The sequence below is a fragment of the Dendronephthya gigantea genome, unplaced genomic scaffold (genome assembly GCF_004324835.1).
Source record: "Dendronephthya gigantea isolate DGI-Jeju-01 unplaced genomic scaffold, DenGig_1.0 000059F, whole genome shotgun sequence".
In the NCBI taxonomy this organism is placed as follows: Eukaryota; Metazoa; Cnidaria; class Anthozoa; order Malacalcyonacea; family Nephtheidae; genus Dendronephthya; species Dendronephthya gigantea.
Genome location: NW_021163069.1, coordinates 698,650 through 807,722, shown reverse-complemented (window position 1 = coordinate 807,722; position 109,073 = coordinate 698,650). Strand labels below are relative to the sequence as shown.

Sequence of the window (109,073 nt, the reverse complement as noted above, 5' to 3'; positions counted from 1 at the left end):
TAGCCTACATTTATAAAAGAGACGATTTTCGATCTTTTTCCATGTAATGAACGATTAGGTAATTCCACCCATATAATTTCATTGCATTCTTGAGCATCTCTTATACTATAACCATATGTTTCTAAACGGATATGGATGACCATGGAGAGAACAACTTTTGACCGTGTTACTTATTCAGTGAGTAGATCTTTCCATTTCACTCTTAAACTGCTTTCTAAGAATGTTATATCGTTTAAACAGCTAGAAGCTATCAAACTGTGTGCGTATGAAGTTAGATGCTGCAATATGAGCAAATAAATAAATGAAAAAATATGACAATATTTACTGAGGATTATTTTTTATACATTCATTCGCGAAAAGGAACATTCACAACTGATTATAATCTATCTTATTGGGTGGGAAGCTAAATATCTTGTTATTTTACATTTATTCTTCCGATGATAATAGGAACAAATGGTGAGTATAATTTTGTTATGTGCATTCGGCATTCAGTTGTATTTTTGAATGCAAATCTAATATCCGACAGACGGAATTGATTCATTTCATTACTCAGGTTACGATGTCACCGATATTTGTTATGTTGATTAAATCATACACGCGAAATCGTCTATATTTCCCAATCATCATGTAGACTTACGAATTTTCAAGGTTATACACACAACAAAAGCAATTTATTGCTCACATCTAATGACCCTGTAGCAATATAAGCCTCCTGAGAGATTGACAATTAAAACAAAAAAACCAATATTGAATATTCAACCGTTAGATCGCGTAAGTAACATAATTGATGAATTCTTTATTAAAAATTGTCCAAACAATTAACATCCATATTCTTTCATTGTATTTGGTTATTTATCACTTATTTTTAATCATATATTTCTAGGGATATGAATGAAAACCACGAATAGGTATTCAGTGAGTAGATTTTACGATTTCATTTTAACCTACTTTTTGTTTAAAATGTTATCGTTGACGCCATGGGTATAAGATCATAGTGTGTACGTATAAAGTTGCATGCTACAATTTGAACATGCAAATAAAGAAATATCACATGATATTTTGCCATTAAGGAAAATTTTCTATATAATCATTCGCGAATGGAAACGTTCATTACTGAATACATGTCCTTCACTATAGGGTGTTACGCAATGGTGATGGGTTTCGCCAGGCACGCAAAAATTAGCATGTGTTGTAAATTCATGAAGATGAGAGAGCTGTAGCGATTTTGTGTAGAATGTTCACCTTTTAAACCAGCGGTCGTTCGTTTATTGCCTCAGCGTGATTAAATATGAGCAATAAATTAATTTTGTTGTATAAGAACCCTGAAAATACTTGAACCCTGATTCTTAATTAAGCAGGATAGTTGCAGGCAACAAAGACTTTAGCCTGCAACGCAGACTATATATGGGGTTGCGTATACGCATTAATTGAAGAAAGCAAATATTGGACTCCCTTTGTTTACATCAAAAGCTGTATGGAACATTCGTAGCCTGAATAAAAAAAATCAAATACCCTATGTCGTATATTAAATTTGGATATATTCAAAAATGTCTCCGAATGTTGTCCAAACTCTTGGAGAAAGTAAGTGCGATAATTCAAAAACATTACCGTGTAATTTGCCTATCATAAATTGCTTGTTCACCGGCTGTAAATTATAATGCGCATGCATGCAGTTTATAATATGGCTTAATCGAAAAACTGTAGTAACTTAATCGAAGTATGTATATGTCGCTTGCATTTTGCGCCAAATAATGGTTTTGACAAACAAAATCTACCCTAATATTTGGTGTATTATTAGTGTGAAATTAATGCAGCTTTATCTAGTCTATCTTACTATTACTATGTATAATTTTATTAACCTTGGCAGCTAAACTTAAACGAACATAATTATATGGCAAAAGTTGCATAATATATATTTTTCAATTTTTGGTCGGTTCCATGTACACAATACCAACATTATTTGATTGATTTATTAAGAATTCAATATCATTTCATTTCAACAGATTAAATGAAAAATAGGTACGCAATGCGTACATGTGGGTAGCCTCTAATACATTTGCAAATCATTGGCTGCGATGAAGCTATGGTTTGGCAAAAAAATTCAAGTTTGATTCAATGTCAAATTACAGGCTGCTATAGTGGCGAGTCAATATAAACTAATGCTTATAATTTTACTTTCTACTGCCATATATTAGCCAGTCGAATTCACGAAATCGATTTTTTTGCACAATATATTTAAATTTTTTATTGTATTAATTTAAATACATTTTTAACGACAGAATAATAACATATATAAAAACATATTTACAAAAGATAGGAAATGCATGGTTTTTAAAAATAGAATAGGTGGACAGAACAAAAAAAAAGTAAGGTTCTAGAGTGGTGGTACAAATCATCTGATAACATAAAGCTTAGTTTGGAAGGAGAGAAAGATTTTTTAACGTTTTCAAAGTACTTTTATGCCGCTTAATTATTTATTAGCTAGCATATCGGATGTTATTGTTCCTGTACGAATTCAATTTGACAGCCTTCAACAGCATTGTGCATCAGCTCATAGCTAGATGTTCCACAGATGACTCGCTAGATCAAATGACACCAGAAAAGCTTATCAATCAATTGATAGCAGACATTGATTAACTGGACATTGTTTATGACACTATCCAGAAGAAAATCATTTAACTATCCTAAAAGTTATGTTTATAGGAACTGCACAGTTACATAAAATAAACTAAAACAAAAAAAGTATAAAGTTCTGTTAAATTATGTTAAAGCTTCCTAGTGACAATTGACACTTGTTATTTGACAAAATGATATATATATAATATATATTATATATATATATATATAATATATATATTATATTATATATTATTTATATATATATATATATATGTATGTTAGGTCTTGATTTGAATATATTATCAGTAGTTTACATACACATATGTTTCTACAATACACACATTGTCTGTGAGTTTAAACTAACTTGAGTAAAATTTCTATATTAATTATATGTCTAAACATGGAATTTTGGGAATGGGACTTTTGCAATGACTATATTGGTCTTCGATTACTATTTTTCTATACAACCTGATCTATCAAGTCCCTTGCATTTTAGATATCTCGGCCATTTCCTTCCATCACCAGTAGTTAAGGGGAGCTGACACATTTTCGATCCATGTGTTACATTTTTCATGAAACTGTAGCATAATTTTTGCCAGTTTCATTCAAAACTGAAGCACAACTTTTGCCAGTTTCATCCAAATATTATAAAGAAACTAAACCTTGAGATCTTGTTATAAATCAATATGTTCTGTTTGTATCGCTGTTCCACTGCTTCGACATGCTATTTGTGAATTTAAGCAGAATTCCTTTGCTCAATTTTAGTGTTTACAGGAAGCATAATTTAGCATTTAATATTTTGATATTTTTGAAGCAAATGGAATATAAATATTTCATATTCAAAAAATACAAATGTGTGCATATTAACATTTCCATGTATGTACAAGTCATTAAATATATACAAGGTATTAAATATGCAGGGTGTATCAATATCCGCTCTGTTTTACAATACAAAAGCCATTTTAAATATCCATAGGCCTAAAATCTATTATGGTTTAGCCCAATGCCAAAATTACTTCGAAATCAATAAATATGTTCCCGAATTCCAGAAATCGTGCAATTGCAGCTGTTAGTGGTGTGCATCCATGTTAGTTCGTTTCGGTCATCCGACAATCACCGAAGATGTCAACAAACACTAATAGTTCATAATTGTGACAGTGAATCGTGATCACTCGTGATCTGTTCACTTATCCGACGATTTCCGAAGATGTGGACATTTAGACGGACGCGGACACTTTTCAGGTACATAGTGGTTAGCCGCGCATGCGCGGCTACCCACAAAAATGAAGTATATAAATGAATATCGGTCGCTTCCATGTGTATACGAATGCTTGTTTAAAAAACAACGTCTACCCTAATATTTGGTGTATTCTTTATCAGCTGGTTTCCACCTTTTGGTTTATATTTTTATTGTTGTATGTATACCGAAATAACATACTAAACTGAACTAAATTATTTCTAATGAAAACTAAGCAGCAGCAACAGAATTTTGCACAGTCTATACACATGCAACGATACACTATTTGCTTCATTATGAACTAGCCTTTTTTCCGAATAATTATATTGGTTTAATGTCGAAGTAATGTACATGAAAATGATAATTTTAGAGTTCGAAGTAAAATTAATGTTAATTCGAAGTAGATTAATGTTATAGTTAACAAATAGATTACAATGAACCGTTGTCTGTTCAGTTATAGATACACGGTATGACGTCATATGTGATAAGAACAAAAAAAGTGGCCACTGCTGTGACGTCATTCCGTGCGTCTGTCCTCTTATAGATCATGGCTCTCGACCAATGAAATTGCTTGAATTCTTTACGTTATTATATAAAATTGATTATCAAACCTTGCATGTAATATACGTCATCGTTTTAACGCGTTTTCATCGCTTCATTGTAATAGCTTGACCACGGTGGGAATTGAACCCGCGCAAACGAAAGGTCGCTCTTTCGATTCCCCCTTGGTATAAGGTTAATTTTTTCCGGTTAAGATGTATGACATATGTGTGAAATATTCTAATGTATGAAATATCTGAATGATATATCTCCATGTTATTTTCCGACGTCGGATTTGAGGTTTGATCCAGATCACTTTACTGATTGACAGTCCGTGAAAGGGTTGGATTCCTGCTTTTATCGGCAATTTACATGTACTTGAATACGGCGGGTCTCTCGAAGGTATAGCAGTGAACAAGGTTTAACTTTTTTGTTTATTGATGCCATAATTTAGCAAAATGTTATCTCATATAAATCATAAAAAATATATTGTTGCCCTTATAATTATTATCAATTATAGAGAATTTTTATTTCTGAATTTTTTCCTCTTTTTACAATAAATGCGCATGCGTAAATTAGTCTCTTCCATTCGTCTGTCGCACTATCAGCACTCATATTATTTCATCATCTAATCAACACTCAACGTGGAATTTTTTAATAAGTAATTAAGTAATAAGAAGAATATTAAGTAATTTGAAAGAAAATAAACATTAATAACCGAATTACACACGGATACAACGTGCAATTACTTTCGTGGGGATGATTCTAATGTATGAAAAATCTGATTAAAAATCTCCCAAAAGAACCCTTTTCAAGATTATTGCATGTTATTGTCCGACGTCGAATTTGAGGCTTGATCCAGATCACTTAATTGGCAGTCTGTGAAAGAGTCAATATCAATTGCTAATGATTGTGGTACCAATTCAACGAGTAGACCTTTGCATTTTACTCTTATTTTCAACCTCACCAATCTTGCGGTTGTACGTATGGATTTCGGTAAAGAAATCCATAAAAGAAATGCGTAAAAATGCATGAATATGCCTTGCGCCCAAAACTCTTATTTTAAAAGGTTTGGTGGGGAATATTCGCCGTCCGTGGTACTATCGTTACTCCAGAAAATGTAAAGGGCAATTTAAAGTATACACAATATGGCCATGCATGTGCGAGGATTTACAAAGCAAGGTGACGGCAGTGAATGGGTTTCAAGCAAAATCATATGCTTACGTTGACGTATCTAGGGCTACAACTTCTACTAAATGCTTCAGCGCATGGTTTGAGTATCGAAGGACTTCCTTCAGTCAAATCAATAGACTTCATCCTAAAATAGACACATTTGGGAATGAACATTGACGATGTTAAAGAAAATCAAGTTTCGGAGCGTCACTTTATGTCTTGTGTTGTATGATACCTTGCTTAAATTTATGGCCTTCTCTAAACCCAAACACTCATCTTCCACTTGGTACGCTGCCATCCAGTTAACTATCCCCCCTCTCTCGCCTTTCACAACGTCCGAGTATGAGCGTTCAGACATAATTTATTACGAACTACGAAGTCTCCAAAATTACCAAATTTGTTGAATGTTGTCAGTCTTTATACTATAGGCAACAAATATCGGCATGTGGCGACATTTTTTATTATATCCAAATCTAATATACGACAGACGGTATTGGAATATTTTTTATTCAGCGGGCTACGAATGTTCCATGGAGCTTTTGATGTAAACAAAGGGAGTCCAATATTGCTTTCTTCAATTAATGCGTACACGCGAGTCCTCTTTGTTGCCTGCAACTATCCTGCTCAATTATGAATTTTCAAGGTTTTTATACAACAAAATCAATTTATTGCTCACATTTAAAGACGCTGGAGCAATAAAACAATTGAAACAAATGACCAAAGTTCAACTGTCAGACATATAGTGTATGTAACATAATTGATAGTTTGATCTAGAGTTTTATAGTCTACTGTACTTCGCGGTATGACCGACTGCTGGGTGAATAGGTGAACATTCTACACGAAATCGCTACAGCATTTACAACACATGCTAATTTTTGCGCGTCTGGCGAAACCCATCACCCTTTATTACACCCTATAGCGAAGGATATGCATTCAGTAATAAATGTTTCTATTCGCCAATGATTATCTAAAAAATTTTCCTTAATGGCAAAATAAATATTATGTGATATTTTTTATTTCTTTATTTGTTCAAATTGTAGCAAGCAACTTTATACGTACACACTATGATCTTATACACATGGCGTCAACGATAACATTTTAAACAAAAAGCAGGTAAAAAATCAAATCGCAAGATCTACTCACTGAATACCTATTCATACCAATTCTTCTCTGTGTGTTTTCATTCATATCCATAGAAATATATGATTAAAAATAAGTGATAACGAACCATCTGCAATGAAACAATATGGGCGTTATTTGGAAAATTATTGATAAATAATAAAACAACAGACTAAATTGAAAAATTTTTGCAGAGGCCATATGATAATTGTAAAAACTGTCCATTTTATACATGCATGTAGGCTAGTTCAGAAAACCATATAAGTAACTTATAAATACCACATAAATAACAGATACACATATATAAATAACACCATCAGCCAGCTTGAAAACTGGGTGGGGAAGGACAGATTCATTAATTCATGAATGTTTTACATTATTCATTTCTTTTGAAATTCATTGTTTTTAACGTCTGTGAACAAGAATATATGAATATGTTCACCCCACTTATCAATGCTGGCGATGCCAGATTTCTTCATTTATAACAAAAATTTGCGGCTACATATAAGCGACGTATACGTGTACTTCATTTTTCGATTAATCGATCTTAAACTGCTTATTAAATTTCACAGCTGGTGAACAATCTATTTATGCATGATACGCAAATAAATTACACGTAATGTTCACAGGAACGTTTTTTAGTTAGTTTTTTATCACAATAACCTAAACCTTTGAATGCACTTTTCCTAAGTTTCCGTGCACTAGCGCTCCAAACAACGAAAAGCACAAAACAGAAGCAGATGATTAATTTGTAGTTAATTTTTGGCTAAAACAAATTTTAAAAAAAACCTCAGCATGCACTGACCGACTAAATCATAATTATACGCTATTAACATTGTGCACCATTATACTAAGTATGTAAAGTGATCTATAACTAAGGCTTTCACCTTCGCTTAAACAAAGGCTAAACTTAGATATTATAGATAAAACGAAAGAATAAACAACACATTACAGATGTTTTGCGCACGACTGGCCCAGGAAAAAACACCGGAGAAATAGATAACAGGGAAAGAATTTAGCAGCACTTCTTGTTGGACAATTAATGCAATGTTGGTTCTACCCGTAAGATGAAGGAGTTCAAAAAATGCCATTCGATAATCTAGGACTATGACTATTTTGATTTCGTGTAGATCGTCTGCACCTCTTCAACCTGCAGTCCGTCATACCCCGAAGTACAGTATAGGTTATAACAAACTGTAGGCCAAATTCATCAATTATGTTACTTACACGATCTAACAGTTGAATATTGGCCTTGTGTCAATTGCCAATTCTTTAAGAGGCTTTTATTGCTACAGGCTCATTAGATGTCAGCGATAAATTGATTTTGTTGTTTGTAGAACCTTGAAAATTCGTAAGTCTACATGATAATTGGGAAATATAGACGAGTTCGCGTGTATATTTAATCAAGATAGCAAACATCGGACTGCCTTAGTTCACGTCAGTAGCCACAACGTTCGGTGACATCGTATCCTGAGTAAACAAATGTATCACTTCCGTCTGTCGGATATTAGATTTGCAAAAATACCACTGAATGCCGAATCCACATAACAAATTATAATCACCATTTGTTCCTATTATCATCGGAAGAATAAATGTAAAATAACAAGATATTTAGCTTCCCACCCAACAAGATAGATTATAATATTTTTTATTAACCTTGGTTTGAGTGGATAAAAACGATTAAATAACTTATACACTATATTGTATAATTGACCGACTGCTGCTTAATGAGGTGCAGATTCTATATACGAAATCCTTACCGCTCTCCTGTCGTGAACTTACAACACCTGGCAGTTTTTTGCGTCGCCAAATCCATCACCATTCCGCAACACACAACGTCATGTATATTCAGTTGTGAATGTTCCTGTTGGCGAATGAATATATAAAAGATATTCCTCTGTAATATTTTGATAATTTTTTCATTTATTTATTTGCTCTAATTGTAGCATCTAACTTCATACGCACACACTGCATGATAGCTACTGTTTAAAAGATAACATTTTTAGGAAAGAGCAGTTTAAAAATCAAATGGAAAGATCTTCTCACTGAATAGGTAACACGGTCAAAAATTGTTCTCTCCATGGTCATTCATATCAATATAGAAACATATGGTTTAGTATAAGAGATGCTGAAGAATGCAATGAAATTATATGGGTGGAATTACCTGAATCATTCATTACATGGAAAAAGATCGAAAATCGTCTCTTTTATACATGTATAGGCTAGTTTCAGAGCTGAAAAATTGTTTTTTCCCGTATGGTATTATATATACATGCGCTTTGTTCGTCGTAGAAGCGTAAAAGCATTATATATACTTATTGCTAGCAGGGCCGTAGCTAGACCGCTTAATTGGGGGGGGTGTATATTCATATATTCATGTTTATATACCATAGAAACAATAGCATACAAAAGAAATCATTCGGGCATATGACGAATATATGAATATGCACCCCCCCAATTAAGCTTCTAGCTACGGCCCTGATTGCTAGTTAATTGAAAAGAAAATTTTAGGGTTGAAAATTAGGGTTTCGCTATTATCAGGCTCATGCAATATTATATCATACAATATGGTAGTGCTATATTTCGGGTGGTTACGAATTTTGTATTTTTTTTTTCCTTTCAAGTAAACAAAGGAAGTCCAACATTTGAATTGAATTAATCCATACAAACGAGTTCGGTGACATACCCTTTGATTGAACTGGGCATATATACGACATATGACATATACGACAGGGCATACACGCATATGGGGCATGTATGTCATAACATACGACAAATAAGATCAATTACATTTTTTTCCTAATGACAGCAAAGTTGCTTATGATGTAAACAAAGGCAGTCCGATATCTACCTGGTTATTATAAAAGCCAGCGAAATCATTTCATTGCTCACAACTAATAAACCTGAGTCATTAAAAGCTTCAAGATCATTAATCAATTCGAAAGACTAAGATTGAACTGTTGCAAAACGTAAGTAGCCTCTATAGTAAGTTTGTTATACTTCGTTGCTGACTCTCTTTTTTTTTGCATATATACTGGAGTTTAGGACATTCGATTGCTTATCGCGTTATTTGCTTGAAGAAAGGTTTTGATCACCGTCTTTTAATTCCTTTCTAATACAGTCGATTTGAAACGCATTCGCCTACATCTTTTTATGCTTATAGCGGTTAATACAAATGCCGTTAGTCAGTATCAATGTGACCAGGATTAACTCAACGTTATACGCGTTCAAACTGGTGCAAGCTCACTTGCTTTTTGGTCGAAACGACAGCTCATCAATTTCGTCAACTCCATGGGTATACGATAATAACATCAGTGCCGTTAGCAACGAAATCTTTTCGATACGCACTTTTGTTTAAATACAGCAGCATTAAGAAGACCTTAATTTAAAAAAGCTTCCAAGTAATATACTCGCGCATTCACATGGTTCATTTCTACATTTGAACGGACATATAACTTTCTTCGATCAATTCTTTGCCTGCACTTAACACATGCAAGTGTATGCACAGGGAATAAAATGTTACCTAAAATTGCTGAACACTGACGTGCGATTGCAATTTCATGTAAGTCGTTTGCCATATATGCGGTAGAAATGATTAAAAAAGCACTGAAGTATTTGCATAAATATAGAAAATGGAAAATGGATTTCCATAGTCCTTTGTCATTCATTGTTAGCAATGATAAATCACAAAGCTTTTTCATATACATGTTGGTGCTTGGCGACCCCGTGATTTACTTATTAACATAACTGAGCATGTTAACTTGCAGCATTATATTGCTAGGTTTCTTTATCTAAGTTTGCAGCATTTTTGACGTATATGAAAGCCATAGTTAGCATTACATATAGTTAATGGTGCATGCAGAAGATTTAGATGGCCTGGCTTATTTGTGCTTTAATCATCAATGATTTCCGTTAGATTCTTGACTTTAACACATTTTTCGACTGGAAGTTTAAGGCTTTATTTCATCGAAATGCTATTAATGCACATATTTCTGCTGCTAACGTGGTCTACCACACTAAAAATCACGATTTATCCTGTTTTAAAAATTATATGTATGCAGTTTTAAATCTCTCCCTAACAGATTCTGAATATATTTCCTTAAAATATATTGTTCTCTATATAATATATAACAAAATTATATCGTTATCTATAATTTATATGAGTATATATGCTAAACGTTTTTTGTCGCTTTTCTTAGCAAACGAAAATTTCAATCCCTTTACTTTCGTGCACGATAATTAAAGAAGTAATAAAGCTAACTCGATAAATTTTTAACTATTTGTTTTGGATAGACCGTAGAAGTTTTATATATTAATAGCATGCCAAATGTTTAATACTGCGAAAGTTTTATTAAAATTGTTGTAGGTACAGCTCCGAGGCAAAAATATTTACAACTAAATAAAACCAATTCCGTTGGGTGTGTGTGGTGTTCGTTACTATGTTGACTGCACATTCAGACAACTCTTCTTCTGCTCACAATAACTGGCTTAGTAATATAGGAAGGCTAAAGTTTAATGTTATCCAATGTCAAAGGAAAAAAATTCAAAATACTTCAAATAATTTTGCAGATAATCTTACAACATAATGCTTAAACTACTTTTTTTTTAATTCAGCGCAAAATGAACAAATTCATCATCTGCTTCTGTTTTGTACTTTTCGTTGTTTCGAGCGCTAATGCTCGGCAGCTTGGGAGAAATGCACTCAAAGGTAGGTCATTATGATACAAAACTGCTATTATTTGAAGCCTTTTTACTGGGCCAGTCAGCCCAAACACATTCCCTTAATATATTTTGATCTAAGGTTAATCCATTTGTTTTCAATATTTGTATGTTGTGATGCAACGTGAAGGTAATCTCCAAGATGTATGCTCGCAAATGGGGGAATTATGTGTCTCAAACGCATATGAATGCTACGAATTAGAACCACCACGACGAAACTGTCCGCACCCATGTTCCCCGGGACGGCATTGTTGCTGCAGGTACTGCAAATCTTTTCTCTAGCCAACTGTAATGTAAAAATTGTCGCATTATTTTTGTGAACAGTGAAAGCAAACATTATTTCGCAAAATATAAACCCACCGGCATAAATGCACGAAATAATATCCGTTGCTGCCATCATAACCTACGCCCGCATTTTAGTATCCACAGCGGATTTCAGTGATCAAAGCGATTTAAGATAGCCCCCAAAATGATGATATATCTTGTTGAATGTGCAAGGCATACTAAGGAACCTTCTTCTACTAATTCTGTTTTCTAGGTATTAATAAGAACCAAAGTGATGTCACGGATACGCAGGCAAAGAGATTAGTTAGTCAACAGGGCTTGGATAAAATTATGTGGAATAATGTTAGTATTGCAATAAAATCCGTGGAATAAAATGTCTCTATCTTTTTGCTTGATTATAATTCAATTCACATTATGAGGGCCTTCTTTTAAATAGTCCTGTTTGAGTGATTTTGTTATCAAATAAAAGACCTGTTGCAAGCATAGCATGCGGTGCCGGTAAGCATTTCATCACTTCACTGTAGCTACAATTGACTTTGAAAAGAAATTTAATTAACTGCAAGAAAACGACAGAAATTAAAAGCCTTGGATTTCAATATTAGACGGCCATCAGCGTTGCGATAAAGCTTTTTTCCCCATAGATACAAAATGATATCAAAACAGTTATGATGATTCTAATCTATAAAATATCTGCTTAAAAATCTCCCTAAATGAATGAATAAATCAATAAATAAATCAATGAAGCATTGTATGGATAGCTGCCGTCGTCGTGTTCCCGTCGTACATGCTCAAGGTCCCTATTACAGTTCACTGTTCCTGGCCCAGTCCCTCCCCCGATCTTTAATGTTACGTAAATATTTTATAGGTTTATGCGATGTTCACTTCACTTTCACTAAGATTCGAGCCCATCAAAGCGTATTAGTTGCCCCTCAAAAATTTCTTTGACCCCCAATGCCCCCTCCATTGATTTTAACCTTTTACTGAAAAACTTCATCCGGACCGCGGAGCACTTTTCCAAACTCCGTTGATAAATTTAGACATGTCAGGAGCATGAAGAACGTACCAGTTAATATGGAAAAATACAATTTCTCTGCTAATGTAAAATGTGTCGAAAAGAGCTGATCTTTCATTTTCATTTTCATTTACATAAATTTCATTTTCAGCTTTTGCTGCTGTATCTTCACTGGAATCTTTTGTGAAAACACAAGGAATCATGTGGATTTCATAATTGCTATCTTGTATTCACCCTGATCAAAACAAAAAATGAGCAAAAAAAATCATAATTATTTGGTATTTCGCAACAGGATGTAGCAAGCGCCCATATGCTGTATGGTCTACACATGCAAGTATGGTTATCATGCTGTCCTGCATTGTACATTAACGTTCTAACGTATCCTTAAGGCGATTCAACTACTCACAATCGGTACATTTAACTCCACACTCTTACATTATAATTTGCCCGCTGCCAATTAATCGGTAGGGGGCACAAAACGATTTTCACAAAAAGGAACCTGTGACTTGAAATATGAAAGGTTATTTAGATCTAAAAATTCAGTAACCTATTATAGATTATAGGAATTATCATAACATTAGATTATAGGGATTATCATAACATTAGATTATAGGGATTATTAGATTATAAGGATTATCATAACATTAGATTATAGGGATTATCATAATATTAGATTATAGGGATTATCATAACATTAGATTATAGGGATTATCATAACATTAGATTCAGGGAAAGCTCTGAAAAAAACAACATTAAATCAATGAATAAATAGGTAGTTAATTCTTAATTATAAAAACTTTTCTTCTGCATTTTAGCTGCTTGCATAGATATAAACATTACACTGTGTATAATCGCTAAGCCTAGAGTCGCTAAATTTCTGGAGAGGACAAATTTCCTATAAGGTCCCCTCGAAAACATACTTTACACTCTCGCAATATATATAGTTTGGAAATCGCGGTTGATCACCATTATATAAAATCTATTATATTTTCAATTTGAGCATAACAGAATTATTATCTATTGATAGGATATTATAGGTTGCTGATAATGATGTAGGAGAATTACCAGCGTTATTTTAGGTTTTAGTCTTGGGCGTGAGCTCCCCTCCCACATTTCAGGTATTAGTTTTTGTTTTTGGAAAAATTTCCAGCTTTGGCAATCATTTCTCATGCTAATCTGGGCTATTACTAAGTGAGGATATGCTCAATTTGTGGGGATGCCATCTCACAATTTAGCTAATTTGTTATTTCGGGGATGGGTGGGATTTGGGTAAATTCAGACATGTTTCGGGGAAATTTCTCCTATATTCTATCGCAAGATACCACTAAATTGCTGCAAGTGTAGACAGGGTGTCCCATAATGTTGGTTGAACATAAACGTGGCAATAAATGGCATGCAATCAATAGTAAAGTAGTATATATAAAACTTTGTGATTGGTCAAGTACTATCATGTGCAAACCAAACGTACCGTCCGTATAAATTTTCCCGGAGCGTCCTTAATTAATTAAGTGTTCTGTTTGATTACAGTGTTTGCAGTTTGGAACACACCTGTTTTTTGCGGTTTAATTTTGGAATTTAGCTGGTTTATTTCTAAGAATGCTGCTACTGATAGTGGATGCAGTGAGAAAAATATATTTAAAAAATGAAAAATCATACTATTTCTTGACTGCAGTAGTTAAGGACTGTGTAATACAATTCAAGGTATTGAAATTAACAAGCTGCTATATGTACATACAGGGTGTATAAAAAAAAACGCAACAACTTAAAATTCATGAATATCCTCTTTGTTCTACAACACAAAAGACGTTTGGCCCCTGGAATGCGACAAGCTTGTAATCATATTCTAGCGGCACAATCGTCGGTAAACAAAGTCGGATGCGTAAACCAACGAGCTGAATTGAAAGTATTTAACGAGTAAAATTTTATTTACAATTCATTTTACAAGGTCGACAGTTAGCATTCAAGTTATAATGCACGACAATAAAAACTCGTTGTTCGGTTGTTAGCTGCACCATTATTAATTTAGCTGATTTGACTATTAGCAATTGAACTGTACGATTAGAAGCCATTTTAAAATCCCAGGGGCATAAAATCTATTGAGCTTATGAACAATATGAATTTTAGAATATTAAGTCGTTGCGTTTTTTTTTGAGACACCCTGTATAACACAGTCCTGACAGTGGTGTAGTCTCCCTATTGTTTTGCTCCCAGGTAATTGACTTTTAAGGTTCCTGTGAACCGTAGCGTAGCCAGCCGGACAATTTGTCCCGCTATGCTAATATTTTGACTGTAAAAACAATAAATTTCTAGAAAATGAATAATCATATATAATAGCTCAAAATTTACATAGCGGGACAAAATCGTCAGGCTGGCTACGCCAATGTCTGTGAACAACTCTGCCTTATCCTTTGATTCACAATGAATACAGTACACGTCTTCCATTATGAAGGTATCATACAATAACAGCACGACTCGGAACCATATTACGGAACCGAAATTACGGAACTATACATCTGAAATGTTAATAAGCAAAAACTTGAACGATTTTGGCACGGTGCATCCGTGCATGAATCAGTCTCAACGTAGATTATATAGGCTAGATGTTATATAGAGTCAATAAAATCACCTTGTCAACATGGGCTGACTGGAAGCTCACGACTGAAGCACAGCAGTATCCTGCTAGGCAAGTAATGTTTTCTGCTGTCCGTGAAGCGATGCTATTGGATGCAGAGTTGCAAAAAGAGTTCAACTTTCCTCCGGTAGGGTTTCCAGCTTAGAAAATCTTCCTCAAAAAGACGTTACGTCACTGAGTCAAGTGGCAACCAGCATTAAGAAATATTTGGTTTTGCATGTGATCAATTAGAGTGTTCAACTTTGAACCTTCCTCACAAACCTCATTCAAAGCAAACCTTTCTCCGGGTGGTAACCGCGTACCGCATAGGTAGCCCAATGCGCTGCATTACGTACGTCACTTGGGTCACGTATATAGTATATAATAATATAAGGTTGGCAAGAATATTTTATTTTCAATATACATCGTTTAAATATGATCAAAATATTAACATCTATTCTATAAAATACGCCAAAAAAATAACAGCCCCTAAGTGTAGGGTAGTTTTACTAAATTTGTACGTCGTTTTTTTGCAATGAAACGCGATTAAAAAATGAAAATATGCCAAAAGTTTGTTGAAATTTGCCGTGTCCCGATGCGGGATGCCTGTTGCCGTGCAAAAACATCAATTTGAAAACTCGTATACGCGATCCTATTGGTCATGCAGCTTTGACCGTTTTGTGATGACCAATAGGATCGCGTATACGAGTTTTCAAATTGATGTTTTTGCACGGCAACAGGCATCCCGCATCGGGACACGGCAAATTTCAACAAACTTTTGGCATATTTTCATTTTTTAATCGCGTTTCATTGCAAAAAAACGACGTAGAAATTTAGTAAAACTACCCTACACTTAGGGGCTGTTATTTTTTTGGCGTATTTTATAGAATAGATGTTAATATTTTGATCATATTTAAACGATGTATATTGAAAATAAAATATTCTTGCCAACCTTATGTTATTATATACTATATACGTGACCCAAGTGACGTACGTAATGCAGAATGCAGCGCATTGGGCTACCTATGCGTACCGCGGCTTTTTTGCAACTCTGATTGGACGAAGCTTATTGCAAGACAGGCAGAGTCACAGTCCGTCACAGACTAAAGGCGGTTCCCCACTACCGTCCGCTTACGTGGAACTTGCCTTGTGAACAGTGGCGTAGCCAGCTAGCCTGACGATTTTGTCCCGCTATGTACATTTCGAGTTATTATAATTATTCATGTCTTTAGAAATCTATTGTTTTCACAGTCGGTGAACACTAAAATATTAGCATAACCGGACAAATCGGCAGGCGCTGGCTACGCTACTGCTTGTGAAATTAGGCTAGCAGAACGTTTGGTATATATTTTGGTATATACACGTGGTGTTTCCACAAATTGATGATTTAAGTTCTGAATCGTGAGTTTTTAACCTATTTTTCGATCCACAGTGAAGTATATTTGGTATCTATTCTCCCTTTTCTAATACAGTGCATTCCATATTTTACCCATTTTCAAGTCCCGATTGAATGAAATTCAGAAATCACCGAAGGAATTTTATAAAATCTCTTGTCTGATTCATAAGTATAATTGCGTATATAAATTCTGATTTACACCAATTCAAAGAAAGACTAACTAAATTTCAGTGGCGTAGCCAGCCCGACAATTTAGCCATGCTATACTAATATTTTGGTGTTCATTGACTGTGAAACAATGAATTTCTAAAGAAATAAATAATGATAATAACATAAAATTTGCATAGCATGACTAAATCATCAGGCTGGCTACGCCACTGCTAAAATTCGATAAGGTTAAGAGTCTACGACTACAGGGTGTCCCAAAAAAAAAGCAACCACTTAAATATGCAGAACATTAATACAGCTCTAAAGCACAATAGATAAGCACCTCTGGGAATTGAAAATGGCTCTTAATCCTTCATTTACAATGCTAAAAGTCATTTTAGCTTAACTATGGTGCAAACCCGAACAATATATTAATATTCTTGCATATTTAAGTGGTTGCGTTTTTTTTGGGACACCCTGTATATAGGTATTGTGCTAAGATACTATACATATATGCAAATTTTAAAATCCTTTTAGTTTTGTTCATTTGATGTATCAAGTTCAAATCGTTTAAAATTCATTCCGTTGCCTCAGGCGTCGCAATCATTCAACAGACACCTAAAATTCAAAAATAAGGTTTAATTCATGTCGCTGGTATTGCGATGAAACGGTATCTTGCATAAAACCCCTGTGACATGCCATTTCAGGTCGAGGACGTCAATAATTGGACCTATGGCCATCGTATTTTGCGTAAAGGAGGATTTCCTTTGAAATACAGACAATCAAGAGGAATTACTGGTCTCATTAGACGAGCTTGATTGCACATCGCAGAAAATCAGTCGCGCGATATTTTACACCACATGGTGCCATAGAAATCCGCCTCAAGGAACTGTTTACTGTGCTGATAATATAAAAGGTTTTGAATGAAACATATACCAACCTGGCACAGCCGGTGATGGTCTACACGGACGGGAAAAACTTCTTTAAGTTCTGACGTGCTTTCCAGTCGGGTTTCGTCCGGACAATTTGATGAACAACGAGCGGGAGTGCTGGGAATAGCTGAAGGAAATATTCGTCAAGAGAAGAAGCCGTTCCCATAGCCTTTAATGGTGGACGCGGACGATCCCCCCAGTGCTGACGAACGTTTCTGATGAAACGAAGGCAATCCGTGTATCTTTTTCCATCGTAGCTCGACGAGCCACGACCTCCTGCACAACATGTGTTCAAGTCTTGTGGATCAATGACAGCTTTCCAATCCTCTGGCAACAATTTCAGTGAATATCGAGGGTTTGACGGGTCATGGTTGTCTAGCTGTGTGCAAACAGCACATTTGGGATCTCGCTGCTTTATCTCAGGCTCATTGCCTACAGCTTCTAGGAAACCCATGCGTTCTTCTTGGGTAAGGCAGTATGGGTGCATAAGAACTTGTTTAATAAATGGTCGTTTATGTTCGTCACGAGCCAGCATTTGACAAAGCAAGTCTTTGAGTATTACATCATCCTTTAATGCAGTCAAACCCACTGGGTTATCATCATGCATATTTTCCATTTGTTCTATTATGGCTTCACCAAATGGATGCTTTCCTTTAGTATGAATGTAAAAAGCGATCATGCCTGCTTGTTGGAGGTCAGATTTCTGGTTCCACTTGGTCTTGGGAACTTCCTGTGAATCTGGTGGTTTTCTTGACTGGGAGACCCATCTTTTCCACTCAGTAGATTCATATGCAGTCCAACCAATTGATCCACATACACAAGGAGTGTGGTATGTATTAGCACCTGGAATAAATAAGCAATAATGATTCTGTTATGCCATGTATATTATCAGTGGCATATTTAGCATTAATGATGGGCGGGTGGCATATTTAATTATTATTCCTTTTACAGTCTGTAAAAACAATATCAAAGGAAATTGGTCACACACAACATGAACATCCCCCCTCAAATCACGAATGCTGGCCATGTCATTGTATATTATGCCAGAAACAACACTGACAAAAATCACCGTAATCAAAAATGATTTACCATTAGTTGGTTTAACAATGAAATTGATTACTATATAATTATCAATGGAACTGAAGTACTGGATATGAAAGTACAAATAGGTGGTGTGGCCAGCAAAGTTGCTATGAGTCTGTCTTACTTATATCAAGTCTTATTTATATCATCTAGCAATCTGGAAGATGATTTTATATGATGTAGCTTTAAGTCTCTAGAGCTAGCTTATGAAAGAGCATACTTAAACTAGTATTGTGCTCGCTGAACTCCAGAAATGAATTTCTGTAGACATGTTACTTGTGGACAAGTTTAAATTTCTACTTTGAAATGGGTATAGCTCAGTACCCTTATAGTTATCCCATACTTTTACATCAATTTAAATGCATTTAGAACCAAGTTTGTCTATATCTCAAAATTTAAATTGATTTTTCAATCTAAGCACATTCAAGAGTTTTATCACTTACACAAACCCTGATAATATCCTAAATAGTATCCTAAAACCCCTACAAAACAAAGTCTAAAGCATGGAATGCCAACCGCATGCTGTATAATGCACCTAATTTGCTCTGTAGCTCTCTATATAAGGTTTAATATCAGGATTCATTGGGACATTCTGGTTATCTATGTTATCCCAATAAACCTACTTTATAATGTAGTACTGAAACTAGGGTAGCATGTGATTGTGACCCCCCTCCTTTGTTAGGCACAGTACTATACAAAAATACACATGCTCTCAAGACCTTCCTGAGAACAACACACTTGTTTTAGATCTATCTATTTTCAAATTTATATTTACACAATTCCAATAGATGCAGAAGATCCCACATTCTGCTAATCCCTGTGCATTATAATATGCATACTTATGCCAAAATCTGGCCTGTATGGGTTTTAGGTGAGGGTTAGGAAGTGTATAAAACTAAAAATCCCGAACAAAAGGCCCAATGCTACATCTGCCTTCATGCACAAACTATCTGTGTCTGTTGTTGTACATACCGTCTGGAAGCATCTTTCTAATACCAAAATCGGAAAGGGCCAAATTGCCCTCCACATCTACAAGGATATTCCTTGGCTTAAGATGTGGATGAAGAATCGTAGGTTTGTTTCCATGCAAAACGTCGAGGCCATGGAGCATTTGAAGGATCATATCGCGGACGCGGGACTGCGTCATTTGCTCGCCATGCTCCTTAATATATTCTTCAAGATTTTGTTCAAGTAAATCTAAAATCAGGTAACAGCTCGCATGGCTGGCCGGGATAACAGAAGTGTAATAATTTATTATCCTTGAAGACTGAGTTGCCTTGTAAGAAGTTAAGATTTTAAGCTCGTTCAATAGCTTTTCACACAGATGCTTCGGGAAGACCTTTATTGCTCGCCCGACACCGTCGGTTCCCAAACAAACGTAAACAGCCGTTCCACAGCAGCCATCCCCAATGAGGAACTCTTTTTCGAAACATACACTGTTTCCATTTATTATTTCAATTGATCCAGGGGATCTTTTGCACTCAAACAAAAGTTGCTCTAATTTGGGCCTGTGTCTCGGTGAGATTATCAAATCGTCAGGTTTCAAAGCTGCGACAACAGCGACATTATCAATAACCAAGTCACGTCTTCTCTTTGGTTCACTGTTGGTATTCTTATCAACTGGGTCCAGGCTGCGCCTTTTTTTTGCAGATTTTAATAAATTGGTAATTTCTCTTTCTGAAGTGTTACTGTTACATAGATTAATGTTTTCTTTGCCTTTCGAAGTAGCCATATCTGAAGGCTCCACTTCAACTTGTGAAAGGGCATCGCATTTGAAATTGCCGCCAATCCTTGGCGCCACAGGTTTGCGCTTGTACGATTGGTCAGTTCAATGCTGCGCAAAGCATTCTGGTCAAACGTGCATAAAAGTTTGTATACAATCAGAAATTAGCAGACACTGCATCATGAAACGAGAATTTATTAAGAAATAAGTTGGCCGAACTGTATAAGAAAATTGAAAAAAATGTGCTACCGGCATCATCGGCTGTCCTAAGACTCCTAACGTGTTTTTGCCGGTAAATTTTTATACGTGAGTACACAAAAAACTCGCTGATCAAATGTATAAAATATTACGCGAAATGTATTATTTTGATTCTACATGACTTTTGGACTCCAAGTATGTACATATAGTGGTAGATATGTAGGCTTTAGTGCATGTACAAATGATGCCGGGCAGATTGTACAATTGTATCATTTGTATGTGTATATTTTTCTTTCTGTAGAAAGCTGTAGCATTTTAACTTCATCAGGAGCGGTTGTATCAAGCCCGTTTAGCTTAAACTCCCGCGGTTAATTAAGTTCAAAATAGACGGAAGCAAGTCTGCGGTTTTATTCAACAAGCAAACTAAATGTTTTTAACCTTAATACAAATATACTGTTTAGAACTACATTCAGTGCATAATATTCAAGTTGACCCATTCAAGAGAGATGTAAGAGTGTTATTTAATTTTCACTTATCCACCGTTGAAAGCTGAACGGGCTTGACACAACCGGCCCCAGGTAGGTCTTTATATTCCTCGTTTTATGACGCAGTGTTAGTATGATTGTTATCAAATTTTAAACGATTTAAGTCCCGAAAACATGAAACAACACCAACGGCAAGCTGTTTGTATACAATTTCGTATTCAACGTGTATATTTGACCAGCATGCTTTGCGCGGCACCATGACCCTCAAGTCTTCAACCGACGAATGAAAATTGTACCCGTGATTCTACAAGGAGGCAGAATTCCAACCTCGTATCCAGGGCCTTGTCAAGATACTGTTTATTTTGTTTCGTCACCGGTTTGAATGGACTAGGCTGCAGTCTACAACTACATATTCAGTGTATAATAGTGACCTTTAGCTTGACGAGACCTTTTAGAGACCTTCAGCTTACGACTTTATTTCAAATTTTCAAAAGAAAACAAATCTGATCTCCTAAATGCAACAGAATGTATTTGATTTCACGACGAAGTGTGCAGTAGACGCTTACGACACGACCGTGTAATCTCCATAAAATCTTTCCCTGTCGGAGACGCAGATAATTTGCATTTTACAAATGTCTGGCTAAAATTTTTGTGTTCAGGCTAGTTCCAGATGCTTCGGCGAATTTTCTATTCGATTATGACGTCATGCTGCCGTGTGTAAAAAAATCAGCGAATTATATTATCGTTGTGTGTCGGTAATTTAGAAGCAAAAAGGGCTGATGCGGGGACCTCAGAACGATGGCAAGAGGGTGGATTTTAATTTAAGGGAACAGCACCAATATTTATTATTTTTTAGGCAATGTTTCACAATGAAGACCGAGGCCTTTGAGCCTTGTTGTATGGACACAGCCTCACTACCCACGTGCGCCACTTGGCAACGCGAGGCAAATTTTTGAAATTTCTTTGGTATGTCAATTTCTTTGGTATATCATTCCATGAGAAATGCTTTTGCAAGTGGTGCATAACGGAGGATAAAAAAATCGCATTCATAACTAGCCTGACAAGTTGTTGGACTGAAATATTTTATGAAGAGCATTTTTCAGTTTGAAAAAAATCATCTGGTTCCAGCGGTGTGTGTCAACTGTAGTAAGCCAAGGATTTCTCTTTAATTTCTTAGGTTTGTATTTTGTTCTTCATTTTCCTTCCACTTTCCTTCCATCTTCCAAGTTTTACACGCAACGCAAGTTGAGAGGCTCGTCGATCTGTTTGACTGCTCTACCGCTGGACGAAGTCTGTAACTGTTACTAGCATGGCAATTGAAGCGGCTACCATCACATTGCGCCTGCGGCAAGATATTTACCGTGGAACACGCGCTGTCATCTTTGAAAGGTGGATTCATCTATCGTCGTCATGATGAGATACGTGATCTCCTGGCAGCCACCATTGACGAGGTTGCTTATGATGTATCCATTGAGCCAGCGCTCGTCCCAACGACTGGCAAAGCTCTATCATCCAGTGCCAAAACTGCTGATGATGTTCCTGTTGATATCGCTGCGCAAGGTTTTTGGCAGAGATGTGAAAAGGCATTCTTTGACGTAAGGGTATTCAAATTATACGCCTCGATACTTTGAAACCAGAGCCTCACAAGCGCATTCGATAACAGCGAGAGAGAGAATCACAATCAGAGTGTGATCTAAGTGGAGCATGGCTTCACCCCAATTGTGTTCAGCGCATTTGGTGGATGTGATAGGGCAACTCAGCATTTCCTTACGATTTTGCCGGACAAGATTGCGACAAAGAAACATATAAAACAAACTGTCGTCATGAGTTGGCTACGCAAACGAATCTCACTCGCCCTTGATCAGATCAGAAGTTTTGTGCATCCGGGGATCTCGTTCTTTGAGACATGGAAGTGTCCGCACCTCTGGTGCCGTCTAAACTGACGAACTGAATGAACTGTCTAAACATATTGCAAACATTTAATATATTATATTCTATTGACTATATATTTATCAATTTCAATCTTCACTATACATAACATTTGTATTTCTCGGCTTGTCATTAAAATATTATTACGCTATAGTTTTACACCCAACCTTATTGAAGCAGAACAAACGCCTCCGAAATAATGAAGGTAATATAAATGGCTTTAGAACATTTAAAGGGAAAATCCGGCTTTGGATGTTCAGGTTCATTCAGACCGAACAAGATTCGGCAAAGAGACGCGAATTTCCAAATTGAGAAGCATATAGGTTTGATCCGAAAAGTCAATTTAGGACGCTATACCAGGGGCTGGTTGTAATAAACTCTTAGGCCCTGTCTACACTAGTGCGTTTTCGTTTGAAAACGCATACATTTCGATGCGTTTAGGCCTTCCGTTCACACTAATACGCTCGAATACGCTCAGCGTATTCACCGAAAACGCATCGATTTGAATACGCTGTTGAAAGTGAATACAAATGAAAACGCATACATATCGTATTAGTGTGAACACTTGAAGTGGATACTTTTGAAAACGATTACGTCACACGCATCGATTGCCACTCGTTTCCAGGTCTTAAGTCAGTTATCCGCGGCATAATTCCAACCAAACATGGCGGACATGGAGTTTCTCATGCTTCTAGCAGACATAATTGTTTGTTTGCAGTTAAATGTTGCGTTGTATAACGCCATGATTGCTTCACACCAAAGACAAATAGCTGTCTTACGAACATACATTTTATCTGGGCCTTTTACCATATGAACGCCTCCTGCTTGTTGTTATTAGCATTCTTTTTAGGTTTATTTTGCTGCGAATAACTAGCCATAATCGACAATTTCTTAAAACACACGTGTCTAGGTTTCCTTTTGAAAATAGCTCAAAAATTTATAATATTACGCTCGAATATTACCGTTTTACGTCAGACTACGATCCGATCATCGTATTCAAGCGTTTTAGTGTGAACAGTCGAATACGCTACGAAAACGGTAGTGTGAACGCGAATCGATCGATGCGTTTTCGGTCTTGCGAAACCGCATACAAACGAAAACGCACTAGTGTAGACAGCGATGCGGCGCACGATTTTTTTGAGTCAATTTTCAGAGCTAAGCTTCCAATTTCCAAAATCAACTAAGAATCAGTATTTTGGTTTTTAGTAGCCTTAAAATCGTGCCGTGTGTTGGCCTTTAGTCCATCATTCCAATTCGCCCCCGCGGAAAATACTTTTTCCTTACTGTCAACGGCGCAGAATTTCCTGGCCTGCATTCTTTCTCTGTCATGTGTGGGAAAATTAGCTTTCGAGATCAATATTCTGAGGTCATCGATATTGAGTGAGGTCAGAATTCTAATTGTGATGTCATGCTACAGTACACGGGAGGAAGTTTAGTGGAAGCCAATGCCACAAATAGTCCTGGAATGCACATTTCAGTTGTTCAGAAATCGAATTTATAAACTCGCCCCTGATTTTTGTCCCCATATTCAGTCATATCATACTCTGATTATAGTTTGATGTGCCTCTGATCTATATATAATTCGGTTATAGTGTATAAACCCAAAGAGCCGCTTTCGTGGGTACTGGATTCACGATCCAGTTTTTTTCAAGTCGACTGTGTCCACAGTCACCTCATCCGTGTCCAAGGCGCGACCATCCCCTGAATCCCATGAGAACCACTTACTGACTAATAAATACATTTCAGTTAATTTTGTATTGTTCTAAGAGAGAAATTTAAGCCAAAAATTTTGTACATTATTGACAGTGCCCGCTACTAATTTCCAATCCTCCAATAATATTCAATTTCATGGAAATCCATCGCTAACCGCAACATACCCAGGTAGTGCCCTAATAGCGACCTGGCAACCCCTTGAGATATCAATCCTGTTTCCAAAATAATCAAATATGTTCACCAAAGTCCAAAAATCCCAAAACTTGCAGGAACACTTCTCGGTGTTTTGACCTGAGGTTTTCCTGTATATTTTCGGCAATGAAACCTTTTTAATGACTGCTCAACCAATTTACCATATTTATACATCATCGCGACCATATTCCAATTGAAGTCCGTGAGAAAATGACGTACGCGACGATTATAATTGTCTGTTTTAATATTTCTCAGTTATTAACGTCACCGTAAATATTGGCCCGTTTTAGGGAACGGAAAAAACAAGAAAGATAAATCGAACATGCACCTTTTTCGAAATTAACACACATCAGACATGGTAAAGAAAAATCCTAATTGATTTATTCAATTTTATCGTTTGCAAAGGACTCGGAAAGCCTGAACTAGCCAAATTATGATTATTCAGGCGTAATAAGTAATCCAACAATTGTGCCCATATTGTTCATCCTTCCGGAAGCACTCTTTCTACATGTGACTTAGGCGAAATAATAAGCTTGATATAATACAATTACACAAACATATTAAAGAGTCAAATGACTGGTCGAGCTGAAAGTTCTGAATTTAATTCCCAAACGCCAAAACTACGTGCGTGAAATAATGAACAGCGTAAAAATGCAGTTATGCGGTTATCGAAACCAAAACCTGGTTAATTTTGAACTAAATCTTAGAATAGAACATTAACTTAAATGATTTTTGAGAATTACAATTCTTAATTTCCCATTCATTTCACAATTTCAACTTTTCCTTTCTAATAGCTTCCAGACCTCCTCCCACCTTCCGCATGATTACGTCACGTGACCGGCTGTGTATATTTTGTATAAATTGTATATTTTTATTCTGGATTTTGTGGCCATTCTAAAGCGAATTTACATCGGATTCGAAAAGTGTTCGACTTTGGATGCGAAGACCTTGACCTCCAAGCACAATATTTCACTTGGAAGCAGGCTTACCATTTAAGCTTATGCGGTATGAACATTTAAACAAGGATATATATTTGCCTTCCTCAAGTGGGCCTGCCATATCTTTGTCGGGGTGTAAAAAGAACGGCTTCTTGCTGAAAATTTGGACGTTGTTCGATTCGAGGAATTGTAGCAAATTTGAGCTTCGAAATTCACTGATTCTGGGCTAGCGGGAAGTCTGTTTAGCGACATTACCGAGATCGAATCTTGGTTGATCGCTGAGGAATTCGAAGAACGTTCTTACAAAAATAACAACTTATTAGCCGTGCAAGATATTTTGGCGATCCCTAGCGAATTTTATTAACATCGAAGTGTCGAGAATTGGTCATTCTCGCCGAAGGATTTTCGGCAGGAGACGAGCGTCGCGAGGTATTTGTCAAAAGTGTCGAAAACTTGTCGAATTAGAAACCGCTTTGCTTTGTTGACAGAAGGCAAAAGTCAAATATTAAATTAGAACTTATATTTAAATTCTGTTACTTTTGAGAGAGATTCGCTTCGAAGCAGAAATAATTTCGGTTGGATGAAAGCTTGTTTTGAAGCAATGAATCGAATGTGTTTGTGAAGTTAAAGCAAGCAGGAATTTGCAAGAAAAATTGTTATTTAGACTAATAACAAAGCGAATATTTTAGTATCTTTGTGGATCGTTAGCGAGAACTTGGCCGAATTCAGCGGGGGTTCTAAAATTCATTGTTGGTAATCAAATGTCCGTCTACTTCGCATTGAATTAGTGAACGAAGGTTGACACTTTCGAACAATGGTATGTTGAAATGAACATTTATCGAAAGAAATAGCCAAGAGTCAGTATCTGAAATGGCTGAAACTAGTGAACGTTTTATAAAGTGTTTGAAGAAACCACCGATAGCAAGGACAGACGAGGTGGGTGATTTGTGTCGCAATTATCTAATTATTACATTAAACTGGCGGAAATAACATTGTGGTAATAAGATATATGTTTAGATTAAATTGGTTTTTGCTGAGAATTATCTTTTATGGTATAGCCATAGGATATTTCTGTTTCATTGGGTCTTACATTGCCCTAAAATCTGGAAATTTGCTAAAGTGTGCAAAATCCATGGGGTTAATTTGTGCAAATTAAATAAAGTATTGCAATTTGACATGGACCTTACATATTATGTTGAGATCTAATGTTAGTACTCATTTGCTGTTAGAAGGGGCAAAGACAGACACCATCTCTCAATTGGTCAAAATTTTGCTTTTTTATGTGACATTTTTCCCAGTGGAAAAGCAAACCTCTCTTGGTTAAAATATTGCATGGCGTCAAATTTAACTATATGTGCACATCATTTTTAAAGTCTAGGCGCCACAATATTTTAACTCCTCCCTTAATCATGTTGAGCAAAGTCCTATACTTTTACCAATTTTGATTTAAAAACTAATTCAAAGCAGATATAAACTTGTAATCAAACACTGCAGTGTCAGGAACCTAATTTAAATGCAGCCGTAACCAATTTGGAGATTCATACTATCAGTTCATATTTCACAAGCGAGAATGTAGCAAATGTATTTAGTGGAATTATTGCAGAAAAGATAACATTAGCAGACAATATTTTTTCTATCGAAAGTGGTATATTGACTACTTTAATTATAAGTCAGCTAAATTTTTATTATTTTATATGAGAATACATGACCAGCTTCCTTAGATGCCCTTGCTACAATTGGTATAAAATGCCAGAATGAAAACAATATTAAATCATTTGCTGTAATCTTTTTTGCTTTTTGAGATACATTGTGCACCATTGACAGTAACCATAATTATGCATATTTCCTATTTTCTAGGATTTATCATGTATCTTGAAGCATTTACGTGGCATGCAGGCTATGTCTGGTCTTGGAGGCGAAGTTATAAAGTAAGCATAAACCTACATAATCTTTTAATGCAATAATAATGAAGAGTTTCATTTAATGGAATTTCACAAAATATGGTGTGACACCACCTCACTTTGACCTTCAGACAAATGTGCCATTCCTAGCTCTCGCATTTCAAAAGATTACTGCTTAGAAATGAATAATGTCGTTTTGAATACTGTGTACTGTTATCAGTTACTAGTTTTTGCTAAATACTGCAGTTTTATAATAAAAATATTTGTGCTAATTATTGTTTACTTTTATTAGTCAACTAACCAATCCTATTTAATTAGACAGATGTTTCCATAATTGTAAGATCAGTGTTCATTCAAGTAACAATACCTCAACTGATTCTTGGCAAACTCGCAACTTTTAGTTTGCTGGTTTGTAGCCTTAAATAAGCATTATTTGTATATTTACAGAGCCATGTGTAAAACAGCTCGCTATGAAGTCCATGAATCCAACCATTTGTTATACATGTAAGTGTGGAGCGAAATTTCTGTGAACTGTTTAATAATTTAAATCAAAGAGTTTATTTATTCACTTGTTGTGGAGAAATCAACCTGGAAATTCAGGCAGTGACTTGAGCATGCATGTCAAAGGCCCAAAGCTACAAACCATTGGTCTATGGCTGTGCGCTAAAAGTGGCATGCTTCTTCAAACACTGTTTTTCTAAAAAGATGATTTCACCATCTATGTATGGGTTTGATGTAGAAATATTTAGCCCTCTCACACCCATTTTTACAAACATCAGGGATATTATTTCTTAAAAAGTGTCATTATTTTCAGGCAAAATGACTATGCAACATGTTGGTACATCTTGTTGTCAGGCTCAGTGTTTATTGATTGTAACATGTATCTTCCTGGAAGCAGGTATTTATACAGTTGTTGACTATTTTAAGAAAGGCTCAGCTGACTCACACTTAATTAAGCTTGAACCTTATCCAACAGTTTCTGAAAATGAAACTGACTGTGAAGCATGTGTTGCTTTATATGTTTTTGTTTGTCATCATGCACAGATAGTTTAAGTCTATATGGGCATTTGCTTTGCATATTGAGGGGTAAACAAATGGAAGCTGACAAATTGATAGTTGTTTCAATTTTTGTGAACATTAATTTTTTAGTTTCGGCAAACAACCTTTATGGTTTGATGGCCGCCGTGGAAGTGAATGCCTTATTCTGGAGCATTCGGAAATGATTGTTGTAAGTAGTGCGTAATTTTGTCTAATAATTGAATTAGTTTTAATAATTGAATTGTCTTTTATTTGGATGCATGTGCTTGTAAACATTAACCCTTTCTACATTTATGCAAATTTTAACATGGCTAAAAGCAATCATCAAAAATGCAAATTTAAGATGTCTAATTATTGACATATATTTGCCCCAAAACAATCTGCGCGCTTTCGATATCTGTTTTGCAATAGTTTGAATAGTACTTACAGGACTACAGTTGCACCAACTGCGTTCATATGCGATCTTTTTCCTTTGAAAAGCTATGCTTTTTTTCCTTTCCCTGTAGTTATAAAAGAGAGAAAATGCTCTATCTTTTCTCTTTCACATGATGTTTTTCTTAAATGGCGGATTCTACGAAAACTTTTTTCGAGTTTTTTTTTGCAAAATTTGGCAGCCATGTTTGTTTGTTTTTCGCGGTAATTTTATCGGGGGAGTCGCATTCACTGATCACGCCACTGAAAATTTGTTTAGTTATCTTTAACGTGATTGGTTCCCTGTTTTCGGAACAACCAATACGCTGTTACAATAAAAAATTGCTCGGTTACAGAAATTTACACCGTGTTATTACGGAAGTCGGAACTGAGATTTTAATTTTTAAATACTAAAGGCCTGGGGCCAGTTGTATAAAAGACTAGTTAACTTTTAACTTTAGTTAAGGGCAGAAGTGGCCAATCAGAATCGTGTATTTCTGAGTTAACTAGGATTTAACTATGCAACGCGTAGTTAAATAGTTTGAAAACAAGTTAAACAACCGTCCCCTGTTCACACGGTCCAACATGTCGGACCCAATTATAACTTCTGACATATGGAATGTAGTTTCTTATTGGTAAGGCAGAACTGTATGCCATTTAGTGGATTTGCTGCCCATATACTCTGCAAGTCAACAGACTATGAAAATCTATCGGAATTCAGATGTGAATTGGATCGTGTGAACAGACCTTAAGATTTATTGTAAAACTGTTGTGAAAAAGGTTACGGTTTCTCCTTAGGCTCAGCAATTTGGCCTTGTTTCGTTTTATATAATCGCTGAAACATGCTGTCAGTTTGTTGGTTTTCGCTGTTAATTCTCATACAATGTTCCAAAACAGTGTTCTTAAAAACAGTTCTAAAGACGCCTTTCAGGCTGCGTTCTTAATCCCCTAGAAAATCTTTGCAAACGGAATTTTAACTGAATTACAAATGAAATTGTTGTTTAGTGACGGCCTCGATTGTGTTCGTAAAATGAAAGTAAAGCTGAGTCGTGTGAATTCTTTGACCTTGGTCAAGAAGCGTATTTGGAATTATAACAGTATTTGATTAATTTAAGAATTTAATCAACAAAACAATGTTAATACTATTATGTCTATTAATCTGGGCACGTTTCGATTTTACTTAGCCGTGCATAGCTTAATTTAAATAAATACACGTTAAGACGAAAAATAAACAATGGGATAGTCTAATCCTAAGGAGTAAGAACTCCTCATCGTCGGTCTTGAACATAGGTTAATTTTATCAGTTTACTTAAATACCTCACGTATATTTCTTCAGGGTATCGTTATCGTAGCCTATAGCTATGCGCCTGCATGGCTTTTTCAACAATTGTATACAAATATGTCATAAAATGAAGCCTCCTGGCCTGGGTGACGTCACTCTTTGTGCACATTTTCAGAGAATTAACACAAAATAACCAAACCGTTGCCAAAATTCGTACAAGCTATTTGGAAAATGTACAAGCACTCGCAAGTTGTCAAAGACACTTTTGACCGTTCGGCATTTTGATATTCTTTTAGGATTGTGAATGACATTCTTGACTATTTTGGACCGTTTTCGACATTTTTTAACTTGTCAAAGCCATTCAATTTTTGACTGTTTTTCGACATAATTTTTCATTAGAAAAATCATACTTTAATAATGATAATCATAATATTTTGTGTACACTTTTCTAGATCGATTACCCTGACTCAAGATTACTGAAACCAAACCAAAGGCGTTCATACGAGGCCATGGACCTCGAGATGATGTTAGCTTTAGAAAGCGAAGAAGTCAAAGTTGGAGGACCCATACCGGATGAAAAGGTAAATCTATTTTACTTTGATACATTTAGAGCATTTTTCGTTAGATGAGAGTTTTATAGTTGTTTATCAACACGGGAAGTGCTTTAAATTATGTAGCACAAAGAGCTGCAAAGTAACCTCTTTAAGTTCAAAGAACGGCTGGAAATTTCCGTTACGAGTTACATATCAACACCGTTTCTAGCCAATTAGCCTCTAAAGAGCCCCCTACAAATCCGTGATTATGACGATATAAAACTGCGTTTCGATTAATGTTGTTCAAAGTTTTCTTCGACGTGAACTCTGATCGATGAATTCGGTATATTCTGTTGTAACAGTCTAACGAAAAGACTGGTATGTGAATGATCGAATTAGAAGGGTTAAAAGCCGGTTTTCTAAATGCATTTTTCTGTGCATGCTATTTCCCACTAGATCACCTAAAGCCAATCATAATGCTGTAATTTTAATACTTCATGTAGAATGGTAAATAAGGTACCTTTTAACCGAAAGTAGTCAAAATTTATGCATTTTGATTAGGTTACTAAAAATGTAAACAAACTTTCTGATTGGTCTAAAACGAAATTCCCCATGTTCCGCCCCATGCATAACATCATGCACCCTTCCTTGGATACTGAAATGTTCGACGTCTGAAACGGCCTATATATAAGAGTTATATTTTGTGTCTGTAAAGAGTCAGGCGAATATACATTCACATTAATATAGCTGTTCATTCACATTGTAATATTTGTGTTCTACCGAACAGTCTTTCCTGCGGTGACGATATCCGCCACCTGACTTGCGATAATTTCAATTTCAAGTTAACGGGGTTTAAAAAAATGATTGATGACACTGTGAAAAGTTTCGAATCAATAGACCATTTACAGAATAAGTGTAGTCTAAAATTTGAAACAATCGCCGTTAGATGATCTTTGCTCGACGGTAACGATGATTAAAACAAAAGTGCAACAAAAATATCGGCATATTCGTCATCGTGAGAAAAGCCAAATAACGCTCAAAGACAAAGTATTAGCGATTAAACCAATTGAATAAAGATTGAATAAGACTTGCATGTGCACCTCTTATGAATGACTGCATTCATTATATTTTTGCTCTATTAGTCTCTGAATTAAAAATAGTAAAGAAATTGGAAAACAGCATTAAAGTCGCAATTTATCGTCCAGTATTTACAAATGCAATAATATAATGGCAGTTAAATAACATTCCTAAACTACACGTTTATCGACCGGAAGTCTCTCATCATGATTTGATTTTGAACCATATAATCGTACTTGTGAATAAGATTCAAAGAAAACATGGGATAAGTTTCAAAGCAGCTTTCTACAAAAAACCCTAACAGCATTTCTGATTCCGCCTGCACGATCTGCGAAATCTCACGTCGTAATAATTTGACCGCAGCATTTAGGGTTCGAAGGACTGTAAATTCTCCCAGCAAAAGGCCCATACAGGAAGCCTTATTGCGTCTGTTTTAATCGCCTTTCGCAGTTTGGCATGCTAAGCTAAACGAATGGCATTGTAATTAATAGATCTCTTCAGTGAACGTTTACCAGTTTCGTTCTACTGCAGATGGTAGTGAATAACCACTGTTATCTTATTGTTAAAAAGTCGTCTAATGAATTGGTAGAATATTAATACAATTTTTGTTTGTTTCAAAAACAGGTACCTCAAGAATTGGACCAAGTGAAAAAACTGTTGTTAAGATCCGCTGAAGAACCAGATTTTTCAAATCAAACGCGATCTGTTCCAGATTTCGATTTGGATCTCTCGGGATTAGTTGAAAGCATTGGTAAGTTACATATTATATCCGACGGTTTTCCGAACATTAATGTTGAAAGTACCGGACAATTCCTGGAGCATGAATACGGTTATAATGTATGCGTTCAGCTAGGGGGTCTGCAGCTGATGTGAAATCATGACGTCATGATGAGGGGCCTGAAGAAAACTGATTTATCATTCGCCTAGAGCTATTTGTCTCCATTCTTCCCACTAATAGTACAAAGGGCGCGAAATTTGCGCGAAGATTTTCGAGATCTTTTACTCAGATCAACTGGATGGGGGACAAAAAATAGTGAATAATACACCACATGGATGTCGAGCTTCGGTGTTTTTCCCCTTCGTCATGTCGTCATGATCAAATAAAAATATGATACGAACATCTATATTTCTTAAAATTCATTAAGATATTGCAGGCAGGTTCAAAATTGTACGATTGCTGCTAATTTGCTGCTAATCTTTGCTAATAGAGCAATTGCTTGACTGAATTTTGTATAGGCTGGTCCTACCATTCTGATTTTGCTGCTGCTAATCTTTGATAATAGATATAGTTAATTTTTTTGTTTCAGTTGATTCGGATGACGATGAAACGACGTCGCAGTCGTCGAGCGAGGTAAAAACCTTTCGTATATTGCTTTAAGCTCTTAAATGCTGAGTGGTTTTTGTCTGGAACTGCAGGAAGAATTATATAGGGAGCATTATCTATTCGCTACCGCTGCAAAATCAATACGATTTCGAGCTCCAAACTGCATGTGAGCCGTTCAGCGTAACTTTTGGTGCGAGAATGTATAGTACGTATACATGTAGAATGTACAGAAAAATAGAACTGCAGTTCGACACCTTCGATCTCATTTCGACACCTTCTATCTCAGTTCCACATCTTTTATCTCAGTTCCACACCTTTTATCTCAGTTCGACACCTTCTATCTCAGTTCCACACCTTTTATCTCAGTTCCACACCTTTTATCTCAGTTCCACACCTTTTATCTCAGCTCGACATCTTCTATCTCAGTTCCACACCTTTTATCTCACTTCCACACCTTTTATCTCAGTTCGACACCTTCTATCTCAGTTCCACACCTTTTATCTCACTTCCACACCATTTATCTCAGTTCCACACCTTTTATCTCAGTTCGACAACTTCTATCTCAGTTCCACACCTTTTATCTCAGTTCCACACCTTTTATCTCAGTTCCACACCTTTTATCTCAGCTCGACACCTTCTATCTCAGTTCCACACCTTTTATCTCACTTCCACACTTTTTATCTCAGTTCGACACCTTCTATCTCAATTCGACACCTTCTATCTCAGTTTCACACCTTGTATTTCAGTTCGACATCTTCAATATAAAGATTAAAACGGCCGGCAAAGTCCGTTCTCGTTGTTCGTTGTTTCATCTTAAACGTTATATGTTGTTTTTGCAATGCGAACAGAAAATCATACCTTTTCGCAATAAATTAAACTGTGCATATTATTTTTGCTGTACATATACATGGATATACCACGTAAAATTCTGTATTGGTCGATTGTCAACCGGACCAAAACAAATTCCATATGCATGCGTGGCTGATGATTTTATGAATAGTCTAAAATATAAAGCAAATGGTAAAGTAAAGAATTATCTTCCATATAGTCCATGATGGTTCGAGATGTAGTTCGGGATTGCCTAGAGAAGGACGCAGCGGAAAGAACCGAAAACGATATTGGTAAGCAATGCCATAATAATAGCGAAAATATATTGTAATATTAGTATTTCTGAGTTTAATGAATATTTCTAAGTATTCCTGTCGTAATTCCCTCGAAATTGTTTTCGAATTAATTCAGAAAATTAAGCCCTGTACAGACGAGCAAGTTTTCCTTGCGAAGTTTTATTTTCTCGTGTGTATACGCTAAAAAAATGACAAATGACGTATTTTCATTTTCCAACCAATGATAATAATAACATTAATTCCAGGGGCCATGCAGTTGTATAAAGACTTGTTAATTTTTAACTGTAGTTAAAGACAGAATTGGCCAATCAGAGTCGTGTATTTCCAAGTTAACTAGCTATAGGATTTAACTATGCCAAATGTAGTTAAAGAGTTTTATACAAAATTTCAACACTTTCGATAAAAGCATGCAGCACAATTTATGACTTTAGACTAGTAAACAATATTTATTACATTATAACATATGTCATCAAAATGATTGAATTAAGGATTACGTACGTACCTTAGACAAAAATCCAAGTTAGCATTTTCAATTCAAATGATTTAAAAACACTATTGCCGTAATAGTGACTTTTTTCGACACCTGCAGACTTGCTCTTGGTAAAATCCCAAAGCAAAGCTCGTTACGTGTAACAGATCTTCGAAGACACGGTTTCTTCCACAAACTAAATTCTTCTCTTTCATTTCAGAGGCTCTCATGGATTTCATGCAGCATCTTCCGGTACGTATATTGAAGCGAAAATTCACTTTCAGTAGTATATAGTTTAGCTATATATATTGCATCCTTATGTATACTATATATATGATTACAAACACTGCGGGGATTCGTGGACTTCGAGTCTATATATGGTTTAGCAAGCATGGGATTTAAAACTGTCTGTTTTGTATGTTCCATAGGCGTTTGCAAACATGACAACGAACATTCGACGAGAACTTTGTGCTGTGATGTTGTTTGCAGTCGTTGAACATGCTAACATCGTTGTCCTGAATGATGGTGACCAGGTAATTATGATTATAGTTCGTTTTACCCGACGATTTTCATGGCCAAAGCGTGATATACATTCAGAGCTACTGGACAAGTATATATGAACCATGCATGCAGTTGTTCAAAGTCGATAAGGGAGCTTTAGCAGTGGCTACGAGTATACGAGATTCGTCATTCACGCGGGTTGTTTACTTATACGCCATCAACCAGAACTCGTAGTGGTCGATCTTTTGAGTACAAGTTTGCTGGTGGCGTATGCAGCAACGCGCGAGAATGACGAATCTGAAAGTCGTACTCGTAATCGCTGCTAAAGCTGCCTAAGAATTGAGCATAGTTAGGGTACCGTTAATAATTTAGCATGTGAAGAATTCAAAAGCAAATTCAATTGGTATAAGGCTTAGGAAAATAACATGCAATTTAAAAATGAAAAGTGTGAAAAGAGGCAAGATTTTAGAGGTAGCATTAAGCCAGTTTTTTACGCTCAAGGTCAAGGATTACGTGTCACTGGAGCTTGCGTGAGGTGTAAGCAGGTTCTAATTAGATAATGACAGATTGTATATTAGTATAAGCAGTGATTAAAAAAGTGTCAGTTGTTGCATTAATAAGCAATTGCGGTGCAACTATATTGGAAGTTATCCAGTTGCCGTACGCAACCGAAAATATAAAGCCGCTTTGATTGATTTGTAAATAAAACGAAATAAAACTGATATCTGAAAAAATAAACTAATATTTAAAAAAAACAACTATATCTGACTAAAGACAGAGTCGCGTGATGTTTCGTCTTCATTCCAAAGACATTTTCAGGCCATTGAAGACTGGCCGTTTTCAGATAAGAGTCACGGGGCTTGTGTAGCTTTGGGATTCATAATATTAGCAGCCTATTGAAAAGAAATTTGTGTACATTAATAAACAGTAATGCACTTTACACTTTTTTCACTTTCATTTCTTCAGCAGTGCATCAGGTAGAAATATACTCTTGCACATTCATTTTAGCAAAACTATATCAAATGAATTAATTACCAAGTTTTGACACATGATCAACAATAATGGTCACCCAACAAAGTCTCCCAACAGCCCAACCTATCTATTAGTTGGACGAACACACGGGCTTCGTATAACGTGGGCTCCGAAGGGATTAAAAAATCCGCTTCCCTTAACATCTCTTTAACATCTATATATAGTATTAAAGTTTTGTAATCAACTTCCTAAAGATTATAATATGTCAACGCGTTATTCATCACATATTTTCAGCTCGATTCCTGGTGTGTCATCTTGAACGGTTCTGTAGAAGTGGTTGTTGAAGGCCAGGATCCAGTAACACTTCATTTAGGAGAGAGTTTTGGTGTTCAACCCACACTTGAGCAGTACTATCACAAGGGGATAATGACGACGCGTGTGGACGATTGCCAGGTAGGAGGGGATAGTTAAGGACATATTTATACTACGAAGGGCATTTCTAAACGTATGTTAAATCTTCTTTATGTTTTTTTTCCGAACATATGTTGCTATTTTCCTTTAGTTTGTGTGCATCCCCCAATCAGAATATCATCGTATTCTGAGCCAAGGTGAACAGAACATCCACGAGGTTACCGAGAATGGCGAGGTTGTCGTGGTAACCGAGTATCGCTCACTGGATGGCGGCAATCGACATGGTCACGTCGTTATCAAGGTATACGTCAGTTTCATGATGTCTCGTTTACACTTGAAATTTTTGCTGCGTTTGATATAAGTAAAAGAGTGAATAGCCACGAGTGCTTTCCTATATAGGTACCCTCTTATTTCAGTATCCGTAACTAACCACTCTTTCACGTCTACCAAAAGAAATATCGTGGCAAGAATTTCAAGTGGAAATGACTCTAATAGAGCGTTGCTAAGCTAACAAGTGCTCAGCTGCTGTTACGAGCCAATACTGTTGATGCATGTTCTTAGCTAAAAACACACGTTAATGAGGGGAGCGGTTTAAATTTATATGCATGTCCATGTTCACATAGCGTAAAGGCAAACGTATTTAAAAAATCAATCTGGCACCCTCTCCCTTGCTCTGATTGTTCGTATAGTCCCAAAAAGGGCGTGTTGAATAAAGTATCAAATATGAAAACTATATTTAAACTGTGTTAAAAATGTAAAAAAAAACACATTAGTTGTTATGAAAGTACAAATTTGTGAATACATTCAAAATAGAAACAGACCGACTTCACAGTGTCTTAGAAACAGTCCAGTGTCGATTTATCGGCTTGGTTGATATGGATCACGATCAATCAGAAATGAAAAATTCTTTGTGTTTTCAGGCCCAACCAAAGCGTCTTGTCGATCACCTGGTCGAGAATCACTCCGTCGTAGATCCAACGTACGTTGAAGACTTTCTATTGACCTACAGAACGTTCTTCAACGAACCAACCGATATCTGCTCCCAGCTTTTGGACTGGTTCGACATTCCTGACCTCAGAGACAAGGTGAGGTTCATGACCTAGACATTTGTACTCGATTCAAGGCGTTCTAAGGGTTTCAAAATCTCGAAGAGTTAATTTAAAATAAAAATCCTAAGATTGGATGTTTTTGCAAGACCTGAATTAACAACCCTTACTCGTGCAAGAATTGCCATTGTTGTTAGAATAAATATTACGTACAGTATGCCAAAGTAAAATCTGTTTTATTCAAAGATTCGTCCTAGTTCCAGGTCTTTGCATCCCCTAAAGGGAGTTCTTAATACTCCCTGCATGAAAAGAAAAGCCCTTGAATTGTACTATCATTGAAGAGCGGGCATCCATTGTATATGGGTCAATATATGACCGCCGATTTTTAGGTTAATAGTTAACACTTACATTTTGCATTTACTTCGCACAGGTAACCCGAGTAATGTTGTTGTGGGTTATAAATCATTTCAACAGCGATTTTGAGGACAGTCCATCAATGGAAAAGCATTTGGATAGATTCGAGAAGGGTTTGGAAAAACACGTAAGAATTCGTAAACGTTTATATGAGTGGAAACAAGATTCAGATCCTAATCGGTCTGGTGGAATTTCACCTTTCCCTGAAAGACATTACCCTCATGATTGCATGGCTTTATATATAGCTTGAGAATATCGCAAAATGTAGCACATTTCATAAATTTGGTTATAATTTGGTTAATATGTTGTTCAGTTTATTGAAACGCTGCAGAATCGATTCCTGCCAGAGATCCTAGTTTGGTCTATATAGGAATTGTTTTTCGTTTCTTCATTAAATTCTCACTAACACGTTTGTTTGTTTGTTTGTTTTAGTCTATGATCGGTCAGCTACGGTTACTCCACATCGCTTGTTCATCTAAAGCAAGACTACGGAAAGTTACCTTGGTGAGCTGTAGTTCTAGCTACCACATAGTATATCAGTATGGGTATACATTAAATATAGAGGGTTTGTATTGTGCGCTATTGACTAAACTTGACAGCGGGGGACGCTGAAGATCGTTAAGTGGAGGGGAAAATATCACGTTCAGCAATATTAGTTTCTATTGAAATTGATTATTTTTACCGTCTCCTGACACGGATGTATCAATACAACCCCCCCCCCCTCCCCCCTAAACGATCTCTCCCTAACAGAGTGATTACTTCACTTTAGCCAAACCTACAGTGTATACCACTGTGTGCATAATTCACTTAATAGCATACGTTGTATAGAACAGAAAATCGCCAAAAGAATCGTGACAACCACGACTATTCACTATTGGTACCGTATTTTGTTAAACGTTTATGTATGTTTTCAATTCAGGTTCATCCGTCGAAAGACTCGTCGCTGAATTTCTCAATCACCGGGGGGAAAGACCGAGGCTTTGGAATATTTATTGCTAAGGTCAGTCCACAAAATTATACAATCCTTTGCTTCATCTGAACTCTTCCCAAAGGAACACGTAAGAGCCCCTCTTTTTTTCATGTGTGTTTTTTTCATCAGTAACGACATTTAATTTTTTAAACAGGTAAAGAAGGGCTCGAAAATTGAGCAAGCAGGTCTACGCAAAGGAGATCAGGTATGGCAAGTTTGTATGGAGCGTGAATTTCAGTTAAAAAGTCTTAACTTCATTGTTCCTCTTTGTCCACGCGAAGTGGAGATCTTCGTCATATCACGTGATCGAGTCGAGTGGTTGGCGAATAAATGCGTTACGAATTTCGCAGAATTTGTTCTTGTTAATGTTTAATAATTGTTTTTAGATCCTAGAAGTGAACGGTCAGAACTTTGAAAATATGACGCTTGCGAAAGTAAGTATCTGATGTGTCAATTTGAAGTCCAAATATTTCACTCTGTTTTTTAACACTAGTCTCGTTTACCAGGCAAAAGATATCTTGAAAAGTCAGACGAATTTGAACATCAGTGTCAAACACAATATCGCTGGTAAGTGCATGCAAGCTTTCCCCCTTTATACGACCCCATAAAATACCAAAAAATATTTGGTATTGTTCAATTTCCTGTGCTAAACTCAGTCCATTGCCTAAATATTGGCCCCAGTAATAGCAATTAAAGCAAGTCACAAGAGATATGAACAATATTCTTATGAGATATGAAGAATCGGATTTACATAAAAGGAAAAGATGTCCAATATTTAGGTGTATTGTACTGAATTATAACCAAATGTATAACGTGAAACATTGTTTCATCTTTAGTGTTCAAAGAACTTTTACAAAGTCCTCTAAAGAAAACATCGAATTTAAAAGCGAAGGTACAGCACAAATTTTAGGATATAAGAGATTGGGGGGGGGGGTTCTTTTATAGGGAACTGCATGTAGCCAACAATAGGGAGATATTGACTGCATGTGTTTGAAGTGGAATAGTTGAGCAAAGCCCAAGTAAAATATACTGACTGATATGCAGGAGCAGTGGCGAAAGGTGGACTATAAGCATTGTGACAGCTAGGAAATCTAGCCCAGCATGCCACCACCATGCGCAACGGTAATAACTCAATGTCCAGAATGCACGAATTCAATCCATAATCTCATCCTTTAGGATTAGCTGTTGGGTAAGAAGGGTTTGAGTTGGATTTAAGATTAAAGTTAAGATTATACATTGGTGGATTCTGGACATGAAATTACTACCAACACAATTAACGCTGCTAGCGAATAATGAAACGGAATAAAAATATTTTGAGATTACAAATATTCTGAATAATGAGATAGACGTAAAACTGCTACCGCGACTGTGCGGTTTTTGAGTAAGGTTCGCATCACCAAGCGGGAAGGTCCTTTCTATATGTTTCATTTATTTCTAGAAAAATGAAGTTCAGAGGAGTTCGTCCGACAGTTGCGACAAACGTTTTGGTTTCATGCATCGAAGTAACGATCCTTTGTATTACTCCGATTGTAAGTATAGAGTTGATTGCTGTATTATTGAGTCACTTGAAGCCACACACATATCATCGTGTCGCTGATTTCGATACGAGAACGCTCCACAGAAACATATATATAGTATAAATATGACTGCGTGATTTGGGTAATTGCAAGGGTTGAATTGACAATACGTAATACTGCTTGTACGCGTACGAGAAAAAATCTTTCCATTCGTACACGTATTACAGATTATTACCTATACGTCATATCTGTTCATATTTGGACCAGTGGCATATATTATGTATTAATTTTCCGCAAAATTCTTTTGGCTTTTAACTAAATTCAGCCAAAACCTTTTTTTATGTATTTTGCTTAAATGTTATGATGCATTAAAGCTAAAATTGCGATAAACCTTCTTTCAGATTCCGGAAAGAAACTTGGGGTATGTATGCGATTCTTTACTTAGTTTTTGTTTGCAACCTTCCTAGGTCATGACTGTTTAATGTGCATGCTATATACGATAAGAGAATAATTCCTTAGTTGGCTACGATCTCTGCTGTTTGTTCGGGGTTGTTCTGCCGTTTCGAACGTGTTAGTTTGGACGTAACTTAAACTAACACTGCTGAAACCAACATATAAATATGATAATATTTTCAATAAATCAAACCTCTGTGGACTGTTCTAAAATAAGATTAGCTAAAGTCGTGTATAAACATGCACGTTTTATTAAATACAGCTGTTTGTTTTTAGAATCCATTTGGAGGTATTTATGCAACAACACGAATCAAAAAGACATTCATGAAATTCACTACATTACCACGTTCACCAAAGTAAGTTTCTTCTGACCAGAAATTTGGGTGGAGCACCAGCCTCCGGTGGCACTTTTGGTTAATAAAAAGGACAGCTAAAATTATGTATAGAGACACTTTGATTATCAGAGCTGCAATGACACATCTAATGTGGTTTATATTTATGCTCGATATAAAAAGATTTGGGTAATACCTTCAACTAAGTTTCCAAGTCCGTTCAAAGATTTTTATCATCCTCTCAACTTTTTTAGATATTCACGATCGAATGTTTCACTTTTCGCTATCTTGGATATGCAAAATTAATGTTGTTTTTTTTCCACTCTATATTCCAGGGGCGAAAAAGATGTGAAAGGTTTATACGGTATATCATACGATGACTCCAGTCTCGTGAATTCGAAGAAAACTGCAATGAGTAATGGGACATTGCGCGCGTACAGCTCTTCTGAAAACATCGCTGAAGATGAAGCAGACCATGTACAACCTGATCAAGTCATCCGGATCTATAAGGCTGATCACACTTCAAAATACTTTGTAATATATCAGGTATTTATATTGACATTCATTCGTTACAATTCCATGCACCGCCGCTTCAGTTGATAGCTAACAGGGCGGAAAAGTGAAAAGGCAAACGCCAAGCGAAGAAAATATTTATAGGTTAAAAGGCAATAAAGCGCAAACGGACTTGATATTTTAAAACTCCAGCAACAATCTATGTCGATACGCATAAAGCAAATATGCAACGAAGAAATTGAACAAATGTCTGCCATAAAAGTTCGGCCTTGCGTTCGCCGTTTCCCGGAAACGGGAAGCTTGAATTCCCTGATTGAACCTATATACGTGGAGAGGTAACATTATTTATTAATGCGAATCCTGTTGTTGATCAGTTACTAACCCAGGCAACAGACCACAGCGTTTTAAAACACTATAATTATATTCATGGTATGCATGAACAAAGTATATTCGTGAAATATTACTTGTGCATGCCCAGACCTGTTGCTATTTAGCAACATAGCGAATTCGTTCTCAACTGTATAATGTTGATTTTTTAATTATCGCGTGTGCCTAAATTTTTGAGGTTCTGGGAGACAGAGAAATTAACATTGATGAACTAATATATATTGTGCTCGATGGCGAATCGTCAACAAAATCTTAGACTACGTTGTTTAAACGCCAGTCGTGGCTGTACTGCGGAAGTAAGCCATGCAGCTTTATTGTCTCATCATGAAAAATGTGACTTCGCTTCCGTTGAGTGTTCCTACGATGGGTGTACGGAGCAATTAAATCGGAAAGATCTAGTCAGCCATCAACAGAACTGCGAATTTCGATCGCTAACTTGCGGAGATTGTCGCGAAGTAATGAAAAAAAGAGAATACAAAAAGCATTCTTGTGTCTTGTTAAAAGAAGTTAATAAGAACAAGCAGAGCTTGACTGAACTTCACAGGATTTTTCGAGAACTTGAAGCGGAACAGGTAAGCCCGATTTTATATACGTTATTCATCGTGGTTTCTATTTAATCGTAACTGTCGTGAACAAGTCATATTAACCGATGAAGAAATAATCCGTTTCTAAATTTGTCTTTATTTTTTGTATTTAAATCGGTCTTTGGAATCGTTGACTGCACACAATTAATATTCAATCACATTTTCCACCTTTACATGTCCACGACACTTACAACTAAATGGAAACCAGGCATTAATCCTTAATTTACGACAAGTAAAGACTGACTTGCATACACAGGCAATGTAGCCTTATATGAACTAATTTCATATTAATATCGCTTGTTACGGCGGCACAATGTTAAATACTCTGTGTGCTTTCTGTTTATCCTATATTAAAGTTCTTATGCAGCGATAGATATGACAAATTAATACATGCAGACATAGGTATAAGCCGCTATAATTAACCTTCCCCTGGTTGCCTTTTATAAGCACTATTTGGGTAAATCCCACAGTCGTACAGGAAACAATAAGATTAATTTGTTATATCGTTTTCTTACAGCTGCGGCACAGCAACGAAATTCAGCGGTTAGCAGGTAGAGAATTAAAAGAAACCAATGAAAGCCAAAGGCAACAGGTGAACCGTCAAGACCAGAGCGTGTTTTTTAGATCACTCTCAGTCGGTTCAAGTCCAATGGAGGTCGACACGCAGATTGTTGTAGCGTGTGGTGGAGATAAATCTTGCGAGGTCTTTAATTGGTCGACACAGCAATGGGCTTTCTATAAGGATGCATTCTTCTTTGATCATACCGGTGGGTTTTCGTTTGTTTACAACAGCAAAATGATGTTTTGTGGCGGTCGGAGTACTAACAGGGTGGAGTTTCTTGCTACTGCAAGAAATAGATCCTCAATTACATTTCCCGTGCAACTACCTGAAAATTGTGGCAAAGGGGTTCTCTGTGGTGATAAGATATACACGTTCGCCTCGTCAATATCAGAAACATTGCTAAAACCTTCGTATATGACCAAAGTTTGTGCCTCTTACGAACTGCAGGAAGATTTTTCCTTTTATAATGTTGTTTGTGTCAATGAAAATTCCATTTTCCTTGTTGGTTCTGTTACGTTCGTAAGCCATATGCATTTGGAATGCGCTGATGTGCTGCTCTACAAGCCAGGAACATCACATTTTCAGAAACAAGCTCCTTTGCCTTATGCTGTTGAAGATATGGCAGTTGTCGCGTACAAAGATAACTTCATCATTTTGGGAGGAATAAATCGCTCCAAACAATATCTAAACGATGTTCTTATATACAACACCACAAGCCAGCAATGTGGCAGGTTACCAAGTATGTTGGAAAAGAGGTAATTAATTTTATCAATTTTTAACACACTCTTAGCCTCGTATACACTACACGCAATTTTAGGTTTCGTACGGATGAAATTTGGACAATCTAGTCATGTCTTCACATAGGTAGCCCAACGGCAACACTCGTGGTCCGCGCGCGTACACGCTACTCAGTGATTAGCATATATTAATTTATTAATATATGCTGATCACTGAGTAGCGTGTACGCGCGCGGACCACGAGTGTTGGGCTACCTATGGTCTTCACGATCATTTTAATTTTATCCGTACCAAAGCTGAAAATGAACGTGTGTAAACAGATTAAATTGGTACGGGTGTAATTTGACAGTTTATTTGGGAGTTTAAAATTTCATCCGTACCATCTTTTTGGTACCGTACCAAAAATTTGGCGTAGTGTAAATGTATGGCAGTTTGAAATTTCACCCGTATAATTTTTTCGGTACCGTAACAAAAATTAAGCGTTGTGTAAATATTAACTTGCTTTAGTAACATGTAGAGTATAAGAAAAGGCTTTTAGAGTTATCAAAAATATATCTTAATTGTATTACAAAAAATGAGATACCAAAAATCCCGCACACGAAGACGTTTTTGAACATTAAAAACTATATTCATTGCTCCTTAACAGTACATTTACAAAGGAAAGTTAAAAAGTCAATATAAACAAGAAATATTAAAAGAAATCTCCGCACTTCTACAGCGACTAGTATTTGGAGATAATTCGTGTACATATATTTCAGAGCTAGATGTGCTGCTGTAATGATGGGCGATACAATTATTGCTATTGGAGGAACATCAAAAAGTAAGGATGGTAGAGGCTATACCAGCCTCAAGACAGCAGAATACCTGGTACTCGGCGAAGAAACCTGGAAAAGTCTTCCACCAATGAACTGCGAAAGAGCTGGCGCCACAGCTCTTCTTGCCCCATAATTATTACACTCCATCGACATACGAAGTAGACTATTAATTTACAAACAATGCACATGCAGACTTCACAGAAACATGCACTATCTTAATTTGCTTTTGGACCGAGCTCGTATACGTGGAGCGCGAAATGCAACGGTTAGAAGCAAATGCTGACTTAGTTAGACAATCTTGGGAAGTTGACTAAGATCACGGCTTTAAAGGCCCACACACAACTTCATAACATGATCAAAAATGATCAAACTTAGTTGCTTTTGAAAATTGTAGAATATGAATACCATGCACGGTCCACGTCGTATGCCTAAATTATTGTATTGATTTTTGAAATATTGATGTTTATTTTCTTGGTTGAAAATGGCGAGGGGTTCTGCATGCATATATTTCTAGTATATAGCTGTGCTAGACCAGTCAGTTTCAGTAGTGTGACATAATCGCAATATTCCCTGAATCTCTTGTTCGCCTAACAAACATATATAATACAAATATATATAATCGTGCATATACAAAACATTCCATGTATAATTTAGTTTATTACCTGTATACATGTACACCTTTTGTAACATAATGGTGGAATAAAAATCATATGTTAAATCATCGTATGCATGGCAACTTCATTTGGGTACCTTAATTTTGAGACCATACCGGCTTATTCCGCAGAATAGCCCCTTTTTTTTATTGGTGAAACGTTTTGGTAAAATATGTTTTCAATTTCAGCTTTTTGTTGTTCCACTAATACGTTCTATAATTTCATTTGCTGTTTTTTTGTGCACATGCAGTATTGCGAGCAAGAACTATCATCCAAATGTTTATAACAACACAGTTCAGTAAACGTATTTCTCGCGTCTTTTAGGATACGACTGTTCGTGAAGTTGTGAACATGGCTGTTGACGCATTTTCATTGGCCGAGTCCGCTTCGTAAGTAGCGATATTTTCCCCTGAAGTTTTCCCTGAAATGTTAAATCAGCATATAAGCTGCATCTGTATAATTTCTTTAATATAAGTTGTGGTAGTCCTAGGCGTACGGGTGCAACTTCGATTGGGGGGGGGGGTTAAAACAAGTCGTCCGAATTTTGAGTTATCAATGTGCCGGAATTTGATATATATTACAAATTAAGTTTTATAGCTATCCAACTCTTTTTCAGTTTGCCCCCCCCCTGTCCCGTACGCCAATGGTGGTAGTGCGGAGTCACTTTAGAGAAACAATAAAACAGACAGTGCCGATTTTATGTGTAATGCACTTTATGTGTAATATGCAATTATATCTTTATACAGCAATTTCTCTCTGAGCGAAATCACGGTGAATGAAGGAGATTTAATAAAACAGAAACGACTTCCTGACATGATGTGTGATCTTGTGAATAAAGCTGCGTTGAATGGCCGATATTATCTTAAAGATTTCACATCAACCGACGTCACATTACTTCCTGAAGAAACGATACAGGTTTGTCACGTTTAGTTTCTCGACTAAACAAAAGTCTAATTTGATGGGGGCGGGGTTGTAGGCTTATCCTTAGTCCGTTTACACTACACTCGTTTTTTTTGGTACGGCACGGCTAAAAAGGTACCCATGCCCGTTTCATCTGTGCTCGGTCTTTGTTTGGTAAACTGAACACGAAAAAAATAGGTACGGGTACCAATTATAGCCCTGTACGTGTCAATAAATCGAACTAGTGTAGTGTAAACGGGGCTTGTGCAGCACAGGTAGCCTATATGAGAGTCTTCCTAGGACTAGGCTGTGAAGAGATCAGTGGCGGATCTAGTGGTGGTCAGAATAAACTACAGCTTAAAGATCACAATCGCATTTGAAGATTTTTATGTAAAAATATCCTTTAAAATCCATGAACAATAGCGTTGTTATTAAGGTGTAATTTAAAATTTAGCTGTGTAATTTTTTCTTCACATGCATGCACCCCTAGATCCGACCATGCAATGAATAAATAAACCTAGACTTCTGATAAAGCGTTCTGAATGGCTAGATGCGTCACTGAGCTCTCAGAAATAATGATTTGTCATTGCCTTTAATTTAGGAATTAGCCAAGGAATTACGATATACGTTAGCTGACCTAGATTCCACTGAAGTTGCTCGACAAGTTACTTTAAGAGTAAGTATTCCACGAGTTCTGCCAAATTCTGGTTATACCCTCAACAATGACTCATTTAACGTACCCTTTGCACGATGAGAAAGAGTTTTTTAGTGCTTATAGATAGTTTAGACAATAAGTTTTTAGTAGTGCTTATAGGCTCTTAAACTGCATTTAAGCGTTAAATTTAAAACTCGTTAAATCAGGGTTTGAAAAACTACCCCTTTCTATAGCACAGTATTCAGTATGAAAAAAACTCGACGTAAATTTGATCAATATTCTTTAGGACTTCGAGATTTTCCAAAAGATCGAGTCTTCGCAGTATATTTATGAGCTGTGGAAATTTGAAGAAACTTTGCGTAATAGTTTATTAAAGTTCTCAAAGGTTAGTATCAGCCCTTAGAAAGTGGGAGAGAGAAAAAAGTGCATGGAAGTTTGTATGAACAGCCTTCGGTGTAATTTTTTTCATAGATATCGGACGAGGAACGATACTGGGTTATTACAGAGATTTGTAAGGAACCGAGTGCTGTGAAACGCGTAAAGATTATCAAACAATTTATAAGGATTGCAAGTAAGTACCGCGATAGTGTTATCCTCTATCGGCCCCAACATGTTATCTTGATGACGAGACACTCAAGACCCTGACACGTTGATCTGTCAACTTGCGGACAGCGGGTATAGCAGAAACCACAGAGCAGGGAAGGCCATGCAGGGCTTGCCTCCCCCAATGTGTTTTGTATTCGCGGACCTCCCTAGGAATTCTCTCGACGCCCCCACCTGCATGATCAAAAAATTGTTCTATCGTTTGAACGTAAGGATTTTTAGCTATATATTTTTTTCCATTTTTCAAGAACGATGTAAAGATTGTAGAAATTTCAATTCTATGTTTGCAATCGTCAGGTATGCTTAGTTTAGTTTCAACTATATAATAAACAGTGTGCATGTTAGAAATGTAATTGCGAATTCTCCATATTCTGTAAAATTATAAGACATGCTTTTGAGAGACGATTAGACCAGGATGCATGTGAAATTCATTATTTTAACTTTCTTTTATATAGCCATGCACATACTGCATGTTTCATGAAAATTATTTTAATCTGACTTTTGTTTTTTTCCAGTGGTCTTGACCATTCTGCTGTGCAGAGAATGAAAGGGACCTGGGAGAGAGTTCCCAATAAATATACTAAAATATTCGAAGTAAGTCCCCTGAGATATATAGGTACTGTAGTTTTTAAGTCTTATCAATGATCCCATTGGTCATGTTTTAAACATCTTGTTATTGTAGGATATTAAAGATTTAATGGATCCTTCAAGAAACATGTCAAAATATCGCACTCTGTTGAGCAGAGAGCAGAGATACCCACCTGTGGTAAGACGTAATTTATATCTATCGCTCGGTCGGTTTTTCGATGCTTTTGAGACCCACGTATGCAGTCATGAGAATATAAGTAATCGCTGACAAAACAATTTTTAATTCACAATGCTCGAAATAGAAACTAGAGCTGCTATCGTGTAACACTGTCGTGTACAACGGAGATGCGATATAGTTTTTTAAGTAGTGCAAAAGGGACTCGACATCTCAAACAAGATCTCCGCTCTATAGGCATATTCAACAATCTATTTCAATTATAATAAGTAACAAAGAAAACATGCAGTACATTGCTTTGTAATATTTCTGTCAACAATACCGAAAAGGATTAAAAAGGATATTTTCCTGTAGCATGTACAATTTTTGTACATGTTACAGAAAAAACTTTAAAAAAAATAATTAGAACTTGCGCCTGCTCTATTTTTCACACCAGGGGGACATTATACCTTTGGTCATATACTGAGTGTGTATTTTTTTCATCAAAGGTACCATTTTTCCCCATCGTGTTGAAAGATCTTTCCTTTTTACATTTTGGAAATAAATCAAAAGTTGATGGTTTGGTAAGTGGGACTGAAAACGTGCTTGCATTTTCTGGATGATTTTTGTCATACACATTCTTTGAAGTTTTGCATGGTGTTGTTAAAAAGTTGTTAAATCTTTGTGATATACACCACGTTTTTTTATTTATTTATTAGCTTAATTTCTTTGATTTTCCTCATTATTGATTAATATAACTTGGGAAAGTTGTAAGATTTTTTCTAGTGAATGTAAGGATATAGCATACTGTTCCCATGGCCGGACGCTTTTTCTTTTTAAACATGGCTGGAAATGTATTAATTTTTGTCCGTTTCCAGATCAACTTTGAAAAGCTACGCTGTATATCAAAAGAAGTACGAAATACGACGAAACTTGGTCTCGTGCCTTACGTAAGTAATGTGTAATTAAAGTGCATATTTACGCAAAAAGTGAAGAGTATTTTCAAACTGTTGCCTTTGAAGAAATGAAAGAAATGTTTGGCATGTATTTCCACTGCATGCCTAACGTATTCGCTGTTCGTCTTTCCAGGACAGTTTTCTAATGTTCGACCGTGCTGTGCCAGATACACCTGGACCTACGGTTATTCAAGCTCTTACCAGCGGTCTTCAGAACAAGAACAGGCGCAGTCGCCGTGATAACGGCTTTCGAAATCCAAGAAAGATGCACGAAGAGGTATAATAGAACTGCACATTTGATAGAATGTTTTTCTTGCATGGAAATGCTAGTCGACTATTTACATAATCTGTTGTCATGTTTATCACTCGCATATCAAACACGATGGTTAACAATTTTACCATGAGCTCGAGTCGTTCATAATGAGGTGATAGACAACGAATGGTATAATTGTTTTATAATATAGTGAGAAATTACAACAATAAATTTTCAAAGTTCTATAAAATTCTCATCACAAATTCTCATTGAATTACTGGCTGTTTTCACTGCAAGCGCGTATAGGGTGAGTAGCTCGGCCAAACAGATTGTGTAACAGCTCATATAAACTTCGACGCTTCCCCCCTGTTTGAGAGTACGGGGGGAGGATAGACAGTCCACGACCAAACTAATTGGAGATTTTCTCTTAGGTGCTCATGAGCCGTCGCGTGAAGAAGTATCTCGCCAATCTAACTGTGATTACGAACGAGGACAAACTTCGCGAGCTGTCGTTAAATTGCGAACCTCCTCCGGGCTCAGGTAGGAAACATTCATTATGATATACACAATTTTTTTGAGTAAAAATTTATCGAATTATTAAATCGATAAATATTGTAGGCAAGCGCGATAGAAATTTCGCTACAACCTTAGAAACTAATCTGGTATGCACTGTACCACATATTGTGTCGAAATTCGTTTCTAATTTAATTTAGGAGTCTTAGAGATCGGCTTACACGTGGTCCTTAGGCTGATAGTTTTGCAAAATATTTAAATTCTGCATTCCAATGCCCTCAATCGGCTGTGTGTGTTAAAAAAGTACAACTAAAGACATCACGGATGCAAATGTTCTTTCAAAACACTGTTAGACGTACACTGTCTTTATCTCTCTCGACGGATCAGACCTTTTAATCGCGTAATTTATCACGATCCTTTAAGCAATGGAACTTTTTTTCAAAAACCAGTTAATGACTGTTCTTCCTTCACGTAGTTCCACTGTCAGTTCAACTGAAGAGGAAGCCAACACCACCAAATTCCCCGGGTGAAAATCGAGTCTTGAAGGAAGGTAATTCATGTTGAAATGTGTTCATTAAATTTTACACGACATAAAATGAGCCCGTAGTGCGAGTTTTTCCACGTTATTTTGAGTTCTCCCAAACTTCCACAAGTGTTTCTATAACTGTATAGAAACACAGGAAAAAATGTTTTCTATTTCTTTTATAATATAACTCAATAAAAAGATTTTGTACAAATATTATAATTCCATTCAGTTATAAATTCTCATTACATTGCTTCGCTTGTCAAGTGTTCGACCAATCAGCACGCGCGTACTATAAATGTTATATTATAATTAAATTTAGAAGTCGTTTCGCGATCATCAACAGTAAGCTCTCCGTCATCGTCCCTGCCTCCAACATCTCCAAGGACGATCAGCATCAATGGTAATTATACGAAGTATTAGTACTTCCTGTTCTTGGATATAGGCAGTTGGCTCGTTAAAACGACGAGTAAAAGCCTCCTTGACCTCCGGGACCCTGAAAATGCTTGCCCGTGGTGAAGTTCTAACCTATGCAGTTAATATGCAGATTATGATGCAGTAAATAAATACCTTTTTTGTAATGGTGCTTTAGATATCGAGGTTTTTCCGGAAATAGGAGATTTAACTGTGGAGGAACAAAAATATCCAACTAAACCAGGTTAGATTCTTCTTCTCTGTCTGTTTGTTGCAAATATGGTAGACTTTTTCGCTTGTGATTTAGACAAGCGAATCAGTTCCGATGATCAGATCCAGTTGCGATACAAGGACCTGCGACTGGTCCAGTAATAACATTAGGCACTTCGCTCTCACATTTCCACTTTGTAACAATGTTAAGTACTTACAATCTATACGACCTGTTTATAGATAATGCTAATAGTGCCAATAATGCCAATAGCGTACTGATAAAGTAATTTCCAATCTTGAGCGCATATAGTGTACTGTAAAGTGCATAGATTAAACCATTTTTTTATCATCTTTACAGACACGTCAGCACGATTATCCAGATCAAGTAAGTGGTATTTCATTTTAAACCATGCTCGAATTGTTAAATCTTCGTTTGATCCTTGTTATATTAGCCGTAATCTGGGCTTAGTCATAATTACATACAGGCGACCGGTTCAATATTTTGTTTTCCAAGTCCTCGCCCAGGTATTTAAAAGTTCTTTTAAATGCATACGAGGCAAGTTAAATTTTCACTGCCAATGCCGTTTAACACCCCCCCCCCTCACCCTAAAAAACAAGACCCGAACGCTCGACTGATCTTCGCTGCGAAGAAACTTTGTTTTAACGCAATTTTTTTTTCATATTCAGCAACTCCCAGTCCGTCGACTCCCGACAAAGGAGCGTCATCCCATACATTTTTCACTGCAGGTAAATATTGTAATCATGTCAGTGAAATCATGTGATTATGTTTAGTCATAAGAACTATAACTTTAACATAAATTTATAAACCGAGATGAAGTATATTTCGAGAGATATTTAACTTGTTTCAACTGAGAAGTTTATTTTTATTCGACCACTAGTCCCACTGCCTTTCCCGTCTTAGATGATCTGGTGTGCCCTATATGAAGCAGAATAATTTTCGAAAATTTCGACTTGAATCATCTTTTATATTCTGGGCATTTCAATTAACAGTTTGATGCGGTGTAAACGGGTGTTATAAGTGTTTGTATCGTGTTATCAATTAATAGAAAAATGTTGTCTGGTTACAGGGAAGGGAGAAAGCCGAATATCAGCAGTATAGCATATAATGAAGAAATGTCACAAAATTCGATATAATGTATGTAAGTATGAGAGAGAAATTTATCTCGTTTCTATCCTTTGTGACAGCTGGGTTACTTTTTTTTACTTTTAAATGCGTTCATGTGTTCATACTTTTAAATGCGTTCATATTAAAATTAAATTAAAAACGTTATACTTAACGCACTTAATAATAAGAATATTTACGATAGTTTTGCATTTCTTCACTACAAAACAAGGAAGTAAATAATTCAAAAACTGTAAATTTTTGTTTACACCTGTTTATATTATTGTTCTATCAAATGCATACATTGTTCAGATAAATAAAAAAGCGCAGAATTTAGACAATTTTTACATGAGTGAGCTCTCGCATTGTTATGGGCTGAACCGAAGCACAGAACGAACTTGACTTCCACTTTAACTTTTTCTACGTATACGGTGCTTCAAACTAACCTGTGGAGGGATGTTAAATTTCCATTTTTTGTTTTATAACACTCAAATATTTCATATTTTAGGCACCACACCACGATTAACGGCAACCTTCGCAAATTTCACATGGCGGAATAGCAACGCATAATAAGACAACTTAATATTTCAGATATAATATGTATATATATATTTTAATATTTTATTATGATCGAAGTGTAAATGTTCTGTGCGCGGAAGATTTGTACAGATAGGAAAAATATTTTTAAACAATTTTGCTGTAGTCGCATTTTTAGATCACCCTACACATCATATGAACTTATTTTATATTGGAATAAAATAGATTATGAAATAAATAATGAACACCTATAATATCTCTTTCATGTTTATGTTTTCAAAAGTTGTGGTCGCTGTATGACATCCGGAATGCCGAATTGTTTTATTACCGTGATATAAGCAGAGAAATACCTACTTTTAAAGAAAGTTCTTTACCTAAAATTCGGTTTGGAATTAGGCAAATCCAATAAATCTGCAGCAGTTTTTTGCGAATTTCGGTCGCGTCGAATGCAAACAATGTTCACCTCAGCTCCATTTCTCGGACCAATTTTTTATTGGTTAACATGCACAAGTCAAGTAAAAACCTGATTAAAACAATAGATTATTTGCTTGTTTTACCTGATAATATCACCAAATTGCATTCGACGCGACCTGACACTATACAGGGTGAGTCAGAAAAAACTTACACCTATGGGGCGCATTTCAATAGACTTCTATTGAAATTGGCCGCATAGGTGTCACTTTTTTCTGACTCACCCTGTATACATGGTGAATAAGAAAATAACCCCCCCCCCGCAAAGTAATTAGTTTAAGGTATTCAAATTGAGCATCTCTCTTTAAATTTTAAGCATCCACGAGTTTGGAGTAATAATAAGGCATTCAAATTTTATCAAAAGCTTGAGCTGAATAGGAGATATTTTTTATATACATGGCCTTGAGAATTAAGGTCGTTTTCCACTTCAACTGTATCGTGGAGAAAAACGTAGCCTATCTCATTGTTTTAAAGTCATTAGTTTTGGTCGAATACGTTGGAAACAAAGAAATACATTGCGTTACGATACGGTTGAAGTGGAACACAGGCCTTAGGTCTAGGTTATACGTCGTTATACGTTATTCTGAATGCAATGCGATGCTTTGTTATTCTTAATCTCGAGCATGTTATATTAACATGAGCGTTTCGGACGGGCGATTACCGAGGTTTGGTAAATTTTATAATCGTGACACACACCAAATTTCGCGCTTAGAACTTGTTATCGTCAATATCGAAGTGAAATTTGGACGAATTTCCATTGCCAAACGCTTTACAGAATGACAAATCAACTAGGGAGAACGAATATTGGAATGAACTCATTTTTAAGATGGAAAGAAACGAACCACTTTTTCATCGTATTGTGTTATGCCATTAGGGAACGGCGCCATTTTTTAACCAAGACCCAACAGCTTGATAATTTTTTAAACGGTAAGCCTATGAACTAAACCTTATTCAAGTATATACCAAAGTTAGTTTCTTTCTTATGTGAAGTGTATATGTGTCGTTAAAACTAACTCAAATGCGATGTTTTAAGAGGACGTTTAATTGCTCGCTTACTAAAAATATATGTAAAAATACTAGAAGTCTAGATTACTAACAATGCGTACGTTAGCGGGCAACGAACCTCATGCAAACGACAGCACTGTCAGCACATTGATGGTTTAATTCGTTTCACGAGCTGAGGAGCATTTAACACAAAAATCAATGAAATTTCACAAATTATATTTGCCGTAAGCGTAATAAAGCGGCCAGTGTTCGTACGAGCGAATTACTGAGACATCACCATTACAACCATTACGTGTTTGTTTGAGGCAACATCGCAGTGCTTTGAGATTGTCTGATGACAATATCATTGCATCTATCGCTTCCCTTACTTAACCATAAAAATGTTGCCGATTTTTTGTCACTAGGAGCTCTGTTTTATTTGCAACCGTTCAATATACGCAATCAGTAACCAGTCACACACCGGCACATGTAATGCCGGTTTATTAATTTTCATAATCAAAAACATAATCATCAATATAATCATTAACTGTTTGCACAGAAAAGGTGGGGTAAATTTAATGCCCAGCCAAAAGACATTGATGTAAACAGCAGATAAATAGTAATAAAATGATATTTCATTGATATTTCATTGCTAATGTTTCATTTCTTATGTTTCATCCATATTACCCAATATATCCGTATTTTCTTTAGCTTAAGCTGTCATTTTAGCAAATTATGTATTGCCTTATCGTAGCCATGTGGCTATGGCGCTAGATGACATTGAGACGTCCACAACTATATTCTATTTAAAAACAACAATTATTCGTACACAAAACCTGTCTTGTACATATGGAAGTGGGGTCTAGCTAGAAAAGATGCCATAGTTCAAATTTTTTATTTAACATACTACAAATGTTTGCAACACAAACGACCTTGTTGTGTTGTAAACAACTTGGTCTTGTGAAATGGATTTGTAATAAATAAGATTTAAATAAATACGAAAATCAGTTAGAAACCCAACTGTTTGTATTGGAAAAATACAACGAATAGCGTTTGTGACTGATTTGGATATTTATCAATCTTATTTGTACAGGGTGTGCATGTGACCTAATTCATGAAATTTGGTTATCAATTTTACAACATAAATTTCAAATCATTGAAAAGTTACAAAACAATGGCAGCCACCAGGGCACATTGCCTAGCAATCATACATTCAATCATACAATACTACAGCAATCATACGTTCATTTATATTATATATTCATTTTAATCCAGCTTAAATGGACTTTGCTCTTTTGTATATATAATTGTTTTATCCTGGCAAACCGGACTAATTAAATAGCTTAGAATAGCCAAAATGTTAGAAAAAAAACGAATGCATGCTATTTTGGAGAGTGAAGTGATTGCAATTTATTGTAGCAATAAACATCTGCTATTTATTTAAAAAATGGTATTTTAGAAGTTATCCAAATTGGCTAGGCTAGTAGGGTAGCTATGCTCTCTAGGATGTGACTGTAAAAATTAAAAATCTATTTCTGCCTCTCCTATAATCCATTATGTAATTTAATGGCACTATTCGACTACTAAGAGTGTGATGCCTTGCCATAATTATACTTAATTGCAGGATATTAATTGCAGATTATTTTGGTCTTGGTACTTAATGATGATATGTTGTTTTAAAACATATTAGTAGGTGAAATACTATATGTTAAAGTTATCCAGATAACCTTGTTCTGACAGAATACTAGCAAATGTTGTAGGTATGTGTGTTCAGAGACATCTATCTGTGGACAGAGAAAAATTGAGATTATCTCAATACATAACTCAGATAGAAGACTGGGGATGAGTTAATGCAAATATCAAAAGTAAGGTACTTCCACAAGGCAGTAAATAGACATTAGAGGTGCTCATGTCACACAGTCAATCTACGTAATATTAGGTTAGATTTTCCTACATGTTTCATATATTGCATTGCAATTTATTGTTTGACAGTCCCATGACGCAAGCACCTCTAAGGTCTATTATACCAGGGATTTTTCATAGAAATAAAGATTATGATATGCTTTCAATTGATTGCTTGAAGTCGTCAAAGACAGATCTTTAAATAAGATATCAGTTGTGCATTCAGCCAGTGATTTATCGATAATGGAAGCGAAAATAATTGTTTCTCCAGGGTGTTGCAAAATTGCATGTTGCAACTGCTTGACAAGATGGATTTTAAGCAACTCTTTGTCCAGAGTATAACAGATGCTATTTAATCGAGGGTGTTTAGCAACTGAATACCACCGAGAGTGACTTAATGACTCAACAGATTCACCAGAATAAGATGCAAGCATTGTATCACCATCCTTGAATAAGCCAATTGTGATGTTGGACACAAGAGCCTTGAATGGTTCTCTTATACCGATGTATTTTCCTTTCAACAAAATTTTGCGAAGTGTATCTTGAGTTAGGATGCGCTCCAGATCAGTTTTGTTCAATTGTTTTAAATTAGTAGTCTGGTCAATAGAGTAGCTTGTGAGACGAGAGCGCAGCTCGGATGTATTACCCTTCACAAGGCACACAAAAGCTGCAGCTTCGTGAAATTGAACGTCATCTGATTTCTCTTGTATGGCCAGACGTGCATTGCTCCTTGTCACGTATCTCTCAAATTTAACTTGTGGAAAATTCGCTTTCACATAATTGCGACACTCTTGAATCAGTCGTTTACCAATTCCCTGGCAACGATATTTACAATTTACACGCAAAGAATGAGCTATAGCTGTTTCGCCTTCATCAATAACATGCATGACTTGTAAGCCGACAGCTTTGTCATCCATCACTGCGATCAAAATTCTTCGGTTTGGGTCGTTCAAATAGTTCCGAAACTCGCTAGCAAAATAGTCATGGCCATCATATATACCTTCTGACATTTCTAAAACGGCTGGTAAGTCGGCTTCGTTAGCAAGACGGATAACAACGTTGGCCATTTTGGTTGGGCAGAACTACCACCGCTGACCTCTAGTTAGCTGCCCCCTGAGTATTTAAAGGCCGACACAGACCGGACGCGAAGCGGCAACGCGGCGCGAATTTTCAGTTTTCAGAAGCACATAAATTAAATTCTGGGATCAAAATTTGGAATCTATGGACGCTAGACCAATCAAAATTTATTATTTTAATGCAATCTACAAGAAAATTTTGATAAGTTAAAATTTATTTGCTTTTGAAAAATGTAAAACGTTGAAATTTGCGCCTAATATCTGTCTAGTAGCCAACCAATGAAATTGCAGAATACCTCATATCTGGCGCTTGTGTATAAAATAATATCGAATACATGTATGCTATTTACCTGAATGGAGGTCCGTATAGGGGTGAAGGCATCCTCGTCCCCAGGGCTTAAACCCGGACAGAAAAATTCGCCTTGACAATGCTTTTTCGTTTGTTTATTTCATTTTTATGTGTAGTCATAGTCCCTTAAAGATTAAGTTATTGTCATTCGGGATTTTAAAGCGCTCGAAGAATCGAAATAGGTCTACTACCACCCTTTACAAACTCATCCCGGGCTGAAATTTCAGTCCTGGTCCTAAAATAACTCTGACGTGTCATAACACAGCCCGGACAGAAACTTTCCTGCATGTAATTGAAAAATACTTTGGGCCCGGTTTGCCAGGCTGAAACTCAGCCCGGGCTGAAAAGACACCATGTAATCAGCCCCTAAGGCGAATAACAAAACTTTAAAAAAAATTACAATGGCAGAAAGACTGCAGAACAAAATGTTAACAACTTGTGCTAGAGTTATAAAGTTCATAAAATTAATAGCAAAACTCGAGTGGCATCCATAAGAATTTGAGAGCATACAATAATAGGGTTCCAAAATCGAGTCGTCTCCTTCGTCGAACGCGATTAACAGAAGTGTTTCGCACGAACGATCACGATCTATACCAAAGTCAAGTTAACAAATATATAAGTTTTAAAATTGTGTCACACACTAAAGTTTTCAAACTGATCATTCAAAAGAGTTTCTTTTCAATTGTTCCTTATATAATTCAGCCTATATAATATAGTGGAAAACCGCCTTTTATGCCTGGTTTCCATTGTTGGAACAAATTGCTCAAATACAAAATAATGAACTCTCTTTATCGGCCCTTCAGAACTTGTTATCAAAGTGAAGACATGAGCATGACATACAGGACATGAACATGGCGTGATGCGTCTGTATTTGGACACGCCACGCCATGCATTTATTTGTTATTTTCACGTCGTCTTTGGACTCCTTGACGGTCATGTCCTCCTGCTAAATCTCGCTATTATCTCATTTTAAAGGCGAGGAAACGAATTTTGAGCACCACTTTCTCATTCCGCGCCATTTGAACGAAACCAAGAGCTTGATGATCTTTATTGAAAAACGGTAAGTGTGATTTAAAAATTAAACGTTATTCAAGTGATTACATGCAGGAGCTTCTTTCTAGAGATGTACTTTAGAAAGTGTAGATCTGTCCTCATAACTAATACAAATGCGACGTTTTAAGAGGGAGTTTGCCCGCTTATTTACAAAAATATGTGCGCAAACAACAGCACATAGGCTGGCTTGGAACGATACGTTATTGGTTTTATTTGTTTTCTCGCGTATTCAAAATATTAAATTTTATTTTCTATATGCGAGGTAGTAGGATCTTTACAGTGGGTTAAGTAATGTTCATTAATATTCTTTTCTCGGTCTTCCTTCGCTTCAAATCTTCGTTGCTTTCTATCCTTTCGGATTCGCGTTGTTTCCTGTCCTGTCTTAATTTGTCGTTGGTTCAGTAATGTTGAGCTTCTCTAACGTTTCACATGCTTTTTACTCCGCTAGTCCACTGAAGGTTCGGGTCGACTTCGTTGTCCCACTTCGTTGGTCCACTGAAGGTTCGGGTGTTGTGCACGCCCTTTTATAGTAACGGTTAAGAAAACTTGCACACGTCATCAACCAGAGTGGGCTGATCCTTATCCAACCAATAAGCGTTGTAAGTTAGAAATGTGGGTTGGTCTTGGTCTTGGAAGCTCGCTCCAGCTCTCATTTCTTGTTTGTTTAAAGCGTTGTCTCACTAGTCGAGTTGGTCTTCTGCTCAATCGATCGATACTTAAAAAATTAATGTTCACAACTTAAACCAGTTATCATCAGCAGCTAGTAAAATTTACGAATAATACCTCAACAATATCTTTCAACTTAAACTATTTTCACTCTTATTTTACCGAATTGAACTTTTGATGACGTAATCTGTTACATGCTTGACCGCGCAATATTTTGAACACAATTGATTGACATAATAAGCGCTTGCATTACCTACAGCACGCACATTTTTTTTAAAAAAATGCGACAATTAAGATAAGTGACGACTTAAAACTGTTTATCCAGGTATTAATCCAAGCATATGTCATACATGAAAGGAAAAAGCGATTAATGATTGCTAATGGCCTAAAATTATATTTACTCAGACGTCTTGTGGCAAAAATCATTCACTAAACCCTCGGTTAAGCTAACCGGATTTTGAATAACAGAGCGCTTTTCCCACAAACATAAAATGGAAACAAAACAATACTTGCGGATCAAATAGAACTAAGAATTTTTTGTACAAAGGAATTGGTAATATTCTAGGGACGTTCATACCTATATACTGTTACGAGCGCGGTCCTATAACCTTTGATAATTCTCACTTTTGGTTCTGTTTCTACTCGCAACAAACACAGTGTGAGTCAATTCAGTATACAGTATTGGAATAAAATATGGAAACATCTTATAAAATATCCATTAATAAGACATTCCGTGATATTTTCTGTGACATGCAAACAAATTTTATTGTAACTCAAGAATTGTAGGTAATATTAGTATAAGAAAAAGACAAACGCTAGACTTCCACACAGTTGAACTTTAATACTTAGTGTGAAGCCCTTTAGCTTTACACAGTTCATTGACACGACTGGGAACACTGTCATAAAGTTTTTGGATAAAGGCAACAGGAATAGTTCTCCAGATGTCCTGCAACACCTCCCACAGCTGCTGCAAGTTTGCAGGAGCTCTCTTCACTTTCTCCTGCTCCATGTACGTCCACACTTGCTCAATGATGTTCATATCTGGACTCTGGGCCGGCCAGTCTAGGACAGTCAAACTGCCATCTCGTGTCTTGTTTTCCAGGTATCGTTTGACTACCCTTGCTGTATGCTTGGGATCGTTATCTTGCTGAAAAACGAAGCTGTTGCCAATAAGAGCCCGATTGTGGTAGTTTGTTAACCTAATTTATTAGCTAAATTTTGTTATAATTCAAACCTAACTTTAGTGTTTCCATATTTTATTCCAATACTGTATTTATATAACTATTCATTCCTTAACTTTCGAAGTGAACAAGTGCATGTAAAAACGATAATGCCCAAACAAAGAGTGCTTTAATGCTTTTAATATTCATTTTGAGTAAACTCGTAAAGACTTTATATCATTTCAAAACTTGAATAAACAACACATGCTTATCTTTAAATACTATAAAACACCCCAAGCGGTTGCCCGTTTAGTATTTTTCGGTGTTGATTCATCTATAATTACATTAATTTCCTCTTCGTTCTCTTCGCTCATTTCGGCAAATTTTTTGTTTGTTGCTGCCATTTTGATAGTGCGATAAATCCTATAACGGCACTGCCGTGGCGTTGTTTAAGAATTAAAAAACGAGTCGCGTGCCTTTATGGTGTAATAATGCACGATGGGGGAATGTTGGGAGAATACGAGAGAAGCTTGTAAAACACGAGGCGTAGCCGAGTGTTTTACAAGCTTCTCGAGTATTCTTCCAACATTTCCCCGAGTGCATTATTACACCATAAAGGCACGCGACGAGCTTTTTTAATTCTTTTATAATATAAGAAGAAATTATAGGGCAACAACAAAATATATTTATTTGATCAATAATGAAATTCTCCTTACATGTTATTTAAGATATTGCTTAGCAACAAAAACTTCAAAAGCCAGAAGCGTGCATTATGGCCTCACAATGCACATGCGGTAGCCAATCAAATTGCTCGTTATATCATACTTATATTATAATGTTATATAACATTCACTCACGTGGTACAAATCGACCAATCAGAACGTAAGTTTACAAAAAACGAATATTAAATGAATATATTTTATAAATTGTTATAAGGTGATATAGTGATTATACTTAAAAATACGTTCCAATATAACCAGGGAGCTGCGTACGTGGCAGCGTCTTCAAACAACTTAGGATCAAATTTGGTATAACAACTGCCTAAAATAAACAAACTGGCACTTATTGACGTTTCGACCTGACGACCTTCGCCATAATAACTCTCCTGACGAAAGCCCTCAGGTTGAAACGTCGAGAAGAGTTTTGTTTGTTTTAGGCAGTTGTTATACCACATTTGATGGTATCTTAAAAATACGTATGTGATTTGGGATTATAAATAATCGTATAAATGGTCCTATTGTCACTGATATAGCCCGACCAAATTCAGCATAAGTTTGTTTGAAATATTACCCGGTTAATAATGTTTATATTATACAAAGGATTTTTCATAAAAATAAAGATTATGATATGCTTTCGCGCCATCGCGTAATGTCTTCAAAGACAGATCTTTGGACAGAAAATCATTTGTGCTTTCAACCAGCGATGTATCGATCATGGGAGCAAAAATAAATGTTTCTCCAAGGTGTTGTGTAATTGAATATTCCAACTGCTTAACGAGATGAAACTTAAGCAACTCTTTGTCCAGAGTGTAGCACACAATATTTAATCGAGGGCGTTCAGCGACTGGATACCACCGAGAATGACTTAATGATAAGAGGGATTCACCAGAGTAAGAAACAAACATGGCATCATCGTCCTCGAATAATCCGTTCGTGATGTTAGACGCAAGAGCTTTGAATGGTTGTCGTACACCGATATATTTTCCTTTAAACAAAATTTTGCGAAGCTGATCTTGACTGTGGTTTAAGATGCGTTCCAGCTCAGTTTTGTTCAACTGTTTTAAATCTGTAGTCTGGTGAGTTGAATAGCTTGCGAGACGAGAGTTGAGCTCGGATGCATTACTCTTCACAAGGCGCGCAAAAGCTACAGCTTCATGAAATTTAACATCATCTGATTTCTTCTGTATAGCCAGACGTGCAGCGTTGCCTGTGAGATATCGCTCAAATTTAACTTGAGGAAAATTATCTTTCACATAATTGCGACATTCCTGGATCAGCTGTCTCCCTATTCCCTGGCAACGATGTTGGAAATGTACACGCAAAGAATGACCAATGACCGTTTCGCCTTCATCGACAATATGCATGACTCGTAAGCCAACAGTTTTGCCATCCATCTCTGCGATCAAAATTTTTCGGTTCGGGTTATTCAGAAATTTCAGAAACTCGCTAACAAAATAGTCATGGCCCCCATATATATCTTCCGACATTTCTAAAACGGCTGGTAAATCGGCTTCGTTAGCAAGACGGAAAACAACGTTGGGCATTTTGGTTAAAGCGAAATTTACATGCACAATGCTTGGGGGTGTTGTTTAATATGACATGTATCCGCAAATGAATACAGTGTTGCCAGATGAAATTTCGAAATAGTCATGTTCGCTTACGTCAAAAGTTCACAAGAATGACAAAAAGTTCATATATCTAAATTTTAAGATCGGAAAGTATCGGAAAATGTCGGAATATCGCCGGAAATTTTTGGAAATTATCGAGATTGGTCTACTGGATTGATACAATTTGGTCCCCACAGACTAGGAATATATATGCATGTGTGGGCGACAATGGGCGACATATGTATGCGCAAAGTACCTCAGTGTGCGCTGGGCCGCTGGTATGTCGCCTTTGTTACCAAAGCGAAAAACAACGCTAACAAAATGTGTAATCTAAACCTCTGTTGCTGAACTTACCTACGCTTCCACAGCGCACCATACGAATTCTTTTTATACTACATTAAAATGTCCTTATAAATACCACGACAAGGTAGCCTGCTCACAGGCTTGTTTCCACCCTAAAATCTCGGACCAATTCTTTTTTCTCTAATTTCAATGTTAAACGCTTTTTTTTTCTGTTTCGAGTGTTAAACGCAACATGTGCTCCATATCGCATCCTAGAAACCTGATGGGCTTAGCAGCTTGTTCATGTAATATTTTGCACTTGAATTTTGTATGAATGAACATGCAGTGAAAAGCGATATATAATAAAGAATCTTCCGAACATTTCTCGGCTATTCTTCAGATTTTACTAAAATTTCTTCGATTTCTCTTTTTTTCTTTAAACTCTTCGGTTTGGCTGACTTAAGAGGTTCAAAAACTCGCTAACAAAATAGTCATGGCCATGATTTATACCTTACGACATTTCTAAAACGGCTGCTAAGTCGGCTTCGTCAGCAAGACGGATAACGACGTTGGCCATTTTTGTTCTCTAAATTTCATCGTTGGGTTTACTGAATTACCTACGCTGATTTCGAAGTGTCGTATTTCACATCGAATACATATCCACATCGTTACCAAAGCGAAAAACGACGCAAACAAAATGTGTAATCTAAACCTCTGCTGCTGAACTTACCTATGCTTCCACAGCGCACCATATACAAAGTCCTTTTATTCCGATTTAAAATGTCCTTATAAATACCTGAGCACAAGGACGACAAGATAGCCTGCTCACAGGCTTGTTTCCACCTTAATATCTCGGAACAATTTTTTTGTATCTAATTTCAATGGCTTCAAGTGTTAAATGCAACATGTGCTTCATATCGCATCCTAGAAACCTGATGTGCTTAGCAGCTTGTTCAAGTAACATTTTGCACTTAAATTTTGCACGGAGACAATGTGGCAATGAACATGCAGTGAAAAGCAATATAATAAAGAATCTTCCAAACATTTCTCAGTTATTCTTCAGATTTTACTAAAATTTCTTCGATTTCTCTTTTTTTCTTGAAATCCAAATTCTTCGGTTTGCCTGACTTAAAAAGTTCAAAAACTCGCTAACAAAATAGTCATAGCCATGATTTATACCTTCCGACATTTCTAAAACGGCTGGTAAGTAGGCTTCGTTAGCGAGATGGATAACGACGTTGGCCATTTTTGTTATCTAAATTTCGTCGTTGGGTTTACTGAATTACCTACGCTGATTTCGAAGTGTCGTATTTCACATCGAATACATATCCACATCGTTACCAAAGCGAAAAACGACGCTACCAAAATGTGTAATCTAAACTTCTGCTGCTGAACTTACCTATGCTTCCACAACGCACCATACAAATTCCGGCCTTTTATTCTGCATTAAAATGTCCTTATAAATACCTGAGCACAAGGACGACAAGGTAGCCTGCTCACAGGCTTGTGTCCACCTTAAAATATTGGACCAATTTTTTTGTGTCTAATTTCAATGGCATCAAGTGTTAAACACAACATGTGCTTCATATCGCATCCTAGAAACCTGATGTGCTTAGCAGCTTGTTCAAGTAATATTTTGCACATAAATTTTGCATGAATGAACATGCAGTGAAAAGCAATATATAATAAAGAATCTTCCGAACATTTCCAAGCTTTTCTTCAGATTTTACTAAAATTTCTTCAATTTCTCTTTTTCTTTTGGAAACCAAATTCTTCGGTTAAGCTCACTCAAAAAGTCCAGAAACTGGCTAACAAAAAAGTCATGGCAATGATTTATACCTTCCAACATTTCTAAAACGGCTGGTAAGTCGGCTTCGTTAGCGAGATGGGTAACGACGTTGGCCATTTTTGTTATCTAAATTTCGTCGTTGGGTTTACTGAATTACCTACGCTGATTTCGAAGTATCGTATTTAACATCGAATACATATCAACAGGGCATACTTCGAAATCCGGACTCGGACTGAAAGAAAACCCGGACTCGTACCCGGACTCGAGATCAGAAAACCCGGACTCAAAATTTAAATACGTGGATTCTAAACTGGATTCAAAATTATCCAATTATCCGATTCGGAATTATTTAAGGGAAATTTAGATGAATAGATCTTTTTCAGAATTAGTATATTTTATTCAGAATTTTTGACTGGGCGCTACGGACAGTTATAGTGTTTTCCCATGTTAGCTTTGGTCATGCATGAAAACAAGGCTTTGATATAAGTGCAACAAGCATATGGATTACAAAAGATGTGCATGATATTGATGATAAACAAGAGTTGGGGTATTTGCCGAGTGTCTAGTGTCAAGGGTAAAAAGTCGAGGATGGCGAAAAATGTCGAGTGTAGAAGTCGGAGGTAAGAAAAAAATGTTAAGGATTAAATTGGGAGAGAGAGTAAGAGAAAATGTCGGGGATGAAAATCGAACGATTTCTGTATGTTTGTACACTATGTTACAACTGCACATTAAAGATGACCCTTTGAAAACACCTTGCCATGCGCATCAAATTTCTTCTACTTAATATTTCCTTTGATTGTTATTATATGACATTATCCTGCTCCCACGCTATGTCAAAATATGCTATACGGTTGCAGGAATGACTTTGCGCACAAATATCTCCACCGTTCAACTTGATCGTAAAGGCAGATTTCCACTTACAGCGAAATCGTTCGCCAGCGAAATATTTGCATATTTTCTTTTGAATTTTAACAGCATAAATAAATTAGTTCGACTTGACTGTTCTCAATTCAAAAGAAAATATGCAAATATTTCGCTAGCGAATGATTTCGCTGTAAGTGGAAATCCGCCTTAAGCCATATATATGGATAGGACAGGTAGATAGATGATAATAGATAATACTGATATTACTGATAGGTGATAGATAATTGGATCATTTTGAATCCAGTTTAGATTTTCAATTTTGAGTCCGGGTTTTCTGATCTCGAGTCCGGGTTTTCTTCATGTCCGAATCCGAGTTCGGTCCGGATTTCCGTGAATGCCACATCGAAAGCAGTGCCAAAATACGTAATTGATTTCATTTACCCTCACCTATTTGCCGGGGATTAGTGTCCGAAATAAACACTATCACCACGATCTGGAAATATGTAAAGTGCAGCGATACCTGCCGTAGAACCGACCGTTGAAACTTGTTCTCAAAGATTGCTAGCTTTATTGATTTGAGATTTGTATGAATTGCCACTTGCATTTAAGACCCTTTAGAAATATTACACTAACATACTAGAGATTTACTCTCCTTGACAACTAGAAGAAATAAAAAACATATCCTAATCAATATCGTCTCCAATCGCATGCTTTTTAAATAAATGAATGTTTTAGTCACTTGTAGCCTGCTCGATGCTCTCCAACATGAACAGCGGATCGCTCTCATCGCGGCAAATTAATGATCATGTATGCATGTTTATATAAAATGGCTTGAGTGTGACGACAAGGATTTTTATATTACTGCATGGATTTTTCAAAGAAGTAAAAATTGTGGTATGCTTTCACTCCATCCCTCGATTTCTTTAAAGACAGATCTTTGAACAAAAATTCAGTTGTGCATTCGACCAGCGATATATCGATCATGGGAGCAAAAGTAAACATTTGTCCAGGGTGTTGTAGAATTGCTTGTTCCAACTGTTTCACGAGATGGATTTTAAGCAAGTCTTTATCCCAGGTATAACAGACAGACATTAAGTGAGGACATGTAAGGGTTTTACACCACCGAGAATTACTTAATGATTCGACTGATTCACCAGAATAAGAGGCAAGCATTGTATCACCATCCTTGAATAATCCATTTGTGATGTTGGACGCAATGGCCTGGAATGGTTCCCTCACGCCAATATATTTTCCTTTGAATAAAATTTTACGAAGCTTATCTTGATTAAGGATGCGCTCCAGCTCAGTTTTGTTCACCAGTTTTAAATCTGTAATCTGATCAGTTGAATAGGTTGCAAGACGAGAGCTCAGCTCGGATACATCACAGTTCACAAGGCACTCAAAAAGTCCAGCTTCATGAAATTGAACATCAGCTGATTTCCTCTGTATGGTCAAACGCTCATCAACATGTGTCACATATCTCTCAAATTTAACTTATGGAAAATTCGCTTTGACATAATTTCGACTTTCTTGGATCAGTCGTCTCCCTATTCCCTGACAACGATATTTATAATGCACTCGCAAGGAATGACCAATGACTGTTTCGCCTTCATCAACAATATGTATGGCTCGTAAGCCGACGACTTTGCCATCCATCTCTGCGGTCAAAACTCTTCGGTTTGGGTCGTTCAAAAAGTTCAAAAACTCACCAAGAAAATAGTCATGGCCCCCATATACGCCCTCTGAAATTTCTATTACGGCTGGTAAGTCGGCTTCGTTAGCAAGACGGATAACAATGTCGACCATTTTGATGAACTATATTTCGTTACTAGAATTGCAAACAGTCGACCTCTGTTTCGCTGACCTGTTATAGAACCTTTTCAAAAAAATGTTTGTACTTTGGTATTTCCTCGCAAAATCAATACACATTCATAAATCAAGCCTCGATTAAGCTACAATACAGGCCAAAACCATCGACTACACTTTTTACGCAAAACATTAATATTTCTGTTTCATCCCCCCTCTCCTCGCGTCCTTAATCAATGTGTAATCTATGCTAAATGCTTGAATGAGTTATGACATATCACTAAACATTGATTTGTGGGGGAAAGGAGGAGAATTTTGAAATAAATCCCGCGACTGCTGAACTGTACAATTAACACAAGTGTCGTCAATGTTTTGACCAGGATTATAGTTAATGCAGCTAATAAGAAAAAGCTGGGAGTAATGCTTGAAATTCTATGCTAGTTTACTATAATAATTTCATTGTTTAGAATATCCCTTTGTTCTTCCCTGTATAAAGTATATAACTAATCATGAAAGAGCAGAACATCTATACGCGGGCTCGAAGTGATTTCGACGAACAAAAAGTCAAAATCGAGATGTAGTGTACGCTAAGGATATAGGGATACTACGTGTAGAACTGCACTGAGATAACTTAACCCACAATTCAAAACCATGGAAATAACTGTGACCACTATATTGCATCATCCGACATTTCTAAGGCCGCTTGTAAAGTCGGTGTCGTTACCAAAGAGAACAACAACGTTAGCTATTGTGGTAATCGACACCTCTACTCTGAGTACTCGTATTGTGGTAATCGACACCTGTACTGCTGAACTAGGTGCCTACAATGCTGTCAATGCCCCATAATTAGTTTGGGTATTTGCCGAGTGTCTAGTGTCAACGGTAAAAAGTCGAGGATGGCGAAAAATGTCGAGTGTAGAAGTCGATCGGAGGTAAAAAAAATGTTCAGGATTAAATTGGGAGAGAGAGTAAGAGAAAATGTCGGGCATGAAAATCGAACGATTTCTGTATGTTTGTACACTATGTTACAACTGCACATAAAAGATGACCCTTTGAAAACACCTTGCCATGCGCATCAAATTTCTTAACAATTTATTGTGTGTAACCGCAGATACGCAATAAATTTCTCTTACGTTAAAAATGAGAAATGGCAAAAAGATCATACATGCTAGTATTGTTTTGAGTGACTCAGATTGTGATAATGACTTGGGCGAGGTAGTTTGCCGTTGGCAATGTGGATAAGGGTGCGTGATTGGCATCCTGGTATTTCACCGCACTAATATGATTATATGCACGACATTATCCTGCTCCCAAACAATGTCAAAATATGCTACAGTTGCAGGAATGACTTTGCGCAAAAATATCTCCACCGTTCAACTTGATCGTAAGCCATATATATAGATAGGACAGGCAGATATATAATAATAGATAATACTGATATTACTGATAGGTGATAGATAATTGGCGACCTCGTTCCCAGCGCCTTTTCGGACTTTACGTGAAAGAAGAGGAAAGGCCCTGGGATCGGCCGTTCAAAATACCCACATTTTGTGGGTATTTTGAATAAGCATAATTTATCATAAAATTTTGCCTAGTATTTTCGAAATGCCGCCGTCACGTGGAACGGATAATATTGTCGCATTAAAGCATATTGGAATTGTATTATTTTGGAATAACTACAAAATATTCTGCCAGTTACACAGAAATTAGGAAAAATTATTCAACCAATCAGAAGACAGAAGTGGCTGGCCGATCCCTTACCCCAACCCAAAATCAAGGTAAAAGACCCTGGGAACGAGGTTGAGATAATTGGATCAATTTGAATCCAGTTTAGAATCCGCGTATTTTTAATTTTGAGTCCAGGTTTTCTGATCACGATTCCGGGTTTTCTTTCAGTCTGAATCCGGTCTGGATTTCGAAGTATGCCGTATCGAAAGCAGTGCCAAAATACGTAATTGATTTCATTTACCCTCACCTATTCGCATGGATTAGTGTCCAAAATAAACACTATAACCACGATCTGGAAATATGTATGTGCGATACCTGCCGTAGGACCGATAGTTGATACATTTTCTCAACGATTGCTAGCTTTAATTTGAGATTTGTACGATTGCTACTCCCCTTTAAGACCCTTCAGAAATATTGCACTAACATACTAGAGATTTACTTTCCTTGACAACTAGAAGAAATAACAAACATTTCCTAATCAATATCGTCTCCAATCGCATGCTTTTTAAATAAATGAATGTTTTAGTCACTTGTAGCCTGCTCGATGCTCTCCACTACGAACAGCGGATCGCTCTCATCGCGGCAAATTAATAATCAAGTACGTTTATATAAAATGGCTTGAGTGTGATGACAAGGATTTTCATATTACTGCATGGATTTTTCAAAGAAGTAATAATTGTCGTATGCTTTCACTCCATCCCTCGATTTCTTCAAGGACAGATTTTTAAACAAAAATTCAGTTGTGCATTCGACCAGCGATATATCGATCATGAGAGCAAAGGTAAACATTTCTCCAGAGTGTTGTTGAATTGCTTGTTCCAACTGTTTCACGAGATGGATTTTAAGCAATTGTTTATCCAGGGTATAACAGACGGACATTAAGTGAGGACATGTAAGGGTTTTACACCACCGAGAATTACTTAATGATTCGACTGATTCACCAGAATAAGAGGCAAGCATTGTATCACCATCCTTGAATAATCCATTTGTGATGTTGGATGCAATGGCGTGAATTGGTTCTCTGATGCCAATATATTTTCCTTTCAATGAAATTTTACGAAGCTTATCTTGATTAAGGATGCGTTCCAGCTCAGTTTTGTTCAACAGTTTTAAATCTGTAATCTGTTCAGTTGAATAGCTTGCAAGACGAGGGCTCAGTTTGGATACATCAGCGTTCACAAGGCACTCAAAAAGTCCAGCTTCATGAAATTGAACATCATCTGATTTCCTCAGTATGGACAGACGTTCGACAGTGTGTGTCGCATATCTCTCAAATTTAACTTGTGGAAATTTCGCTTTGACATAATTGCGACTTTCTTGGACCAATCGTGTCCCTATTCCCTGACAACGCTTTTTATAATGCACTCGCAAGGAATGACCAATGACTGTTTCGCCTTCATCAATAATATGCATGGCTCGTAAGCCGACGACTTTGCCATCCATCTCAGCGATGAAAACTCTTCGGTTTGGGTCATTCAAAAAGTTCAAAAATTCGCCAAGAAAATAGTCATGGCCTCCATATACGTCCTCTGAAACTTCTTTAACGGCTGGTAAGTCGGCTTCGCTAGCAAGACGGATAACAATGTTGGCCATTTTGATCAACTATATTTCGTTACTAAGATTGCGAAACAACCCACGCTGACCTCATATATAACCTTTTGAAAAAAATGTTTGTATTGTATTTCACCTTGGTATTTCCAAGCAAAATCCTAAATACGTGCATATCTATAGATCAAGCAAGCAAGTTACATATGCAGAGGGTAGAAAAAAGCTGGGGGTAATGCTGGAAATTCTATGCTAGTTTACTATAATAATTAATATACCGCTTTATTATTTAGAATATCCTCACATAGTATCTGGGTATACTATCATGATACTCTTCTTCCCTATATGAAGTATATTACTAATCATGAAACAGCGGAACATACATACGCGGGCTCGAAGTGATTTCGACGAACAAAAAGTCAAAATCGAGATGTACGCTAAGGATATAGGGATACTACATGTAGGATTGCACTGAGATAACTTAACCCACACTTCAAAACCCAGAATAACAATTAAAACAACTTTTCAAGTTCTGGAAATTTGCGTTCAAAATGTTGGTCCAAAAAAATCTTAATAAAAAAAATTGGTCCAAAAAATTAGGAACCAACCATGGAAATAATTGTGACACCATATTGCATCATCCGACATTTCTAAGGCCGCTGGTAAAGTCGGTGTCGTTACCAAGGCGAACAACTGTGCTAAACACACTTCAAATAGTACCCTAAGCCTATAGTAACTCTGAAAAGAAAGATCCAAAAAATTAGGAACCAACCATGGAAATAATTGTGACACCATATTGCATCATCCGACATTTCTAAGGACGGAACTAAGGCGAACAACGACGTTAGCTATTGTGGTAATCGACACCTCTACTGCTGAACTAGGTGTCTACAATGCTTTCAGTGGCCCATAATTACTTATTTAAGTTTGCACTAAAATATCCTTAAAGTCGTTGAAATCAGACATTATTTCCTTTGACATTTCCCAGATTACCAAACGTATTTATTTGTGGTATTTACCTTACCTGTATTAAGACGTATTTATTTGTGGTATTTATCCTGAATTAATTTCTCGCCGAACCTATAAGTACTAGTTAAAATACGAGCGCGGATCGCTCGATATGGCAGTATGGGTATTTATAATGGCGAGTTCGTAGCACGAGGTAATTAGTACCCTTTATCACTCGTTAATACTGTCAATAAATTAGTTAATACAAGTGGTGGTATGTTATTCACAATGTCGCACTTGAAATGGTAATTTTGACCTCTTCAACATAAACAGGAAGTTTAAACTTGCTCAGTCATTCCTTATATATATATATATATATATATCACTGGCATTTGTCTGTGAGACATTATCTCTCAGGTATTTCTCGCAAACTGTTGTTCTTTTCTTTGTCAAAATTAAGAACTCTGCTTGGAGTTTTAGCGATGTAATTACACCGCAACCAGACGATTTTTCAGTCTTTCGTGAAAGGACGTCAAGGTAAGTTGGAAACAAATACGTTATAATACACACTATTACGCTAAATGTCAGTTGTATATTATCGTAAGTGTTAATACAGTGGCTTTAAAAGGAAAGATATTGGAATGATCAAATGGTTGACTATAATCTACATGATAATGTTTTTTATTCGCTTGTGTTTGTGAATGGAATGTTATTTAATAGAAACGTTACAGGCTGGTTTTCATTATGCATAAATAGTTCGTTATAACTCGTCGTAATTCGTAATCTTTGTTATGCAAAATCCGACACATGAATACCGAATTACAAAAAAATACGGCAAATTACGACTTGTGAATTACGACGAACTATGTCATATAAAAGCCAGCCTTCAATATTATTTCCTCGCTTGACAAACATGGATTTTAATTATGCAGTAGGGGTCAACTTTAAAAAGCACTGTATATTTATTTACTAAAACCCACAGTCAAATAACACACGTATAACAACGATAAAAATCATGCTTATCGTTCATGCACAGTCAATAAGGCACCCTTCAGAAACCAGCCAAGATTTGGTTGCTATTCCACAGTAGCATATTACGTGGTAGTCAAACATGTAGCTCTAGACAGACATATTTAGGGGTCAAACTTGTTTATATCAATGACCTTGTGCCCAGTTGAACATTTGGTATTTTAATATTTATGCCACTGTCAAAACAGACAACCTGCAGACGAGAAATGCTTTTTCTATCGTCTTATATTGTCTTTAGGGGTACTTTCTACTTTTTTCAGCTATTTTAAAATTATCGAAAATATCCGGACATTGAAAATATACATGATTTTTATTTTTCAGCTATTTTAAAATTATTGAAAATATCCAGACATTAAAAATATACATGATTTTAATTTTTTCTGACAATACAAGTCTTTTCGTGCGTCACTCTTACGTGCATTTGCTTTTTATGACGTCAACGGATGACACAGAATAATCAAATAGCGCGTTATAGAAGGACCTGGGGACTATAGCCCATGATTACTCATAATATTTCATTACTCACATGATTACTCGCATGCATTAATATATATATATACTCATATTATATTAAACTTGACTAGTTCAAGGCAATACTCGAATTTTGAATACGTGTAACAACGATAAAAATCATGCTTATGGTTCCTGCACAGTCAATAAGGCGCTCTTCAGAAACCAGCCAAGATTTGGTTGCTATTCCACAGCAGCATATTACGTGGTAGTCAAACATCTAGCTCTAGACAGACATTGTTCATATTTAGGGGTCAAACTTGTTTATATCAATGACCTTGTGCCCAGTTGAACATTTGGTATTATAATATTTATGCCACTGTCAAAACAGACAACCTGCAGACGAGAAATGCTTTTTCTATCGTCTTATATCGTCTTTAGGGGTACTTTCTACATTTTTCTGCTGTTTTGAAATTGTCGAAAATTCCGGACATTGAAAATATACATGATTTTTATTTTCCTGACAATACAAGTCTTCTCGTGCGTCACTCTTAAGTGCCTTTGTTTTTATGACGCCAATAAATAACACAGAATAATCAAATAGCGCGTGATAGAAGGACCTGGGAACTATAGCCCTGATTACTCATATTATTTTATTGCTCACATGAATACAGATATTGATTTTATTACTCACATGATAACACATATTATTTTATTACTCACATGATTACACATATTATTATATACTCACATTATATTATTAACTGGACTAGTTCAAGGCAAGACTCGAATTTTGAGTACAAAATTCCTCACTGTAATTTAAGTTCAGTGGCGGATCTAGTGGTGTGCAGAATAAGTTACACAGCCTAATTTTAAATTCAAAACACCTTAATAAAAATGCTATTGGTTATAGATTTATTTATTTAAAAGAAAATAATTACATTAAAATCCACCAATGCGATTCCGAATTTCAGCTGTAGTAATTCATTCTGCACACCCCTAGCCTAGATCCGCCACTGTTTGAGTTAACCTTAAGTTAATATATCCTTTTGTCCAAATAGAAAATGGCGTCTTACACTACTGGTTATGATGACGAACTATTTCAGCACCCTGTCGGCCCTAGTCTTCACTGCTGTATTTGTACCAGTGTCATCAAAGACCCGGTCATGTGTCGCCATAATGAGCATATATTTTGTCGTAGTTGTATCACCAGGCATCTCATAAATTCTCAGACTTGCCCGACATGTATGGAATCACTCACTGTCGACACTCTGAAAGTGCCTCGTACCATAGCAAACTTGCTTTCGGAACTGAAGATCCGTTGCGAATTCTTCAACCGTGGTTGCGAAAAGTTTGTTGAGTTGGGAGATCTTGAAAAGCATGTTGCAGACTGCGGATTTGCCCCAGCAGTCTGCTCGAATGAAGGTTGTGGGCAGGAAGTCGACCGGCAAGATTTGTTTCATCATGAAACCGTTCTGTGTAAGGTACGCAGAGATAAATGCCATAGTTGTAATGCTTTAAGACGAGAGATGGATATTCTTAAAGTTGACTTTGGGAACGTGAATGCTGTTGTGGAAAATGTCGGGGCCAACGTTGAACTGCTTCAGAGACAAGTGGACAGGCTGGAAGAAAGAAATCGTCTGCTGGAAGCGGATAATGTTGAAATGAAGAAGTTTATAAATGCCAAAAACACGAAGCAACCGGAAAGAATGTCAGCAACGACATCGACACAGGTTCAGCATGAACAAAAGGAAAAAGAAATAGCAGAAATTGTTGGAAAGGACAGAGAGACGATGGTTGTTGTTGCTGGGGGCTCAAGTGGAAGATGTCTAAATTCAGTGGAAATGTTCAGTCTAACAACAACAACCTGGACATTACTTGACACGATGAAATCAGGCCGTCAATCACCATCTTCCGTTATTTACAACAATCAGCTTCTTGTCACAGGCGGTTATACTGGTCTTGGTTGGTCCGAGTCCATGGAGAAATTATCATTGATTGATTTTCTGGTTGATCAATCCACAAATTGGGAAGATTTTTCTGCTGAGTTACCTAGACGGTTAGCAGAACACTGCACCGTAGTTGTTAACGGAAAGTTGATAGTGATTGGAGGTTATGACGGTGATCTACATTCATGTTCTGATAACATCACTGAGATTTTTCTTTCTCGACCTCATACCAAAAAGGTGTTGACCATCATGCCACAGGGCAGATGTTACCATGGTGTTGCCATCTTTGGTAATAAGATCTTTATTTTCGGTGGTAGGGAAAATTTGATGAACATGGTAGCACTGAGAAGTGTTGTTATGTATGACATCACCAAGAATAAATGTCAGGAATTGGCCCCCCTACCCTACCCCGTGAGTGAAATGGCAACTGTCAAGTGGGATGAAGACAACGTCATTCTAATGGGTGGTGTTGACAGCCACGGCAAAGTATTAAGCACCGTTTTGATGTACAACATCACGACCCAGAAGAGTTACATGTTACCTGACATGAAGTATAAGAGAAGGGGATGTGTGGCTGCAGTTGTCAAAGACGCTGTGATTGTAATGGCAGGTCGAAATTGGAGAGGAAATGACATGAAGTCAGTGGAAAGATTTACACGTGATAAAAACAGCTGGGAAAAACTTCCAGATATGCATGAAGCAAGATATGGAGCCACTGCAGTGGTCTGGTAATCATACAGTGTAAATATACAATTTACTCTGACTTTAAAAAAATGTCTTCGCCGGACAGTCCCAGACCAGACAATTGACCATGTTATTCATCTGAAATTTATAGACATGTCCTTAACATATCTCAATGAAGAAATTGATATTATAATTATCTAGTGATACCAAAAGAGTTGTTCGTTGTTACTCGTAAGTTTTATGTCATAGAACTGTCACAAATTAAATTACATAACACTGTTGTGATTCTTTTAGTTGTCTTATTCTTCTGTGAATAAATCTTTATAAAATTTCAGTATGGTTATTTTCACTTTTTTTTCCGGGTATTTATATTTTTGATTTGCGAATGCGGTTTTTGTCTTGGTTTATTGGTCGAATAATCAAGCAATAATCGCAATAGGTTACACGACATAAATAATTCGTAATACAGTAAAACAAAAATGTTAATTCAAAAATTTTTTGCTTGCCCTTATTGCAGACAAAAACATATTTTCCAAATCCGTACCCAAAGTTATAATTTGCGAAGTTTTTGCAGTTTAAAGAACTAGTGTCGGAAACTGAAATAAATCTGCTTTTATTACCACAGGTAGCCCGCTATTGTGTTGCTTCACATGAAGTATCCTCATAGTTAATTCAACTGCTGACATCTCATCGCTGGCGCCGCCATTTCTTTCAGTGCACTTCATTTTAAATATATACAATTAATGTATGCTCCCGAGGAAAATAATAGTAATTTTTTTCCCAAGAGTCTGGGACTCAAGGGATTTTCCTAAAAATATTGGTGGTATTTACCATACCTGTATCAATTATCCAGTGTTATCCTCCGAGAATCCTAGCATAATAAAGATCTACTTGGTTTTGCTCCCAAACAAATTTATGATTAAGTACGTTTGAATTTTGAAATGACCCGCTTGGGGAGACAAGGTTATTTATATTATACAAGAGACTTTTCAAAATAGTAAAGATTATGATATGCTTTGACTCCATCCCTTAAAGTTTTCAAAGACAGTTCTTTGAACAAGAAGTCAGTTGTGCATTCTACCAGCGATGTATCGATCATGGGAAGAAAGAAAAAAGCTTCTCCAGGGTGCTGTTGAATTGCTTGTTCCAACTGCTTGAGAAGATGTATTTTAAGCAACTCTTTGTTCAGCGTATAACAGACGGACCTCAATTTAGGATGTGAATTGGTTTGAACCCACCGAGAATGACTGAATGATTCGACGGATCCACCAGAATAAGAAACAAACATTGCATCACCATCCTTGAATAAGCCATTTGAGATGTTCGACGCGAGTGGCTTGTATGGTTGCCACACACAAATATAATTTCCTTTGAACAAAATTTTGCGAAGCTTGTCCTGATTTAATATGCGCTCCAGCTCCGCTTTGTTCAGTAGTTTTAAATCTATAGTCTGGTCTGTTAAATAGCTTTCCAGACGAGGACTCAGCTCGGATAGATTACTGTTTACAAGGCACAGAAAAAATACAACCTCGTGAATTTGAACGTCGTCTGATTGCTTCTGTATAGCCAGACGTGCATCGTTTCCAGTCAGATATCGCTCAAACTTAACTTGTGGAAAATTGGCTTTGACATAATTGCGACTCTCTTGGACCAGTCGTCTCCCTATTCCCTGACAACGATATTTACAATGCACCCGCAAGGAATGAGCCAAGACTGCTTCGCCTTCATCAATAACATGCATGACTTGTAAGCCGACGGCTTTGCCATCCATCTCAGCGATCAAAATTGTTCGGTTTGGGTCATGCAAAAAGTTCAGAAACTCATAAGGAAATTCATCACGGCCTTCATATATACCTTCTGACATTTCTAAAACGGCTGGTAAGTCGGCTTCGTTAGCAAGACGGATAACAACGTTGGCCATTTTGATTAACTATATTTCGTAACTGGGATTCCTGAATGCTGAACAACCCACGTTGAAATACGATACTTCAGAACTCTTGTATTTCCTAAAGTATTGTATTCCTCCTCGGTATTTGCTCGCAAAATCCCTAAAACCGAAAATCTAATCACTGGTTCATAATTGTGCATTTCTGCATCGCTATCAAAGAGAAAACTATTGAATGACTTTAAAATATTATTTACAGTGTCGTACTTGAAATGGTAATTGAATATTCGAGAATTAATGAAGAATTAAGACCTATTCAACATACATATAAACAGGAAGTTTAAAGGGTTTAAAACTTTTCACGTTTGCTCAGTCATTCCTTATCTCAGAAGCATTTGGCTCTTCTCGCAACCTGTTCTTGTTTTCTTTGTCAAAATTAACAACCTCGCTTAGAGTTGGTTGCTATTCCACAGTAGCAAATTCCATGGTAGTCAAACATCTAGCTCCAGACAGAATTTATTCATATTTAAGGGTCATACTTGCTGTTTATATCAATGACCTTGTGCCTAGTTGAACATTTGGTATTTTAATATTTATGTCGCTGTCAAAATAGACAACCTGCACTCGAGAAATGTTTTTCTATCGTCTTATTCTATCGTCATATTTTCCAAATCCGTACCCAAAGTCATAATTTGCGAAGTTTTTGCAGTTTAAAGAACTAGTGTCTGAAACTGAAATAAATCTGCTTTTATTACCACAGGTAGCCCGCTATTGTGTTGCTTCACATGAAGTATCGTCATACTTAATTCAACTGCTGACATCTCATCGCTGGCGCCGCCATTTCAGTGCATACATAATTAAGAGGAGATATTTTTTCATGTCGCGTAATATATGCTCAAAACCTCAGTTATATCTTCATGCAACAGCACTAAAATTTTCACCATTAAAAATGTTTTGCAAACCTGAAAAGCATCCACAAAGTATGTTTACTGTATAATCTCAAAATATTGTGAAAATGAAAAGATTTCTCGGGATACGCCGAAAAAAACAGGCACTTGAATCGAAGCTTCTTTTGTATTCATTTCAGTTATAATGGCGTTGACATCATTTTTCGGATAGCCGCCGCATTATATTTTGTAATAACTCCTTTGTTTGGTGTTTTGCATTCACCAAATTAAATACAGTTCAAAACTTAGTTCACAACATAATCTAAAGAATAAAGGTAAAATAAATGGATTTTGAGTGGTACGCCGAAAAGATTTTAGGTTTTGAGCGTTTTCCCGCCAAAATACGCGACATAATAAAAAAGTCTCCTCTTAAAGTTAATTATGTATTATGTATATGTTTACATAAGGTTGGCAACTCTCAGTCGTATTTTCACGTTTATGAACAACGTACACAAACTTACACATCAAAATACTCGTACTTAAATATAAAAATATACATAAAAAACTAAATCTATGTGGGAACTGACTTCCCTAAAACATTTCCGAAACATTTTTTTGTTTTAAAAGCCATTTTAAATGTGAGAAATTTGCGAAAATACAAACAATTTTGTTGAATTTTGTGAAAAGCCGTCAGGATATCGATCTGATTACGCTGCCTCACAGCAAATACACAATATGATTGGCTTAGTTTGAATTTTGAAATTTGTTTACGTCAACGGGACGACTAATACATATAATATATATATATATATATATATATATATATATATATATATATATATATATATATATATATATAATTATATATATATATATATATATATATTATATATATATAATATATATATATATATATATATATATATATATATATATATATATATATATATATATATATATATATATATATATATATATATATATATATATATATATATATATATATATATATAATACATAATTCAAGTGAAGCGCACTGAAAAAATGGCAGCGCCTGCGATAATATGTCAGCAGTTGAATCAAGGATGATGATACTTCATGTGAAGCAACACAATAGCGGGCTACCTGTGTTTTTACCAAATATCTGCGTTACTGCCTGGCCAGTCGGCGGAAGTTTCGGCGGTGTTAATGTTTTGTGCAGCCAAAGCTTTGGTGTATATAAATGACAAAACGCACGCACTGATTTCTGGTATGCATTACCAGTAGCGTAGCCTGACGATTTGTCCCGCTATGCTAATATTTTGGTGTTTATTCACTGTAAAAACAATGAATTTCTAAAGAAATGAATAATTATAATAACATGAAATTTACATAGCAGGACAAAATCGTCAGGCTGGCTACGCCACTGTGCATTACTATAATGCTTTGCAAGCTTAATGCGAGATCATCTGTAGGAAAGCTAAACCCTAAACTTCTGCTGCTAAACTTACCGACGCTTCCACAATGCACCATACGAACTCCTTTGATTTACATTAAAAATACCCTAATAAATATCTATCCGCAGTCAAATGTAATTTCCTTGAGATTTCCCTGATAATTACCTAAACTATATTGGTGGTATTTACCATACCTGTATTAATTATCTAGTGTTATCCTTCGAAAATCCTACCATAATAGAGATTTACCTGCTTTTGCTCCCAACCAAATTTATGATTAAGTACGTTTGAATTTTGAAATGACCCACTTGGGGAGACAAGGTTATTTATATTATACAAGAGACTTTTCAAAATAGTAAAGATTATAATATGCTTTGAATTCATCCCCTAAAGTTTTCAAATACATTTCTTTGAACAAGAAATCAGTTGTGCATTTTGCCAGCGATGTATCGATCATGGGAAGAAAAATAAAAGTTTCTCCGGGGTGCTGTTGAATTGCTTGTTCTAACTGCTTGAGAAGATGTATTTTAAGCAACTCTTTGTTCAGCGTATAACAGACGGACTTCAATTGAGGACGTGAATTGGTTTGAATCCACCGAGAATGACTGAATGATTCGACGGATTCACCAGAATAAGAAACAAACATTGCATCATCACCATCCTTGAATAAGCCATTTGAGATGTTCGACGCGAGTGGCTTGTATGGTTGTCTCACACCAATATATTTTTCTTTGAACAAAATTTTGCGAAGCTTGTCCTGATTTAATATGCGCTCCAGCTCCGCTTTGTTCAGTAGTTTTAAATCTATAGTCTGGTCTGTTAAATAGCTTTTCAGACGAGACAGCTCGGATAGATGATTGTTTACAAGGCACAGAAAATATACAACCTCGTGAATTGGAACGTCGTCTGATTTCTTCTGTATAGCCAGACGTGCATCGTTTCCAGTCAGATATCGCTCAAACTTAACTTGTGGAAAATTGGCTTTCACATAATTGCGACTTTCTTGGATCAATCGTCTCCCTATTCCCTGACAACGATATTTATAATGCACCCGCAAGGAATGAGCCAGGACTGCTTCGCCTTCATCAATAACATGCATGACTTGTAAGCCGACGGCTTTGCCATCCATCTCTGCGATCAAAATTGTTCGGTTTGGGTCATCCAAAAGGTTCAGAAACTCATAAGGGAAATAGTCGAGACCTTCATATATACCTTCTGATATTTCTAAAACGGCTGGTAAGTCGGCTTCGTTAGCAACACGAAGAACAACATTGGCCATTTTGATTAACTATATTTCGTAACTGGGATTCCTGAATGCTGAACAACCCACGCTGTGCAAACAAATACCGAGGTGAAATACAATACTTCTGGAACTTTGGTATTTCCTCAAGTATTGTATTTCACCTTTGTATTTGCAAGCATCGATAGAGCAAGCATATAGAGCAAGCATCGATAATGCTAGTTACAAGAAGGTAGTAGCTAAAAATCTGGGAGTATATTGGAAATTCCATGGTAATTTACTATAAATAAACGAAGGGAAATTACCCATGATCGGCAATCACTGACGAGTGACGAATGAAGTTATTTGTTGGTATTTTAGATTAATTCTGTTCGCCCCCCAGAATAAATCGACGTGTCTATGTGAATTCGAGGTTTTATGAGCTTAAAAATAGGACAATCTGTAGTATCGTACTTAAAGTTGTCGGGGAAGGATGCCGACTGTAGTATACATAGCAAACAACAGACAAACAGTTTTGTACACAAAGTATGTACCAAAGTATGTACAATTCTTTAATTAAACGCAACGGACCTTTTTCATAATGACGTCAAACGTGAAAAGTCCGATGTTACACGAAGTTTGATTGGCTCGATATAGTTTTGGGGGGCCATCAAAATCAAATTTTGTGTAATAATCAAGCAATAACTGCAATAGGTTACACAACAAAAACAATTCGTAATACAGTAAAACAAAACTGTAAATTTAAAACTTTTTTGCTTGCCCTTATTGCAAACAAAAACCTCATATTTTCCAAATCCGTACCCAAAGTTTGCGAAGTTTGCGAAGTTTGTATAGTTTAAAAAACTAGTGTCTAAAACTGAAATAAAATGCGTCTGTCTGACAGCCTATGAGAAGATCTATATATGGCTCTAAAGGCAGCTTTCATGCACTAGGCATAGTTAAGCCCGTATTTATTCGGGCGACGCGAATTGAGATCTGTAACTGGTATTGTTATTGGTCTGCAAAAAACGCAATGGGATAAAAAAGTATATAGGATCGCTTCCTACTTTTTATCTGTTCGCGCGAATAAATTCGCTTAGTGGAAAACGGGAAAAGGCGTTGTTATCCTAATCTAAAATTACTCTTTCAAAATATACTGAAATTAAAGCCCAGCAATTAAGGTTTAATTATACAAAAGATAACAAATTGCAGTAATTTTGTTTGCTGTACAACGTTTTGTTGAACTCGCAACAATTTCTTTAAAGCAATTAAGTTTTGTTTGATATGATGTTATTTGATGTTTGAGGTTAATGTTCTTTGTTCCCCCGTCAAAGTGGCTGATTCTGTAAGCGGAGAGTGTATAGCCAGATAATATTATACAAGTGCTTTTTCAAAAAAATAAAGATTATGTTCGTTAATCTCATCCTTCAAGTTCTCTAAAGACATATTCTCAAACAAAATTTGTTTTGCGCAATCGAACAGCGACGCATCCATTGTCGGATGAAAAATGAACTCTTCCCCAGGATGTTGCGAAATCGCACGTTCCAACTGCTTGACGAGATGAATTTTCAGCAACTCTTTGTCCAGAGTGTAACAGATGATCCTGAATTGAGGACACTTGGGAACTGGACACCACCGAGAATGACTAAATGATTCAACGCGGTTTCACCAGAATAGGTAGCGAACATTGTATCACCATCCTTGAATAAGCCATTTGGAATATTAGATGCAAGAGGCTTAAATGGGTGCGTTATGACCATGTATTTGCCATGAAACAATTTTGAAGCATTTTGAAGCCTTTCCTCATCTAAAATACTTTCAAGATCGGTTTTGTTTGCCTCTTTTAAATTCGTGGACTGGTCGATTGGACAGTTTGCGAGACGAAAGCTCAGTTCGGATGTGTCGCTATCAACAATACATCGGAAATATACAACTTCGTAAAATTGAACATCGTCTGATTTCTTTTGTATGGCTAGACGTTCCACGCTTGCTGTCGTGTATCTCTCAAATTCAACCTGTGGGAAGTTCACTCGCACATAATTGCGACATTCTTGCATTAGTCGTTTGCCAATTCCCCGACAACGATAGTTGAAATGCACCGGCAAAGCTTGTGCAATAGCTGTTTCGCCGTCATCAATGATATGTATGGCTTGTAAGCCGACGGCCTTGCCATCCAACTCGGCGATCAAAATTCTTCTCTTTGGGTCTTTTAAAAAGTTCAAAAACTCTCCAAGAAAATAGTCATGGCCATTATATATATACCTTCTGACATTTCTAAAACGGCTGGTAAGTCGGCTTCGTTAGCAAGACGGATAACAACGTTGGCCATTTTGTATATCAATAATCAAATGTGAGCAGCCTTAAAATTCATATTTTTTCTTCGCTGTGCGGCGTGCCCAAATCTTTCGGTGTGCTATCGGCTAGACGAAGAACGTTTAACAGCACAAACGTGAAAGCGGATAGCTTCGAAATGATTCGTCGTACAAGACTACTATAAGGAGACTGGCATTCAAGGCATTTACTGGCATTCGAGGCATTTACTGGCATTCGAGGCATTTACTGGCATTATAATTTATTATTTGTCGTACACGCTAATTATCTGCTTTTTGGGCACACGTTACACTCGGTTAAGATTTAAGAATAAAGCTCCAGTGTGCGCCACGATTTAGGCGCAGCAATGTGTACTGGTCGAAAATGACAAGTGCAGTAAAATTGCGATTGTAGGTTAGAACCGAAATAGTATACGACAGTAATAAAACGACTTAATCCAAATTAAAATGCTATGCCGAAGTTCAAGCTATCAAAACAGGCTTTAATGCAAAACTGTCTGAGATTTAGATTGCATGTGTAAGAAAATTTATTTATAGAGAAAGTAAATTTCGAAGTAACTCAAATTTGAAGTAAATTTCAGTCGAAGTTGTGTCGATTATTTTTTGTGAACACATTGATATTCATACAAAAACGGCGAAGTAAATATAGGAGGAACTATAATCAAGAAACCTAAGAGTTGGTTCATTGAATCCTAATTTTCATGAACATGCTAATTGCAAGGTGGTTGATGACATTGACTAATTTGAACACAGAAAATGAAGACGACATCACATCCGGACTATTTCACATCGGTGAAAATGACTTGCAGGGTATAGTGTATAGAGAAGGGTGCAGGCAGCGACAATGTTTACTGCACGAGTCTTCATCCCCCGGCTCATATTTATCCTTATTATTAGGTTAATCCTGGGGTATTAATTGCCATCACGCTTGGTATGAAAGTGGAAGTAGAAGATATGCACGCTTCATGTCCTTGTGAAACGGTTAATATGTTGGTGTAAAATTTGATCATAGTGGTTAAGATATTTGTTTCGTTCACCTCTATCATGTGACGCACGCATCGCTGTCGTGGTCTTACTTTTCATGCGGTCAATTTTTCTCTCAAGCCCCATTTACACTACACTCAATTTATTGGCACAGCAAGGCTAGAATGGGCACCCGTACTCGTTCCTGGCCTTCCAGCGTTTTGGTAGCCTACTAATTGGGCACGGTACCCATTTTAGCCGTGCGACCGTGCCGTGCCAATTAATCGAGTGTGGTGTAAACGGAGCTTCAGAAAAACATGCTCAGCTTTTCGAGGTAAATGCATATAGAAGTGTTTTTCTCGTTTTAAATACACCCCCTCCGGTGAATAGAAGGGGAGAGCACGAATATTTACATAGCTATTATACTAAAGATTTTTCAAAATAGTAGAGAATACTATATTCTCTCATCCCATCCCACAAGTTCTTCAGCAACAGATTTTTAAACAAAATGTGTTTTGTGGTATCGACCAGCGATGTGTCTATGATAGGCATGAAAATAAACATTTCTCCAGGGCGCTGCACAATTGCACGTTTCAGCTGCTTGACGAGATGGATTTTAAGAAGCTCTTTGTTCTGAGTATAACAGACGGTCCTCAACTGATAACATTTTGGAGTTGAAGACCAGCGAGAGTGGCTTAATGCTTCGACAGATTCACTTGAATAAGAAGCAAATATTGTGTCACCATCTTTGAATAAGCCATTTGCAATGTTAGAAGCAAGAGGCTTGAATGGTTGCGATAGCACAAGATATTTGTCTTGAAACAAGATATTTCGAAGCTTCTGCTCATTGAGGATAACTTCGAGCCCGGTTTTGTTCAACTGCTTTAAATTTACAGACTGCTCAATTAAGCTGTTTGCAATTCGAGAGTTCAGTCCGGAAGAATTAGCATTTACAATACCCCTAAATGTGGCAGCTTGGTGAAATTGGAGGTCATCGGATTTCTTCTGTATTGCCAAACGTGCATCACTTCTCGTCACATATCTCTCGAATTTAACTTGTGGAAAATTTGCTCTCACATAATTGCGACATTCTTGTATTAATCGTTTACCAATTCCCCGACATTGATACTTATAATGTACTCGCAATGAATGAGCGATAGCTGTTTCACCTTCATCGACAATATGTATGGCCTGTAAGCCCACAGCTTTGCCATCCATCTCCGCGATCAAAATTCTTCGGCTCGGGTCTTTTACAAAGTTTAAAAACTCCACAAGGAAATAGTCATGGCCTCCATATACACCCTCCGACATTTCTAAAACGGCTGGTAAGTCGGCTTCTTTAGCAAGACGGGTAATCATGTTGCAATTGGCCATTTTGTTTACTGGACTGATTTGATAATTATTAACAAGCATAAATACCTGTTCCGGTTCGTCTTTAGCTGCCCATGTCAAAGAGTTCATTGTTCCCTGCATATTATTGCGCTGTTTCCAACCTGCCAAAAACAAAGTCCTGCTAAACTAAACAACTTTCTTGGACGTGGCCTTAAATCAATATACACAATAAAAGTGGATGTTGAATGTCGTGTCTGAGCGGATATGTTGATGATAAAAAGTTTAACAATAATCACCGAGCCTGAGACGACTAATTGTTTTAGTATAAATTTCAAAATGTTTACAAATAATAATCAACATAATTTCATAAAAGTTTATGATGACTTCAAATTTCTTATTTGAAAAACAACAACAAAAAGCTATAGTCACTGGCCAGTGACTATCACTTCAGAGACAGAATGCTGGAGAATCAATAGTCTGCGTCATTTCCCCCACGCATCGTTACCCCCCCCCGCCACTGCACCCCGCTCCGGTTCCTGGGTGCATAGGTTATAATTGTCAGTGTGAAGTATGACGGACTAACGCATGGTATGATGTAACAGTAGGGATTGGGTATAGCACAGCGCTGTATGAATATACAGGCGCCATGATCACTGCATGACTCCACATGTCCCTGCTCACATTCTTTCTTATCATTAGGTTCATCCTGGGGTATTTATTGCCATCACTGTTGGTCTAAAAGTGAAAGTAGAATATATACACGCTTCATGTCCTCCTGCAACGGTTATGGTTGGTGTCAAAGTTGATCATGGTGGCTCAGTAAGGTATTTGTTTCATTCACCATTTCTTCCCGGGGTTAGTTGATTTTGTTTTGTGTTTTGGCTCCTGCAATTATTCTATCTGTTTGAGGAACCCTCGGCCACACTTTTATCAACGGAGTGCTATCAAGTTTGCTAAAATACTACGCTTACGCGTGTTTCTGGTCCAATTGTCCATACTTACCATACTGTGCATTTCCTCTCATCTCGCGCATGCGTCATGGTCGTAGTCTTTAACATTTAACGGACGAAGAATCTAAAGCTGTGACTTTCCGATATTGATTTTAATTTTACATAGGCCGCCCGCTGACAGTATGAGCCTGCTTGGAGGAACTACACTGATTTGGACAGTGTAAGGCTTTTCTCTACTCATCGCAAAAAAAACAATTTCCAAGCCCACTGCGAGTGCTTGCATCTAATTAAAATGAGCACAAAGATATGTTTATCTTTGTGTGGAGTGAAAATGATCGGATTTTAACTAAGCAGAATATTTCGATTCATCGAAATTCTCCGCTTGATTTTCCCGGTCAGTTGTGAGCTGTCAACAGAGTCCGCCACGGGGGACTACAAAACTCCTTCTTCGAATGAAGAATTTTAATATGCAACTATGAGGTTTGACATTTTTTACGTAATCCAATAGCCAATGAAATCCCATATTCGTCCCTGATTCGTCATCTGAAGCGTTATTCAGGTGTGTCGGAGTCTTTTAATTTGACAAAAATAATCATGAAAACCATAATAAAACATTTGCAAAATGTTTGCATTTCCGGTTGGTTTAGACAGAAAATGCACTGTGTGTCGCGTAAAATATCCATGTTCATAGTTTTTGTTAATAATATTAAGTGAAGTGTTTGATACTATAAATTTATTTGCTAACCTTATATTGCTTTACAATATACTAAAGCTGCGAACGTGCGCCACTGACCCCAAGTGTTATGAAACTGCATGGACACACAAACTTCTGCATGGGCTGCCTAGGCTGTGCCGTTATGATAAAACTATGAAAGTCTGACATCGTGTAACAGAGGCCCCAGTTCCAGGTAAATTTGGACTTGCTCGACATTTAGTGATCAGTGGTGTGTTATTTATTGATTCTTCCAATGTTCCACTCATATTGTTCAGGTAAAGCTAAAATAACCAGCCGGTTTCGATAATTTAGTTTGTTCTAATTTTGACCGCGGGCCTATATCAGCTAAGCTTATGGCAACGATTAAAGTTCTCATTAAAGAAATTTGAAACAAGTCTTTTGAATAAAACATCCAAAATAAACATATTAGTTATATATGCAGAGACGAGAATAGTCTTTCAAATAACTTTTGAATTAAATTTCAATCTGTACAACTGGTGATGGCTTTGAATCGCGAACAATTAATAACATGATGTGTGAATAGATCGATCCAGACTAACCACCCGAGACAGTAGATATTAAGGTTGGCTGATTTTATAAGAATACATTTCAACTTTAATTCCGTTATGATTTAGTGTTCCGTATACGTTTCCGCCGCTTGGCACTTGAATGCACCAACAAGACTAGAATAACAGCGAACGGATGAATTGCTTCCGTGTTCAAACAAGTTGGAAACTGTACGAATTATATTGCAGTTTCTGCACCTATGGCATTGTCTAATGCTACATTTTTTCTGCTTTTGAGGGTCAATAATATTGCTGGCGAGCACGTTCTTGTTGCAGGCTTGCAAACTCCATATTGAGCGCAGTTGACTGATGCAAACGAGTTCTAATATGGCAGCATCATGCACTTCACCAACATCTCTGATCAGACTGATCTTGAACTCCGAGAACATATTGATTATTGTTTCATACGAATATAAACTTAAAATATCCGGTGTCAAAGGACATTTAACGTATTTGGCTTTCCCAGCCTTTAGAAAGTGTTGTAGTAATAATAAAATAATTCACAGTCTCTGATTGGCTCAAAGTCTTCCGTGAATTCGTCACGTCCGACGATTGCATGGGGTCATAATATAAGATACGACTTTTTTTACTGCACATGATATGTCATAACGCCACGTCGATGAAGAGACACAAGACATCAATGTTCAAGAAGCGGAAATGGAAACAACACAAAACCATGCATAGAAATTTTAATCGGCTTCTGTAGACAAAGACAGACGTTGGCTCAGTATATAATTCTTAACATTATAGTTACATTATAATTCTAAACATTATATTTATAATACTTAACATTATAATGTGCACCCCACTTAATGCGTCTGGGATCTGGTCGGTCGCTCAATATAAGCATTACTCAATGACACCATTAAAAGACGCGAACCATCTTGAGAACGGTCATTTGAAATTCTAAGTTTTTAAAGAGAAGAACCACGGAGTTAATGAAATTTACACCGAGAAAATACCGAAAGGTGAATAAAGGTAAATTAATTTATAGCCTCCTTGCATATAAAATTAACGCCTAAAAACGATCAGATTTTTGGGTTGAGCAAGATTTTGTTTCCATCGCAAGCACTACTGTCTCATGTTATTTAAATTCAACAATATTTTTTAAAATATTTTGACAGCTGTGAACAACGTTAACTTTGGCAGGAAAACTTGTCTAATGCTGATAAACTGCAGGCGAAAAGTTTTTGTCGCTTTTTCGTTCATAATTATGCTCTGTTGTTTCTGTTCCCATCCCACTTTGTAGCCCATCATTAATTTCCAAGTCATACTGCAAAGGAGAACAACTTTTCACACAATTTTCTCTTGTTGTATATTCACAGACATATGGAGCGCGGAATTCTAAACTTCATCTATTTGTTCCTATACTCGAAACTACGGCACTCTGAACTATATACAAAATTCTCATTTTGAACGTGGTTTATTCTCGCCTTATACCCCTGTTTAACTTTGCTATAAACTTCAAATATGCTCTCTAAATTTTCTTTTACGCATATACTCATTCGCATAATAGCTACTATATAACTCATTCAGAACAAGAACTGTGCGACGCATTACTGAAGCTCTCTAAAAGATAATAATTAACTTCATCAATGATTCATCCGTATTTTCTGATGCGACTAGAACGGTTACTCTTACCTCCTCGAGCTGTGCGATGATTTCCTCGCCAAAAGACAACATTCATCAATTGTTTGCAGATTTCTAATGCCAATAAAAACAGACGCTAGCTAGCTAATGCCAATAAAAAAGATTCTAGGTTACCGAAGAAATTTAACAGTCCGACAGTGTTCCTCTCGTTTCTTTTAGTTGTATTCATCATGCATGCTGACTAAGCAATAGCAAGAATTCACTGACAGTAAGTCAGTAAAATAACACGATCGTGCAGGCGAAAAGGCGCGCAATGTTGCGAAATCTATCGTACAAGACATATTTTGTTGCCGATAAGCGTTTATAAATCAACCATGGTTAAATGGTTTAACCATGATGGTTGCAGTATTTATTGAGAATTGCGGTATTTATTGAGAAAGTCCAATTTCCATAGAAAGAAACCAATTTCCATGGTGTCGACAAGCAAACGCTAAGAGGACAGCAGAGGCACACTTGTTTTCACTAGTATACTATAGCAGTATTTAAAAGCGTGTTTTCCAATCTTCTGTGTTTTTACTCTTGTGAATGTGAAGTTTGAAAATATGCTTTTTTTCGCCCAAATTGTGAAGTGATGTCAAAATTCGCCGGGCCTCATTGAGATCATTTTGCCTAAACATGCGCCTATAAAACGAAATTTCAAAACGCGTGGAAAATATTATGCAGTTTACGAGGGTACTCCGACCGCTGCACGAGCATCCAACGAGTGTGAAATTCCTTTTGTTTTGATTTAAAATTCTATTTATTATCCCACAAATGCAACATGCTTTGTTCCTCTTTGCTCTACCGGCAAAAGTCGAAAATATTGATACGTGCTCAAGAAAAAGCAAGAGTACAATAAGTGAGGCTTTAGTTTTCTGTGTATTCATTTTGTTTGTTTTGGTTTTTAAACTTTTAAATGCCCTAATGCCCGCGCTACTAAGGGAAAACTTTCTCGCGTGTGTCACGCGCACGACACATAGTACACGCACTTATTTGTTCGCGCATGCTCAGACAAAATTCCCACCTCTTAACCATGTGGCGTCAACAGCTGGGAAACCTGTTGTCGCTGGCACATATAGGCCCATGTTTGTTCGATTTCGAATTTTAAACGAAACTCACAAAGCCGAAAAGTTTTATTGAGATCTGAATTTCTTGTGGCACTGATCGAAAAGTTTAAAGTATGGAAAGCACCTTATTAGCCCACGAACATTACTTCTGGTGTTAAAAATGGTCTTTTTAACAGTGGATTTTGTTAAAATAGTGCCGACAAAGATTCCATGGCTTGGACGAGCGGTTGTATTTTTCCAACTGCTGTGTTTATTTGTGAATGACTTGGAAACTCTCTTGCTTTAGCAGTCTAAATTTACATATTATGTAAATTGTATCCATGCCGATTTTTTAACTGGCTTGGACTGGGTATGGGCGAGTTTTATGTACATTCAAACGTGAAAAAGTAGACCGATGGCTTGCACAGAACATTGGCGCGCGTGAGTTTGACCAATATCTCTCGGCCCAACGTTAATTTCTAAACCAAGAATAAGGTACGTAATATGTTTCTTACAACCTTTAGTGTCACTTTTCGTTTATATTTCCACGGATAATTCCGCATTTTTACGGGAACATATGCCTAATCGTGGAATGTACTTGATATTATATTGAGTATTTGTGCGTTTTTACCGATGTGTTCAGCTAAAAAATCATGAAACTATTTGAACAACTGCGAACATCTTTTACTATATTCCTTGGCACTAATTTAATGATTGTTGTACAGAAAAATCAGCCCCGTTACCTTCCCTCGAGCAAGAAATATTCTAAAAGTATTTTGTCGTATTTTCCCGTCTCGTTCTGTATTTACCCGCTTTATTTGAAGCTTGTTTATCGTAGTTAAATAGCGAACTTATTGTGCTTTTCTCTGTTTTGACTTTTGATCATCACATATGCTTCCAGATTTATTCAATGCTATATTATTCATGTTTATACTATAAATTTGAATATAGTTTTCCTTCAATAAACATATTCATAGTTTACAGTAATACATATTAAACGTACACAGTTCCATTTCACGAAACGATACAATTGATATATCGACATCACTATCATTTGACTGTCTTGATTCAATCAAACCTTCGCGTTTTGAAATCGTTCCTTCTTGTTTGTCAGCCATCGGTATACGAGGAGGGGCGAAACCAGGACCGCTCAAGGATTCATAATTATTTCGCTTCAAATGGATCATATTTCAACAATAACTATCAAAATATACCCAGCTAAGACGGAACGCTCGAAACTGATACATTTCTTACGCATGGATGCGAAAATTCAGAAAGATTTTTAAGGATGTCCGCGAAATGGACATTTTGTCCCGAAAACAAGTATATTATTCAGCAGGCGACCACACTAACAGTCTAACATTACAAGCGAAAGCATACATGAAATTTATATAAAATAAGCATCTCCCTTAAACAGAATGATAACGTCTTCCTTGTCTCAAAGATTATGATTTGTTGAAAAACACTGACTAGAACGCAATCAATAAATGGATACTTCTTGATGTGCATTCATTAATGTTTTTTTTAGATTTTGTTCAACGTCTGGTGATTCCAATTTTTTATTAAGAGTGCAATATTCCGGAAATCTTAAAACCAATTTATCATCTAAAATATGATGATTCTTATGACCGATTTTATTTCTGGAAAAGACTTGCAGCGTCCCTTGGATACAAAGATTCAACAAAACCCAGAGGGAGTCAAGAAAAACGAAAAATATAGGCAGATAAGATAATATAAGAAGGTGGATTGTTCAATAAATTTAGATCGAAAAAATAAAATTCATTTTTTATCTGTACACAGTCGCTGGTGAATTAGCTGGAACGCGCGAATTTCGTACTGGGCTAAAAACATTTGTAGGTAAAATTTTCCTTCCGATGTAACTACACCTTGCGCATGCGCACTGGTCCATCACGGATCTTCACAGTATGAACAGTGGGAGAAGCACAGAAATTGGAAAGCGGACTACACAATAAAAATAAAATTTAATGAATTAATTGAGTAATTTAAATTTTTTACTCGCAGCGTTATTAACAAAAATATGTAGGTTTGCATAGGTTACTGTAAAGGGGGGGGGGTCGAGGGAGAGTAAGCAGTAAGCGCAGGCGTGCAAAGACGTGGTTGGGTGAGTGATTTCCATTTTCCAAACATTAGACCAATACGTTTGCGAATTGCGTGTATATTATAGAAAATTATATTGAATCATTGATTTTCTATCGTTTAAATTTGACGATTATATTCGATTAAATACTATTACTACTAGACTAAACTTACTGAATTTCCCAGCAAGTCTGGAAACTGTGATGTATTGATGTTTCATCAAATAATGTAGCTATATATTTTATGAAAATACTCACCAGGGTATATATTATGTTAAATAAGTCAGACTTTTTTATTAAAAGACGTGTTCGGTTTTGAGATCAGTCATTTGAAAGTCTAAGATTGCAGGAAGAGCCTGAGTTTAAAACCGAACCTAGGTATTTATAAGATGAGTCTGTCGCACTAAAGTCCAGAGAGGGGAATGAAGGGTAAATTTGCGTACGTAGCAATATAGAGTAAATTCGATTTTTTTGCCTCTTGTTTTTCTACGGTCGATAACCTGTCAAAATAATCTTGTGTATCAAAATATTGAAATTAATCATTATTCGGTCAGTTTTGCAAACCTTGTTTTCTGTGCAATAAAAAATGGTAAATTTCGCGTTCATCAACTCTCAAAACACGCGCTAAAATTGGTTCGATGCGTGGTCGCCATTTAGCTATAGATTGCCTTTTACTGAATTTGGCTTCAAATATGGAATTTCTCCTAATTATTTACTTAAGTGCTACAAAAGAGGAATTTTCTGAAGTAATAATAACGACTGCACGAAAAAGACTTACAGTCAAAAAGCAATACAATTTAAAAAAAATATTTGTCATGCAGAGATAAACTCGGAACAATGTTTTGATAAATAGGTAAATATATGTGTTATTGGGTATACTATATATAGAAAATATTTCAAAAATGTATGAATTTATTTACTATAGAAAAACATGCAACACCCCTCGCCATTTTCCAACAAGAAAATAATCGTCTGGGTAAGCCAGACCTAATTCCAACCGAAGGCTCATTTTCAACTGCTCTAGATCGTTTTCATATTAAAGTACAACGAACCGATACCGTGTACATTTTGCACACGGCACATCATATTATAAGACAGCGCATGGGATCCACTTTTCCGGCCTAGCGAATGTAGGACCCGTTTTGTTATTGTGCGTTTGGTCCCATGCTGTCTTCATGATATTTTGTAGATTCAAAACAATTTTTTTTTCATGTACTTCTAGGAATAAGTTAAAACTGGTTTACATAATGGAGTTGTCACAAAATATCACTGCTTCAAGTAATCATACGAATCGAACAGCGATATTAGAAGACAGTGAATGGTTGGAATTTGAAGCTTTTCAGGAGCGACTCTTTTTGAGCATGAGAGATTTGGTAATTTTTTTCATCATCCTCATAATACCAGGAAATACTTTAGTGTTGATCGCCACATGGAAGGAAAGACGTCTTCATCAACCAAATAAATATTTTCTTGCTTTTCTTGCTGTCGCTGATCTTCTCGTTGGTTTATTTGTGGCTCCATTCTACGCTTATCAAACAGACCTGGAATACACGAGCAGTGGCCGAGATAATATGTCGATTCATCTGTGTCGTTTTATGTTGTGGATGGACACCTTTGCGTTAACAGCATCTATTTACTCGCTGACAGCAATTAGTTGTGTGTTATAAACTCAGAACACAACTCAGGTGTGTGTGGATACATATATTAAAGAAGATTCCGTCGACTACATACAGCAGAATATTTACACGAGTTTATATAGCAAATCTTTTTGGGTTTTTTACTTGATTAACATAACAATACTTAATTGTTTAATTCGCATAATGAGTTTATATTAGTTTCGCCTATAACTACAATATATGTCAATAATGATCTCACAACATCCCTTTCTTTCCTCAACTTTGGAATCGATCCGGCAGATAAACTTCACGTCCTCGGCGCGTCACATAAACAGGTTGTCTGCCACATTGTGGATTGATTGACTGATCTACTACTTTGTCACAATCGTCTCTTGTCTCTGCTAGTTCTCCTTTCTCAAACTGCGATGTCTCGCGTACGATCTTGAAATGTGACTTGTCTCGCACGAACACTTTCTCATCATCAAATCGAGCTGTTACACCGTGTCCATGTATCTGGGTTACTCTACCCGGAATAATACTTAGTGGATCTGTTCGCCTGTTCTTCATGAGAACCCTGTCTCCAACAGCAATTCTGGACTTTTTCACATTTCTACGCTTATCGTGATATCTCTTGGACTTGAGTTTATACGAAGCATCATTCTTTCTGACTTCACAATCATATTCGTGCTTGAATGCATCTGATATCTCCGGCAATACACCAAGTCTCATTTTTCTTCCAAACATGAGCTCGAATGGACTTCTCCCTGTAGCAGGATGCGGTGTGGCACGGTATGCATTTAACATTCCTTCAATCAGATTGCGGTATTTCTTCTTCTCTACTTTTGCAATCCGCTCCATCTTCTTCAGGTTCTGCATAAATTTCTCTGCTTCACCATTTCCTCTCGGATGTCTAGGTTTCACAGGTTTATGTATGAATCCTTTCTCACGAGCATATTCACTGAATTCATGTCCATTGAACGGAGGTCCTCGATCTGACTTCAATTCTTTCACTGTTCCAAACGTTGAAAACCACAAATCCAGGATTGGTTTCACACATGAAAACGATGTGGATCTGCAGTAACTTACAACAGGATAACGGCTGTAGAGATCATACCCGACCAGGGCATAAGTTCCATCCTTAAACGGTCCCTTGAAATCCACAGAAATCGTATGCCAAGGACCTGGCGGCAATGGTGTTGATTGGAGCGGTTCGTCGTAGGTGCGATGATGGGTGAATTGACAGCTTTGACAATTTCGTACAATCTCTTTACATAGTTTGGCAATTCCAGGAAACCAGATCTTCTCCTGAAGAAGCTTCAGTGTGCGGGTTTCTCCTGAGTGCCCAATCTTATGCGCTTTCTGGACAAATTCTCTTTGACAACTGAGAGGGGGAATAACTTTATCTTTATACAGGATGATTTCTTCAACAACAGATAGGTCGGACGCTACTCCGAGAAATCTTGCAATTCTTCCATCATTTCTATGTCTTTTCAAAGGTTATTCTGAATCACTTCTTTCAGGAACTGGTAGTCGCTATCATTTTTCGCGATTTTCGAAAGGTACACGTTTTCTTCAGAGACTACTGCTCGTAATCCTTCCTCCATCTCGTTCACTGATTTCACCGTGGGAACATCGTTATGATTTTTCGTCAGGTGTCTTGATCCATAATCAGCGATGTTTTCAGCTCCCTTTTGGTACTTGACCACATAATCTAGACCTTGTATGGCAAGAATCTGTCGCTCGATTCGTAACGGTGCTTTCGACGCTGGGTTATTAAAGAGATGCACAAGTGGTTTACAATCCGTGATAATCTCGAACTTTGGCGCACCAACCAAATACTTATAGAAGGCATCAGCACACGCAAATTTGATCGCAGCAGCTTCTAATTCGGTTTGTCCGTATCTTGTTTCAACATCAGTTAAAGCACGGTTGGCCACATGACACATTTTCCATTGTCCCTCGTCGTCTTGTTGGCATAGAATGGCACATAGTCCCCCTGGAACGTTGCTAGATTTTTCTGTCTTCTTTCCAGCATCGACGTAGATCCTCATTGGTCTATCAGGAACAAAAGGCAAGGGTTGTTTGCTCCGTCAAACTGTTCTTTAGACTTTCGAAAGCTTCCTGTTCTTTAGGTCCCCAGGAAAAAGTTGATGTTGATTTCGTTAACTGTCGCAACGGTGCAGCAATCTGGGCGAAGTTAAAGATAAAACGAGACATATATCCCACCATTTGCAGAAAACTCCTTACTCCTTCTTTTGAGTTGGGTTCTCCACATTCTTGTAATGCTCTCACTTTTTTCTCTGATGGTTTGATTCCTTCTGCCGTAAATCTGACACCATAAAACTCGACTTCTTCCTTTCCAAATTCACACTTCTCTAATCTCAATGTCAATCCGTGGTCTTGCAGACGCGTCAGGACTAGATCGAGTGTTCGATTATGCTCGTCCCAGTTTTTTCCACCAATTAGACAATCATCTCGGTTACATTTCACATAAGGAATTCCCGCTAAAATCTCGTTTATTCGTCTGTCGAATTCATCTTGACTGGTTATCCATCCCTGCGCAAGCGTCTCATGCTTCAAATTCCCCCATGGCGTGGTCACGACTAAATATTTCTTGGATTCCTCGTCAACTTTCATTTGATGATAGCCATTATTCATATCCAAATGTGAGAACACTTTGCAATCGCCAAAGGACGCAGACAGCTCGTCTATTCGTAAACCAGGCACGATGCGAGTCCTTGATGCTCCTTTGTTAGCCAATCGGAAGTCTGCAGTGATTCGAACATCATGATCTCCTTTCGGCGTGATAACAAGTGGACTGGCATATGAAATTGGTTCTCCAGGTTTAGTCCAAGTCATTATCCCTTCTTCCACGAAGTAATCCAATTTCTTTTTGGTTCTTTCTGCGAGATGATGTGGCACGGGTCTTGGAGTTTGTATGACAGGTTGTGCATCGGGGTTCAGTTCGATGTGGGTAAGGATTGGTTCACCTGTTTCAGGATCTTTTAGTGTTCCTATGCCATGGAACATTTTCTTGTGCTTCTGCAGGATGTTTCTGAGTTCTTTCTTCTTGAGCGGTATTTCCTCTTCAGGTTTACACTTTCGTTCAGTGTCGTCACTTACGCCCGCATCGACTTTCTTAACAAACTCTCCCTCAGCGCTGTATTTAATCATACCGAGTTTCATCAGTGTTCTTTCGGATAACAAGGAGTGTTTATGGATACAATCTTCAACAATGTAGAGATCGGCGAGTGTCTCTGCGTTCTTGTTTGACATCCTTGCATCTTTAATTGTAGCTATAACTTCAATTTCTTCACCATTCAGGGCGTAGATCTTCTGTTTTGGCTTCTTAATCTGCCTCTCAACATCGGGATTTCCTTCATGAATTTTCTTGAAATCGCTTACGGAGATTAGATCAACGTCAGCGCCAGTATCTGGATCAACGATGATTTTTACTCCAAATATATGGACGGGTAATAAAATGTTGCTAGCATTTTGTCCTTTGACCGCCCGTATACCCAATTTCTCGCTAACACATCTGTAAAATTCGGGATCAGAATCAGATGAAGCAACACGGTCTAGTATAGAATCATTCGTCCCATGACCACCACACAATCCGGCAGCTTCGGCAGCTTTTACTTGCTTATTTCTGTTGTCCAATTTTCTCGAGAAACACTGTGCACTGAAATGACCAACCTTCCGACAGTTGAAACATTCTTTCTCGGCAGCTGGGCATATAGGGTGTGATCTATCACGTCCACACTTGGTGCAAGCTTTCTTCTCTTTTTCGTCATTCGAGAGTTTCCTCGGGTTTTCGCGATTTCTAAATGAATATAACTTCTGTGATTTCCTTCTCGCGAATCTTTTATTAGCTACTCTTCGCACTTCAAATTCGGGAAGTTCGCTCTTGATTTTCATTTCGTTTCTTTGTGCTTCGACGTCTTGCTTTGTAGTTGCATATTTCAAGAAGTTCTCAAGCGACCAATTATTCTCTAATGCTTTCGCTTGTAGGCTTTCATCTTTACACGTTAATATTAAACGATCTAGGATCATCTCATCATCCTGTCCGTGAAAATCGCATTCTTTAGCGAGTCGTCGAAGTTCAAGTTCATACTGTGCGATAGATTGGCCCGGTTGTCGAACGGCTTTGTTGAATCTAAATCTGGCGTGAAGTCTTGTGTTTGTTGCAACATATACATGCTCGATTTTAGCAATAAGCTTCTCGTATTCGTCAAGATCTCCCTCCGGTTCAGCTCCATTCTCGTCTATAGAAAGAATTCTATCCCCACCATGGACTAACAACGCTGCTTTCATGTCTTCAGGCTTTACGATGTCGAAGTATTTCATTTGAACTTCAAGTCTTCGTCTCCACAGTTTCCATTTGCATGTGGTTTCTAATATGTCTTCGTCTGGCTCGAATTCTTCAATTTTCAACGCTTTCCTCGATTTAGGAGGCATACTTGCTTAAGTGAATCCTCGTCGCCAATGTTATAAACTCAGAACACAACTCAGGTGTGTGTGGATACATATATTAAAGAAGATTCCGTCGACTACATACAGCAGAATATTTACACGAGTTTATATAGCAAATCTTTTTGGGTTTTTTACTTGATTAACATAACAATACTTAATTGTTTAATTCGCATAATGAGTTTATATTAGTTTCGCCTATAACTACAATATATGTCAATAATGATCTCACAACAGTTGTGATCGATATCTCAAAATCAGCAAACCGCTTCTGTACAAATCACGAATGACCACTTCTAGATCAATAAAGATAATTTTCGTCATTGTTCTCATTTCAACTGGTCTTGCCACATACTCTGCAACTCCTCGTTCAGGAAGCTCTGGAATTTTGGGCACCGGAATTGGCCCTTGCAGTTGGGACGCTGACCTCGAAAAATCCGCGATATTTTACCTTGGCCTAACAATAAGTGTGTTTTTTCTACCTGTACTAGTCATCGTTATTATGTACACTCTGATTTTTCATATCGCTCATAAACGAAACAAAATGCTCGTGAATGGGGAACTGGGTGAAACAATAAACAATCAGAACGAACGAAGTGGATTACGACGAAATCTAAAAGTGATCAGAATGCTTCTGGTTGTCGTTGGGGTTTTCTTACTTTGCTGGGGTCCTAAGTTTACTTGGTTATTGATGAAGTATCTAAATACTATTGATTGGGATAACACTTCATTAAGCTATTGGTACAGGATAGTTGTATTAATGGCTATAGGAAACACACTTACATTATTCAACAGTCTGTGCAACCCAATAATCTATGTTTGTCTTGACCAAAACTACCAAGAAGCGTTTAAAAGTATATTCCGTCGAATGATATGTCGACCAGACGCACGAAGACAACAGCCACCAATAGAGTTACGACCCCTGAGAACCTGATGAGAAAACTTACATGAAATGTAAACATAGATTTGTATATATATATATATGCGTATAAAATTCAAAATTATTAAGAAAAAAGAAACCTGGTATTGTAAGAACTAAGGCCTAATCATGATTCAGTTTTATTAACTTTTTCATTTTTCCATCGACTAGTTAAGTTTTAACTGTAGTTGTGAAATTCATGAATAATTAATGAGTCTAACTTGCAATCATTGCGCAGTATTTTGGTGACATGTATACATCTGTAATTCTCCATAAAGGTCTCATGAATTGTTAATTAATATATTAACTTTGATACAACTAATCTTAATTAGTATTCATAAATTTGTTACACACATGCCCTAATATGCATTAAGCTTAATTTATTCATTTCACAAGCACGAGCGTATTTTGAAATACGAGCGGGCGATCTGTATGGGATTTACAAATAGTATACTTAAGGACGGAATTAGCTAAACAGAGTCATGTATTTCTGAGTTAACTAGAATTTAACTATTCCAAATGTAGTTAATTATTCTTTATCCATGAACTGCTGTAATAATATTAATTCTAAAAAATCAACATTAATACTAATTTCTTTTTGGCTATCGAATGATTATACATTTTTTATTTTAGGTTACACCGTGATGTTTTTCACTGTAAAGCTTTCGGTCCGTTAATAACCTCGACCGTTGGCTTACTTTGCTAGTGTACAAAAGCTTTGGTAGCAGTAATTTTAAACTAAGCATGTCTCATTCTAGGGTATAAAGGGTCTTAAGTTCGAGTGGAACTGAACACACTTCAAATTCAAGCCAGACTACGCTTTTGCGATGCTGGTGCAATGCTTTTTCCACTGAGCTACAGAGGTAGCTGACAAGAGCAAGCGTGGTTAATGTGTATATAAGATTGTAATGACTTGAATTTGAAGTGTGTATAATTCCACTCGAACTCAAGACCCTTTATATAAACCTTAGAATTTACGTGCATCGAGTGAAGTGCCAAAAATCACAAATCATAGGCATGCATGTCTCAGTCAAATAAAGTTAACATAAATTAAACTTCCGATTCATATAAAGACTTTAATTGCAATAACCATCTATAGTTATGAAATGAAGATTGTGACGATGCTACTGCGAGTCACCAACCGGTTAAGCTAAAAAATTACCTTGACCACCTGAGTCTTATGCACTATATCTAGGTAGTTTTGAATTGTGAATGATTCCACGAACCTGTGTCTGTAAGCAAATTAGAAATATTCTGTATATATTTCCAACCCTCTCCGTTTTGTTCTAAAGGGGACATCTGCTCGAAATTCTTTCTATAGGTTTAAATATAGTAGATAATTAGTAGCTATTTCGCACGTTGTGGTCATGTAGTTCTCGTCTAAAATATCGAAAATAGCTGAATGTATTCATTTAAAATAGCGAAAAGTTCAAATAAATCAATGATATGGCAGTGTTATTGGGTATGCTAAATTTACAAAATATGTGAAAAAATTCATTGGTGTCAATAAAATTAAGTTATATGTATTTATTTTTTAACTGTGTAAATGAAGCAATCTGATTGGCTGAGAAGCGCATCCGGCCCGCTGTGAAAAATGTAAACAAAACGACAAAACCAAAGCAACGCGTACGGCTAAGATGTGTGAAAACCTTTATGGAAAGGGCTAAAAGACTGTTAAAAATAAAGTTTAGATTTCTTACGCCTTTTTTCACCTTTCAATAGGTCTAGGCCTGAAGTGTAAACGCAGCTTAACATATGTATAGTGCAAGACAGTCTGTATTCAGTGATGTCTGAAAACTTTTTGTAGCTTCCACACAACACCTGATATCCGAAGGATCACTTCGGATGAAATGGAACCCTGACTTAGAAGGGTTTTGGTTGTCAGTTACTTTACTTTCTCTAATTAAAAAGCGATCATTATGACATAAAATAGATAAATTCTATGATATAAATTGGGAAAAAAATTGTTTTCGTTTTAATCTATTATACAATGCGTTCCACAATACTAACATATTTAACAATTGTAATCACCGAGTCTGAGGCGACTAAATGTCGACTAAATGTATGATTTCAGTATTGAAAAAGTTTTATTTATCGATAAAACTACAAGGTAAACCGAGTTTATTTATATATAGAATATTAAATTACGAAAGTGAATGACTTCCGCTTTTTTGTGCAGTCAAAAAGTATATTGATCAATGTACTTCCGCCTGTATTCTAAAAGCTCACTCGCACTGAAACTCTTTGAGTGGGAGATCTTAAACTTCTCATAACGTTTTCATGACGGTATTTCCGTGTTTTAGCTTAAATCTTTCCACCTATTCAGAAAGAACTTTCTTATTGACTAGCATTAACAAAATATTTATGTTATACTCTTTGAGTATCAGTGCGAGTGAGCTTTTTGAATACAGGTGTTCATCTCCATGTAGCTATTAAAAAACACTGAAAATGATTTTTCAAGATCTATTTGCTCTCGCTTTTTTAATTTAGGCTAAAATTTTAAAGTTTGCTAAATTTAGCCATCGATGTTTATGTAATGAAGTGTTCTGAAAGAAAATCCTCAAAATTCATCATAACTCTGTGCGCAAAAGAACCGACAGTTGGCAAGGGTTGTGATGAAGTATATTTTCGATATAACTATATATATAACTATATATAGTTGGCTTAGAATGATTTCTGATTTTTATAAAAAAAATTTCCATAACTATGATTTAAATATTTAATAATGCTAGATTTTTAAATCAATAATTCGCAGAAACACCACGAGCAATTTGTTAATTTTTTGTCATGTCATCGACAACCGACAATTAATTCATTTTCGGAAACTTTTGAGAATCGGGTTCATTTCGCTTCTCCTCTTGGCTGACTTATTCGTAGGTTTTATCGTTCATGTTAACATGTCATACAAAATTCACTTAAGTTTCATCTTAGGCCTGCTTTAAGCATCGCATGTTCGCTGTGTCAAATTTAATTAAGGCAGCGTTTATATTCATGCGATAATAATAATGAGGTGATAATGAATGTTAATGGCTCTTATCTCGTTTACTATTTTCTCAAATTTATTCGACGCGACGAAAATTCAACGTCTAAACTACACCTAAACATTGATTTGCATTAACACGCATCGAGAACATTTTTAGCCAATTATTTTATGCAACTGTTTCGAGTTGCAACCGTTCGAGCTATTCCATTCACAAGAATTAATAGGCTTGAACAATCGCCGATATCTAGAACAGCAAGCTCAGCAAATATGGCAGAGTTAGACAGCGTACTAAGACCTGCATGGTTAAAATTTATTTGGCTGAAAATTAAAATCCTACTATATATATTTTTTTGTTTTCTTTTGAAAAGAAAAGACATTAGGACAAAACTCTTCACAAAACCTTGTTACCTGATCGCTGCTTTAGAAACTATTCATCGTTTCATTGAAACGTTTCATCCAATCATGTAGGTATATATCTTATAAAAATATTGACACGGGTATATATTATGTTAAATAGGTCAGACTTTCTTAATAAAAGACGTGTCCGGCTTTGAGATCAGTCCTTTGAAAGTCTACGATTGCAGGAAGAGCCTGAATTTCAAACCGAACCTAGGTATCTACTTATAAGAAGACTCTGTCGCACTGAAGTCCAAAGAGAGGAAGGACCATACATTCAAACGTGCATGAAGGTGAAATTGCATACGTAACAATATTAATACGATTTTTCTGCATCTTGTTTTGCTACGGTCTATAATCTGTCAAAATAATCTTGCGTACTACAATATAGAAAACAACCATTATTTGGTCAGTTTTGCAAACCTAGTTTTCTGGGCAATAAAATCCAAAAACACGCGCTAAAACTAGTTCGATGATGTTGCCTTTTAATTTGGCTTCAAATATGGAATTTCTTCTAATTATATACTTAATTAAGTGCTGCTATATACTTAAGGGGAATTTTCTGAAGTAATAATAACGACTGCGCAAGAAAGACTTAGCAATACAAAATATTCGTCAGGCAGAGTAAACTTGGAACAATGTTTTGGTAATTAAGTACATTTGAGGTAAACGACTAAATTTTTAATGGCAAACATGTTTCGGCTTACAAATTTAGTCGTTTACCTCAAATGTTTGCCATTAAAAATTTAGTCGTTTACCTCAAATGTTTAACTTGTCTTGTGCTATTACGAAATTACGGAAATTAAGTACATGTGTAATTGGGTATACTATGTATAGATAATATTTCAACATTGTATGAATATCCAGCTGATCTGAGATCATGACGTCATAAAGCGTTTCGACAAAACTTAATTATCATATGCCTGGTCTTATTTGTCCTTATTCTTCTAACTAATAGTATAAAGAGCAAAGAAATTTAAATTCTAATTTACACTTGATAAAAGATAAGCGTGTTTTCGCTTAAATATAATAAAATTACTTGGTATTTTCGAGTGTCGAAGTCATATCAAACGAAGGAAATGATAATTCAGTTTTGTCGAAGATCTGGCTTCTGATTGGTTGATTTTTATACCCAGATCAGCTGGATGTACTAGAAATACATACGTGCAACACCTCTCTCCATTTCCAACTAGAAATAATCTTCTGGGTTAGCCAGACCTAATTGGCTAAAATTATGGCTAAAATAATTGGTTTACAGTATATGGAATGTGGCTGAATTGCAATGCGTTGATAGCCATGCAATCTTTCTATATCTTTCCGTATCACACTTTCAAATACTGAACATCAAATAGACCACCCTTCTAACATTTATGGCGTCGACTATAATACTATAATAAAATTCAAATCTACGCGTTCAAAGATCATTTTTGAAGTGAAATCCATGGGATAAAAGCCATAGTCGATTATGACTTTAGAAAACGACATATCAATTAAGCTCATACACAAATAAACTACATGCTTCCGTAAACCCAACAACACTGTCATGTCATGTATTTATTTAGTATACCCCGGCCACTGTAATTATAACATTGCCATATCACGTATTCATTTAACTGAATTATTCGCTATATCCATACTGCATCCTAAGCGAAAACGTTCTCGTCGTTGTTTTTGTCGCAAACTTCCCCCTATAATATGACAACTATTATCCATGATGAAAACCAATAAAAAATTAGCGCTTGGACTGATAAGTAGGAATTGGCGCAAACAGTTCAATTAACATATATTGAAAAAAATGTTCCATTCTGTCATATCAACGAACACTTAACTCTGGCGCAAACAGTTCAATTAACATATTCAAAAAAATATTCGATTCTGTCATATCAAGGAACATTTAACTCTCTAATTTTAAGTGTTTTTGACGTTTTATGGCGTACTATATACAATCAGTAAAAAATAGAATTTTTTCGCAATATTCACTGCCTTATAAGGTAACCCAGCTTCACAGACAGGCGACGATCAGAGTTTTTGTTTTCGATAACATTCTCTTTTTCAACTTAACCTCCGCTTCCATTAAATTCTAATTCGAACGAAAGGCTCATTTTCAACTGCTCTAGATCGTTTTCATATTAAAGCACAACGAACCGCCGACAACACAGCATATTTTAAGACATAGCGCATGGGACCCGCTTTTCCATAGCGAATGTAGGATTCGCTTTTGTTATTGTGCGTTTTGATCCCATGCTGTCTTCATGATATTTTGTAGATTCAAAACAATAATTTTTTTCATGTACTTATAGGAATAATTTAATTAAGGTTGGTTTACATAATGGAGTTGTCACAAAATATCACTGCTTCAAGTAATCATATAAATCGAGCAGAGATATTAGAAGACAGTGAATGGTTGGAACTTGAAGCTTTTCAGAAGCAAGTCTATTTGAGCATGAGAGATTTGGTAATTTTTTTCACCATCCTCATAATACCAGGAAATACTTTAGTGTTGATCGCCACATGGAAGGAAAGACGTCTTCATCAACCAAATAAATATTTTCTTGCTTTTCTTGCTGTCGCTGATCTTCTCGTTGGTTTATTTGTGGCTCCATTCTTCGCTTATCAAACAGACCTGGAATACACAAGCAGTGACCGAGATAATATGTCGATTCATCTGTGTCGTTTTATGTTGTGGATGGACACCTTTGCGTTAACAACATCTATTTACTCGCTGACAACTATTAGTTTGGATCGATATCTCAAAATCAGCAAACCGCTTCTGTACAAATCACGAATGACCACTTCCAGATCAATAAAGATAATTTTCGTCATTGTTCTCATTTCAACTACTCTTGCCACGTACTCTGCAACTGCTCGTTCAGGAAGCTCTGGAATTTTGGGTACCGGAACTGGCCCTTGCAGTTGGGACGCTGACTTCGAAAAATCCACGATATTTTACCTTGGCCTAACAATAAGTGTGTTTTTTCTACCTGTCCTGGTCATCGTGATTATGTACACTCTGATTTTTCATGTCGCTCATAAACGAAACAAAATGCTCGTGGATGGCAATCTGGGTCAAACAATAAACAATCAGAACGAACGAACTGCATTACGACGAGATATGAAAGTGATCAGAATGCTGCTAGTTGTCGTTGGAGTTTTCTTACTTTGCTGGGGTCCTCTGTTCACTTGGATATTGATGAAGTATCTAAATACTATTGATCGGGAAAACACTTCATTAAGCTTCGAGTACAGGATGCATGTATTTGCTGGTATAGCAAACACACTTCCATTCTTCAACAGTCTGTGTAACCCAATAATCTATGTCTGTCTTGATCAAACGTACCAAGAGGCCTTTAAACGTATTTTCCGTCGCATGATGCGTCGACAAGAAGCGCGAAGACAACAGCCACCAATAGAGCTACGACCTCCGAGAGCCTGATGAGGAATCTTACATGAAGTAAACCTAGATTTGTATTTGTCTAAATTCAAAATTATTTAAAAAATGGGAGGCCTATTGTTGCAAGAACTAAGGCTTCACAAAATTCGTGAGAGACAGCTTTATTAACTTCGTCATTTTGCATCGGCGTGCTGGTGACGGTTTATATACGTTTATTATTCAAGAATAAGAAACTATAGTAATTTCGTTTTAGTTAATTTTGTTTGAGGATACACCGTGAATTTTTTCATTGTAAAGCTTTTCGACGCAAATGGATATTTTAAAAATTTCTTTTGTGCAGTGAAAGAGTATGGATAAACTTCATCTGCATGTAAAAAAACCATCTAAAATGAAAAAAAAATAGATGCTTGCTCGCATTTTGCTAATCTAGGCTAATAAATTTAGCTAAATTTTGCCATCTAATATCTATATACTCGAGGTGTTTGCATGAAAGAAAACCCTACAGAGTAATCATAACTACGTGCGTCAAAAAAACTGTTTTAGAGGCGACAGCTGGCGATAAGTTGGTGGAAATTTTTAGTATAAGTATACTTGGTGAAATCTCGATCATAAGTTGGTTTATACTGGGTTGTAATGCATTCTTGCGCCAGGTTGCATATTTCTCAAATTTTGGCATTTTCCTGGTGTACAAGAAATTAAATCGAATTTAACCTAACATTTCCCAGACATTTATAAATAACAAAATATTCCTATTTTAGTGAAGTAACTTCACAATAACCATCCAGTTAGTTTTGAATGCTGGAGATTCCAGGAACCTGTGTGTGTAAGCAAATTCCGTATTTGCAACACTCCAACTGTCTCGTTGATTCTAAAGGAAACATCTGCTCGGAATTCATCCCATAGAACTAAATGTACTAGATTTTATTCAGCATTTTCAAACAAACAAAATTTTCAAAAAATGCATAAATTTAGAATAAACGACGTTATTTAATGATGTTATCAGAAGTCAGTTATATAGTCGAAGACATTCTTGATGTCAGAAAACGTTTTAATCTTCGTGTCTTTTTCTTCCATGTTTTTATGGCATTAAACTATCATGTATTTCAAAGTTCATGTCGCTGGCAGCTAGCCGATCGATCGGCAGCACTGTATCAACACTGCATGTTGTGGGTCTTAGGGGAGGGCTGACTGAAGTTGAGTTGTTCTCGAGACTGAAAAAGGTGACAGATTCTACCTTATTGGAAGCGTCGCTAATTTAATGTCTTTGGGAATTTTAGTTGTCCATATAATTCTCCTGCTTTTATTTTCTGAATTTCTTGCGTGCTTTGTGAGTGTAATAATGTCAGGAATTGGGCTTCTTAACTATGGGATTTCAAATATTCACAATTCAAGGCAAAACAAACAGAAAGTAAGAGGAATTTTTTCTACGGATTTTTCAATCTTTGATTAAATAACGCATATGCGGGTTCTGTTTTTGGGAACACCTTGTGTATTGCTTGCGTCTTGTTTTATTTTAATTACCTTGTAATTGATTTTATTTGTGGCACAGAATTACTAATCAAAGTCTATAAGCGGTGATTGTTTAATAGCATTTTTACTGATGGTATTGATTTAAATCAGACCAACTGTGTGGCTGTCATGTTTGAAGATACATTTCAACATGTACCTAGGTTAGAA

General features: G+C 36.5%; 11 protein-coding genes across 12 annotated transcripts; 5 read left to right on the top strand and 6 right to left on the bottom strand.

Moving 5' to 3' along the window:
- Positions 1 to 25,968: 25,968 nt before the first annotated feature.
- Positions 25,969 to 53,735, top strand: LOC114530055 (rap guanine nucleotide exchange factor 6-like). Of its 2 annotated transcripts, none has more exons than XM_028551636.1 (44): positions 25,969 to 26,987; positions 27,909 to 27,979; positions 28,400 to 28,456; positions 28,767 to 28,850; positions 29,102 to 29,180; positions 31,136 to 31,264; positions 32,918 to 33,044; positions 33,601 to 33,644; positions 34,666 to 34,738; positions 35,431 to 35,462; positions 35,639 to 35,743; positions 36,978 to 37,136; positions 37,246 to 37,395; positions 38,015 to 38,179; positions 38,571 to 38,681; positions 38,987 to 39,058; positions 39,474 to 39,554; positions 39,679 to 39,729; positions 39,911 to 39,958; positions 40,031 to 40,091; positions 40,361 to 40,416; positions 40,963 to 41,053; positions 41,443 to 41,462; positions 41,771 to 41,850; positions 42,162 to 42,372; positions 46,402 to 46,466; positions 46,824 to 46,992; positions 47,579 to 47,653; positions 47,919 to 48,017; positions 48,104 to 48,203; positions 48,484 to 48,532; positions 48,751 to 48,829; positions 48,918 to 49,001; positions 49,487 to 49,561; positions 49,856 to 49,927; positions 50,067 to 50,210; positions 50,618 to 50,726; positions 51,175 to 51,249; positions 51,545 to 51,625; positions 51,815 to 51,880; positions 52,205 to 52,231; positions 52,534 to 52,593; positions 52,935 to 53,002; positions 53,478 to 53,735. In XM_028551636.1, exons 1-43 carry the CDS (start codon positions 26,922 to 26,924, stop codon positions 52,964 to 52,966), a joined length of 3,684 nt encoding a protein of 1,227 aa, XP_028407437.1. In that variant the 5' UTR covers positions 25,969 to 26,921; the 3' UTR covers positions 52,967 to 53,002; positions 53,478 to 53,735. The 2 variants fall into 2 exon arrangements, with proteins under 2 accessions (XP_028407437.1, XP_028407436.1); XM_028551635.1 differs by having other exon boundaries at positions 52,935 to 53,006.
- On the top strand, positions 42,743 to 46,116 carry LOC114530057. The gene is made up of 3 exons (XM_028551637.1): positions 42,743 to 43,298; positions 43,828 to 44,627; positions 45,368 to 46,116. The coding sequence occupies exons 1-3, from the start codon at positions 42,957 to 42,959 to the stop codon at positions 45,555 to 45,557; spliced, it is 1,332 nt and encodes a 443-aa protein (XP_028407438.1). The 5' UTR covers positions 42,743 to 42,956; the 3' UTR covers positions 45,558 to 46,116.
- Positions 53,736 to 56,054: 2,319 nt separating the features above from the next.
- Positions 56,055 to 78,651, bottom strand: LOC114530113 (histidine N-acetyltransferase-like). The gene is made up of 2 exons (XM_028551703.1): positions 78,422 to 78,651; positions 56,055 to 57,863 (listed from the first exon to the last, which is right to left on the bottom strand). Exons 1-2 carry the CDS (start codon positions 78,486 to 78,488, stop codon positions 56,983 to 56,985), a joined length of 948 nt encoding a protein of 315 aa, XP_028407504.1. The 5' UTR covers positions 78,489 to 78,651; the 3' UTR covers positions 56,055 to 56,982.
- LOC114530112 (histidine N-acetyltransferase-like) lies at positions 62,358 to 63,445 on the bottom strand. Its single transcript, XM_028551702.1, has one exon. The coding sequence runs from the start codon at positions 63,428 to 63,430 to the stop codon at positions 62,477 to 62,479; it is 954 nt and encodes a 317-aa protein (XP_028407503.1). The 5' UTR covers positions 63,431 to 63,445; the 3' UTR covers positions 62,358 to 62,476.
- LOC114530116 (histidine N-acetyltransferase-like) lies at positions 70,357 to 71,592 on the bottom strand. The gene has a single exon (XM_028551705.1). It carries the CDS (start codon positions 71,553 to 71,555, stop codon positions 70,608 to 70,610), a length of 948 nt encoding a protein of 315 aa, XP_028407506.1. The 5' UTR covers positions 71,556 to 71,592; the 3' UTR covers positions 70,357 to 70,607.
- On the top strand, positions 72,849 to 76,856 carry LOC114530111 (kelch domain-containing protein 8B-like). The gene is made up of 2 exons (XM_028551701.1): positions 72,849 to 72,992; positions 74,996 to 76,856. Exon 2 carries the CDS (start codon positions 74,999 to 75,001, stop codon positions 76,613 to 76,615), a length of 1,617 nt encoding a protein of 538 aa, XP_028407502.1. The 5' UTR covers positions 72,849 to 72,992; positions 74,996 to 74,998; the 3' UTR covers positions 76,616 to 76,856.
- A 2,131-nt stretch (positions 78,652 to 80,782) lies between the features above and the next one.
- On the bottom strand, positions 80,783 to 82,071 carry LOC114530114 (histidine N-acetyltransferase-like). Its single transcript, XM_028551704.1, has one exon. It carries the CDS (start codon positions 82,052 to 82,054, stop codon positions 81,107 to 81,109), a length of 948 nt encoding a protein of 315 aa, XP_028407505.1. The 5' UTR covers positions 82,055 to 82,071; the 3' UTR covers positions 80,783 to 81,106.
- Positions 82,072 to 85,707: 3,636 nt separating this feature from the next.
- Positions 85,708 to 86,913, bottom strand: LOC114530048 (histidine N-acetyltransferase-like). Its single transcript, XM_028551627.1, has one exon. It carries the CDS (start codon positions 86,758 to 86,760, stop codon positions 85,708 to 85,710), a length of 1,053 nt encoding a protein of 350 aa, XP_028407428.1. The 5' UTR covers positions 86,761 to 86,913.
- Positions 86,914 to 87,405: 492 nt separating this feature from the next.
- On the top strand, positions 87,406 to 95,288 carry LOC114530047 (D(4) dopamine receptor-like). The gene is made up of 2 exons (XM_028551626.1): positions 87,406 to 87,443; positions 94,844 to 95,288. The coding sequence occupies exons 1-2, from the start codon at positions 87,406 to 87,408 to the stop codon at positions 95,286 to 95,288; spliced, it is 483 nt and encodes a 160-aa protein (XP_028407427.1).
- Positions 95,289 to 97,295: 2,007 nt separating this feature from the next.
- On the bottom strand, positions 97,296 to 99,695 carry LOC114530045. Its single transcript, XM_028551625.1, has one exon. It carries the CDS (start codon positions 99,693 to 99,695, stop codon positions 97,296 to 97,298), a length of 2,400 nt encoding a protein of 799 aa, XP_028407426.1.
- A 6,639-nt stretch (positions 99,696 to 106,334) lies between these two features.
- LOC114530044 (histamine H2 receptor-like) lies at positions 106,335 to 107,438 on the top strand. The gene has a single exon (XM_028551624.1). It carries the CDS (start codon positions 106,335 to 106,337, stop codon positions 107,436 to 107,438), a length of 1,104 nt encoding a protein of 367 aa, XP_028407425.1.
- The last annotated feature ends 1,635 nt before the right edge of the window (positions 107,439 to 109,073 follow it).

Bases quoted from the DNA above. Each gene is read 5' to 3' on its own strand.
- LOC114530055 (XM_028551636.1), top strand. From the start codon at position 26,922: ATGGCTGAAACTAGTGAACGTTTTATAAAGTGTTTGAAGAAACCACCG. The intron at 33,645-34,665 runs GTAAAAACCTTT...TCTTCCATATAG, and splicing joins CGTCGCAGTCGTCGAGCGAG to TCCATGATGGTTCGAGATGT. The intron at 40,092-40,360 runs GTAAGTGCATGC...TTTCATCTTTAG, and splicing joins TGTCAAACACAATATCGCTG to TGTTCAAAGAACTTTTACAA.
- LOC114530057 (XM_028551637.1), top strand. From the start codon at position 42,957: ATGGCGAATCGTCAACAAAATCTTAGACTACGTTGTTTAAACGCCAGT. The intron at 43,299-43,827 runs GTAAGCCCGATT...GTTTTCTTACAG, and splicing joins GAGAACTTGAAGCGGAACAG to CTGCGGCACAGCAACGAAAT. The intron at 44,628-45,367 runs GTAATTAATTTT...CATATATTTCAG, and splicing joins CCAAGTATGTTGGAAAAGAG to AGCTAGATGTGCTGCTGTAA.
- LOC114530112 (XM_028551702.1), bottom strand. From the start codon at position 63,430: ATGCCCAACGTTGTTTTCCGTCTTGCTAACGAAGCCGATTTACCAGCC.
- LOC114530116 (XM_028551705.1), bottom strand. From the start codon at position 71,555: ATGGCCAACATTGTTATCCGTCTTGCTAGCGAAGCCGACTTACCAGCC.
- LOC114530111 (XM_028551701.1), top strand. From the start codon at position 74,999: ATGGCGTCTTACACTACTGGTTATGATGACGAACTATTTCAGCACCCT.
- LOC114530113 (XM_028551703.1), bottom strand. From the start codon at position 78,488: ATGGCCAACGTTGTTATCCGTCTTGCTAACGAAGCCGACTTACCAGCC. The intron at 57,864-78,421 runs GTATATATGAAG...AAATGTCAGAAG, and splicing joins CGTTTTAGAAATGTCAGAAG to GTATATATGATGGCCATGAC.
- LOC114530114 (XM_028551704.1), bottom strand. From the start codon at position 82,054: ATGGCCAATGTTGTTCTTCGTGTTGCTAACGAAGCCGACTTACCAGCC.
- LOC114530048 (XM_028551627.1), bottom strand. From the start codon at position 86,760: ATGCAGGGAACAATGAACTCTTTGACATGGGCAGCTAAAGACGAACCG.
- LOC114530047 (XM_028551626.1), top strand. From the start codon at position 87,406: ATGGTTGGTGTCAAAGTTGATCATGGTGGCTCAGTAAG. The intron at 87,444-94,843 runs GTATTTGTTTCA...ATGTACTTCTAG, and splicing joins GATCATGGTGGCTCAGTAAG to GAATAAGTTAAAACTGGTTT.
- LOC114530045 (XM_028551625.1), bottom strand. From the start codon at position 99,695: ATGCCTCCTAAATCGAGGAAAGCGTTGAAAATTGAAGAATTCGAGCCA.
- LOC114530044 (XM_028551624.1), top strand. From the start codon at position 106,335: ATGGAGTTGTCACAAAATATCACTGCTTCAAGTAATCATATAAATCGA.